The 144,179-nt window shown below is 43.7% G+C and overlaps 1 protein-coding gene across 6 annotated transcripts; it reads right to left on the reverse strand.

Moving 5' to 3' along the window:
* Positions 1 to 20,878: 20,878 nt before the first annotated feature.
* On the reverse strand, positions 20,879 to 121,091 carry ZNF704 (zinc finger protein 704). 6 transcript variants are annotated; one of them, XR_014316887.1, is made up of 10 exons: positions 120,557 to 120,914; positions 104,559 to 104,806; positions 57,607 to 57,710; positions 53,322 to 53,554; positions 50,029 to 50,129; positions 47,638 to 47,899; positions 42,548 to 42,652; positions 37,650 to 37,744; positions 28,143 to 35,930; positions 20,879 to 21,512 (listed from the first exon to the last, which is right to left on the reverse strand). XR_014316887.1 is itself a non-coding variant. In XM_082753126.1 (9 exons), exons 2-9 carry the CDS (start codon positions 104,783 to 104,785, stop codon positions 35,819 to 35,821), a joined length of 1,239 nt encoding a protein of 412 aa, XP_082609252.1. In that variant the 5' UTR covers positions 104,786 to 104,806; positions 121,037 to 121,091; the 3' UTR covers positions 21,685 to 35,818. The 6 variants fall into 6 exon arrangements, 3 of the variants coding, with proteins under 3 accessions (XP_082609252.1, XP_082609250.1, XP_082609251.1); XR_014316888.1 differs by having other exon boundaries at positions 20,944 to 21,512; positions 34,563 to 35,930; XR_014316889.1 differs by lacking the exon at positions 20,879 to 21,512 and having other exon boundaries at positions 21,685 to 33,159; positions 34,563 to 35,930.
* Between the last annotated feature and the right edge of the window lie 23,088 nt (positions 121,092 to 144,179).

Consider the following 144,179-nt stretch of genomic DNA (forward strand, 5'->3'; position numbering starts at 1 on the left):
CACTCCTGAAAATCACGAGACTGACTTACACTGTGAGACTTTTGCACTTAGATCATATATGCCATTTCTTCAGAAGGCAAACACGCAGCTGTCACTCAGAAAATGACAAAAATACAGAAGTGGTTTAAAGGGCAAAATCCAGGAGAAAGCAGAAAATATTGGAAGAGCCAGGGATGAAGAGACATGCCCTCGTGTGAGCGGCAGTCTACTGAAGTATCAGTTAGATCCTGTAAAGCTTCAGAGATCTTGCTGCTATCAATAGGAGGAATCTAGGAAACATGCTTACATCTCAACTACAGAGCCATAATGGCAAAACTGTGCCCCTGGCATGGGTGGGTACAGCCCTACTCTGCCTGGCTGCCAAACTATGGGGTGGGCCCGTAGCAAAGGCTCCAGATAACGTGAGGCTGTAGGTTATTTTTCATGTTTCTCTGCAGCGGCATACAGACACCACTCTTTGGTTTACCTGATCTGATGTGCAAGAGACAAAAGAAGTTGCAATGCTCCATTGGAAAGGAGGCAAGTAAGATTGTCAGTCACCTATAATGAGCATTTTGTGTCCCTCTTCCTCTCAGAGTCCCTGGCTGCTGCATTGCTTCCATCAGGAGTAAAGGAAAAAAAAAAAAAAAAAAAAGTGGCTTCTTTCCTTGAGTTTACTGTCTTCACCTTCATACAGCTCCACTGTAGATGACTGATTTCTCCTTCAGTCCTCATGGGGACTGACAGTAGAGCCTGGCCTCTGACCGATTCAGGAATAGCTTTTTATTTCGTCAGGGGAAATTTGCCCTGATGCAGAATGTGCAGCCTCCATATGGTGTCTTTCTTAGATGCAGCTACTGACCACAGCCAGAATGTGGAAATGAAGCCTATGACTTCCTTTTTTGTGGGTAAAATGGTACCAGAATGGTATGAAGACCTGGAACTTTTCTTCTTCAGTCCCATAAGCACTTTAGATCTGGGAGGGGACTTCCAACCACAATAGCTGTTGAGAAGAGAAATACTGAGCTAGTCCACTATGCACGTCTGCCCTCTGCTCTGGCAATGACAGCATCTGCCCAGTTTCCACCATCTGGCCCTTGGGCAAGTAGATCCCTTCCAAGGAATGCCACAGCCACACAAAGAGAAATTCCGATGCTCAAAACAATAACACACCAATATTCAATGAAATTCGGGCTAAACAACAAATAGTTGTTTCATATTTCTCCCCAGCAACATTTGGTGCTGCAGAAATGAAGAAGACAGAAGCATCTACAAATTAATGGGATCATTAATTTTATCATCAAATTTATCATCAAATTTATTTTTACTCCTTCTGCATGAAATTCTACATCTTTTCTACAACCTTTCTCTGAATTTCTTCTTTTCACAAGGAGCAGATGGGAATATTAGCCCTCCACAAATAAGTTTTGCAAGAAAACCTGATCACATACACAATATTTCAACCCACAGCACATTTTACAGCCCCACTTTGAAAACAAAGCTATGGTGTCATGACGTTATTACTGCTGGTACAATAGGGATTTGGTATCTGACCTGACTCCTGTCTCATCACTCTATTAGACTGTCTGTCTTTTGCAAAGTTTGACTAAACATTAACTCAAGACATAAACCTTAAGGAATCTTCCCAGTATTTTTAACTTTTTCTGGCTTGCTGCCATGCATAAAACCCCTGTTCTACAAACTCCTCTGCTGTCACTTCTGTGAATGAATGCAAAACACTTTGGGAGCCATGGCAAACACAAGCTTTTACATGGAGACTTTTAATTTATTCCAGCTCCATAATTCCTCATCTATTACCATGTCTTATTTTCGTAATCCAACCACCTGTTGTTTCACATGAAAGACTAAAACTATCTGCCTGTTTTTTGGGTAGGATTCCGAAAAGACATCGCCACAAGATGATCATTCAATCTGCACTCTCCAAACAGATAACTAAATTCAATCCCCAAATGAAGGAAAGATGTTCAGTTGCCCAAAGAAGCAGACGAAGCAGCTTGGTAGGCTGCATCTCTAGTGATAAGTCCTCTGCCTTTAAAATCTGGTCTGCTCTCACAGCTCGGAACACACCCTTAGGAAACAGCAAACAGATTTTCCCAAATACGGGGAACCACACACAGCTTCCAAATAAGGAATTCTCCACGGAGCCTTAAACAAAGGAAATCAGCCCCTTTTCCGACACTAAGTCAAATGAATCACTTTTCCCCTAGAAGAGGATTAAGTACACTTTCCTACATGAACACTGTTCTGAAGTTCCTATGCTTTCAGTTTTGATTTTGCAAAGGGATGTAGAGATGATGTCTGAAGTTCCAGCAGGCAGGCTCGTTTCTCTAGCTTCTTCATATACCCTGCTGCAATTGATTTTGGGAGAGCCCGTCTATCAAGACAAAACAGAAAGCATTTTTAAATACAAGCTATCTTTCTGAAGTCTGCAGAAAATATGTTCATATGACAAATATTTGTTACTGCTCCCAGAAAAAAGGGAGCAAACACATATGCGTATAACTCATTAAGGAAAATATATTAGAAAAATAAAAATAAAAAAGTGCATTAACAACTGTCTGGTCTGCTTTTGCCCTCTTGGCGCTCTACTGAGTAACAGGCTTTAGGAACCTGGTACAATCAAGGTCAAAGATTGCTACGCTTGCATGGATTAAAATAAAAGCCTTTGAGCCAGTAGCTGACATGCCCTTGCCTTGCAGTTCCAGCAAAGCCACCTCCACCTCTCTGTTACTCGCAGCACAAGCCTGTTATCTCCTAGACAGAACCGACACTGGCATTTATGTGGAAGCCTTCAGTTCTTGTTGGGAATTCTGATTTTGCTCCTATACTAGTGCTGAGCATCAAGTTCTTACTTGCAATGTGCTAAGAACTGTTTAGCCCACAGGCAGACCTCTCAATTAATGTTGCAAGATCTCCTAATAAAATCAGGACCTAATTATTAGCGTTTTACCCTGTCTACCCCAAGAAGCTGGTAAGCAATCACATTCAATGGGGGATCTCTGACCATCTTACACCCTAGATATCTTCCCTGTACCTTTGTGGACAGCAGAGGCTGCAGCTGGATGGTCTTAGATGATGCCAGCAGGTCCCTTATTGATACTCCCCCAGAGCTGGCCTCAAGATCAAGAAGACCCTATAAAGAGAGCAGCACATCTGGAATTCCCATGTATCTCATCTGATTGCCACTTTTCAGCTCTAATCTGAGGGCTGTGTCTCAGCTCAGAACAAGTTTTCTGTTTTCTGGCTTCCTCAGTCTTCTGCTGGTAAAGGCAGCATAATCAGTGACTGGTGGAAAAGGAAGGCTGGGAGAAGTGAAAAAGTTGTTTTGGTTGTAGAGAAATAATGTCCTCACTATAAAGATTCCTCTTCTTGGAGACGGGGGAAGGTGGGGAGGAGTAAATGAGAAGGTTCACACATCTCCCGCTTCACGTCTCTATGACACAGCGGAGGGAGCTGCATTCCCCCTCCAGCCTTAGCAGGCAGTGCTGGACAAACCCCACTCCAGGCACTACTGCTCGGTTACACTCCACCACTCTCTCTCTCAGCTGTGCTCATCCCCGGGAAGGCTCTCGCCAGGCATATTCTTGCCTCCTCCTTCTCCCACCCACCAGAGTTTCCCTGGCAGACACGTCTTAGCCTTGCTCCAGCCCTTAGGATGTCTCCACCTACCACTTCCTGCCATGAAAACCCTTTAGATTTATACCACATCTGCAAACTTGGATAACATGGCACAGAATGCCGAGCTGAATCACCTCTCTAAGGCACAAATGGGGGAAGGGATGCAGAAGTGACTTAATGCACCTTGGCAGCTCTTTTTCTGCTTGGATTCTACGGGGATCACCACACACCAAGAACTGAATCTGGTTTTAGCAGCCCTTGAGTTCCTTTAATTCATTCCAGCAGACCCTATAGCAAACAACAGTCACCGCAAGGAGCAGCTCCTTTGTGGGATATTTATGGCTGTGCTACGCAGCTCTCAGGATATGACAGTTCTCCTGCCACAATGGTGATCCTTCGGGATTCCTCAGCTGCATTAACCTGGCCCTGAGTGATCCTTCACAATTGTTTGGGCCCTTTATGCCTTTCACTTGAGCACAATGCAAGTACAAATTGGCTGGGTAGGTGTGGAAGGGTGGAAAAGCTTTTAAGACAGACAGAAGTCAAGAGAAGGGGTGGGGAGGTGAGGGCCTTGGTCCTTGGGGAGGATGTGCTCCACAGGAAGCTCAGCAAGAAGGAGCAGTGTGTTTCAGGCTCCCTCTTAACAGCTTCTTTTATTCTAGAAAAAGCAGGGAATTAGTTCAATGCATCATTATTTAGGAGGTGGCTTGTTTTGCTAGCTCCGAGTTATTAAAAATGGAAATACCAAAAATGAAATCAATCTTCCAGAACTTCACTCCATCACCAACTAAAAAGAAATAAACACTTCTACATTTCATTTCAAGCTGGTATTTCATGTACTCTTGCAAAACTGAAATGCTCAGGTTGTAAATGCTTCAGGGAACTTGAAAGAAAATTATTTCTAGTGGATCTTAAATCACAGACATATTTCTACTACTAGGAATTTCTCACTCTGTACAAAAATGAACTTTGGTGCTTTTAAATTTAGCTCTTCTTTACGTATTTTATAACATTATAGCAGGAATGGGTTCATAAATATTGAATATTATAACCTAAATAATGTCAAAGCAATGAACTTCAGGATTCCTAAAGAGCAAAGCTGTAGATTTATGTAGTTTAGGCAGTGGGGACAGAAGAAAGAGACAGAGACAAAGACATAAAAGTCATTTATTAAAAGTTGAACATTCTACAGAAACAAATATATGAACACATTTCTAATAATGTAACACTCAGAAAAAATATGCTGTGAGTACTTTTGAACCTCCTAAGATTCATGTGTGGAATGCAGCATGTGCTGGAGGCCCAAAACAAAAAATGCATGCAAATATGTCAAAGAATTAATATAAAACACTGTGGGATTCCTGCATGTGCTGTAAATTATTCTGACCATAATTTCAAGACTCTTTATGCATGAGATGATATAGAAAAAAGAAATATAGATACCAAATGTAGAAAAATTAAGCAGTGACATGAATGATGTCCATCAAAATAAAAGACATGAGAATTTTGAGATTTTATTCTACTGCATGATAAATTAAGCCTTTCTCTTCTTCCTTTTACTGGTTTTTTTTTTTTTTTTTTTTTTTTTTTTTTTTTTTTTTCAGGAGATCAACAGTTATAATGTCTCCTACCCAAACTACATTCCTGCCCCTTTTTTCCTGGAGGCTATTAGAGTCCACATCACACCAGCCTAATTATCGCGATATAAAATTATGCCCCATTTAGTTTTTGAAAGACAAAACAAGCTCCGAATCCAAGAGAGGATTCATGGCTGTGAATCAGTTAAGGAGACCTCCTCCAGTCTCAAAGATTTAGATGCGTAACTTGTATTTAAAGGTACCTAATTACCTTTAAGAATTTGAGCCTAAGTCCCTTGGGGTTAACTTGTGGCTCTCTCCTTAGCACTTCCTATAGCAATTTCAGAGAGATGTCTGTGTAGTTTGCTGCCTCCAGGCATTGCAGGAGGGAACGAGTCTCTATTTCAAACCTGTGAATGCCATTAGGTCTCAGAGCAGCTAAAAGCTAAACTGCTTCAAACCTACCACTGTCATCTTCCAAAGCTCCATTATGAATTTAGCTTCTCAGTACCACTGACTTGACCTCGCACACATCTGAAACCCACCTATTGTCATTTCTTCTTATGCCTTTCACCTTCCATGTGCTTAAATAAAACCACTTCTGTGAGCCCAATAGAACATGCTGCTGTCCTCTAAGAAGCAGTAGGCTTTTTTCTTTCCTCTGCTGCTTTGCAACATCCTAGCTTTGGAATGCATCCAGTAATCTCCTTAAGCACATGGAGTCACAAGTACTCAGCACAGAAGGGTATTATATAAATAATAATAATAATATAATTAATAGCCCATAAATGGGACCTTAAGGGGCTTCTGATCTTCACGTGTTTGGAAAGCAACTTTGAGAAACTATTTAATTTGGGTGAGAGTTCCTAGCAGCAATATAATAAGCAAAATATCAAACAAGTTTGTACAATTACACAGCCAAGTGGGCTCCCGCACAAGGCATTATGTGTATACAGTTCAGCTGTGGCAGAGCATTGCCCATCCCTGGATTCCTAAAGCTGATTTTTAAACAAAGTTTACAGGGAATGTGTAGGATGTGTTACTCTTCTGCACTACTGACTTGAAGCTAGGTGCCAGCTTGGAGGAGTGAATCATTTTGGAAGCGGCGGATTTTCTTTTCCTGAAATAAGAAATGACATAATGTATGCAGTTACACACACACTAGCAATATACTATTGATGCCTATATTTGATGGTCTTGATTTTTTTTAAGTTAAATGATGTCATATATAATTTCAGCACCCCTGGTGTTTCAGTGTAAGTACATTTTGTTCTCTGTTTACATGGAGGGTTTCAGTGCTACAACTGCAAACAAAATGAGCAGAGTTTTGTTAACTGCTGTTGCAGTCTATGGTCTTGTGGCTTTGAAATGCTGCTCATGCCTAAAAATATATAGACACAGCTGAATAATGATTTTTGCTTCAGAACTGTTTGACTACGTCATCCCCTGTTTTACAGATGCTCAGCAGCAGTACCTTCTAAGAGGTATTAATCACCAAGTTTTCTATGAAAAACACACATTTTAGTGAACAGTTTAGAATGGAGTATCAAAACAATGGGCTGTCCTGAAAACCAAAATTTTGAAACATGGAGTAAGACACTTCTGTCCGCAGCATCACGACACAGAGAGTATGGAAGTCTGGGCAGAGATGAAACCCTCACCCTGACACAGCATGCGTCTCCTTCGTGCCCTGCTGCCGTTAGAGACCTGCCCTGAGCACAAACCATCCCCTTGGTCTGACAGTGGAGCTTTTGGGTTGAAAAACACAGAATTGTCCATAGCAGCCCTCATTTTCCCTCACATTTCCCCTCAGGGCTCCTCACGGAGGCCTCCACGGGGTGACAGGACAGAGCCACCGTTCCCGCCCTCCCCGCCGCCGCCATTCCGGCCCCGCAGCGGGAAGGGGGGAGCTGCGCCAACATAAGGGCAGCAGCCGCCATGGGAATGGGATTCCCCTCAGCAAGATGGGTGGCAGGGGGGCGGAGGGGGTCTGGGGGAGCCGAGGGCGGCGATCCCGCCGCCCTCGGCTCCCCCAGACCCCCTTCGCCCCCCTGCCACCCAGTGCGACCCGCTGAAGGGCTGAGAGAAACCCAGGAGAAGTCATCCAGAGCGCTGCGTCACAATGTTTCTTGCAAGCCACTCAGTGTTGTTTTGGGGGAAAAATAAAAAATCATAAACAATTAAAAAAAAAAAAATCATCCGAATTTAGCACCGACTGCATGTGTGTATTTATTTTTAATAACATAGGAGAGCTTTCCTATGTTATGAGCAGTTTTCCTGGCTGAAAGGGGGGGGGGGGGAATTGGATGTGGAAGGGGGGGAGATGAGGCACTGAGGAGAGCAGAGGCTGGAAGGGGCAGGAGAGAAATAGTATGGGATCTGAGGTGGGCAGCTGGTGCTGCAAGTCTTCCCCTTCAGCAGCAGGAATGAACGGAGTATAGGGTATGTGGTCTGCGAGGAGGGAGGTAGGGAGGCAGGTGGTGAAGCAAGAGCATAAAATTGGGGTTGTGAGCAAGGCAAAGAGAAACAAACACAACAGGTCAGAAGGGAGGAATTTCAGAGGAATGTCAGAGCCGGCACAAGGACAAGGGGAGAAACACACAGCTATCAAGAGGGGAGAAAGGAATGTCCCCTACTGACAGATCAGCTGGGCTGAAAACCATGAGGTACACCCATAGCTTGCTATTCCTCTGCCGTCAGCAAATAATAGTGAGACACCATCAAGTGCCTGCACTGCTCATCTCTGTAAAAAATGACAATTTTCCACTGATAGAGGTTAATCCCGCAGCACAAATGGCAGAAGGGCATGCTGTGTAGTCAAAGTGCTCAGCAACCCTGCTAACGATCCTGAGGTAACATACACAGAATTTCAGATGGCGGAATGCATGACCTCTCTCTGCTTTCAGTACGACCTGCACAATTATGCTGCAGGACACGGCCTTAATTTATTTTCCCTCTGTATGTTCATCACGTTGCAGGTTTCAATGGCGTGATCGCAGTTGTTTTCCACAGGACACCTCTCTTCCTCAGTGCAGGAGGTGGATGGTGCTCGGGGGAGGAATGGCAGCTGGGCAAGGATGGGGGGTGTTTCGCTGCTTCACTTTTGTAGAAACTGGAACACAAATGGTGAATGACATGGGGGAGGTCTCAGGAGCAAGGAAGCCTTAATATTTAGTTAGATGAACATTTCCTGTGATATCAAAGGTAGATTTGGTTTCCCCGTGTCACATCTGCCCATACACTGTTCTTCGCCTCATCGTGGCAGTTACCAGCTCCCTAAGTGTGGTAATGCAACTGCATGTGGTACTGCAGAGCAGATGATTTACAGGCCAATCTCATAAATAATTACATCAGTGCTATTACAGAAGCAGTGAACTGTGCTGTGAGAGTGGGACCGGGCAGCTGGAGGTGTGGGCTGAGAGGGGGGGAACTTCTTTTACTGCTTTTGCCGTGGGAGGAAGATTTCTGTTAGCTATACCCTGAGTCCCTCTTTGCTGGAGCAGTAATGATGGTATAAGAACTGGCCCCTTGCCTCTGAAAGGCATGCAACAACCTCTTCATTAATGCTGGTGAGTTACTCCACTGTCTGAGCCCCCAAGCAACACTGGTGAATAATTTTTCAGTGTGGAGCAGGGTAAGGGCAACGTTCAGCATATAAGGACACAGGAGCACAGGCAGAAGGCTGGAGAAATCAGGTTGTTGACCAGGAGTTACACAAGTGGTTGCTGGCTCTTCTGCTCACCAAATGATGCAAGAATCCCACAGGAAAAAGAAAAACAACAACAAAAACAAAACAAACAAACAAAAATCTAGAACATCACATGTAATTAAAGACTGAATCCTTGCACAGTTGTGCACAGAGCTAAGTGAAGGACGTGGTTCTGAACCCAGCGTTTGACTAAAATACTAATTTCCTTTTAGATATTCTGTTCATCCCAAAATACCTCTCTTCCAGCCTCACCGTGTTTGGATCTGGTTAGGAAGGCTGCTCCTCCATTTCTCCCTGCCTGTAGCACCCAGGAGGGTGCTGCTGCCTGCATGCCCATGCCCACAGAGCCGGGGTGAAGTGGCAGGGGCCTCTCTCATCCTGCCTGCTGCCAGGACAGCCCAGCCCAGTGTAGACCTTCTCCTTCCTCAGCTGGACAGAAGCTGCTGCATTCATTTCCCCTCCCCGAAAGCAGCGTGTGAGCTGAGAGCTGTGCAGCCTCAGCCGGCTGCGTGGGTGGGGAGAGGCAGCCGGCGTTCCCCAGGGAACCCAAGGCAGGCTTGGGTGTACACTATTGATTTGCCGGGGGGCAAAGAAAGAACAGAGCATCTGGGTCCTGCGAGAGGGTGGCTTGCCCCACCAGAGATCAATCTGCCAGGAATTAGAAGGGCAGAAGTTTCCTTTGTTCCTTTTGTCTTACGGAAAAAAAAGGGAGATGAGGAAATAGGTTTAAGGATTCTGGCCCTGGGTATAGGGAAGGGAATAACCTCTTTGTTTGGTGAGTAGCACAGCCCAATCCAGCAGTGCCAGGTTTTTTAAAGGATTTTAGTGGTGTCTATAGCTGAGGAAATGGTGACTGCTGAGGGTGGGGGATCTAGAGAGCTTAGTGCATGTTAGTTGGGCTACTTTTGGTTTGAAATAAGGGCAGCTTCAGGGATGAGTGGCCAAGTTCCCAAGCCAGTATTTTGTGGTTTTACAATCACACTTTCAAAAATGTTTTCTCCTTCCTGTTGCTGTGTGGAAGATCCACCAAAATAGGCATGAAGATTGCCAGTACGCCAGGCAAAAGAAAAAAATATACATTGCTAATAGCATCTGTTTTGCAGTCTGTGTGACATATAACACCAGGAGGCAACTAGGTTTGAAATGCACGTGTGTTTTCGATTGGTTTTAATTTGACAGTGACTCTTTAAAAACATAACATTGCCTCCAGAGTTTATTTTACATTTCCCAGTAAATAAGAGTTAGGCTGCCAGGCGTGGTTACTTCAGGGTTTTTTTAGTTGTTCCTAAAATCATGGTCTAAAAACTCCTAAAATGCAGATTGCAGTGTTCCATATTTTTGGAAGGACTTGTTCACTGTGTCCCCACAGCGCTCCAGGCTCTGCTTTACCGTTGCACCTTTGCCTGTTAAGTCTGTACTCGAAGAAATCGTGTTTCACAATGCGGTTTTTGTTTAATAAGAAAACATGAAAAGCACGTCCCTTTTTGGGGGGAATAACTATGATAAAATAATGAGCTAAACAGGGCACAAGTGGTCATGGGTATGTTCGTGCTGTTAGCATGCTTTCTGGGATGGCTTTGGTCCATGCAGGCAGTACTCCCTGGGCCATGCCCAGAGACCATTCCCAGGAGGCAGTGTGGGGACTTGTTTTAGGAAAGGAGGAGAGTGCTGCCACAGGGACACATGCTGGCAGCAGGGTCAGAAGGCAGGCACTGGACCTTTTCATGTTATTAGTATGAATGTTGTGGAAATGAGCTACAAAGGAGGCAATTCCTCACTTTCAAGTGGAAGGCAGAGGAGCAAGCAATGAGGTGAAGCAGCCAGGACCAGCAACAGTCTTGGGATACAACACAGTCTCGGGATACAACACAGTCTCGGGATACAACACAGACCTTCTGTTCATTAAGTTTCAGGGCCAAAAGTTCACAATGTTGATGTTTCAGGGAGACCTATTTGGACAATCGGATAATTACTGTGCACTAAGCACTACCACAACACTCCACTTCATGAAGGACATAGCTCTCCTGCACCTTTCCTGTGCAATGGCCTTGGCCCTACGCAAAACCCACCAGGAGGATCTCCAGCCAGTGGAATAACTAGAATGAATAGTAATTTAAGTAACACAGTGCAGACTTGAATCATATTTCAACTGCACCAGATATGTCTGAGCAGTCTTTTGGTCCGAAAAAATGTGCGTTTCCTCTGGGATATGAAATATGAACTACGAGGTAAAGGGAGAAAGGGAGAAAGAAGGGAGATTCAATTTGTATTTCCTTCTCTTGCCAGAAGTCTGTAACCTCTGGGAGTGAGCATCCTGTCAACTGTGTGTGTTAACACCTCGGATGTTACTGTTAACCCTGCCAGAATTTGTCTGTGAGAGACCAAAATTAATTCGAAGGAACAGGGAGATGCTGGGAACCTGTCTTCTTCAGCACGCAGCTTCAGCTATACAACCACTAAATTTGGGATTACAGCAGCTATAAAATAAAATAAAATGCATTCCAGCTTCACTCTCCTTCTGTCCCCAAACCCCAGACACCCTGGTTTCTTCCTAAATAATGTCTGTGGTCACCTATTTAGGTTATTTGCAAAGTTTCCACTTACCACAGTCATTTTGTAGGAACGAGTGTGTTCCTTCAGTGCCAGAGCCTATGGCGTTGTGATAACAGGAGCAGAAATAGGGATGGGAAAAAGACCAGAAGCAAACAGAGGCCTCACCTAGTGCTGCCCTTTTATTAAGCAGGCTGAGAAGAGAGTCAGGGAAAAGCCAGGCAGTGCTTCATCCCGAGCTATCGCATCAGTTAAGACTGAAAGCAATTACTGACAGATTCACGGGGTTAAGGTTGTGGTTGGGGCTGGATGATGTTTGTTCAGGCAGGAAAGCTGCCTATGCAGTTAATTCCAAGCACTTTTAATTTGTCTGATTCACGGGTTGCCACACCTGAAAACAGCGAGGTCCAATTGAGCTTGGAAACAGAACAAGGGGACCCACGCGCGCCTTAAAACTTCCTTCCTTAAAAACAAGACGGTGAATGCAAGTCCTCACTTCTAAAGCAGCTCTGCTTTAAATTCCTTCAGGTTTCCTCCTCTCCACTCCTGTTAAGCTGTGTGAATACCAGGGAAGTGTTAAGTCACAAAGACTTTCGGAGCTATGTGACTTTGGGAAGACGTATTTTCACCCAAAGCTCTCCCAGTGTGCTCCCAGCACCACGTCCTTCGCCGAGCACTGTGAACAGCTCCGGCCTTCATGCTTTGTAAATCGGCCTTCAAATGCTCTAGGTTTTCCTTATCAGCATGGTGGAGGACAAGCTGCTTTTGAAATGTTTGTTGATCCTACCCTTTATCTTATAGGAAGTGCATCCTGGCTTGACCCACAGAAATCCACAGTGCTTCTGAAACGAGCCGTCACTGCTTTTGCGTATCTCTTAAGCGCAAGGTTTGTTGCTTAGTACTGGAAATGTCAAAACCCTTTGACCCTCACAAGTCTGTGGCCACAAAAATGCATATTCCCTTTCTGTTTCAGTCTTTCCTCAGAATACGGAAAAATGGTAAAATTTCCCCAAACGGTTCCAGTTATCAAACGAGAAAATTGCAGCAAATCTGAAGGTGAACTTCAATGAAATCTTACAGAAAATTCTAGTGGATTTTTACATAGCATATGAAAAAAAACAAGTAAGTAGCCAAAAATTTACTTCGTCTTTGGAATTTCACATGAAAACCACTTCTAAAAAAACATCATTGTTTCTCCTTTTTCTCAGTTCCTGGAGCACTTGCCACAGCTTGTATTTTATGTGGTGAATTTGGTGCATTAGTCACTGAACTGAGAGAAACAGAGGGATAGAACTTGTCCTTCATTTATCTTTTCTTATTTGCTGTCTCCTTGCCCTTCAAGCCTGGTTTGATATCTTCTGCCCTAGCCAAAGCACTCCTTTATTTTCCATCTTCAAGCCGCCAGCCCCTTGGAGCAGCGCACATTTTAGAGACTTGTAACCTGCAGTTACTTCAGCAAGCACGATGGGTGCCTTGGATGTATAGTCCAAGCCCTGCTAATTCTGGATGATCACTCGTCCCCTTGCTTTCCGTGTAGATTTAGTTCATCACATTGATTTGTGTTTTAACAGGGGCAGATCAAAGAAGTTGCCACCAGATGTCTTTGTCAGATGCCAGTCTTCAAATCAGAAGCAAGTTGGCACAAAATGTCTGGTCGTCTGCACCCATAAACAGGTGAAAGCCATTTGCTCAGCTCACAAGGAGAGATTTTTTTTATATGTATAATCTGATAGGGAAATATTATCATGTTTTCAGATGTGGTTTACGTGCATCCTGACGCTGACCGTGCTCAACCAAGCTGGTTTAAGAAGGCCACGTTTCCCACCTGGTGCAGGATGAGGCCTCTCCACCTGGTGGTGTCTCACAGCAGAGGAGTTCCCCGCCAGCGGGGAGGATTTAATCTGCACTTGTCGCAGCCTGCGCTGTGCCAGTTTGTCGTGGCCCTGTGGTGACAACTCCAACCTGCCAGCCCTTTGGGCTGGCTGCAGCACCCCCTTCTGACATTAAGGAAACAAACAAACAACGACAACAACAACAAAATCTTGACAAAAAGCACCATCCCAGGGAAAAGAAGAACCAAGTAGCTGAGATGACATCTCCCAGAGAGGTATTGCAGGGCTTAGGCACACACGGGTTCCTACCAGGCTGATCCCAGTTGTTCCCAATGTGCTCCAGCAAACCGTGTTTGAACTGAGATGCATGATTCACTAATTAAACACTTCATCTTTGTCTTTGTTTCCCTAGAAAAAATGAATCATAGAATCATAGAATATCCTGAGTTGGAAGAGACCCTTAAGGATCATCAAGTCCAACTCTTGACACCGCACAGGTCTACCCAAAAGTTCAGACCATGTGACTAAGTGCACAGTCCAATCTCTTCTTAAATTCAGACAGGCTCGGTGCAGTGACCACTTCCCTGGGGAGCCTGTTCCAGTGTGCAACCACCCTCTCTGTGAAGAACCCCCCCCTGACGTCCAGCCTAAATTTCCCCTGCCTCAGCTTAACCCCGTTCCCGCGGGTCCTGTCACTGGTGTTAATGGAGAAAAGGTCTCCTGCCTCTCGACACCCCCTTACGAGGAAGTTGTAGACTGTGATGAGGTCCCCCCTCAGCCTCCTCTTCTCCAGGCTGAACAGGCCAAGTGACCTCAGCCGTTCCTCGTACGTCTTCCCCTCCAGGCCTTTCACCATCTTCGTAGCCCTCCTCTGGACACTCTCCAACAGTTTCATGTCCTTTTTATACTGTGGTGCCCAGAACTGCACACAGTACTCGAGGTGAGGCTGCACCAGCGCAGAGTAGAGCGGGACAATCACCTCCCTTGACCTACTAGCGATGCCGTGCTTGATGCACCCCAGGATACGATTGGCCCTCCTGGCTGCCAGGGCACACTGCTGGCTCATATTCAACTTGCTGTCTACCACGACCCCCAGATCCCTCTCTTCTAGGCTGCTCTCCAGCGTCTCGTTGCCCAGTCTGTACATGCAGCCAGGGTTTCCCTGTCCCAGGTGCAGGACCCGGCACTTGCTCTTATTGAACTTCATGCGGTTGGTGATCGCCCAGCTCTCCAACCTATCCAGATCCCTCTGCAAGGCCTTTACGCCCTCATTCGAGTCCACAACTCCTCCAAGTTTGGTGTCATCAGCAAACTTGCTCAAAATACCTTCTAATACCTTCTAATGAACTTCTATAAAAAGTGTTTTGGTGTAGGTTTTAAAGCAGCTGTAGAGCTTAATATACTTGACAATCAAGCTATTATTTGAGGATCTTAATATAGATTAAGGATACTCTTCAAAACCAACTCTTCAAAGATTTGGTCAGAGAAGAAAGTGTTTGAATGTTCACTGGAGAGGACTACAATAAACTGGATCAATCTCTACTGTATTTTTCCTAGACAGAAACGTCACTTCACACATGATTCCCCTCAGGCGGTGGCCTTCCCCTGCAGTGACCGAGTTCCTGGTATCTGCAGCAGGAGCAGAGCAGTTCTGTTGTGAAAGGAGGAAATCGGCAGGGCCGCAAGTTCTGCACTGACTCAGAATAAAACCGAGGTCTCAGAAGAGGAGCTGAGGTTGAAGGATGCCCCTCAAGAAGTTCCAAGAAGGCAATCTGCTTGGAAATAGCCCCACTGGCAGGGAAGTGCCACTGTGAAATTGAAGCAGAAGTCCTCGGCGCTGCAGCTTTCGCAATGTTGAAGCTCTGTGTCTTCACCTTCTGCCACAAATCGTGAGGAGCACCAGCTCCTGCTCGGGCAGCCCAGCTGCTGGCCCTACCTTGGTACCTCTTTTCTCATTTCGCTGGCTTTGCTGTGCCTTCAGACAGCTGCACTGAATTTCCCAGCGATGGATCCAGGAATTCTCCAGCTTGCACTTGGGGTAACAACACCCTGCTTGCTTATATCCCCTCTGCAGGTTTAACTAGACACAGCGTGCGATTTACCTCCCACTGGAGCTTGCCACGTGGAAAAACAATACCTTTGTGTTCCTGAAACGTTCTCTAATCCTTCTAGATTAAATATAGGTGGTGAGCACCTGAAAGGAAACAGAGAAAGCGTCTGAACAGACTGAGCACAGCCTTGAGTCTCCAGGCGATGAAAAGGGAGAAGCCCTCGCATATGTTACTGAAACTTGACTCCTGATGAAACACGCAGCGCACCGGCTCGAGATCACACCTTGAGATCAGAAGAGAAGACATCAAAAGGCGAGGCAGACCTCAGCCCGTCTATCTCATTCCCTCCCTTTATGGCCGAGTACGCCACAGCTGGGGGATTGGAGCCCGGTGTACCCTAAGAGATTGGGCCCCTGAGGGATCTCTGGGCTCCTGGCAGCAGGAGGCTGCCTGCGGGGTTGTGACAGCCCAGGGAGGCTGAGCTGCTGCAGGAGCCCCTCTGCTTTGTGCCACTCACACGGGGAGGAGCAGCATCAAAATTTACTCCTTGCATATTTCCCCTCGGTGTCGGACAAAATCTGACTAACCTGAAAATGAAAAAAAGAGCACTGCTGCCCAGCAAAAATCAGCCCACAGAGCTTTCACCACTTTCTTTCTTCCCTCAAGTAGGTCACAGCAGCCTCGAATCACCTTGTCCCCTCCCTCCCTTTGACATCCGTGTGCCAGGCATCCAGCCCCATGGGTCAGCTCCCAGGGGAGCAGGCTGCCCTTTGGAGCTCCTGGAGGGCCTCCACGGTCTGTGTGATGCCTTCAGGTAATGTTCCCCAGCACCTGCAGCCATTCATTGGCTTGCTGATGCTAATGCTGCGAGAACCCTTATCAGATGTATTTATTACCGGGGTTGTTAATGTTTTGGGAGGGCACGGGCTGGCTTGGGTTCAAAGGAGGACCACGAGAATGGAAAAGAAGCCCTGAAGGAGCTTATTCCAGGAGCTCCTCACTAACGCACCTCGCTAAGGAGGAGGTTGGTATGGGGTGTGGGTACTGACAGCTGCAAAGGGGGTTTTAGCACAGGGCTCCTCGGGTCTGCACAGCAAGCTCCAGTTTCTTGCTGCTGATGTGAGGACCTCCTACAGCACAGCAAGTGAAGCGCATTGCTGATCTCTGGGCAGAGCCTGGGGGCACTGATAAACTCGCCAGGAGTTCAGCTTATGTTAAAAAGGTTAAAGAAGAAAATTTCCATCTTTATTTTATTTATTTATTTATTTATTTTCAGTTCAAAAGGCTTAATTAACAGTATTCCTGCTACAGACTGCTTAAACATGAGGTGGGCTTTGACATTTGTTGGGACTCCTTACAGCGTTCAGGACTATGGCTGACCTCTTGGGGCCATCTCTGTGCTGTTCACAGAATCGTCTAGGTTGGAAGAGACCTCCAAGATCACCAAGTCCAACCTCTGACCTAACACTAACAGTCCCCACTAAACCATATCCTTAAGCTCTACATCTAAACGTCTTTTAAAGACTTCCAGGGATGGTGAGTCCACCACTTCCCTGGGCAGCCTGTTCTAATGCCTAACAACCCTTTCAGTAAAGAAGTTCTTCCTAACATCCAACCTAAAACTCCCCTGGCACAACTTTAGTCTATTATTCCTCATTCTGTCACCAGGCACGAGGGAGAACAGACCAACCCCCATCTCGCTACAATCTCCTTTAAGGTACCTATCCCTCCTGTTCCTCCAGTGTTTGCTTTGAAGAATGAAGATGAGATTCCTTGGGTCAGCATTTTTCATACACTTACAGCACAGGAACACACCTCAGAAAAACCCCGTGGCCTAAAACCAGGGGCATAATTAGGTCTTCCTCTCTGTAGTTCGTGTTCTTGACTTGTGTGAAATTCCAACTATAACTTCTGAGTAAAAGCAAGACGTCGGAGGGAGATTTCCTTTTACAACACTTTTACTGGGAGCCGAGCCCACCTGCCCTGTGGTAGGCAGGAAGGATTTGGTGAAGGACGCGCGACTTTGCCTAGGCTTCAGGGACTTACACTGGAGGCGTGAGGTGGAAAACTGGAAAATGAGGTGGCAAAAAGTGCATGTTTTTACCTATATAGGCAGCAGTCGGACAGTCAGTCACACAGCAAGGAGGTGTGTGCTGCACCGGATCAAAGGGGAAGAGCCCAGTGGGGGATTACAGGGGGATAACTGCAGGCAAGCAGCACAAGTTTTATAAGGGAGCTGCTGGCAATATGCAGCAGAGGTAGGAAACTACAAGGAACAGAAATGAGGATAAAATGCAAATAGAAGAGATCCTTCGATGCGTCTGGCTTTCTCCCAGTATAACAGGATTATTTTGTCACCCCCGTACTTCGTTTCCCTTCCGCTTTCATCTCGCTTTCCTCTGGTAACTTCCCAGTTCCTCTGCCCCGACACCACACCAGGGGCTGGCTCGAAATGTGAAACACCTCCCGTGAGGGACTGCACTTCTCATTTTACCGCTGATTTTGGGAAGCAACAGAAGAGGTGGTGGAGGGAGGAGCTCTGAAAGTCCCCCCGCGTAGCGAGCCACATGGCTTGGTCAACCCCAAACGCCCAAACTCCTGGCCACCATTCTGGGTGAAATCATAAACATTTAGAGAAAAGAAAACCCAAGGAAGGAGTAGCCTGGGAACCGAGCCTGGGAGCGGGGTTTTCAGAATGTTTTTTTTGGGAAATTTCTGATTTTTACCAAAGCCAAGGAAGTAAGAACCATTTCCCTTTCTCCCTCCATCCCTTACTCCGTATCCTCTTTGCTTTCGCGGGTCAAGAGGTCCGTGACCAGAAGGAAGGAACCCGGCCCTTGCTAAACAGGACATCAGCCGAGTCCCCTCACAGAGACCTCGGCTCTTCAGCACTTCAAAAAGCCCGGTCGGTCCCAGCTCAAAGCGCGGGCTAAATGTGGCGACGTGAGTCACCGCTTTGCTGATTTCGTACCTCAAGCATGAGGGGAAAAAAAAAACAGCAGTGCTCTTCCTGGCGACACCGAAACGAATTTGGCACCGCCTCTGGGGGAGAGGCAGAGCACCCTTTTTACTGAGTGCTTGCAGTGCTTGCATGGCCAGCTCACCCCAATTTCCCCATCCTCGCCGTGCTGTTGACTCTCCCCAGGTCTTTTTGGCGGCTGCAGCTTCGCGGCGGGCCACGCGAGGTCAGCACTCGATCAGTTTGCAGCTCTGGAGAGCGGTCCCCAGCTCCTCCCGGCCGTCCCTGCACGGCTTTAACCTCTTCTCTGCTAAAAACCGGCTGCCCTCCAGTTATTTTTCCCCCTTTTTTCTCCCTGCTGGTTCTCATTTTCAAAATGAGTTTGGGGAAATCGGTCTCTAAACCAATTTTATGCATAAAATATAAATATACATTATTATATATTAACATGCTGCTCATGGCATTATGACAGCAAGCTAAGCAGTCTGCAAAGCTCCCAGCTCAGAAGTCTGGGAGGGAAAGGTCAGTCTGCTTTAGCCAAAAACGGACTAATCACACACGGCTCAAAAATACTGAAGGTGGAGTTTGGTGGATCACTGATCTGCAGTCGGATTTAGGCACCTGGAGCTACGCCATAAGGCTGGTTAAAAACAAGCCTGATAGTTTAAGCCAGACCTTGGTAGTGTTTCCTGCGTTTCTCCCTGTCCATAAGGGGTTTGTTTTGTTTTGTTTTGTTTTGTTTTGTTTTGTTCTACAGCTTGGCAAAAAGAACCAAAGGTTTGCTTCAGAGTAGGACACGATACTACAGAGGCAAAGCTAAACCAAAGGGTGATGAGAAATTTGCTCATCATTTGTCTTGCCTCAAAACAAACGTGTTTGAAAGTTCTTCTTCTCCTTCCTCAACAATTATAAGTGAAAAAAAATAAATTAAAAAAAAAAATGATTTGTTCATGTTGGTATCATCTGGGGATAAAGCAGGAAAGTGTAACTGAGGAAGGGGCAAGTTCCCTCTCTCTCCGTCTCCCCCTCTGTTCCAAAGCTAAATTTAGAACATAAATCTTAGCATAATGTTTACTTTTTATTTTGCTAGCCAAAAGGAAAAATGTAGCTTGGTCTTCAAACCAATCAGGCTGTTTTTATAACCTAAATATTTGTCTTGGCACCGTAAAAAAGAGTGGGTGGGAGGGGGAGAAAAAAGTTGGCAGCTTGAGCAAGTGAAATAGAAAATAATGCGTCCAATTAAGGGGCACCACAAAAATATTGCCATTCCTTAGGTAGCACTTTCGATGCTAAAAGGTTGTTTCCAGTGTTACAGGTTCCCAGCAGGAACAAAGAAGTGAGGTTATAACGCAATGATTCTCTAACACCACATTTGGAGAGCAGGTCTCAAAGGTGTTGGTATTAAAAAAAAAAAAAAAAAAAAAAAAAAAAAAAAAAAAAAAGATGATGGCAACATTGTAAGTATAAAATGCATGGGATATTTCAAGAAAAAAATGTTTTCTTGTAGTGAAGAGTATTTGAAACCCAAATTTGAACTTAATGAACTATTTTATCTAAAGAAATGATGTTAGAGGAAGTTACTGCTGCCTGCAGAGAAGGTTTCATTCTGGCTCAGAGTTTCTAAAGGAAGGACACGAGGGCACGAACTATTTTCTAACCCAAATGCACATAAGGCAGTCACTTCTGAAAGCTGTTTGGAATTAATTCAAAACGGGACAGAGCCTGTGCAAAGGGGAGAGGAGGGAGTGTAGGTATTCAGCTCTGCATTAAACTGAAACCCCTTTCCTTTAATGCTTCTGCTTTGTACAGTCCTTAAACCACGCTCTTTGCACAAAGCTAACTGCAGTGGTCGGCAACACCACTCACAGCAGAGATTGTTGCCTTTTAGAGTGGCATTTAATTAGTGGGATTTAGTCTGAAATACCACTGAAACACTTCCTTGCTGATTATGGCTTCAAAATCTCTTCTTTTTGCTATCTAGATGAGTCAGCTGTAGGATCACCTGGTCGCAGGTCCCTAATGACAGAGCTTTGGGTACCGCCCGGCAGGAGGGGGGTCTCTGAAGGCGAGACTCCTCCAACAGCAGCACCAAGGAGCTCCTCTCACTGCAGCAGTGCCTGCTACCTCTGCCGGGCTTGGAGATCTTCCTGAGGAGAGATGGACGGCTGTTGGTGCATGTGTGTGGTGAGGAGGTGTTGCTGGAAGGGAGAAAAATAAGAACAGAAGAGTGATTAAACCGCTCATTAAATTTAATAGCCCTGCTATTTATATTGGAGTTGGCTTTGCGGCAGAGGGTAGGAATGCATTAGCCAAAGGAAAATCTAAATATGACCTAACAAAGTGAAGGGAGTTGAGAATTTGGACAGAAACAGTATTAATTTTTACTTCCCCCCCCCCCCCCCCCAAACTACTCCCTGTTTCGGGAATTTCTCTCCAACTTGTGAGTTCAAAGCAGTAGCTTCATTAGCTCTCCCATGAGGAAGGTTTGTTCTGTTCAGACTAATCCCTGTCTATCGGGAGCGCTCCTTCACGTGCACAGGGAAGGAAGTCGGTCCCGTTTGTAATGAAGTCTGTGCAAAGGCTGCCGTGGACTTGAGCAGGTTCTTGGTTATGTGCTGGCACTCGTGGCTGTAAAAGAACTGAGCGTCACACAAACAAGTTGCAAAGTAGTACATACGGGTTTTATTACATGAATAATTGGACATACTCCTTGGTAATTGGTTACAAGTGCATTTCATTAATGTTCTGTGGACATCATAACAGTCGGAATATCTCAGCTGAACAGTCAGTATTTGGCTGAATTCAAGCCAGTGCAATTCATGACATAACCATAAACAGGAAATTACAGGTCTACGATGAGGTTAGACTAGATAGAGAGCAACAGCATATTTATTGTCACATCAAAGCATTACAAAGTATGAAAGCCCAATATCTCAACTATCTCTAAAATGGTATTTGTACAAACCTGTTGTATTTACCTAAATGTAAGGATTCGTCACATGGGCAATGCATCATGTCTTTCTCTATTCTGGGGAGTCGTTTCAATATTGAAAACCATTTGGGGCCACGAGAAGAAATGTAAACATCTGATGGTCCTTTGAAAGTCCATTCTGAGAAAATACATCGTGTGCCACAGGAAAAGTGCATCCTAACTGGGGTGTCTGCTATGGCCAGTTCGACTCTCAGATTCACATAGCACCAGGTATTTATCCATTTCTGCAGTAAAAAGTTAGAAAATCTTTGTATTAACTCAGAAAAAAACAAAGTCAAAAGGTTTTTTTCTTCTTCTTCTTTCTTTAGAGGAACAGCAATTAAATAAAAAACCCCACCCAACATTTAAACAGTTGCCTCTTATGTACAAAGGAACGAAAAGCTAGCAAAGCGCATAGCCAGAGAACAGTCTTTATTTATTTATTTACTCTCCTCAGGTTCACGCACCTGAATATCTGAGTTTATGTACAGGTGGACAGCTGTCCACACGAGTAATAATCACAATACTTCTATTTGGCTAAAAGTCGTATAAAAAAAGACAAAACACTTTTTTTTTTTTCTTTCTTCAAATACTTTCCAAATATATATATATATATATACTAAAAGTATTCAGTATTTATTTCCATTAGTGCCAGAGTTGGAAGCTCGTTCTCGTTTTAAAAAGTTATCTTGGTGACGGTCAGCGCCGGCGAGGGCCTGGCTGCCGCGCTCAGAGCTTGGCTTCGAGGGACGGCCGCGGGAGCTGCGCCAGACCCAGGGGGTTGCAGGTTGCAGAGAAATGCAGTCATGTCTTTCTGTTGCTCCTCCAGGCCACATCCTGGACACGGCGTCTCCCAGCTCTGAGGAGCCCCCCGTACCGCACCGAGCACCCCCACAGCATGACCCCCCAGGGCAGCCGCTCTGCTGATGGCCATGGGCACACCTACCGCAGGTATTTCGGCAGATAGCCCATGAAGACCTGGCCTCAAGCATTTATTTTCCACATCACTGTGTTCTGTGGATCCCGTTGTAGGGGCCCTGGTAAGGAACATGCTTTTCTGTTAGGCAACATACAAAGAGCACTGCATTTTTTTAAGGATGGCGTTTGAACAACAGAACAAAATGAAAACCCAAATCCTCCAAAGTACTGCAAGTATGCTTTATGCAAACAGCACGGTCAGGTAGCTCGATAAATGGGGAAACATAATTTCCACTCTAATTCTTGTAAAGAATATAAAATTACGGGCCGTAGCCCACCAAATACAAACACATACTGTAAAAATATTTTTCAGCTAAGCATAACGTAGATGAGTGCACATATCTGGGTAGGAAGAAATACCACTGCCTTCACACCAGCAGCAAATATTTGAATAGGTTGCATATAAACAAAACCTTTCTTTGTTGATCAGTCCAGGCTTGCTTTACTCTAAAGCAAGGGTGTTCCTTGTGTATCTTTAATTGTTTTTGGGTCTTTCTTCCTTGAAGATAAACCCTAAGAACACACTTCATTCATTGATCCTATTGGGCTGATGCCCATCACAGCAACAACCCCAAATACAAGTATTAATGCACGCGGTACCTTTCCCTTCATTTAATTACCTCAGCTACAAGAACAAGACAACCCTGTTCATCTGCCCACGGCCTTCCAACAGCAGGTACATTCAGACCGAGCCCTGATCCTTCTCTCTTGCACACCCCAAGCCCTGAGGCCCCGGCGGTGCTCAGGGTGAAGGCCCGAGTGCTGCTCCCACCTCTCGCCTTGCCAAAGCTCGGAAGCACATCAGGCAGGACCAAGTGCTAGTGGAGTTGGGGGCGCTGCCAGCTCCTGCAGCTTGGGAGCCGCTCGCCTAGAGGAAAAGGTTGGAAAGGAGCCAACGCAAGATAGGGGATGCAGCCCAATGAGGTGCATAGATGGTGTGTAGACATTCATTCGCACAGGTCAAAGGGAGCGTCCTCGCTAGGTGGGTCCATCACCGTCTGCTCTCAGCAGAAATGTGACCTGACAAAGCTACAGGAGAGCAATGAAGCACACGTCTTGTGATTAATGGCAATGCCATGGCATTTCCCACAGAAAGAAGCAGCTCCTTCTTGCTTTTCTGAGATAACTTGAAGTACGTTTCCCTTCAAAGCCTCCCGTTTCTTCAAAATATGTGTAACGTTACCACGGATTTTGAGAGATTCCAGCTCAGTGGTGGCCATCTGAGCACCAGTGTTGATAAACCTGCCCTGAGGCTTATCAGCAATTACAAGCCCTAACAGACAAGCGAGCAGGCCAACAGAAACCTGGATTTAAAGACGGCAATGAGCTAGATTAAAAAGTGATTCTTTTAAAATGCTGACATTCTCGTTCAGTAACTAGTAGTGCTTTTATGCTTTTTTTTTTTTTTTTTTTTTTTTTTTTTTTTTTTTTTTTTGGCTATAGCTGAGCTAATATTTTGAAAACTCTACAAGTTTGCTCGCGGCTTTTCTTTCAGTCACCACTTTGGAACCTGGCTGCTTCCCGGGAGGAGCATCTGTTGTCCTGAGCGTCCCTGAACACAACAGTCATGTACCAGGCAGGATGGGCTTCAAAACAAGCAGAAAACCTGGGTTTAAACGATCGCTTTTAATCTTGTTTTCCATTTGTGCTTTTTTTTTTTTTTTTTTTTCCCTGAAGAAAATTTGCTTTCTCATTTACTAAAGCACAGTGATGTGCAACAGAATATAACTCCAACATAGATTAGTGATATTTACTCATCAGGATTTCTGAATTAAAATTATTAATTCAGAAATGCAGTGACTTTGTTCGTGATTCTTCATGCTCTTGTTTTCTCACATTCTTAATTTTTACTTTAGGAAAAACTGGTCCGTGCACTTATGAGATGGCTTAGATTCTTCTCTGAAATTTTTAGTCAACCATACCTAAGCAAATTGCACAGAAAGCTTCTTTAAAACTAGAAAAAATGTAGCTATCAGGATTTTCAAGGAGAAGAGTAAAATTATTAAAAACACGTTTGGCAATCAAAGTGAAGAAACGCTGCCTGTAGCTAGTGGACTGATAATTCACAGAGAAATGAAAAACCAAAAAAAAAAAAAAAAAAAGATTTTTTTCCATACAAATAATGAATATTAAAAGCACAAGAGGATGAGGGCTCTTTCTGGCCTCCTTCTAAAACCCAGTGACTAGAAACAAAGAATTCACTTCCTGAATTACTCCAATGATCTGAGAAGAAACTATTCCTTCTCTGTATTTCAAAACAGTGACTCTGTCAAAAAGCTGGTTTAGTGCATTAACAAACTCAGGAGCTGGTGCTTAGCAAATTAAATAGTTCAGTAGTCTTGCTTTACAGTTTCAAGTACAAAGCACGTGGTTTTTAGTATTTAAACTCAATTTTCATAGGCTTTTTAGACATTAATACACACACTGCTAATTTCACAAATGTTCTTAAGAAAAATATCTGAAATGTTTGGGGTGTCACCGCTTGCACTAATGAATCCCTGCGTAGCTCAAGTTGATTTGAAGTGCTCTGATTCAGCATGCAGGAGCAACTCAGATGCAGACACAAAGATTTTAAACACTTTTTTTTTTCATAGAAAGTTACAGCAAAATTCCTAGGGGAATTTTGGAAAGCCTGAGTCTATACATTCGGATCAAACACTAGGACATTTCCAGTGGCAATGGACTGCAGAGGCTTTTTGACGAGCTGTGGCTGTGGTCCTGTGCCCTCCACCACTCCGCCCAGCTGCTGGGGCTACAGGCAGACACTGAGGGAGTCAGCATAAGTCTGCACGGTGGCATTTATTTTTATTTTTATTTTTATTTTCTGTCTTTTTCTTTTTCTAAGAAGCAGTTGTTAGCCATGTCCAAGTGGCTGGCAGTGGATTTACCTCACCTAAATCTGCAGCGCTGCTCACAGGCTGCCCCCAGAGGGCAATAAGATATCAGACTGCCAGTAAGCATCAGCTACATGCAAAAGTCTCTCTCTTTTAAGCCTTCCTTCAAACACACATAAAAGCACAGAAAGCAGTCAGGCAGCAGAGCCGCTGCTGTGCTGCTGAAGGCCAGCTACCCACCAGCATCCCCTGCTCCTGATTGTCTTCTGTGGGGGAAGCTTGATGGAAAAAGGGCAAGGCGATGTTATATTTGCAACTCAAATGGGGACTGCACCCACGCTGCTGGGCTCAGCAGTCAGCCTCTGCTTGCACCTGGGGATGCAGACATGGGACACTGGGGTGCCTGAGGTCACACACTCGCTGATCAGCCAGGGAGTGGAGAGCCCAGAAGGATTTACCCAAGGAAGGAGGGAGCCTCACAGCCCCTCATCCCTTTTACTGCTCTGTGCTCCACTCACTTCTGCGCTGGGGCAGAGGAATTGTTCATTTAAAGCGCTGAAACTGGCAGCTAAAAATCCTGAAGCTAACCTACATGCAATGGTATTAGGGCCCTGCGTGTGCCACCAAGATCAGAAGGAAGACGATTTCTTCATTAGCACATCTAGGAACAAGAAGATTGTTTATAGGACATTGGTTCCCCAAACTGGGAGGAATAAAGCCAGAAAAAAAAACCAACAACAAATGGGAATAACGTTATCAGGCTGGAAGCAGGTCTGTTAGTGTAAGAGCTTGGTGAGCTCCAGCTGAAAGCAGGAAAACGCGTGCTCACGTATGGCTTCTGGTGCTCACACACAGCTTCTGGGGAGGTGTCCCTGCCCATGGCAGGGAGTGGAAGTAGATGACCTCTTGGAGCCCTTCCAACCCAAACCATGGCTGTGATGCTGTGATCCAGTGATCCTCTAACTCTGTGGTATATCCTCCTTCTGTGAGTTCAGAGACTGCCCAGCACCCAGGGTTGTGTTAGACTAGGGAAAACCTCTCTTTGGTAATTAAGTGAAGCTGATTTAAGCTTTTCTGGGAACTCTTCCCATTTCAACTTGGCTTATTAAATGACTTTACACTTCTTTACACTATTTCTTAAGGCCCATATCAATAAAACTAATGCAGGTTTTGTATCCAACCAAATCCAATGGCTAGCGCGTTGTCTCCTGCTTATCCATATTCCATTTTAAATCATGCAACCCGCTAATATATTGAATTTATTACATAATAAACCAGTTCACACCTACAACATTCCTCAGCATTATCATTAAAAGATTTCCGATCTAAATAGTTCATTTGCTACATTTTATGGAACTTGTATTTTCATCAACACATCTGAGTGTCACGGTTAATTTCTGGGTAAAACTAGAGTAACAAGGAGTTTCTTGTCTTGGACATCAAACAGACGTGGCCCAACAGGTGAAAAAGTTCATAAAGTGCAGTGCAGAGCACATTAAAGCTCCGTGAAATAGATTTACACCAAGGGAAGGACGAAATGCGCTGGTTCTAAAAATATTAATGCAGAAAAATATTTTTAAGAAGGAACTTAAATTTACTCTATATTCTCCAAGCTTGGGCCAACCCAAGCTGCTGTGAAGCCGGGTGTTAGGTGAGGTGTAGAGCTCTAAATCTAAAAGAATATTCCCCAAAACCCGTGACTGACAAAGACAACAACACTTGGTTGTTGTTCCTTGTACCTTGCAAACACGCTGGCGGCTGGTGCTGTGTTCGAAATCCCACTGGATCCCCTCCCTTAACCTGAGGCTCAAACCCAACACGGGCCTGGTTTTAGGGCTTCTTGCTGGATTCCACAAACGTGCCTGGCATTGGTGGGAGGGCTTACACACCGAACAGCACATGCTTAAAACAACCTGCCCCTAAGGCACACCCAGCGGTACCACTGGAAACCCACCCAAGACCTTCCAGCAGCAGTGCAAACATCCCGGTAAGTGTCCACCCTCTCGCAAAGCCTACAGCACGCTTCTCTCTGCAAGCACTCAGACAGGGAGAGTCACAATCCCGCAGGCAGTGACACTGGGAATAGTCACAGAGAGGAAAATCCCAAACCTTCTCCCCGCAGCTGCCGCCCACGGGAGCCATCCCAGCCGATGAAGCTACTGGCAGGGATGAGGGCAGCTCTCCGGAGGAAAAACACGATGCTTTGAGGGCTCAGCTCGTTACAGCACATTTTACTCTTAATTGTGTAACAAGACTTTTTATCAAGCTTGTAATTTAAATAAAACGAGCTCCTTTTCCTCTCCTCCTCAGATTAATCAGACGGAATTCCTGCTGTCTGCATGGCTTGGGAGGGGAAAATGCTTTTTTGACCTTCAACCTGTGTGAAAGACGATCAGCGCAAAAGGTTGCATCGATGCTGTTTGATTCATCGAATTTGGTGTTTTCTGGTCAATTCATTACGCAATCTAGTTTTTAGTAACATTAGCATCTGAACATATTTGGCTTAGGATGCTTCTGAGAAAAGATGATTCATTTGGGCTTTCTTGCCTTGCTCTGTCAGCAGGTCAGGTACGCTGTTACAGAAAATAAACAAAGCCAGGGCTGGCTACTGATGGGTGGCAGAATCCTTCCCTTCTGCATGGAAAATAGTGCGGTGCTTTGGCAGGTGGAATGAATTCGTACCAAAACCAACAGGGATGAGGCCACAGAAGTGGCAGCACACTGCAAGGTAGCATCTGAATGACGATGGTACCGTGAGGTTTGCTGTGTGTAATGCCTTATTCTCAAGCCTCTGGCCTCATCACAAGCGAAAATGTGCCAAGAGAGAAGTTTCATTCGACTTACTTTGCTTTCCTGAGCTATTTTGTTCCAGTCTGTGCCTCATGGCTCGAGCCTGTTTCAGTAACGTCTCTGAATTTCACTTTGTCCTTTGGCCCTTTACTAGAAGAGTCAGAGGGAAACAACCAAACACCCTCCTCCTGCTCAACAGCCCAGATCATTTCAGCCTGACATTTAAATAAAGATACAGATTGTATTTAAATACAGCAATCTTTTTGTACATACCCACTTCCTTGACGAGCTCTCTGCTTAAGAAGGAGCAGATCGTTCAGACCATGCAGTGCAACAAAGGAAGAAATCTCTTTCTTTAAAAATTATTTCCGAAAGAATCTGATTTCAGGCCATCTATTGCTGATTTAGGAAATGTCTTCACAACAAGAATACAAACAGGTAAAGCCCAATAATAAAATGCAAGAGACAGAGCAGAATTTACTCAGAAGTAGGCATTTTTCTGACATCACTGGTGGTTCCAGACTAAACAATTTCTGTAACCAAAGGCAATATTTTTTTTGTCACTAATCTAACATGTGTATAGCTTTGTAAAGGTGCTTTGGGTTACTTCTGCCCTGTAAGGCAACACACCACTACTCTATGCAATTTACAGGTTTCCCTCTCTTCCTTTTGGTTCTTATGAAATCCCAAATTCTGTTTCGTAGCTTACAATGAATAGATATAAAATCATACCAACATTATCACTTCAGAGAGGTAATAAGATCCCAGTGCTATAAAAGCTCATTAAAAAAAAGAGAGTGCACATTTTGCAGTGCTGTACAAACACACACCGCTTTTTTCCGAAATTTAGCCCTTTGAAAGTATTGCACCTTGCTAATAAGACTACCTTCTATTGTCACTAACAGCACTGATGCTCTTTTAACACTAAAAAAATCACACAAAGACAGCATCATCTGTGGCCTAACAGCACAATACCCTCAAGTTTTTAGGTAAGGTTACTTATTTCCTTGCATACTCAGAACTCTGTGCCTCCAGCTCCCCGGAGGAGCACGGAGCACACAAGGGATACAGGCGAGACGACACACATTTATGCTTCTCATGCCTTTTTTTCTGATGTGCTCAAGTAAGTCCCGTTGAGCTCGCTGGCAAATAGACACCTCTACGTATCTAAGAAATGCTTTCACGTGTTAAAATGCACAATTAAATGTTTCTTCTTTCTCGCATTCCCTTTACAACACAAAAAAAATAAAATCCAAGAGTCCTCTAAATTCGTCTCATCTCCAACATACACAACGCGAATCACGTTAAATCAGAAAAAGATAGATTGTCTTACAAAGTGCATATTTTGCTCAAAGCTGTACGAACATCAGCTCCTTCCACAGCCCGATTTCAGAAAAGCACAAGGCGTGTGCCTGGCTTTAGGAAGGCTAAAGGCTTCCTCGAGCACCTCGGTGGTGCTGAGCCTGTGTTTGGGACCAAGCTGCCCCCGTCATGCGCAGCCATTCCCTCCCTGTCCTGGGGATCACAGGCAGCCCTGCCACAAGACATTGCTCGGTGTCAGTGCCACAGCTCCTACAGGTAAGTAGCGACACCCAAAGTCCTGACACCGCGTGCGATTCACACGTCTAGGTCCCAATACTGAAGATGTTGGTGTGCATTTTTATTCACTTCAGTGTACGTGTTTAAGAATCTGCAGAAAGAAGGTCCTGGACAACAGCAAAAGATCGGAAAAATTATTATGGGCAAAAAAAATAATTCCGTATAAATAAGGAAAAAGTTGAGAACTTGCATATGTATTCTTTCAAAATACTGGTTAATATGGATCGGTAGGACCTTGGGGTGACTGAAGCCTTTGCAGATATGGAAGGAGTTTGGTGGTGGCATGGTCTCTTTTAATTTCATGTAGAAATCAGCACCATGAAGAGTGGAGTACTCAGTACCCCTGGGTTATCATCCTAGTCTCTGATTTTTTGCTTGCTGAAGTCATTTGGTAATTCCAATATAGACAAAGTATGCTTTGACCAAGCAGCTATATGAACAAGAACCCTTTACATTTACAGCAGATTTGGAAAGACTTACACAAATGTATAGGTTTATACTACATTTAGGTTATGGTTCAAGCTCACTTTCTGTATTTTGTATCAGCTAAAATGTCTGGCTTGTGTTTGGACCTTCATAAGCTTTAGTGCCGAGTGAGCTCACATTCCCCAATTAATGCTTCCTTCCAAGCATTAATAATACATTAATAATTCAACTAGTGACATATTGCTCTTCAGATTTTGCCTAGAATAGAAAAAAAAAAAAACAAAATTCTTACCCATCTTCCATTCAAATAAAACTACACCTTGCCTTTACAACCCTCCTGTGCTCCCTGAGGAAATCTGCATTACCCTAATCTTTTTTGTTGTTATTGTTGTTGTTGTTGTTAGTTTTCCCAAGGCATTTTGTATAAACATTTTAGTGATGTCTGTTTATCTGAACATTACACATTACACGCTAATGGCTGGAGGGCGAAACACGGTAAGATGAAGACCGGGGGGGGTCAATCATATATTTTTGAAGATGGTTGGTTTCTAATGTCGAGGCAGAAAACCTGGCCTTCCCGTTTGGCAAAGGTGGCAAACACATCCAAATGTGTCAGCATCCCTCCTTGGCAAGGAGCTACAGCCAGAATTTTGATTTAATGTGGACACCCTGCCCCATTAATGTAATATTTTGTGTAGTCCAAAGTAACAGAAAAGCTAAAATAGTGTCTGCCTTGCTAAATTAATTTCTACCAAGGGTAATTTGGATATCTCACGTTTACATTCAAACACTGAAGGAAAAAAAAAATCTTGGCATTAAGACGTGTTAAAAAAGCAAGACCCTAGCTTGCTATTGAATTTACCCATTCCCTTACATTTTGAATGGATTCTTGCTGTTAGCATAAGCAAGAACAGGAGCAACAAGTAGTTTATTTCGCGTGGTGCCATCAGCAGCAGACCCTGCTTTCAGGGCCTTTTGGGATTGTTAGGCAAAATGGCCTGTGTGAAGCCAAAAGCAGACAGGCAGTGCTCTCCACATCGAGCTACAAACTCAGGAATTGAAGATGCAAGGCCTTTGTACCTTGTGTTTGGGCAGCAGTGAGGTGGCTGTCCACGCGGAAGCGCTGTAGTCCAAGATGGAGAAAGGCCTCCAAGTGGGCGTTATCAGTTCCAGCTGTGCGCTGGCTTTTTTGCAGCCCTGAGGAAGCTTTTCAAGGTCAAGCAGATGCAGCCAAGGGCTGCTTCCACCTAGCAGATACTGAATGCATTCAAACCATCAGCTTGATTAGTGTCTGCTAATGACTGACTCTCTAATTACGTTGCTAAAGGTGTCATAAAAGCCTCCTGCTCACGCTGGAGCAACACCTCCACCACGCTGCTTTGTAACAGCCCCGCTTCCCACCAGCAAAACCCCGACAGCTGCAGGACAGACCCAGCACCCTGCCAGGTCCCAGTTCCAGTGCTACCACTTACAGGAAGGTTGGTAACATGTCAGCAGAAGACAAAACAAGACTTTACAAACACTTCCCGATCAAAGTAGTTTAAGAAAAGGAGCAGCACAACGTCTCCCTACAGATGACTGGAGTTTATACCGACAGAAACAAGCCTCTCTGGCAACCTGCTCTACGCATGGCCAGCAAGCTTTGCGTGTCTTGCCTTCCTCCTGAGATGGTTTCTCGACATATGACACAGAGAGAGGATAAAAGAAATGACTTTGTGTGCCACACTTTTGGCTGGGCCTGCCTGTCCTGTGATCTGGGACCACTTCAGCTGGTCACAGCCTGTATCAGACTGTCTTACTGGGTCAGGATGAATGAAAAAAAACAAATGCAGCAACAAGGAATACGTTTGGGCTATGCCGTGGAGCCAGAACCCATTGTGAAGCACAGGTTCCGCAAGAACTTGTTGCTGAAGCTTTGCCTTCCGTTGTGTTCCTACCTCTGTTACCTCACACAAGGAAGGAGAGAAGGTGTGAGGAAAGCAGGTGATGGAGAAGGGCTGCGAGGGATCCAAGCATTGTCAGAGAGCCGGTGTTCATGCCAGGCCAAAGATGTGCGTAAGGAAACCCAGCAGGAAGGTTTTCTGCTCAGTATGGTGACACAAGCAGGCCCTGCAGCTCTGGCTCACATGACGACGGGTACCTGCACGTCTCTTCATGGAAGAGCTTCTGCTCACTTTGCATCCTGTGTGTCCTTTCACACTTGTGCAAGGCACTGGAGAATCAGGCACATTGGGGTGGAAACAAATTTTTAGGAGCAAGATGATCGGAGCTAGCGCTGTCCAACAGGTGCTGTTTCCTATAGGATGGGGACATGGGAAACAGCTTTGTTCTAGGAAGAAAACTCCTGAAGAAAAGTATTTGGGAGCTGCTCTGTTGACAGCCACTCTGCTACTGATGCCGACAGTCTCTGTACCCAGCATCACTGGCTGCAAGCAGCTAAAGCTAGCAGAATAAATCCTCCCACTTGTGTGTCTTACGGGGAGGTTCGGGCTCTTGCCATCAACGCGCACGTGTCCAGCCACCTGCAGCACACAGACACGGCGTAACGAGCTCTGGCTGCTCCCCCCATCTTTGGGAGGTCAGAGAGAATGACCTACGAACTGCAAAGAAATAGGAAATTGGGGGAATGGTGTGTCCTGACGGCTCTAAACAAGCAAAGCATTCAAGCTAGCCCCTTCCTGGGAAGCAAAGAGATCTAAACTCTTTCTGGAAGGACTGTGCAGAACTCTGACACGAGCCAGGCATTTGCAGGCCAACAATACTGCGTGGAACAACACCAAAGCGATACGCTAAAAAATGGAAGAAGTTATTTCAGATGCGCTCTGTGATGCCAAGACAGAGAGAGAAAGGCTTTGCTGACATTTCTGGTCTTGCTGGGTGTGTTAAGAAGGCAAAAGGGATCTTTGCAGATGACAAAGGGCAGTCAGCTGGGTGCCTGGGTGCCCTGCGGCAGCTCAAGAGGGCTGTGCCATCTCCCTGGCTCAGGCCGGGAGCGAGACACGTTAATCACAATGCCACAGCCAAAAGGTGCAGAACTGATTTAATATAAACTCTGCTGATTAAAGTTTGTGTAAAAATACTGATAGTTTAATTTTGTCCCGGCAGGATTTATGCTGGGTTAAGTGTTTTCCATCCTCTGCTTGTTAACACAAACCTTCTACCACTTTTGATGATTTGCAGCTCTTGTGCCTCTACGTAATCCATAGCAAATCCATACCAGAGGGCGCCCTGGTCTGGCACGAAAACCAATCTTCTGAGCGGAAATCTATAACAAATAAACTTATTACAATAATTTTAAAGTGCCCTCAGGAAAGGTGCTCGTAATGGCTTGACATTATGGAGCCTACATACAATCTAACACATTATTTTTACAAAATCCTCCGAAGCAACAAGGCAAAATACAAAAGGAGGGGAACAACAAACATATAAGCAAATACTGTTAAATCTTACAATGGTCTCATTCACTATGAAACATTTTATAATTAGTCTTGCAGTGCTGTAAGAATAGGGGGCAAATTGGCAGGAGTATCTTTGAAAAGGCCCAGATTTTGTCAGTACGACCACAGTAAATACCGAAACAGCAAGCTCAGTGTTTGAAGACAAAATTTGAGACTATGAATTACTATGAGGCATTTTACTACAGGCATTGAAAAAATACAATATCCAAAGAAAACCCATGAGCCACATTTTGCTGAGGAAAAAAAAAAAAAGATGATAGAACAGTGGCTACGTATATCCAGTGACATTAACCACCTGGTTTTAGATTTATAAAGAAAACAATCCTTCTCATCTCTCTTGATCCCAGATATGTGTATATGTATGTGCCTACATATACACACACATATATGCACATAGATACACACACATAAATAATATATTTCAGGGTCTAACTAGGTTTCTATTTCCTTTTCTTTTTTTTTGGAATAACTTAAGAGAACACAACTGGGCTCAAAAAAATCAAGAAATTGTGTGCATGCAAGCACATCCTGCTGCTTGTGCATGTAAATTACACAATTTGTAAACAACTGCAGAAATAGCACGTTCAAATTAGGCAGCTGATTGCCCAATTAACTTGCTTAAAAAAAAATCAGATGATAACCATCAGTAGCTCCTATTATATATTTACTTCTCAGCATCACTTTGCTGAATTCATAGCACATATCCTCAACAGCTGCATCGTTATTTTGTGCTTTAACACAGGCAAAAGCAGCAATGCATGCTCAATAAAGTACCAAATGAACTTTGGACCAGATTTTAGAAAGCTGTTTAGATACCCAGAGTCCTTATCCCAGGGAGGACAAGGCAGATTAGACAATTTAAAGAAATTAAAAAAAAATCTGGTCTCAATTCAAATGGTATGAAAAGAAATCCAGAAATTTTCAGCCTCTATACCTCTATTAAGAGGCAAAGTTTTGCTTTTTTTTTTTAAGGTGTCTTGTTTTGTTTAACAGGCAAGCATTACTTAACAGTATACGTTCGTATCCTAGTAAATCCTTACTTTATTTTTGTATTAAAATAATTGTCAATCAATTCCATCAAGTTGAGACAACACAGCTTTCCACATTCAGGTGCATACTTCCTAATGGACAGAGAATCTCTATCCAAGTACTGTGAGTACAGAAACTTGTTAATGTGTATATTGAAATGAGTTAAGAAATGGACTTTTACCATAAATATGTTGCTCCTTTGCTGTTGTACGTCTTTTTCGGAGATGACGTTGTGGATAGGGGTAAATTCTTTCCTTTGCCATTTTTTTTTTTTTGCGCAAAATAAATTTTAGCAACTTTAATAGGTAAAAAAAATTACGTTGAGCAAACTGTTATCTTAACAACAATCTCTCAAATACGAGAAAAGGAAGCAAGAGCAGAACTGCTGGGCTGGATCATGTCCCTGAATAGGTATTTGATATAATCCTAGTGGCTGCATTTACCAGTTCGCTACAGGCCTTGTGCAGCAGCAGACGTGCTGGTCCAACTGTCAGTCCTCCCCAGGAAGAGGGAGAGTGGTAAGAAAAGCTACTGGACCCCATTATTCTCATGAGTTTCCATCGAGCATCGCTGAATTTCTTCCCTCCACTTGTGTGGTGACGGTATCTGCTGGTGACTTTCCATTGCTGCTTTTCTTCCTCCAGAGATCAAAAATCCAATTTGGTACTTGAATTACTTTGTTCCACTCTGCTGGTCTGTGCCTGGTTTAAAAATCTTCCAGGAGCACTGCTTGCCCTTCTTGAAAATTCAGGCTTTTGTTTTTCTCCTATAAACAAACAAACAAAAATCCCAACTCCTCCCCATAGCCCCTTTCAAAAATATAATATCATCATGATTATTCGTATCAGGAGAATTATTTAGCAGTCTCCAGTCTTAGTACAGCTTTTGCTGAGTAAATGGTAGCTTATAGGACTCTGAAGTGTTTATTAGAAAGCTTTCAAAAAGAGATCTTCATTTCAGGAACAGAAAAATTGTTCAGTTTAGCAAATACAGATGTTCACAGCAACGAGACTGAAATGGTTAAAAATGATCGGAAGGAGCAAGTAGCTCAAAGAGTTAGCAAAAAATTAACTTTTCCTTTTCTTTTTTTTTTTTAAACAGAAAAACACTAATAGCTGCTCTGGTTTCAATACTTAGTAAGACAGATTTTTGTTATATGTTCTTGTTTTTGCTTTTTATTTATTTTTTGCTCTATTGCTCCACACAGGTTTTGATTAGTGCTTCTCCTTGGCTACAAGTGCTTCACTTTGAAATACAAAGCTCTCTTTTTTTAAAAAAAAAAAAAATCAAAATCAAAACAAAACAAAACAAAACCCCCCCAAAAAACAAACAACCACATCACTGGAGGGAAACCGGGAAGTGATACAGTGCAGCTGTAGCGATCTGGTCCTGCTGTTGTCCTCCCCCATCCCCAAATCCGCCGCATGATTTCACTCGTTAGTCGATGAACCTTTGGCAGGCCTTCTTCCACCGGCAGGCAGTACACCACATATCTCTGTTCTCCATCCCATAGACCTTCCGACACTTTTTCCCCTCCCCTCTAGGCTTCCTGTTGGAGAGAAAGGGAAGCTTGTTAACATGATGTTTTTTTAGCTTTAGCACCCCCAGATCAGGACAAATGACCTAAACGGAGCACAAAAGGGCGAGAAACCCCAGTGTTTCAAAAAGATTTCGGGGTATTTGCGAGGTGACCAGGAACTGGTGAAGCTGGCAGATCCACGGCTGCAGTCTGCAGCAGCTGCTGAGCCTGCTCCTCTATGCCAAGGCTGGTCCCAGTCATCAGGCTAAGCCTGATCTAGAAAACGTGTTACTTCAGCCACACGAAGTGCCGAGGTGTAAGGGATAACCACAGCTATTCTGCAGCACAGCCCAGGTCACATCAGACACGGGCGCTCTTTGGTACAAATACTTTGCATAGCTTCGAGCAGCAGACCTTGACTACGAGCACGCAGCAGCTCTGCAAAGGAGAGGAAAAGCCATCTCTGAAGTTTCTAAGTCCTTGCTGCATGGTTTGCTGAGGCTGATAGATCAAAGAACACCACGGTGATTAAAACCAAGTGTCAACCCTTGCCCTCAGCAGCAAGGCGTTCACGTGTGCTCCTGCTCCTTCCTCCCCAAAGCCAGGCAGGCAGGTGGTACCTGCCTCTAAAGCTCTAATGACTGTCAGGTCTTCCATCCTACAACGTACTTAGAGTTCACACGAGAAGTTCAGAAAATGATCAAAGTAATTGTTAAAATGGAACTTTTCTGTTCAACTTGTAGCAAACCTGAGGAGTGATGCTACAAGGAGAGACCCAGTGCTCATTATGGCAGTGCCATCTGCCCTGGCATCCTTAAATCAAGTCAGTTTATAGATTAAAATTGTTTAATACCTGTATTAAATACTGCATAGCTTACATGGGAATTGCCTGGTGATTACTCTCTTGCATACATATGCATTTTTTGATTACTGAACATTTACTATTGGTCACAATCCATGAACTGGGAAGATCCCAAGTTTGGTTCAAAGCACATGCAATGATCTGAGAATCATAAGAAAATGAAAAGCTTAAAATCTTCCTTTTGGTCTTTGGTTTCTTTTTAGGGTAGTCACCTTCTAGGACTGAGAGATTAAGCATTTCTTTACTGTAAGAAATATAGCATCACAGTTGAAGTTTTTAACATAACTTTCTGAATGCCTTTAAAAAAAAAAAAAAAAAGGCAGACTCCAGTCAAACATCATCTTTAATGGAAGTGAATGTAGCTCACATCTAGGAAGGCAAGGCATAAAGCTTTGCTTTATCTAATTTATTGTAAGATATATTTTTATATCAGTTTTTAACTGGAGTCAAATACCGCAATGAATGAATGGTGATGAGCACACAATAGAGCCCAGCCTTTCAGGAAAAAAAGCAAAGCCACATAATGAAGTTCAGGATGCTTCAGCTGGAACAGTGGGCCTGCATAACACTGATTTACAGGAGAATTTAGATCTGCATCTGAACTCCAGATTCATCTGGCACAAGGCCTGCAGTTGTGCTTTGCAGTCTGCACTTCTCATTTCTCATCAACTCATTTTTTCCCCAGAACTTTACTTTTGATGCTAATGAAAAGCATAATAGGTCTGGAAGGGTTATCCTGAAGTATTTTAGTGAGAAGCTGCCTGACAACTGCAATCACAGTCGGTGCTGTAGTTTTTCTGTTGCTTTGGCCCCTGACATCTTATTTACTAAATAACCTGCAAGTTGTGAAGCTGCTGGTCTGTCAGCAGGAGCTAACGGTCCCGTACCTCAAGCCAAATGCTACTCTAGGCGGTGATGAAAGAACTGTGTGGGCCTGTTTCTGCTCTCCACTCCCTGCAGGACGATTATGAGTTGGTGAGACCTGTCAATACAGACAAAAAAGGCTGCTTATGAACCGCATACAGGCACGAATGCAATACAAACACACCTTTAAGTCTTTGGTAATCAAACCGCTGCTGTTTGTCACAGGTAAACAGAACTGTTCCCAGAAAACGTAATTAATGATAGGTGGTGGCAAAGATACCCGGGAAAGGTTAGTGTGTAACACACAAACACAAATAAACTGGAGGTCTCTGTATAAATACGTCCATTTTTGTATCAGGTACATATTAGCTGCATTTCATTCTTCTGTACTTCTAGCCCTGCAAGCAGAGTAAACTGGAATACAGATCGGCATCACTTCAGGTTTTGGGAGACACAGAAAATGCATGCATTCAATTTTTTTTTTTAAGAACTCTGAACGGCTCCTACTAAAACTTTCTCCAATGTAAGCAAAGAAAATACCTGGAAAAACAAACTCCAGGCTGCGCTAAGATGAATACCAGCAACCTCGTATGAAACGAAGGGATTTTGCATGCTGCTCCAGTCTGTGACCTTGCACTGTTTGTGGATTCAGCCTCGGCGAAGGGGGTTTGCTGCAGGGCAGTTACAATGCAGCCCCCCAAGTCAGCCCTTCTGATCCAGGCTGCTAGCAAGCCGTACCAAATTATTTCCTTTGTTCTGCACTGTAAACCTTCCCAGCAGGTTTCCTCTTCTCTGAATGCTCCTGAGTGCATGGCATAGTTTGGTCTCCTGAGACTTGACGAATAAACGTGCTGCAGGAGCCTGGGAGCTGGGGCCATAATTCAAGTAGCCACGTGCCATAAAGCTTGGCCTTACATAATTCCTTGATTATTTACAGCTAAGGGCTTATTTAGCTCCTGGGTGAATGCCCCAACCACTTACTTCTAAAACACAAGAAAAAAATGATACTTTTGAGCAATTCCATTTTGATATGTACAGAATGCAGCAAGCTTCATCAGTCGCTGGCTACTGCATGCAGTAATAGCAGATATCATCACAGCTCCTTGTGCAACCATGGCTGGCTTTTCACTCCTGCCCTTCTCAAGTCTCGTAATATCTGTCTGGAAGAAGTGACCTAATTTGAGGGTAGTTATTGAATGTGCTTTGAGCATTACTCTATTTTACAGCTATTGCACAGCAGCAAAAAGCTATTAGAGCAGCCACTCTTTCAAATTTCACTTTTGGCTGGCACCTACAGAAATTTCCCATTTAAGTGCATGTGCAGCTCACGTACATGCCCTGCACAGGTTTAGGCCATTACCAATACAGTATTTCATATCTCAAAAAAATGAGAATTTCCTCTCTCCACCTGCTTACCATAACTCAAGTTTTATACAACCAGAGACCACCCACTTCTGTCCTGTCAGTCCTCGCTCCTGAGTGCAGCCTGTTGGCTATGACATGTTGCCTCCCCTGATGCTAGGGGTTATCCAAATTCCTCTTTTCATAAATACAAACTTATATTTTGCACAACTTGAACACACCTGGTCTTAAGGGTCCCACTTCACAAATGGAGCATACATGATTACATATGGAGTATTCATGATTATTTTGGCTTTTTGTCAGTCTTTCTCCATCAGCAGTAACTTTATATTTTCACTTCCAGAAATGCCCCAAAGCACCAGCCCCAGCGTGGAGGTGATGCTGGCTCAGTGGATTCCCAGTGGACTACGGCTGCTTGACATCTGACAGCCAGATCTTAATTCACCTAGCATGTGCTGTGTTGGCACTAAATATTTTCGGTTGAGATACCTGCTGCCTTTCAATATCTACACGTTAGACTTCTGCAGTTGCCTTTAACCAGAAAATTGTCATCTCCGTCAAGACCGGTGTGAGGTTTCTTTGGCAAACCATGCTTTTATGTAAAATCATGCAGATTGTCATTAACTTTCTTTCCATTATTAATCACTTCTCTTGTTTAATCAAGGAGTGATTGGAACATTGAAAATATTTCCTTGTTTTCATATTGGCAAAGCAGTAACTCTGTTCTCGGGCGCTGGTGTTTAAGCATCACTGCTAGCTGGTACTCAGCGTATTTCTTGGTTATCATCAAAGAGAGGAGCATTCTGAAGGTCTCCTGTGATATAAGCACACTGCACAATTGCTTCCAAACACAGAACAGATTCGAGTAGCAATTACAATGTGCAGACAGTGCCTCCCCCAGCTCTCCAAGGAGGGTCTCAACACTGTGGTTACCATGGATGAGTACAGCAAGGAGGCTAAACTGCACCAAAGTTGGGCTTCAGTGTATTTCGACATGCTTTGCAGCAGGCACAAACAATACCTGTTAGCTGTACTCGCTTGTACACTGCACTGAGTGCCAGCTAAGAGCAGGGCCTGAGACCTCAATCCCTGGAGGCTTTTCACATCTGAAGTGCTGTCTGCACAGAGCATTAATGGGAAATGCTATTTGTTAGGAGGGAAGAGTTGGAGCTTCCAGTTACAGCTCCTAGGGGAAGCTGTAGTTACAGAGAATAGCTGTAAACACCAGATTACCAACATCTTCTAGATTAATGTCTAAGGTTAGATGCTGTGAATACCCCCAAGCCAAAAGCAGCTGCATAATGAATCCCAACTGGTCCAGTTGTATGTACAGGTTGTTTGGAGGTGCTTAGGAAATTGCTGATAAGCACACTCACATTCCCAAAGCTTTTTGGTGCTCCTGCTGAAGACCACCCAAAAGCCAGGGCTTAAAGCAGTTTATACTGCACCCATGTTCCTGGGAGAGCACACAGGGAGCGTTCAGTGTCATGTGAACTCGGTGTCCACAGAAATGAATGAGAAGACACCAAAGGTAGGTTTCAAAAAACACCTCCCAAAAAAATATTATGAAATTTCACCTCTCTCTGGGACTGAACTGCTGACATAAGGCCTACGAAGGAGCCTGTGCCAACTGAGGGCTCAACAATGCTCTCAGGGGCCCAGGACGGAATTGCCCCATCCCAATCTCCCTGATAAGGTGAGGACATTTTTAGACCTGTGTGCTTTTGTAAATCTGTATCTATTTTGTTACTACTCAGTAGTTTGTCATAGGCCAAAAGGCATCCCTGAGCCATTTTAGAAAAAGGCTTAAATAACTACTAGGGGTCAGAGAGAAAGCAGTGGCTTGGACTTACTCTCTGAAGTTCCCCTCCTTGCTGCAGACATGCACCTAACCTCAGGGACCAGGTACATACAGAACTGCATGCTTGGTGCTCAGAGCATGAGTTTATGTTATGCTGCCTCTGTCACATAGGCTGATCTCAAATAAGCCTCATGTAAGGCAGAGAAAGTCCACTAAACCCTTATAGCTTTCCTAAAGGGGTTATACTCATTGCAAGGGTGGGATCAGATAGGCCCCTGCTTTTATAAGGCAATATCTAATTTACTTTGAAACAAAAGAAATGCAGTTTTCATTTAATATTCAGCTTTTTAGTATCACTTTGCATTTACACCCTCACTCACCACACGATTTCCCACTGCAGGCAAGCCTTTAATTCTTCAATGACCTCACTGCTGACAGAATATTCAGATGTGTGAACTTCAGTTCTCCCCCCCTCCCTTTTTTTTTTTTTTTTTTTTTTTTTTTTTTGCTAAACAGCCTTATAAATATTATTAGATACAGATATAAAAACAGTTCGTGTGCTTCCCTGAGTGGTTTCTAATACTGCTACCATCACTGCTTCCCCAGGTTTCTGTATTGGGATTGTTCTTGAATTGTACTTAAATCAATGGCATCTTCACACAATTCCCAGAAAGTGATTTGGCATTTCTTGAATTCTTTTGAGCCCTCTCAACTCTCCAGCCACAGATCGACGTCGTTGCTTGAGCCGGTAAACTCGACACATACAAGTCTAATCCTGTCCTCTTCAGTGTCTGATTTACAATGTGGCTAATTGCACTTTTAGATTCCCAACACTACTGGCACCAATTTCTGCTACTCCACAGAAGGAGCCAGATTTGTAATTGCTCTGTATCAACCCCATTGTTGGGAAATCAAATACTTGAGGAACTTTATGGATAGCACGCTCTGTCAAGGCGCTCGTGTTCAAATTGCTGCCAGCATGATGTCTTTCACTGTTAGTTGTTCCTTGATGGAATTTAATAAATATTCATTGGCAGAGTGCAATGTAATTGATTCAGCCACTTTCATTTTTTATCGGCCCTGCAGGATACCACAGCCTCTGCAGAAAATCTCCAAGATTTGCCAAAGGTTGACAGTAAGAAGCTTTGGAGATGCGCTTGGTGAAAAAGAGGGAGGGAAATAGTATCTGTTATCACCATGCCTAATATTCGCTGTCAGGAAGAAAAAAAAACTATATGGCTCTTAAATGAGCAATGTGCCTTATGCAATACAATGTAAAAAATCATAAAGTACAGTATTAAATGAAATGCTGTGGTATGAAGCGGGTTTATGATTAGAGAGTAATAATTTACACTGAAAAATGCTTTCCGATAAAAATTAGAATATGTTATATGCATATTTATTTCTATTTGTACTACAGAAGAATTTCCATTACTTAAAGGTAGTGATTTACATCTGTTGTTGTTATTCACCATGCAAGGCCCCAGAAACCTAATCCTGTTGAAGCTTTCATACAGGTTTTTAACTCCCCCTACAGTATTCACACCTATATTGCTTTGTGTTTAGGACTACGGGAAGTTTATGTTTAAGCAAGAACATTTCCATAGTACTGTTCAGAAATTAGGCCTTGCACACTAGTTTTTTTTGAAGAAAGGGTCAGAGACCCTTATGAGGCCAGAGACCCTTATGTTATGAGACGCTGTGAAACACTAAAAAGTTCTAAAAACTTTTTTATTATTATTATTATTATTCACTTACTGGAATGCCGGTGAAGGTAACTGGAGGCGACTGCCAAGAGATGCTAAAGCTACTGCCGTTAGGAGTGAATTTTGTTGACCCTGGAATGTTCACCGGAGGAGTGGCCTGTTTGAAAAGAAAATATTATTCCAGTAAAAGAACCATTCCTCTTCCAAAGCATTTCAAGGGATCTTTCACTCCTCAAAACTGTAAATCTGCAAGTGGGGAAGAAAATTTCATCGTGCTGACAGTGACAAGCATTTTACTCTGTTACTGAGAGGGATAATCACAGATAAGCCAGGAGGGAAAGAACATGTTTATATACCACTGTTCTTAAAACCTTACTTAGAGAGAGATGATAGCTCTTGCAAGAATCCACATAAAACCTTTAAAAGCTAGATCTGATAAAAAAAAAAAATGAAATCAAGCACCATATTAAAAAAAACTTACCTAATAATGCCAGCCAGCAGAAAAAAAAAAAAAAAAAAAAAAGTATTAGAAAAGATTAACCTTCCCACAGTGATAAACAAGGTAGTATTTAAACTGGTAGCAGCTGGTTTAAACAACTGAAGATTGCCTGGAGAATGTTTTTGGACAACAGGGTTAATGGTAAGGGTTGGCCATTTTCCGTTCATCAGATGAATGTTCCTAAGAATCAACATAATTAAAACAGCCTTTCTTATTAAAAACGAGGAGCTGAACATCATCCTTGGGATTCAGTAACAGCTAAAGCGAATATCTGAAGGACTCTTACAGCCCTGGGAACTCTTTCTTTCTTTCTATCCGGGTTGAAACACCCAGTAATACCCTGGGTTGCAGTCCCCAGTAATTACAGCTTAGACTGTTCAGTATCTTTCATCTTATGCCCTCCCCCAGCTTTTCTCACTGGGCTCTGTGTCCTCTGCAACTCCTTTCCCCCCCTCCTTTTGAATCCCTGTTTGTTTGACAGAGTCAGGAAATTTGTAACTTTGCACTTACCCTGCTTAGCAGGAGTGTGAGCAGCCCCCACCAACATAGACTTCCTTTGACTCTTGAGATTCAAGCTTTCATCACAAAAAAAAAGCCCTTTGGTTTAAATTTATGAAGAACCTGCTCTTAAAAATGAGCTTTCTTTCTGTCTTTCAGTTGCTTGTGCCTTGCAAGAGCACAAAGCATTTATGTAAGCAGTGTTTATGTTTGAGGCTGCTGGAGTTGCCTCACTGCTTCCCTGAGCCACAACGCTGAGGAGGAGCGATGACAAACTACAATCTGATTGTCCCCATTAAAGATAATCTTCAGAGCAAACAAGTGCTGAAGCAATCCCCTGGAGCCTCTCCAAGCAAAAGAAACCAAGACAACTGAATGACTCCATCTACTGCAGCTATGCTCTGCATGCTGCTGAGGCTGCAGACAGCTCCAAGGGAATCAATACAGACACACCACTTTCTCGAGGAAGTACATGTCTGCTGAGCTCAGTAACATAAAAGCCTCACTGAAAGGCATTGGGAAAAACGTGGTGACTCAGGTGGTACCTGCAGTGCTTTATCACAGCCCTATTTAAACAGGAGTGGGTGAAAATAGAATCATAGCATGTCCTGAGTTGGAGGGAACCCACAAGGGTCAGAGCCCAACTCCTGGCTCCACAAAGAACCACTCAAAAACCAAACCACATGTCTGAGAGCATTGTCAAAGCACTTCTTGAACTCCAGCAGGCTTGGTGCTGTGACCACTTCCCTGAGGAGCCTGTCCCAGTGCCCGACCACCCTCTGGGTGCAGAACCTTTCCCTAACCCCCAGCCTGACCCTCCCCTGTCCCAGCTCCATGCAGTCTCCTCGGGTCCTGTCGCTGTCCCCAGAGAGCAGAGCTCAGCGCCTGCCCCTCCGCTCCCCTTGTGAGGGAGCTGCAGGCCGCCATGAGGCCTCCCCTCAGCCTGCTCTGCTCGGGGCTGAGCAAACCAAGGGACCACAGCCACTCCTCATGTGTCTTCTCCTGTAGGCCCCCCACCATCTTTGTAGGCCTCCTTTGGACACCCTGTAATAGTTTTACGTCCTTCTCATACTGTGGCACCCAAAATTGCACACAGTGCTCGAGGGGAGGCTGCACCAGTGCAGAGAAGTGCAGGACAATCCCTTCCCTCGACCTGCTGGCAGTGCTGGGCCTGAGGCACCCTAGGGTACAGTTGGCCCTTTCGGCTACAAGGGCACACTGTGGACTCATACTAGGCTTATCACCAACCAAAACCCTCTGCAGGGTTGGACTCTAGCCACTTGTCCCCCAAACTATATGTACATCCAGGATTACTCCATCCGAAGTGCAGAATCTGACACTTGCTCTTGTTAAATTTCATGCAACTGGTGACTGCATAGCACTTTAAGTTATCAAAATCTCTCTGCAAGGCCTCTCTACCCTGAAGGGAATCAATGGCTCCTCCTAATTTAGCACCATCCACACACTCACTTAGTGTGCACTCAACTCCTGTATACAGGTTACTGTAACTGATGTAACCCCAGTTACCACAACTCTTTGAACCCGACCCTTCAGCCAATTGTTCACCCACAATACTGTGTATACATCCAGCTATACACTGGATATTTTATCCAGAAGGACACTGTAAGAGACAATATCAAAATTTTGTTAGAATCAGAAAACAAAACAAACAGAACAACAACAAAAACAGATCCACACTCTTCCCTTTGTCCACTATCGGGTAATCTTGCCACAAACGCATATTAAGTTAGCAAGGCATGACTTTGCCTTCATGAACCCACACTGGCTTTGAATCATGGCAGCACTCTTGCCAGAAGGAGCTGAAGGCAATGGGTTGGAAAGTGAGGCAGTGCCTGTGCTCAGCATCTCCTGGGATGTCAGTGCCAGCATGGTTGCTCCCCGAGGGATTCCAGTAAAACCTGCAAGTGGAATCCTAAATGCTGAAAGAACCCACCTGTAGCTACTCTGTAGCTAAATTTAACAGGTACAGGCAGTTGTTTCATAATGAAACGTGAGGTATGAAAAGTTTCAAATTGCTTTAATTTGCAGTTTCCTAAAATACTATGATGCTCAATTCTTTTTTCACAGTGCCTAAATATTTACCTCAGACATGATGAGATTTAGACAATCAATCACCATGTTCTTTGGTTCCTACAAATGCATCTTTGCACTTCAAGCACAGTCCCTATTTTCAGGCTAACATTTTAGACAATCTTTTCCATCAGGTAAGCAACCATAATATTAAAATGGGTTGAAGAGTTTCTATACCCATGATTTCACTTTGCTTGGAAATTTCCACCTGATTTCCAATCAAAGTATATTTATGGCCAATTTATAATAAGCTACTCTTGTGCTAATGCTCTTCACGGCAGCAATCCCATCCCCTACCAGATCTTGTTTTGTCAAAGTTCTCAGTCCCTGTGCTGGATGGTATCTCTTCATTCTGATCACCTATTTCTACCTGTTCCAGTTGAGATCACCATCCTTGAATGTGGGTGACCAGAACCATACTCAGGTTCTCAGCTAAGTTATATAACGGTCTCGTACAATGGCATAAAAATATCCGTAAGAAATTTATATTTCTCACCTGAGACAACTTATAACTGTTGTGTTTTGTTTTTTTTTTTTCCCTTCACATCTCCACTGTTGTTGACTCACAGTCATTCTGTGCTTGATAAACAGAGAGTTCCTCCTTTTGTGATTTTCTAGCTACCTCAGCTTAGAGCAGAAACATCTAATTAGTTCCTAAGGTGCAGAACTTTGCATACTCTGCCACTATATTGCATCCAAAAGCGTATCATTTTTAAGATCATCCAGTCATGTAAGCATGATACACAAATCTCAGTACTGCTGACATCTCCTGAGTTTGTTATTATAGTACTTACCTAGTATCAAAATGATTTAATGAAAATGAGATCAAGTCCAAATACTGCCTTTTCATACAGCTCCACTAATAACATCCTACAGTCCCCTCAAAATAACTCATTGTTGTTCTCCCTTACTTCCCAGCTTCACTCCTACACTAAAATTTATCTCTAGCCAAACAAATACTGCCTATATGATTTAAGATCAATCTCTCCTCAAATCCAGAGGGATTTGTTTTACTGTACTGCTGCTGCTTCTTTCTTGAAAAAAGCTACTTTTTTTTTTTTCTTGTATCTTAGCTGCACTACCTGATGCAACTACCCCCCTGAGATGCCAAACTTCCACCCAAGTTTTCCACAGCGCTTGGGAGTCCAAAACAAGCCTGTGGTCTCTGGGTGGTTCCCTCTGCCCCTTTAATGGGTCTGTTCCAGACAAACAACAAAAGGGCTTCATCTGCACCGTGCTGCATACAAAAGTTATTTCATCTGATAAATTTAACAGAGTTCAGTTCTCCAGTGCATATGCAGGTCACGGACCACACCACTTCAAAGCATTAATTCTTCTTTTCCCATATGGTATCCAGACAAAAAGAAAAATGCCAAATTTTAGCGCACTTTTACAATTAATGCTTTCTGTCTAAACTTAATTGGAAGTTTTTGGAACAGCACTTTGGATCTCATTGGATTTTTGCCATTTGCAAAGAATTACCTTTAAGAGTAGGAGGATCCCATATATGTCTTTCCATATTTGCTGCTCTACTTCCCATATGCAAACTGACATCTCGCATGGTACAAATACAGGAAACGAACTGTTCCTGGCATCTGCTGGGTACTTGCCTCCAGACACAGTTTCAGCTCTGTTTGTATGGGTAACACTTTGGGAGGGATTCAGCTGACTGAATGAGATCATTTACAACACAGGAGGCCACGTTAGAACATGTCACCTTGGCCTTTCCTTACAGTCAGTGAAGAAAGTGAGTACAGTCCGTGGGTAGTCACTGGAACACACCGAGCAGCTCTCCTCTACCTGAAGGATGCACCTACGCGTGGCTGGATAGATAATAACCCAAAGTCCACTGCCTGTGGTGGGAGCATAAACAAACAACTAGCTCAGATGAAGACATTAGATTTAAATGAGACAAATCTTGCTGGCTGCCCCATCAAACTTGAACCCTCTGAAACTAGGCTTGGCTTTTCAGAAGCCAAACATAGTGATCAGGCATTTGTTTCTACATTAATGGAATCAGTATAAGCAGTGGAACTCCCTCTCACTCGCATTACCTGGTAAGCATGGTCCGTGTGTACGAGGTAGAGGTTGGTAGGAGCTGAGCGGCTCAGAGGTGTCATCAATTTAGTCTCAGTTTTGGCACAGGAAGTTTCAGGACGGATTGCATCTTGGGTGGGAAACGAAGGAGGAGATGCTAAGGATGGAGAGACTGGGGAAAGGCTGCTTAAGCCATCAGCTACTGAGTCCGTGTTGAGCCTGATTTCTGTATAGTAAAAATCCTCCTCTCCATCACTGTAGTCAGACTCTCCTACACGTCTGTATCGAGACAAAGAATAATTGATTAAATGAAAGCAAGAATACTAAGGTGAGTTTTAAGTCCTACACGCATGAGCACATATATTCGTACTGTTGACAAATTAATATTCCCAGTTTCACCTCTGCCTACTTGATCAGTATTCTGACCGCAGGGAAGGGGAGAGGAAAAGAAAATCATCTAGTCTGAAGGGAAAAGAAGCAGGAATTAAAACTTGTTTTCCCTCTATGTTATTCTGAACTAATTCTTTGACCTTGGACTTGATGTTTAACTTCTACGCTTCCACTTAAATATCAGTATTTGCTTCCCACTGCTAACCACTGAAGTTAACAAGAATTGCAAAGCCCTTTAACTTCATAAATGGCAGAGAAACCACAGAAGGACACGTCGAGATAACAGGCACGGGCAAGATATATTTTACTAACATAACAGCAAATAATTTGTTATCTTATCATGCATTATTTAAATCAAATACAGTTATGGCCATGGTTCACTGTAACTTTCCTTGGCGTAACAGAAAAAGCTGCTAGGTAACAGTGCCTCAGACACAGGCAGAGGAAGGACATGTAAGGGCTGGCTTGCCAGTGCTGGACCTTCTGGTCCTACCCTCCAGATGAAGACTTACTGATGGGGGAGATACAAGGAACTTAAATGCCCTTGCATTCCCTAGCACCCTCTGTTGTGTGTTAGAGCACAAGTGCTGGCAGTGAAGCAGCCCAGTCAAAAGCAGCAGTTTCCAACAGGCTACACATTATCTGGAAATCCCAAACCACTATTTTAGCACATTCCCACGTCAAATGCTATACAAATGTAACTCAGAGCTCATACATGTGTATTTTTGCCCCATCTTCCTCATGGGAAGCCTGGGAGCCCTATAGGTCCTCCTGTGCATGACCTATCAGGGCTGAATGCTGGACTTCTCTTTTTCCAGGCATGCACCCCAAGAGCAGCCCCTAGCTTATTTCTCAGCCTCCTTGCCCAACTTCATGGTCCTTTACTATCTTAGTGAACAGAACACACTGAGAGGGCAGGGATTCAACACAGTTGAAAGGGTCCATCAAAAGTACTATCTGCTGGACCACATTAAGTTAACCACCAAAAGCCTCTCTCCCCCAGAAAGCTGCAACCTCCAAATTCTAGGGAAGTTCTGCTGTTTACTTTTGCCTGCCCCAGGCCATGAAAAGCACGTCCCAGCAATATACAGGACAAAGAGAAAAATGTATAACGGCATTTATAAGGAGATTTTTTCTGCTAACCTCACTCTTCAGAACCTCAGCCCAACAGCAATGGCTGCCACTTTTGCAAGCCTGCCAGTCTCTCCAGAGCTCCATACCAGACTACACCCTCATGGTCACTTTAATTTTTAAGCACTGTTTAACAGACTTACACACCAGATATATTTCCATGTATCTCACAGGTGAAGACCATAAGAAGGGGAATGAGAAAAAAGATTCAAAGAACATAGACATGTAAGCCAACACCTGGAGCCCTTTTCCCTTTTTCATTGCCCTGGTTGCTTTCTCAATGACACCACGAGGCAGCATGAGGACCCCCTGTAATTATGTATTCAACAGCTAGGTCACTCAGAGAATTGCACAGGAGGTTTTACTTGAAAACTAAAGTTCTGAAAAAACTTTGTGTCATACAAGAGCTTTTGCTTCTAGTCCACATAAACACGAATTAAGTTTTCAGCTTGGTTTAGTTTTCTTTTTTTGAGTTGGTTTGAATCTGCATCAGTGCAGGCACCCAATGTGATATGAAACAAAACTGGGAAGTATTCATGCCAGACCTTGAAACTTGTCATCTTTCACGTGGCTTCAGTCTGGGTGTGATGTGCAGAGCACAGGTATGGAGTAAAAACAGTTCTCTATCAAATATTGCCGAGTTGCATGGACATTAGTGATCTACAGCTGCACCTGACCTTCTAGTGAAGTTCACAAAAGTTCAGAAAAGAAAGTGCCTTACTGTTGGAAAAAGTTCCTGCTCACCTTAACACACTGCTCCACAATTTCATCAGAAAGCTGGGAATCTTAGAAAAGACAAGGATAATCTGGCTCATCTGCCTGGCAAAGGGTGACTGCTTGCCTCCTATACCAAATCCTTTTGTCTTCTGAAGACACCGGTCTCTTACCCAAGGTGAACGGTCCGTATGTGTTTCTGGATCCCTGCAGCTGTGCTCAGTACCTTTCCGCAGTTTTTCCACAGGCATTTGAACATCACCTTCATCGAGTTCTGAAATTTATGAGTAAAGCAACATATTCTTAGTTGCATGGAAGATAGATGGAAAAAAAAGCAACCCAAAACAAACACAGTTACAAAACACTGTTTTATCTGTATGCTACATCACTGAAGGTCTAGAGTGTCTAACTCTGAATTTGTAATACTGCAATTTGCTCTGTTGACAGTGCAATCCCACTGGACCCAACAAATTCTGGTGGAAAGCCACTGGAATAGCTTGTGCCAAAAGTTTACCTCTCTGCTCTTTGGCATGACATGACGCTCCTACAACCCTTGCCTGGCCAAGTGAATGAGAATTCCAACTAACTCCATTTAATGTTTTTAATGACTACGTGTATAATCTCATTTTAATGAGATTCTTGTGCATATATAATTTCATTAGCCTGAGTTGTCATTGATTTAAAGCACGGCAGACCTGACTGTAACCCACCCCCATCTTCACTATTTTGAAGACTGGAGAATACAAATCATCAGTTTAAAGCACAGTACGTGGTAACAAACTGCACAGAAGTTACAGAATTTTACAGATATTTTAAAAGCCAACTTAACCCCCAGATGACACCAACTTTATACCTTTCATATAAAGATTGTTAATACCTAAATAATTTGTGCTTCCTCAAAATCACATCCTCTCTTATAACAGAATGTATTATTAAAGAAAACATGAGGAAGAGCTTCTAAATATTGTATTATTAACCTATAATTTTAACTACATGCAAGATTAAATGAATATGCTCATGTAAAGTTCAATTAAAAAAACACAACAGACCAAGCATATCTTTAGAGTTAATAACATGCTTCCTCTGTATCTTGAAGAGAAAGAGTTTGGAGCCTTTGGAATGGCATGTGAGTACATGTAAGTTTCAGCATTTGCTATAAAGATAACAACTATTATATAATTTTTTAAAAAATCTGAGCTGATGGGCTTTTTGAAACCTGAGCTGATTGTAGTAGCGTGTTCTCACAGCTATCTGGCAGTCTAACAGCTCCTGTTTTAAAGTACGGATGCTAGGTGCTTCAAGACCTGAGGTACTGATTATAGCTTGTACAAAAATCTTCTACATTGGAATAAATTGCACATAAATTCCCTGCATTTTTTTTTTTTTTAATCTGACAGTACAACTACCATTCTGTTTCTTCCTAAAATTAAACAATCTAGCAATTCTAACAGATAAATTTCTTACTTTTACAATAAAAAAAAAAAGACTGAATACTGTCATCAGCTTAAAAAACAACAAAACACCACCAGCCACAGTGACAAGATGAAGATCACATTTTTCATTTACATCTTAGGAATTCTGATGTGGTGTCATGAACACTGTAGGTACCTTTATTAACACAGAGTGATTTAACATCAATTTCTGGTTACATGGCAAAAACAATCTCTCTCTAGGGTCTTTTTAGGTTTTTTTTTTGGTCAATGCTAGGAATTTGAAAAAAAAAAAAAAAAAAAAAAAAAGAAGTAATTTTAACATTAACCAAATGAAATCTCACACAATAGAAATATGGAAAGTAAACCACACTTCCATTTCTGACCAAATTGCCTAGTAGGCTTTAAAGTTTTACTCTAGAAAATGACCGAACATTAAATGATTTGGTGGGGAACGACTACCTTAATGGAAACTTTTACACAACTTTCTTAGTGGAAGTGGTTGCTAACATGCAATGAAGAAATTTCAGTGAGTCAAAGTCAGGTTACCAATCACTATTTCCATGTCTATTCCTTCTGATTTTGAAGCTCTAAAGAAGAATTAACCTGAACATTTTTATTTCAGCTTCTACATGCGTGAAGATGTGCTCAGGCAGAGTGCCATGCTGGGGCCAGAATCAAAGAACCACAGGAAACTCCGTTCATCCATAACATAGTATAGCAGGTATTGTTGTTATTTACCTAAACTAAACATTGCCCATACAGAGCAAAATTCATGAGAATGGGAACAGATAGTGCAATGTATCTGTGGTGTGTACATAAATAGAAATATTCAAAGACAACTTACATAACAATAACGATGGCAGCTGTAAAGCCATCTGTCTAATCACAGCTGAACAATAGGAGTGATGATAATAAGCGTAACTTTAACTGAAAAGTAAAAGGCCAAGCAGCACACTTCTGCATTCCTGCTGCCACACAGCCCAAAATCATCTCTGCCTTTAGTTTAACAACCAGGTCTAACTTATAATAAATTAGAAGAAATGTGTCCTCCAAAATACATATATTTTCCTTTTAAGAAAACAAAACAAAACAAAACACATTTTACACCCTTCTCCCACAAACACGAGCAGAACAGTGTGGGTCAGCAAATAAGCAACTTCTGGAGCAAGAAGATAAATCTGAATATGTTTATACAATCATTAAAACTTCTTCCTGCTGGTGGTGAAGCAATTAACTGCCTCAGACTAAGCCAGAAACAAAGTCACTAAGGGAGAATAAATTGTTTTTCTCTTTCTTACAAAAAGCTCTTTTTCATCTTGCTATGTAAAACCTGTCCTGTTGTGTTGGGAAGGAAGAGGACTTGGACTAGTGCCATCTCTTTGTTTTCTTTTTCTTCGAGAGGAGCCTGCTTGATGGCATAGTGGTGCTTTTTTGCTTTTATTTATGGACTTTTTTTTTCTTTTTTACGCTGTGCTTTATTTAGTTTGCTTTTGCACTCCTACCATGGATAAATTCGGCCACTGCTAATACTGGATCAAAAGCCACGGGGTTTCATCTCCCTCTCCTGTTTTCACCCCATATGTTTGTGCAGAGAAAGCTTCGCAGCATTAAGGCAACTGACACGCTGTCAGACAAACAGCACTTCCAGGGTGCATGAAACATCAAGTCCATATCCAGTCTTCGTGATGACACGTAAAGGCTGCCTGTTGCCTCCTGCATGCAAAGAATTTGCCACAGTGGGACAGAAATCCCTTGAATGGCCAGAGGCGACACCTTCTGGAAAGCACGCTGCTGTTTTCCGAGCAGGAGGCTCTGCAGAACCTCACCATCTGCCAGCAAATGTGCGGTGCTGATGGCAGCGTGGGCAGTAAGTGAGGAGACCACTAACATATGGACCAGGCTCAGCACCTATGTTCACTAGATGCCAAGGAGGGATATGCACACAGAATGGGGGTGACCCATTCCTTCCTCATGGAAGTAAGTTTACCAACGCCCAACGTGCCTATGGGTATGGAACTGAAGAGAAAGCTAACCTTTCTTTTCCTAGGAATGGGTTCATCAAAGAGAAGGTTGCTCGTTTCAGCTTCATCAATACCATCATCTGGCTGCGAAGGCGTTCGGAAAGCTTTGAAGCTGTCAGCTGACAGAGGTGGAGATGGGGTGGATGGGTTGGACTGGTCACTGGGAGCATTCCAGCTCCAGTATCCACTGCTGCTGGTACTAGAAGGCACAAATCCTCCTTCTTTCCAAGATCCATTTAGGGACTCTGTCAAGAACAACAGCCATCATCAATATCACATGTTAAGGGCAAAGGAGCAATTTTGTCTAAGGCTTAGGTACCACATTGGTAATTAACTGGGTGTTCAGCACAGGAAAGTTAAAGGCCTGGACACAGGGAGGACAACCACATCTATCCCAGAGCACGCACGCTTGTTAATAGCCATGTTCCACACTTGATTTTGTAGTTAAGGAAAAAAAAAAAAAGAGTTTTCTAAAAAGAAATTCTGGGTCTAGAAAAATAAACTGTTCTGGAATATAAACAGTGAGAAGGACTCAGATACTGCATGAAAAGTTAAAGAAAAGCATTCAAATACTTTCTGATCTTTAAACACCAACACACGACCGCAGCGGGGCATAAGAGCAAGCCTCGAGCCACTGCACCACCAAGAGGAGTCCCCTGGGCAGAGGACACAGGTTCTGCACCCCAGGACACGAGCTGTGTCTGCAAAACATCATCATCATCCAAGCACTAAAACACCAAAGAAAACCCTAATTATGCTCTAACTGCCTTCTTTATGAGAAAGGCTTCTGCCAGCACACACACCTCTGGCTAATTGACATCCTGGTGTAACTGGATGCATCCTTAGAAGGATATCCCGTTTTCTTCATAAAGGTGTGTTGCTGGGCGGCTGGTTTCAGATGTGGCATCCCTGGACCCCGTCCAACGTGCTTGCTGGAGGAGCCCCTTCCTCACTGCAGCAGCTACCCCGGCGTTAGGTGGCAAGCAGGCACCCAAACCCGTAGATTTGGCCATGCTGTTGTGGGTGGGAGATGTCTGGGGGATGATTTGAGCCCTATTTCATGTACTGAGGTCCTCTTCTCTGCCCCAAAAGGGCTTCTGGCAGGAGGGGAAGGTTCAGGTCCCCAGCCCATAGGTATGGGCCAAGCACACCAGCAGCGCAACACCAAATAAATACCATGGGGGGCTCTGCCCAAAGCTGTAGCTTTGAACCAGGCAGGGACTGTTTGTGAGGTCTCACCAGAAGTCAGGCATCAGAAGTTTTTCTCAATGGCACTGTAGGTGTCTGAGCATTGTGCAAGACCTGACTTTGGAGTTGGCAAGGAAATAAAATAAGTAACGTTTCTTTAACAGATAAGATCTTAAGTGCGAGGCAGGAGCCTTTTCAAGTCAGTGCCTGCATTTAAGAGTTCTGCAGAAGTCACTCCTTCATTCCTTCCCAATTTCTTACAGACAAATTTAACTAATGATGTCAGCAAGAACATAATGTCTGCAACCAGAAGCTTAACCCCGAAATCAATTAAATGAATCATTTATTTTTATTATTTATTTATTTTACCCCTAGTTCAGTTGGTTTTGGACAAAGCCCTTAATTATTAACATCAGCTGCTCACAAAACCAAATTCAGTGCTTCATCATGTAAGCACACGTATAAAAATACCTGCCTGCATGGGCAGTAGCCAAGTCCCTGCACTTACAGATCAGGGCCACTGGCTGTAAACCCCATTTCCCTCTGCAAAACAAAATAATCCTGCTTGGAAAAGGACACATATTTCCTGTAGCTACTAAGTTAATGTATGAAAATGTAGTGTTTTGGTTCATGGTTACAGCCTTCTGAATTTTTATGCCACTGTAATTGAGGTGGTTTTTGTTTCTTTTAAGTATTTGCACTTGAGTTTCCTGCCAAAGCCAAGGAGTACATCTGGTATCAACTTGTGAACTTTGCATAGTTTAAAAATTGCATTTGTTCAAATAAACAGAGGAAACAGCACTCTTTCAACTACTGTTTTCTGACACATTACAGTGGTACTTTGTATTCTCCGGTTTTACAGCTCCTCCTCACCTTACTGAGAAAGAGATTTAGATCAAGAACATTTTTAAAGTAATATATGAAAGAAAAGACTGAATGAGGTTGACAACAGGAAGAAAAACAAACACTGGTTCTTGTTAATACTAACAAATCTGTCACTGTAAAGGAGTTTAAACTAAGAATAAATGCAACTTACTCTTACTTTGGGGCTTGTTTCATGTTGCTGGAGTTGCGTGAAAGAGAACCAGACCAAATATTACTCAGCTGCAGGGAAATAGGGGCCAAACTCTGATCCAATTTACATGGGTGATCACCCCCAGGAATTCCAGCAAAGATCAGACTTTCATATCAATGATAATATGATTTTCTACTTCTAGGCTGAATTCCATTTTTTAAAAGAAATGTTCTTTTCTACTATTTACTGCCCCCCCCCGCCCTTTTTTTTTTGGGGGGGGGGGGGGGAGGAGTCATCAGTACTAAATTTGTGTTGCTAAGATCAGAGCCTAGCCTTGCAATACTAATTGAGTTTTAAATTATCAAATCTTTGCACTCTTCTTGAAGTCTTTAATAAGCCTCCACTCAGGCAAAACTAAGATATTCAGGGAGAACGTGCCCAGCAACAGCTTCAAAATCTCATCTGTGACTACCGAAAACATGTGAACTGCTTTTTCAAGCTTGTCTTCCCAGATTTAGCAATTCAAAGAGGCTTGTTTGGGAGATCTTCCCAGCCAGCAGATGCTGGCTAAGGAGCACTGCGGGTCCTGACTGTCATCTGCTGAAGCTGGTAGGGGTGACTGAACTGCCTTGCCCTACAAGCAAGCACTCTGCAGTGACAGGGGATGCTAAGAGGGACATGTACATGTCTCAGCCGCTCCGAATTCCTGCCTGGGACATTGGCACACATCTGCCTTCACCTGTGGTCTCACTGAGCTGGAGTGGCTGCAGACCCCACTGGGCCTTCCCTCCTGAGAGTGGGCAGCCTCCAGCCCTGCAGCAGGACAGTCATGGGGACACCAGCACCAGAAACTTCTCAGGGCTTGTCAGAGCTGTGCTAATCTACAGGCATTGCTGGCTTTAAAATATCTGGAAGGTGTGTGCAAAGCACACAGGCAGCAGCCATGGATGTTCATGGCTCGACTTCCAGCTACTCAGCCAAAGGGACAACACTTATATTTTCTGGAAATGAAAAAAAACACAATGCTACTCATATAAAAATCTTTAAAGCCACAACATTCCTCATAGGATAGATTTGTTTTAGGTATGACATAATTCAGGGTGTCATCCCTGATAGCGGTAAGACTTGTAGAGACTACTTCCCTGTTAATTTGCAACCTGCAAGTATTCCTCTCAGCACTCTGCTTATTTACAGCAGGAGGGCATTTAGTGTCTATTTAACAGCTACAAGTGAGCAAGAAAAGCAAGTGTCACCCAAACAATGGTGGCACATCCTAACAAGTGTCCTACTTTGAGATTATTCCTTAACACGTAACAGTTTAAAAACCTCTTGTAACTCCAGTCAAGCTTGCACACATCAATTATGATTCATTAGTGACTTCGTTATTATCGCTTACATTTATTTTTATCCCTGTGCCTTCTGCTAGACCATGTATAATTTGTAGTTAAGTAGCCTTGTAAGGGGTTGTGGGCTTGATGGCAGACCCCCAGAGCTGTACAGGGCGCAGAGGAGCAGGGCAGGAGCCGAGGGCCTACTCCTGCACCAGCAGCAGACCCGTGTCACCGCAGGCCACCAGCACACGGCCTCTCAGCCGAGGACCAGGATCCACAAATGCTTTGCCTCATCGCAGAGTTGGGTAAAATCTGGTCTGATTTCAGTGGCGTGTAGGCAAGAAGAGCTGCCAGATTATTTACGGTGTGTGTGTGTAAACACAGACAGGCTGTTTGGAAAGCCAGCGCATCAGCGAGAGCAGAAGGTGGACTGCGGTGCTAATTCCCCCTCTTCTTCCTGCTCAAGGGGCGGCTGCAGGGGAAGGGAATCGTTTTTTTCCTCATTTCTGACAGGACTGCACCCCGGACCTGTGCTCAGTGCTGTCCCAGCACACAAGGGCCACAGCCAGATGATAACATCTCACACCTTCTCCTCCACGACTTCAGAAAAGAAGCTCCCAGCGCCGCTGCTGGCAAACAGGACACGTTCTTCTCTCTTCCTCCGACACACATAACCACACTGCATCCCTCCCCTACAGCCCGTGTACTCAATTCCCAGGTTTGGGGCTTTTCAGCCCCTGCCGGGCATTTCTCTGCAGCTTACCGTTGGGTCGGACAGGAGGGCTGCGAACCAAAGGGCTGGTGGATAAACTGGTTAGTACCATGGCTGCTGTTACTTTATCCATGTCCAGTTCTTCTGAAGATTTTCTGAAAAATAGTGAATAGAAGGCAGGAAACATGTCAGCAAGTATATATAGATATGGTTTTTAGTATAACAGACCAAACCCTAAGAAGGCAAAGCCCAGTGACCACAGCAAACAAAGTTCTCCAGGTTTCTGTCTTCTATCAACCTGAGCACACCAAGCAGCTACTTCAAGCACAACAGTGGGATGTGAACACGAAAAGGAGTGGAAAAAGAGAACACATCTTGACAGAAAGTTGCCAGGAGTACCGTGACACTCCATTAGTTCGACTCCATTCCCTTTTCTCACAACTCCAGCTAGTCATATGCTAAAACCAAAGCGGGTGATTAAAGCGTTTTCTTGGATGAGGACCGAGATGCAAAAGCAGGTAATAGGACCAGTAACATTAACAAAGTAGGGTGAGGAAGAACTGGGAACTAGAACAAAGGGATGGCATTATTGCTTTGTTGCTTCACCGTAATGCCCTTAACCCTCCTTTACTCTAATCCACAAGTTTTCCTGATGAGATTATTTACCAATTATTTAAAATCCACATACGTACAAGTCATGTTCCCTTCATCCTTTAGTTCCAAGCATCTATTCAGTCATGAGGTAAGGGTGAGGCTGCAGAAGAGGTGATGCTGAGAAGGGTGCTCTCCCACCCAACCCACAGCCACCGGCAGCAGCTGAATTCATTCAACTTAGTAAATGGGCAGAAAACTGGTACAGGAGGAAAAATAAAAAAAAAAAATGAGTTTTCTGCTGGTGAAATGGGCTGAGTCAGCCTGCTGAAGGCTCAGCACCAAGCACCCAAGCCAGTGGGACAGCACAGAGCGGCTGGGAAGCAGCCATACGCCGCCGCTTTGATTCATACAGATAAGATCAACGTGTTCTGTGGGAAAAATATACATAAATAAATAAATAAACAAACAAATAACTCAGGCAAGAGAAAGGCAGAAGAGAGGGATCATGTTCGTGCACTGCCTCGAAGGAAAGGCAGAGAAAGCTCCATACACGCTGGCAGCACCCATCCAGCCACAGCATCCACAGCCCTAGGGCACGCAGGTGTTTCCCCAGGGGATGGGGAAGGGGCAATAAGGGAGAGGGCAGGGAGAAGACAACCTGAAGACAAGGGGTGCCTCGGGACACCAGGCTTCAGTAATCCATCACTCAAGGAGTAATTTTTTTTTTTTAAACAAACTCCAAAAAAAAAATGCAGAATTTATTTTGGCTGTAAGAACATATATACTATAATTCTTTTTTTCCCCAAAATACCACTCTTCCAGAGGAGTTCAGCAGTACAATGAACAATTTCTGAAGAGTCAACATATCAGAACAAAACCACGAAACCCACCAGGTTTAGCAGACTTTTGCTTTCCATCCTTTTGGGCCCGCGGGACACACAGACGAGTCACCAAGAGCCCTGGAATGCCACGCATCGCTCCCAACACATCCAACTCACAAGCTGACACATTTCAGGTGCCGAATTTATCCACTGACCTGCGTGCAGCTCTCCCAAACCAGGTGAAAGACTCAGTTACTGGAAACTATGCTACAGTCAAAGCCTCTCGATATTTCAGTGAGCCTCAAACTGCTCCAAGGAGCAGAGCATAGCTGCCTTCTGGCTGATTGATGCAAGGACCCACGTGGATGTCTATGAACACTTTCCCATGCTAACAGCTTAGCTCTCCTAAGTGTCTTTTGCAAGACATCAGCACCTGGAACTGGGACACTGATGATCCGTTCTGGTTATAGCCATAGAAATCCTCCTTTCATCCAGCCAAGGCTTTTGCAACAAGCACAGCAGCCATAGGGTCACCATCAAATACTGGAAAAGGTCCTGGATACCCGCTATGATCCGCTAGTACCTGCATCCATCACCCATCAGTTCTTCTCATCTGCAGAGGAGCGTGCCACCTGGGACGGCAAATCCCTCTGGACACAGAAGCCTTCTCCGCAGGGACGACAGGGAGCAACTACATTTCCTGGAGACCAGTCCTGCCAGTTGGTTTTCCAATTCCCTAACGCCCCAGTATGGAAATCCTCTCCCTGAGAAGCGTTTTGCTGCTCCGCAGTCCACCCACGCAGCGCTCCACCGACTGCCCCATCTCACTCATCCTGCTGCGGACGAACCAGTAATGTTTGCACTTTGGCACTTTACGGGGAAGGAACAATAACAGGTTCCTGATATGCTGGGAAAGCCAAACCCTGGAGTCTGCCATCAGCTTTCCACCAAGGCTGCTCTGCGTGTGTGGCAACAGGATTAACATGATCCTGCCCAGGCCTCTGCAGAGTTACCAAATCCCACAGCTGCAGTAGTTGCAAGTGTTTGCCAAGTTGGTGTCAAGATCTCAGGGCCTAAAGACCCAGAGCTAATCCCGGACACAAAGTTCCTCCAAGTGCTCTATAAATTTAACTTATTCAGGCTCTTCTCTGTTGATGCCTTTTTCTCCTCTGCAAGGACTCAGACTGTTGTGCTGAAAATCCACCCTTTGCTCTGGCCTTGGGTCAGTAATACCCCAAATTGTCAGCACGGGCACCTGTGTCCATGGTTTTTTCCTCACCTGATCAACTTAACAGTTTTTCAGCATGGAAAGCCCAAGGAGATAAAACTTCATTTTCTTTTTCTCTGCCCATTTCAAATCCTTGCTGCTCCTCGGGTGCCCCCTGGGACTCTGTACTCGTACTTCCCAGCCGCAGGAATTTCAGCAGCTCCAAGCGCTGCCCAATGTGAATCTGCTCCCAACACATCTCTGCAGTTCGGCTCCTGAACATAAACACATGTATTTCATGCATCATTCAGCCAGCACCACTGCAGGAACAGCAGCCTTCGAGAGAGAGGCAAAGCATAACACCGAAGACAGGAACCGCTTCAGCCATCTGCATTCAGTCACAAACACACGCGGGTCAAAGCCTTCAGACTGCCCCTGTCTCTTCCAGCTTTTTGTGCTGGGAAGCTGAACATGCACGCAGCTGTCCGACGGTGCTTGTACTCAGAGGGGGGAGGATAACTTGTCCATTACCAACCGATTGTTCACAAGCCATTTATTCCACTATCGCTCATGCCAATTTCTGCAGACCGAAGTCATAAACCCTGGCGCTGCTCACACAGTTATTAGGTGCAATGAAATCTTAATCAGCTGTAAAATCGTCTACTGCACCAGCTACAAATATTTCTTCTGTCCCAGTTCTCAGACACACTCTCCCAGCTTCTGGATGGGGAAGCTCATGTCAGCCCAGCCTGCACTCGAGACCAAACAGTTTGGGATCCTTTATTTCCAAGTCTTCATATTTGTAGCAATGCCCAGAATCCCCAGAGTGTTTTGTAAGTCCAAATACAAGCCAACAGCTGAATTTTAATAAACTGGCTTAGATATAACTCATGGATGTTAGATGACCTTGGTGACAGACCTCTTACCACTGCCCTGTCTCTTGGCTTGAGGGTTTCCCAATTCCACAGCAGTTTCAGTTGATCCCTGTAATACTCCATACCTGGCCAGCCTGGTATTTAAATTAGCCATTTTCTTTAATAGCCAAGCTCAAATTAAAAGTAAATATTACCCTCACTCATCCACCCCTTTCATTTCTTTTGTTGTTGAATGTACCACTTTTTTTTTTTTTTTAAGCCATACGATAATGTTAAGGAACTATTACATCTTTCTCAGAGCTCTCTGAAGTTAAGACCCAAAGGATGAGCACAAGAGGGCAGAAGGCTAGCTCAAGGCTAGGCAAGTGTCCCAAACCACTCACTTATGCAGAAAGTCCTCCTTCAAGTCTCTGCAGATTGCCTCTGACTGCTGGCCTTGACCAGCCCCAAATGGGACTTTTCCTCTGGCACTACCTCCTGCAGCATCACCCCGACCACACACACCATCTGCAGTCCCTTGCAAGCCTTCATTTGGGTTTTAACATTGAGCTGACCCACCCGAACCCCCGAGGGAGGCATGCCCCTTTGCTTTTACATGTTGTGATCCGGGATGCTCTGACTTGTCCTCTCAAAAAGCCCACGATGGCTGCTATCAGCCAGGTAGAAAGCAGATACAACCCCTGAGCCCTTGCTGCCTCACTCCCACAGCCCATGGTTTCTCGTGGGGCTGAATTCCCAGGCTGAGCTCTTGGTGCAGCTCCTCACAACTTGCTGCCCCCTCGAAGGCCTCCTGATCTCCTCAGCCCACCTTCACCTTCACAGGTGTCTGCTCTGCTCCGGCCACACCTGTACCCCTCGGTTCTGCCCTCAATTCACCATGATATCATCTGCAGCTGGAGCTCCCCCTCCTTATTATCTCTTAATCCTCTCTCAAAAACAAACAAACAAACAAAAACATTAAAAATATGTAGTGAATTTTAGTGTTAAAGCCTCTCCGATCTACCTTTGATTTTCTTCAAGCAACCTTTACTATTTGTCTGGCTTAGATCAAAACCCCGCAACTCTTCCTCTTGGACAGACTGCATGGTAGGCCCGGTACTTTACCCAACCAGATTTTCCCTGCATAGCAGAAAAATTGGTAACGTTAGCAGGTGTTTTTGATAAAACTGACCTTACTTAAAAGGGAAAAAAAAAAAAAAAAGCTCTCCTATTTCACCACGGAGAAAAGAAAAAATAAAATCAAAACAGACAGAGATTTACTTTCCCTGCCCACAACTCCAAACCCTTGGCTAACTCCCAGACCCGCTACCTCCACCTCATGTGCAGCAATGCTCAAATCAAGATACGGGCTCGCTGTTTGGGCAGGGGAAGAGCAGTTACAGGCAGGAGCAGAGCCCAGCGAGCAGAAACTCCAGCACAGGGACACCAGCCCCTGCAGAAGGGAAGGGAATTTCCAGCTGCTTTAGGTGAAAGCTGGCTGCAGAAGCTGGTGGTCATCCAGCTCTGCTGAACTTGTCTTTCTTTATTCTACTTTCTAAGCATCACCCATATGGCCAAAACATTCAGATTTACCAAAAGGCTCACTATTTGCTTTGTTTTGGCAGAGACTTGCACTTACCTGTTTCTTACCGCTATCCTCACTAGCAGGACACAGTAAAAAAAACACAGAAAAGTCTCACTGTCACCACCTGATTATAAGCACATCACATCAAGGTGAGCACTGCAGCAATACTGATTGATAAACATGTTGTTGCTGGCTTTTTTTTGTACAGCAAAAATGTGATTAATCGCATAATGGAAGCTGTAATCAGTACTAGTCATAGCAAAAGCTCTTCTGAAAGGAGAGAAAATCCTCCATTATGTTCTACAGGTGAAATAAAAGATTTTGGGTTTCTTCAATTCATCACTAATGGCAAAGACAATCCGTTAACGAGGAACCAGCAAGAAAAGCCGTGCATGTGGCTGTGACTCAGATACCTCAATAACCACAGCCACTCTTCTATATCGAGCAAAGACCTGCAATGATGTGCTACAAAACATTATGAGTCCATACAACAGCTTATGTTTACAATGCTATTCAGTTACTACTGAACAACTCAAAATGCTGACAGTACAGACAAATAAGTGAACTGATCTTGCTCGTTGCTGTTGTGGTTGGCTGTTGATTACGAAGATTGAAAATTAACCTGCTTTGCAAACAAAGAGAAAAGCAAAACTTGAATAAAAAGATGATGCACGGGAACAGTCAGAGGTCCTGAGCACTCTTTGGGAAAAGCTGTACCTTCTCACAACCAAGCCAAACTCAAAGGGAAATATTTTCAAAGACTATATTAATTCAGTACGGCACTATAATGACAGAGCTGGAAACATAAGGGATCATTACCATTTATACATCTAAAAAGAGAACCAGTGTTTGATATCTGAAGCACAAACACAACAATATAATGCAGTAATTAGAAGCTCAGGATTTCTGCCTTTGCTCATATTGGCCAAACATGCAATTAACCTTTTCCACACTGTCCTTGTGATATTTGCGGACTGTATTCATGCACAGAATAATTGACCTTTCTGTGTCTCTGCTGTTCTGGTTACGTACAAGCAATTTTTTAGGCTACTGACAGCTACTAGAAATTAATTATGATCAAAGTCTTTATTATACAAATACAGGAACTTTTCTTCTGAAAAATATATACTTGAACTTCTTAAGGAAAAAAGAAAAAGGCATCAAAGGCCACCTCTAAGCTCTCCAGCTCCCTCAGGCCAAGCTGACAGACTTGGAGATTCAATTATTCAAAGCATCTCGGGAAGCCTGGCTGGTCTGCTCGGGGCTGCGGAGTCTTTATAGAGCCATCAGGAGTGCAGATACTGACTTTTTATCTGGACTGTAATGGTTTAAAAACAACGGAGTGCCTCTGCAGATCAGTCGTACCAAACGGGAGGCTCACAGAGCGGTTCTCAGCGTCCTGGAGGAGAAAATCTGTTTAACAGAAGAACCAAAGGGAAAGGGATTGGTAATGACGGAGCGTTTCGCCAGTCTTTCATACCTCCTCAGGTCAGATAATGCAAATACCTTCCCCTGACTCCTCGAAAACAGGACTCTAAAGCCAGATATTTTGCTGGTTACCATTAAAAGCGTAAGGACTTAACAGAAAATAACCTATATGTTTTATCGACCATGTTGCAGGTTCAGACCAGGTAAACACGAGTGTTTGGTTCGAAGGGTGGCTGATGTAGGTGCAGCACATACTCTAGACTTGCTCTTTCGACTGTCACTACCCCAGATGTCTTCAGGGAGCACCAGCATCGCCTGACCAGACCCACGAAGGCTGCTTTACAGCCAAGTGGTCACCAGAAAGGTCTGCTTAAGCCAAAGTCTGCCAAACACATGGAAAACTCCTTTTTAATACAAGTCCTTCTTATCACCGCCTCCTCTGACTTCTCCTTAACGTCAGATTAAGTTTGAAATGTGTTCGTATGGGAGCAGGACTGAACTCTAGGTTTTTTTCTCTGATTTACACCACACAGGCATCAGTGCGCTGGGGTTCAAGGTAAGACACTGCTGTCATTACTGGCCCGTGAGATTGGGAATAGTTAAGAAAGACAAATTCAACACTGGGAGAGAAACTGTAGTTGACACGAGCAATTTATTTTATATATTGAAAAAAATTTGATCAAATGAGTAATTTCCACTTTGCAAACAGCTCTGATTTATCAGGGAAGCTCATCTTGGCAAAGAGCCCCAAGGGCAGCAACAGAAGTCGATGTAGGAATATGACAAAGAATAGGAATAGTCCACTTCAACCCAGCAATCAAACGAATGGTAATCACTTGATACACGATGAGTGGTAAGCAAAAATTAAATTCAGAAAGGAATAATAGCATCCTGCAGAGAACTGTTATCCCTTACAGTCACCCACAATCCTTGAAGATTGCCCGGGAAGATTTTCTGTTCCATCTCCTCTACTTTAAAAGGCCGCTTGCTGATGCAATAAATAAATCAGCCTCTACAAACCGAGTCTCAACAGTGCCCTGAAGCAACAGAGCAATTATTCCAAATATTATCCATTCTATTCATGTCCATCCCTTTTCTGCCTCTGCTTAATGTTGCTGTTCTGGCTTGTTCATAGGCACAGCCACTTTCATCAGTGGGGTTGCCTCTATGGGGTACTGCTTACAGGACAGGAAATTTTGCACTTTTGAGCAGCGATGTGCTGAACGGGCAGAGTGGCTGGACTGCTAGAAAACAACAAAACAAAACAAAAGTGCCAGGTCAGTGTGACGTGCTAAGGAAACCGCTGATGCCAGCCGATAGCCCAGGGAGGGGACAGGACGCCCTGTGTCTGCAGGCAGCCTGAAGTACACTGCAGCCAACAAACACAACTGACACTTATCTTTACATCCAGCCTGATTACTGCTCAGACTTACAGCATTTTCCTTTCTCTGTTTTCTCTTTTTTTTTTTTTTTTTCCCCAGGACAGATCATTACTGAGACAGCAGCACTTCTGGACACTTCTCAGGTAGGCCAGCAGGGTATATGCTGTATATGTTGCAAATATCAGGCACGCATCCATCCACTCTCACATTTCCACGTGGGACCACTTGGTCCAGTACTATGTGGCCAGCACTGCCTGTTTTGAAGGAAGATGCAAGAGCTGCATGATAAACACACCAACCCAGGAATTAGGGATTTCCTTATGCTCTGTGACCAGACTCCAATACATTTTCTGTCAGCTATGGCTCTACTCTTCTTTTCCATGGTATCTTCTCCTCTGTAAGATGCCCTCCTGCCTGCGTTTCATTCATGTTCCAGGAGCGCTGCAATCTAGTTACATTATTCAGGAGTCAAATATTCCCCTTTATCACGTTTGCTTTGGTTGCTTTTCTGATCGTTATATTGTTTTCACACCACCAGAGAGGGAGAACAGAAGCTCCAAGCACAACTTTTGCCTAGGACTGTTTTATTTGCTACGACGTCCTTGCCTGTAAATCTCCTTTTTGAGGCGAACACACACAGTATGTGTACATACTGTTTTGATGTGAACATACACAGCAGCTTCGGTTTTCCCTCACACCAAGCTCTTTCTGTGTTTATCAAGCTAGAGATCAGGACACATTTCAACTGACTTCACTGATTCTGTGCCACAATGATTCAGGAGAGAGAGAGAAACTGATTTTCTCTCTGATTAGTGATGTGTGCAAGAGCTAAAGAAGAACTGGGTCCTTCTGTTTTAGGAAAGTGTGCTAGAAATAGATATAAAAAAAAAAACACCCTGAATTTAAAATACATTCTGCACTAAGTTAAATCATATTGCCATGTACTCTACACTGCATAATCCCTCCCCACCACACAATCTCATTTCGGGTCACATGTAGTTCACCATTAAGTCTTGGGGATTTTTCAGGCTTTTTTTTTTTTAATCTCACAATTACAGATAAGAGGTTTCTGTTGTCTGGTTAAAATTGCAATTCAAACATGACATCATGAACTTATAAAGCATTAACACCAGAAGATCTCCAGACCTAGCCAATACAAAGTGTCTCAACAAGGGCAGCTGGTCTTTGGTCTCTCAAGAAACAAACAGAGCACAAAGATATCTCTCTTCTGAACCCTCTCTTACAAAGACAACATATTTAACCTTGACACCAATCTTTCCTCTTGCCTTTGGAACAACTGTTGGACCCTTTCAAAGCCCTCCCTAACAACTTACTTTCTTCCACAGGAACCGAGAGCAAACTCGCAGATGGCCACCTTCTCACTACAGCTGAGAGATCGGTCTTCTCGTCCCACAGCTTGAACACTCCTCCTTTGCTGCACTGATACTGACTGAAGATATTTTAGAAAATGTGTATACGAAAGCAGACAGTACAGAAGTACAATCTGACAGACATTCAAGGAGATGGGGGACACCCTCCTGAATTCTTGCTCTTCTTGGTTTACAACAGTCTTTCCAACTCTGTTGGAGCTGGCTGGCTTTTGACTCACTAAAACTTGGCTGTGACCCAGGACTGTTCAGCCTGGAGGAGGCTTGGGGGGGATCTCCCCAATGTGTATCAATACCTGAAGGCAGGGTGCGAAGAGGACACAGCCAGGTTCTTTTCCATGGTACCCAGCACCAGGACACGAGGCAATGGGCGCAAGCTGGAACACAGGAGGTTCCTCCTGAACACCAGGAGGCACTTCTGTGCTGTGTGGGTGACAGCACTGGCACAGGTGGACCTGTGGAGTCTCCCTCCTCGGAGATCTTCAAAAGCTGTCTGGACATGGCCCTTGGCAAGTGGCTGGAGGTGTCTCTATGTGAGCAGGAGGGTTGGACCAGGTGACCTCCAGAGGTCCCTCCCAACCTCAACCATTCTGTGATTCTGTGTGATTCTGCTTCTGTTACCCACACTCTGATTACATGGCTAAAAAACTTGTCTTCTTTCATCTGTGTTTCCCCAGATCTGTCCTCCCCCATACCTCTCCCCTCCTCTAGAAATGATATCCTTGTTAGATTGTTTATTAAATGTCCTGCATCCCAAGTAACAGAAGTCAAAAACCACAGAACTAGACCTAGGGTTGTACTTTCAAAACATACCATGGACATGTGTCAAAGTGAACATGATGTTTCACACAAACCTGGCAATGCTGCAGTTGGGAACGATCATGCTTGCTAGAATGGTATAAAATTAAAGCAGCAGCCGCAGTAGAGAGAAGTGTTATGCTGCTGCTGGTAAAATAAAGAACACACACACTCAAACACAGATCCACAGTGGTTTAGGAGGACTGCATTCAGTCTTGTTTCTGCTTATAGTTAAGTTGTTGTTTTGCTAATGGCACCACTACTTTACATTGCATTACATTAAAGATTGCCAAGCAAGTTGCCATGGATCACTTATTCTATGCAACATTATTGTATCTACAACAGATCTTCAGATCTACAATAAACTAAATAAATCCCTTACTGTAGACATCTCTACCACCACTGAATGTAGATTTATTCATTTTAAAACAATCGTAGCATTTAAACAATAGCAGCACCCTACTGGTGCTTCACGACAACTATACATGTACATATGAATATACAGCCCTGTTTTAACCCACTGGGAATTCATTCAAGTCCTCATGAAATTTCTGAGCTCTGTTTTTTCACCCTTGAACTCTTCTTCAAGCAAATGGAAAGCAACCCCCTTTATGGAGATGTAACCATGAAAAACAATCATAATCTTCACATCATAGAAACTTCTAACTTGGAAAAGACCTTCAAGCTCAAGTCTAACCATCAACCTGACCTACTGAGTCTCATCACTAACCGTGTGTTGATTATGTTTTTAAAATACACACAACAGTCTTGGTAGAACAAATTGGACCTGAAGTCAGAATCTAACCCTGTAATTAAGACTGCTGCAACACAGTTATATCAAATTATCAGAAAACACAGGTTGCACAGTGAAGTGAGTGGGTAGAAAACACAGTCTGAGAGCAGGGCAAGATTTTATCTTTAATAATCTGCAACTAGCAATATACAAAACACCTACCAACCAGCAGAAGACCCAGAAAAAGCTGCCAGTAGCAATCACCATCCACAGTCTTACTGGGATAGTAGAAGGTTTGGGCAAACCCAATCTGCAAATTATTGCTTAGACTGCTGTTTGCAAGTAGTTTACCTATGATCCATAAAATCATTATAAAAAGATTATCACCATCAATATTTGTACTTTGAATTAAGAGAAAAAGTAATGCGTAGAGATATTACGAAAACAAAAATGGATTAGAAAGTACAATTATTTTTTTCCTAAACCAGTGTGAAAACACAAAATAGTTCATTTAGATGGATTAAAACTGAAGAGAGGTATTAGCAATACTTATAAGCACTCTTGATAAAAATGATTTTCCAAGGTGCTTTTCACATTAAACACTGATTGTGCTATATTGTGTTTGCTTTATGAGTCTGTGGGTGTTTGTTGTTTTTTGTTTTTTTTTTTTTCTTGTTTTGCAAGTTACTTGAATGCTTTGCATTTAAAACAATGAAATGACTGATATAATATGCAGTACCAGAAGAACACATCTGGTTTAACCCTACTTTCATCTTTAGCATTCTTGTCCTAAATTCATCCCTCTTTTTCATTATGAGAAACTGAGTTATGGCCTGCAGGTGTCAAAAGGAAATTGAGAATACAATATCCAGCCCCGGTCTAGTACTAGGTCCATCTTGTTCTCCGTTTTTTTCTGTTACTAGGAAACATTTTCCTTGTTAATATATATGTTTTCAACTATATACGAAATCATAACGCTGTTCTACAAAGTCAGCAAAGTGAAATTTGCTCTTGTCGTTCTTTAAATTACAAAGTAGAGCATGCTTATCTTTTTTTTTTTTTTTTTTGTGTCTAGGAAAATGTTGCTGTAACAAATACCAAAGGTAATAATAACCATGCCATAAAATTGCCAGTCATTTACCGTGGGTATGGTGTTATGCTTACATTACCCATCCTCACACTCCCATTAAGGTTCTGCTGACACTGAGAGGCACGTGAACAGCAGTAACAGTCACCTAAAGAAACCACAACAAAATGTAACTGTACTGAAGATGCCATCTTCATCTGTCCCTCTGCACTGTTCCTACAGTAGCTGGATTCTACAGAAAACTACAGATGCACACTGTCAACATTTACCAAGGCCATGCTTAAGATGGAGTTACGAAATGCCCCAGTTATGGTTCATACTGTTAATCCGTATTTCTACTTCCAAAAAATGACAGACTTTGATGACAAATGGCATCTTTTTCCATTACACAATTATTTTGTCTTCCTACTTCCAGAGATGTGCATTCTTTGTCACTGTTAAACAAGTATATTTTTCATCTTTTTTTCTACTTTCATACTATGAGCATGAGCCTAATAGTCTAGTTTCTTCATCTTCACATAACAAACCTACTGATCATGCAGTGCCCCCATGATAAAGGATGGGAGTATTTAGAGCCACCCAGGCACTGACATACAAACTTTTCAGTTTATATGATGGCAGGTTTCGGTAAGACACAGACTAGAGGCAGATTATGTTACCGTCTCTGGATCCGCTATCTGCATCGTGTGCCACCTGGAACACTGCATTATCTCTGCAGAGCACTAGTGTGTTTCGACAGTTTTTATTTAAGGAATAAACTGTCTTTAGAATTTACACAACGTCTGATTATTTTTGCAGAAAAGTTACAGCAGCTGGACTTATTCTTTCTCCTCTGCATGTCTTAATACAGACTTAAAACTCTGACAAAGCTACAAGTGCCCAGCACAGCCTGACTCAACAGCCTGCTCTCAACCCTCAGCTTTTGGCTCTTCAAAACCAGCAAGCCCCAGTTTCCTCTCTTATCTCCCTCCTGCAGTCTCTCCTTACACACACATTGTACAGCTGTGCTTCTCTTCCCCTCCTAAGCACACAGCTCAGCAGATCACCAATTCCCCAGCCTCAGCCTCGGCCTACCTCCCCTCCGGCGCAGAGTCCTGTTGTAACTTTACATTAAGTTTACATTAAGAATTACATGCCCCAAATGTGTGTCCCACCCCAGCTCCTCTGACCTCCAGAGCCCCCTTCTCACCCCCGCTGCCCAACCCAGCAGCATGGGACAGAGGCACGGGGCTCGCTCCCCATCCTGCCCCTGACAGGATTTTGCTGCCTGCGCAGCAGCGCCTGGCAGATGAGCAAATCTGGGACAGCATCTTTCTTTACAGCATGCTGCGAGTAAGGAGGCGCGGGTTGATCTCAACAGGCTGTGGCATCCTCAGCCTGTGAAATTAATTCCTCCAGCTCGTGCCAAGGCGGCTGGCTCAGAAACTCCAGAGTCGAGTTCTCGTCCTGAGGGGAACAAGCTCTGGGAGTTACCCACGGGAGCTGAGGCTGAAGCAGCAGCGTTGTAATGACGGCCTGCAGATGAAAAGCACGACCCCACAACACAGTACTCCACCGTCCGACTGCTCGATCACAGAGAAACCAAACTGAAAAGAAAAATCAGGGTGCTTCAGGCACTGCTCAGTAGGGAAGAATGGAAAGGAGGGCCTCAAACAGCCTGACTTCAAGAACTTCAGGACTCATTGTAGCCAACTGGAAGAGATTAAAACAACATTTATGGCAAACAGTTTGGAAAGTGGCCCTCTTGTGCCTCAGGGAAAGCTGCTAGTGGCTGGGAAATACACAGCAGAGCCTGGTGCAGTACCTGCAATGGGTGGAGGTCTTACCAACGCTTCAACAATGCACAGAGCTACATTTTGGTAAACTAAGGGGGTGGGAGGAGAAAGAATGTGTGCATAGGAATTAGAAAAGTATTATTCTACCATTCCCAATTCTTTCTGTTTGTTATACATCCCATCTGCCAGCCTCCTGTGTAGAACCTTACAGGTGAATTTTTGATTCATTAATTTCATCTGAAATGAGACAAATAGCCATGCATAAGATGTGTATTTGTCCTCCTTTTAAAGGAATATCTAAAAAAGAGAATCATCAATCTACAATGTCAAAAGAATTCAGTCACACACATGATCCACAAATGGGATTTGCTAACAAAAGTTATTCAGTTACAGCTATAAACAGCAGCATGCAGAGCACGATAAATCACATTGAAGCAAACATATATGTCACAACCTCCAAAAAACATTTCACAAGCAAGAAGATTAAAACAATAACACAAGCTTTAGGACTGATTTTTTTTTTCTTGCTCCGTAACAAGGGTCGCGTTTTGAAGAACTGAAAATAAACTCAAGGGCAGATTCAAATAGTGATTATTTTCGTATGTCTGCTCTCCCCACCACATGCTACACTGAAGGGATACCCTGTCACAAGCAATACATCAGCGCGGGGATCAGCACGGCTGTTATGCAATGGGACCCATCTGTGGTTCGTCTGCTGGCTCTGACTGCTTGCCTTGGGAAAGTGAAGCATCTCCACTGCAAACACTGATCTCAGCCTATGGCCCAGCTTTGCATCTGAAGGGCATTCCTTGCTCTTTAAATAACTCTACGTATCCCGTCTGTGTGACGCTTACCTACCTGTCTGATGAGAAGCACGTGGAGCCCTTGTGCTGCAACACCAATTGCTCCACCTCTGCAACTGCCATGCTGGGAACCAGCATAATTCCTACCTTTCCAAAGCAAAACCTAACAAAAATCCTGAATGGGAGGGGGAAAAAACAAAAGTTTCACCCTCAACAATATCTCCTCATCCATGCTGAACGTCTGATGACCAAGTGTTTTTATAGTTCAGCCACACAACAGAGATCCCAGCTAAGAAGGAGAAGGAGAAAGCTTCTCCATCCTGCTCCTGCAGGTCCTGCAGGTCCCAACCACCCCATCACTGGGATGCACAAGGCTCTGCTGGTTTCAAGTGGAGTGGCTGCTGCGCTTCTGCCTCAGTAAGGGCACTGTTGGAATCTGAAACAGACTTGTCAAAGCCATCACCTCTACAAACTATTTCATGCAAATCTAAAGCAAAATAAAACTATGCTGTTGCACATGTGCTCAGAGTCATGTTCTTCAGAAACAACCAGTAACTTGGGGCATACAACCTAGCAACTCGGAAGGACTTTTTTTTTTTTTTTTTTTTTTTTTTAGAAAACGCAGCAACTATCAAAACCAAACTAAACGAACCAAACAAAAAAAGCAGTTGTTGCAATCACACAGTATGATCTGCAGTCTCACACATCACTCTTGGATCAGAGATGTACAGAAGTAAAACTGATTTCACATTATAGCCTCAAGGGCATATGAGTTGCACAAGGAAGCCAAGATGTCTACACAACCTTCCTGAAGTATTATTGCCATGATGAACAGTCAAGATATTATATAGAGCAAACGCAGTAACCAAAAAAGTAAGCAAAAAAACATTTTTGATTCATTGTCTCATTTTTATTCCTCAAGAATAAGCAGCTGCTTTCTCTGTATCTTTTTTTTTTTTAAAAAAAAAAAAAACTACCATTGTTAAAAAAAAACACAGAAGATTGATTAGAGTTAGGGAAGCATGTAATGTTTTAAAAGCCCACTTCACAACAATTTTGACAAGTAGCTTAAGCTGAGAGTATCACCCAGCATGTGAGGGCTGTGCTTGTTATTGGGACGCTACCAAAGACAGTACAGTATTTCTACAGTATATGTAATATGTTCTCTAACACTGCAAAGAAGTCTGCAAAAAGTAATAGCCAATATTCCTCTGCAAGCATGGGTTGGTTTGGGGGTTATTAAAATGCAAATTTTTAAAAGGAGCATTTGCTTCAAAAACCACAGGAAGAGAGACAAGAGAGACAAAACCTCTAAGTATTTATCTTTGAATCAAAGGACTCACGCTTATCTTGAGCTTCAATTTCAGCATCAACTTCTACGGAGAGAGTTAGTACAAAATGAACTTTCCGAGCGTTTTTACACCACAAACTTTACTTGTCCTCTTAAATAAGGCCTTAAAGTGAAGTTTATCGTCCACTTCATTTGTGAAGTTGCATAAATTAATCAAAGGACATACAATATTCTTATTACGCTTAAGTAACTGGCAAGGCCAGCCCTATGAAGGTTGTTATTTATATTGCTTCTTTATCAGCTTGTTATTTTTATTGCTTCCTTATCTTTACTGCATCTTCAAGCTGCATCTTACTACAAAGCAAAGTGGTACGTACAGACTGGAGGATTTCATCACATTACACATTGCATTTTCCCATGTTATATTGTTGGGAGAATTCATGAGCTGAAATTTTATTTCAGTAGCCCATAATCCTTTGTGTTACTAAATAAAAAGTAGACATGACAAAAGGGGAACTATTTTTTCCCCTTTATTGAAACTTCAGAAATATTTCACCAAGTTGCAGTATGTCTTCTCTGTTTGTTAAGAGGTAATTTGACGAGATAACTTTAAGAAGTTGAACTACAGCTTGTTAATGTGCCATAGCAATCGATTATGTAACACCTTTTAAAATTCACTTATAGCAGTGACAAGAATATAGCTATTGGTGGAAAGAAAAAATAAATAACTGCTATACTCAGAAATCAGCTGACAGCCTTGGTGAGTTGCTACTTGATTTAATTTCCATGCCTTTTCTGCTGGAGAAATTCCCAGCAGAGAACACAAAGGATGCTACAAGAAATTTCTGCAAATACTTTGCTCCTTTTAAGCCAAAAGTGCAAAAATCCATAGTTTGGTGCATGACTGGCTAAGCCCAGCCCTTGCGGAAACAACCAATAGCAGAGGAACCATCATTACACTATGTGAAATGCTTTGAGGAGCACTCAGATTGGAAAAATCACATCATAGACTAATGAAAACTATGTATTCCTTTTTCAGATATTTTACTTTTTATTATACTTGCCACAAATATTAACAGTTTAATCCTGTAAAATTCAATTCCTGCCAACAATCTTAACCAAAATTCTTTATTTTTTCTCTGGAACAGAACCTCAAGCCACACAGAAAAAGCCTGTTTGGCATTTATTAGAGGATTAAAATGCATGTGTATTGTAGCTTCGACCCTACAAAAGGGAGTGTGATGATTTGCTTTATTTATTTTTTTACAGAAAATGGAGCATAGGATTAAGCAATAGCTAAATGGACAAATTGCCCTACATTTCCAAACCAGGAAAAATGTTCCCATTTATTTAAAACTAAATAAAACTGGAAAGTGTGTACTGGAAATGGCCCTATAAAAATGTACGTGAGGGGTCACTTCTAAACAATAGGTTTCAAAATAAAAGCTGGTGAAATACTCAGCAACTAACAGGAGCACAAGTGAAAATGTGTCCGTCCAGCACGACACAATAGAGGTACACAGCGTTAACCAAGCCAGCCCCAAAACAACCAGCATGGATCCCAAGAGGCAGGATATTCATGCAGAGTATTAAAAACCAAAGCAAGCAATAGAAAACAACGATATTCAGAAGGCTTTGGTAACAAATCTAGGACACCCATGCCTGTATTTCTTACGTTTTAAATGTAATAACACTTTGCCTCCAGCTAGATGAATTCAGTTTCCCAGGAACAAAGAGGATGCAGCTGAGAGCACTGAACATCCTCACTTTCCCGCAAGCTGCTTGCGATCACAGTTGATTTGCAGTTTCCATATGCTTCCTTAACCACCTTAATTGAGGGCTGCTTTTCAGTTGCAGCTCTGATTTTGTATCCTTATCAGAACTAGACTGAAAGCAGCACTAAATCTCCGAGTCTCCATGCTCAAAAACTCTAACTTCATTGTCCAGATGCGTGTGCTTGGTGCTACAGAAGTGCAGGCAAAGAAGGGATTCGGGTCCAGTTTAGGACACGTGCATTACGTGTATGTGTGGGCTGTGTCTGTGCTCCCACCACTGCCAGCAGAAACCTGGTCACATCACCAGCAGAGCACTGGGAGCCACTGACCAGCCTTTACGGGCAGGATCAAGCCTGGTCTTGTGTAAATTCAGGTGTGCAGCATCTCTGAGATGCCCCAGGACATCCCAGCTGGCTCTGAGCTGCTGCTCAAGACCTTGGTGTCCTCCTGCTTGGTGCTCCCTTTGGGGTAAGATGAGCTGGCCTCCGACCGAGGAAGCCTCCTGACCACAAAACTGGCTACTGGCACTCCAGCGCCTGAAATGAAGACCCCGTTCCTGGCGGGTTTTTCAGAATAAGAGATCTCCTGCACTTCACCAACAACTTTTACAAAGGTACTTGCTGTTGACTGACACACTTAGTCATAACTGCGTTCCTAAAAAGAGCTTAATCATAACCACATTCCTGAAATTTACATATAACCTACTGTGCTGTAGTATGCTGCTCCTTCCAGCAGACCCCTCAAAGTGCAGTAAAAGTACAGCAGTCCTGGTTTCACATAGGGAAAGACAGCAGAAAAAGAGCAAAAAGCATTTTCAAGGCAACTTTTCCAGAACAATTCATTTTTACCTTGCCAAAATCAAGGAATGGGTTCAACCCAACGTTTCTAAGTTTGGGGAGCAGGCTTTTATGTGTGGTTGAGTTTTTGTCTGAATAAAAACAGGCTGAAAGCTGTTTGCTGTCTGGAAGCTTAAGTTCATCCTTAAGCACAGCTGTACATAAAGTGCTGTGAAATACTGGAAATGAGGCGGTGTTGATGCAGCATTACAGGTTTTGTTCAAAGGGGCACGCTGGGCTGGTAGTGCTGAAGGTATTTTGAGTTCACCTCTGAATGAGCACATTTTGGCACTGCTCCCACTTGCAGCACATTCAGCCAGGCTCTGCTCACAACCAAAATTTGAAGGGGGCAGTGTTATCAGAGTAACCAGGCATTGCAACTCAAACTCTACCTCTATTTATTTTTGCATTTCCCTTTGTTTGTGTAGCTTGCTGGTACACCCATCGAAAGGAAGCAGCCGAAGTACCTCACATCAGGAACAAGCAAAGCTATAAAGCTGCTGCAGACAACAGCAATAACTCGTGAGTGTTGCCCTGAAGAAGAACACAAGAGCTATCTATGAGAAACCAGAGTAATGTCTAACACTTACACTGCATTCTGCTTCGTAGCAAGGTCCCAGAGCATTACATGTGGCCAGGCACAGTTTTGTCTTGCTGTCTGCATGGCAGATCTCACCCTAGTATTTTAACCTTTGGGAAGAGTCAGCCAAGTGTTTCTGAGGATAATTTCACTGACGGTGAACGTACAGCCATGCCCACACCTCTGTACTCTGCAGCTAAGCAGGAGGCAGCACCAGCTCTCTGTCACTTACCTGACTGTCAAGTGGCCGCTCTGACCCATCTGCAGAACAGCGTACTACAAGGAAGACTACTCTGGATCTTCCTTCACAACGGAGGCAGCATTTTTCAATCCCTTTTAAAATCTGTATATGGAAAATCCTAACTACCTCAGATTTAACACAGTTAAATTCCGAAAACAATGAAGGCCCAAAGCTAATCAGTTCTCACACCTTTTCTCATGGATTATTAAAAAAAACAAACAACAGTAGTCTAAACACGGCTTCTAGAAATAGAAGAACATGCTTGCTCTTCCTAGCAGTCCATGTTTTATATTTCAATTCCTGTTACAAATGAAAGCCCAGTTACAGAGTGCAATAATGCAGCCTTACCCATGTCACGCTGCACCTAAACAAGAATTATCTGTCTCTATATAAAGTTACATCACCCACCGTCCACAAAAACACACCTCAGATTGTTGTTGAAAACGAGTAGCTCAAAAATGTTAAGGGACAGGTTTGGAGGAATTAAAAAAAAGATGGAATGGGGATGCTACGACCTGCTTATCCTCTTGGGAATGGCAGTCGTGCCGTTTTCTAACATAGTGAAAGCAAAATACAGAGTTGACTCTTTTGTTTTTCACTGACGCTCAATTTTATTTGGTAGAAGCTCTCACAGGCCTTTAAATAATTCATAACGCAGCGCCTGTTGTTCAGTTTGAGGAGGGAGCTCGGAGAACGTTAATCCAAACAGAGATGAATTGGCACAGCTGTAAATCTGCAGGACGCCTCCCCGATGAGCTCATCCCCTAGCAGTGCAAATGAGTGACATCATGCTTGCCAAGCCCCGCACACGCGCTCACACTCGCTCACTCCCCTTTCTCCTCCCCATGCAGGGTTTCTGCTGCTTTTTCCACAGGTGATCAACATACACAGCTCATCCTAGGCAGAGGAAGGAAGCGGGAGGACCTGCCACCGAATCCAGGGTTTGTCCCACTAGGTTGTCACGGCTCCGGCACAGACACAACAGAACACATCTTTCTGTCTGGAACAGAATGAAGCTGCACCTTGGTCGGTCTAGCTCAAAAAATCCTGAAAGAAAATTATAAAGAGACATGCCTTTGAATAAAATTCACAAACACTTCTCAAAGGACTGCTCAGCGCTTCTACTCGATACTCATCCAGCGTGTCTCCGTGACGTTTTGCTCAGAGGAACACTCTCCAAGCCAGGTCTCACAAATATTTAGCACAGACAAGTTTGGAAATGTTCATACAGCCACACTGTTGAAATGTCTCATTTCCCTGAGTTTCAGTTTGCCATCACACACTTAAGGTGTGGACATGAAAATATGTGACATTGGGAAACTGTCCGAAGGTATTAATACGGGATAACGTACCAGAGTAACTAAACAGCTAACAAAAAGCCCATAGACAGAATTAATATATGTGAATGAAATGCCCAGTTAACAGCTTTGATACAAAATCTGCAGGAATTCGAGGTGCTTTGCTATTCATCCATGAGCAGGAAGGGCAGCTGCACTTGTTTGTGCTCATGAATACGCCAGGCAAGGTCTGCAACAAGCTTTGCAGCTTCAGCTACATAGCAAGCATCAATATTAACAAACTCATTTAGGTCTATTTCATGCTCCTCAATGACTTACAGTTGTTATTTTGCTGCAGACATTTATACCATTTCTCGTGGCAGCAGGAAGCACAGCGCGGTGTCAGCAACACCCCACAGAACTGGAGCCAGCCCTCCGGCTCCTGACCCTTACTGGTCCTGGAAACAGTTCCCACTGAGTAAGGACCACTTCATATCCACCTATATGCACTATATATTTATATATAGTTAACTATATATATATATATATAGTTAAATATATAGTTATATATTTATATATACACTTATTCTGCCCTTTCCAAGTTTGAGACACTCTTTTTCTTCTGTCCCCTCATCAAGGCTACATGCTGCTATTATGAAGCCAACTGTACATGACACGGAGGCTCTTTGTAAAAGCTTTTACCAAAACAACCTGCCACAGCACACCCCAACCTACGTAACAGAGCTTGAATGTGCAGCATCACCTCCTGCCTGGTGGTCGGGCCAAAATCAAGGGACCTGGGTTGTGTCCAGCGTGAGAGTGACAGCACGCGGCCCCAGGAGGTTTGTGGGTTTGCCATGGCTCAGAATTGTTGGGTTTTCCAGGATTCATGCTGCTTGTTGAGTCGTGCTATCTAAAACCCACAGCTCGGAAGAAAAAGGCATGCGGTCGGTTCTTGCTAACACAGGAGAAGCCCTGCAGACTGGAGAATTACAACAGGATGCTGAAACGGGGATTATACAGCTCTTGAGACGAACAGGAAAAATGCAAAACAAGGAAGCAAACAACACACAGAAGTAGTAAACTTGGCAGACAGCACAAAGAGGTGGCAGGAGCTCCGGCCTCTAGAAAAAGCTCGAGGAAAAAGGCAGATTCTGGGCTTTTGGATGCTACCCAGCATTTTTACAGAGCCTAGTGCAGCGGTGCCATTCCTGGGCTAGGATGTCTTTCAGATACTGAAATAAAACAGCAGAGATTCATTGCTCACTGAACTGCTGGGCAATTTTTCTACGAAGGACCATCCTTCTCCTCCTCCTTATTTAACGCTGATACAAGTACACAAGTTCCAAACACAATTTAAGACTGAGAAACCCAGGATACAGCTGCCCAGAGAAGACGAAGCACCCAAGACCAGCACGCTTTGGCAGCAGCCCTGCACGGGACAAGGCAAAGCAGAGCCTGGCTCTCCTCAGCCCCCAGAGAGAGGGAATCCCAGGCAAACAGCAGGTAGGAGGTGAGGAAACATTCATTTTGTCTGGAGCGCAGTAGACTCAACAGGCTCGTAATTCAAAGCAAGTGCATCATCCTTCCCTTCTTTCCTCTCTGCCCATTGAAAAAAGGCCTCTGGAAGTAACAAGCTCTGCAGTGACAGGCACACAGCTCCTTTTGCTCAGCCCTTGCACTACCTGAATGCCTTGAAAACCGGCTGAGAGCTCAGGGCAGAAGCAATGGTATCAGAGAATATGAAAAGCAGTGAAGCAATGGGTGCACAGGCGCATCAGCTCCCCCCAAAATCTCCTTTTCCCTCGAGGAATCCTGCTGGCGACTACGCAAACCTTTGCACGGTGGTGTGCTCGAGATTTCAGAAAACAAGCAGCAGAGGAAAACAAACCAGAGCACCTCCTCTGATCCCAGTGCACATTCTGGGTCTTGTAAATAGACTTTGTTTTGTAAGGAACTGATTTGAAATCTCCATTTTAACATCAAACTCTGTGGCAATCAGCCCCCCGGATCCCAGCTCTGTGGCTTCAGTAGGGCACAGCTGGAGGGCACGTACTTACCTGTCACTGCTAACTCTGCTCGTAACGTCAGCGAGCCAGAACCTCTACCCCTCCCCCCCAGAACAGGAGGCTTTAAATTAATCTGGAAAGGGGCTACATGGAAAGAAAAACTTTAGAGAAACTTCATTTCATTGCTTTGCTCTTACTTTGCATTTGCGTTTCATCTCCCACACCGTTACCTTGGCCCAGAAGAGGCGAACAAAACGCATCGGTAAAGCTTCCGCTTCAAGAAGTCATTTTAGATTTGCAACTTAGAAAAACAACTTTTTAGCTAAGCTTTATCCCGTCCTTCTTTCCATCTACATACAGCCCCAGCAAAAGATTTAATGCAGTTTAGTGGCTAATAGCATACAATTGCAGCCTTCAGTGCTCGATCGGAAGCACTGATCTCTGAGCAGACAATATGTAAATGAAGAGCTACAACATGAAAAAACTCCGCTGATGTAGAGGATTTGTATTTCTGCTTCTTTAAGGGATGCACAAACTGAATCCCACATGGATAGGCAAAGGGATAGGCTCACTTTGATTATTTATTATTCACAATGTTCTTTTTTAAATAGTTAATTCTGCACAGAACATAAGGAAGATGCTTTTTGTAAATCATTTTAATTATATTACTGCAATATATTTAAATAGCAAGCTTAAAGTCTTTACAACTTTTTAAAGGATGGTTGAAAAAATACTCCTGGAAACACCGTAATTGCGTTTTCATAATGGTATGTATTAATTTATATTTCTTTGATCTGCACAACACAAGATCAGAGCCAAGGAGCTCTCAGGCAGGGACCTAAACCGTACAATGGGTGGGTGCCCCATTTCTGCACCAGCTGCAGAAGAAGGTACACATCCAAAAAGCAGACAGAGAAAGCCAACCTATGGTGTAACACCAGGCAGAAGTGGCACTTCAAGAAAGATCTGAAGACCTGCTGAAGAAACCAGGCTGTGCCAGACATGCAAGAGCTTGGCACAAGGGAAACATCTGGAGAATGCATGATAAATTGACTTTTGGATGAGATAATGAGAAAGACTTTGAGACCTAAAGTGGTCAGAAGTTACCAAAGACCTGCTAAAACACTTTAGACAGAGATAAAAATTGGAAAATGAGAGGTGCTGCTCTAAAGCAGGAGTACAGGGTTTCAAGGAGGAGCAAGGCTACCCCATGGAAAGGAAAACCCAGAGGTGAGAAGGGAAGAGAACAGACTCCCAGGGAGCAAAACTGGCAATCAGCAGGGCAGGGAGAGGACAGACATGGGAACACCAGCAGGGCTCCTGAAGTTCTGGTGGGTGGAAAAGAAGGGCTGTCAGGCTAGCACAGGATTTCAGAAGCCATCAAAGAACACAAAAAAATGCTTCCTCACCATTTAGTAGTTTTCAAAGAAACTATTTAGTTTCTTTGCTCGTACAATTTGTCTTCTATTTGCCAGTAGAGCATTATAACACATTGCTAATAGAAAAGGCAAAAGAAAATCAGTACAGGTCTTATACTAGGAAAATTACCAATTCACCAAAGCATAGCTCTTGAGATTATTTTTTTTAAAAAAACAGGTTTTAATGTAGAGCCAAGTTACTCTCTGCTCTAAAAATGCTCATTCTACAATTATCAATAGCACCAGCATAAAGAAAAGAACACTACCTCTGCTCTTCTACTCTCCTCCTGTCCCTCACACCTGCTGTAAAAAGAGGGTTTGACTTCAGTTAAAAACAGCTTTCCCTGCTTCAATAAAATAAGGCACTCCTGTATTTTGAGGAGCTCCCTTAGTCAGCACTTCATTTAATTCCAGCTGTTAGATAAACAATAATGAAGAACTGCAGGTCACAAATGTGGTGTTTCAGATCACTGCCTCGGTTATTAAATACAAGATCTCCCTTTGCTGAAGCATGCAGGTGCATAATCTGTTATTTAACGGGGACACAGCAGTTCCACTTCCTTCTATTAACAGGACTTTCACATTTCCAATACGGTTTTGTTTTTCTTAGGATGCAAAGGATTCCCCTGCCTGGAACACGAAATAAGAGTTTATCAGACTGCGATCAGAGTCCTTCAAACATTTTCACACAAACTGATCCTTGTGATAGGATGCTTACATTGCAGAGCCATGCCAAAAGATGAAGCACTGCTTGTGACTGGCAGCAACGTGCAAGAACCAGGGACACTCTATGGGACCACTCTGATAGTGGCTGTATGCATTTTCTGTAGTATTGCTTCATTAATACTGTGTGTTTTTTTTTTTTTTTTAAATGTAAAATACAAACATTTCAAGTTTTTCAAGAAGCTGTTTTTAAGCAAATCAACCTAAAAACCACTCTCTCCAAACCACTCTCTTAGATGCTTCTTTGGCAGACACTTCAGGCATGACCACTTGGAGATGTCTCACAGGTGGAGATGCAGCAAGCAGTGGAAGGTCTGAATAAGCTGGAAGTAACACGGGAAAATTAGAACAAGAGTTTTGAAATTATTATACAGCTGAGAAGCAGCTAATGCACAAATCCTTATATTGCCTGTAGCACTTTGAGAAGAAATTTCCCTTTGTGGTCTCTCTGAGACCTCCAGCCCTGGGGCACAGGGTTACAGACAGCCTGCTGCAGGCACCGCTTCTTCCACCCCAGGGATTCCACCACCACCACCCCTCAGTGACCACAGACCTAGAACCACAATTTACTTAACAGGTCATTAATAGAGACTATTTTTGAATTTCAAAATGAATCTACAATTTCAAAAGGTACACCAGCTTTCTAAGCTACTCTAGAAATCCCCTCAAGCAAATTCACTTTGGCCCAAACATTCACAAATTTGAGCTCAGCCTCGAGGGCGGGCAGGGTGTCTACAGGGAGCATTCTAGCTAGAGCTGTTCAGCCATCTGAGTTCAGTGTTCTTAAAAACAAACCATCCTTGGCTGTATCTTACACTCAAAAAAATTATGTACCTATAAAATCCACAATGATTAAATGCAACTTGATTACTTACTCTTGTCTCAAAACCTCTCTAAGCTCCCACCTGCTTACAAAGAGCAGGATATCCCTATGGCTGCAGGGAGCATCACAGTCAGGAGCATGTCTTTGCTTACCTGAAATTCTTAACCTCTTCCTTCTGATCACTTCTATACAGTGGGAAGGTGAGGTTAGATTTGGGTAAGTGAAGGGGTTGGTATCACAGACACTAAGCTCTTCACTGGTAAGCTACAAAGAAGAAAGACTTTTTTTTTTTTTTTTTTTTTCATCTTTACTGCTGTTTTGTTTGAATACCAGCCTGGCTAAGGAATCTCTTCTAAACAGGATGGAAAAATATATAAATATATGGAAAAAATATAAATATGAATCTCAGTTCTTTATCCACAGACAACTAAAATTGGATGTTTTCAACACCTCATCATTTTTTGCAGAAGGACTGATCAGAAAACATCAATAACCTAAAAATGCTATTTGTACCAAGACTAGCAGTTGCAATCCCCTTCCAATGCTGATAACTCAGTTGTGTCCATCTAGACAACCACTTAGCTCAGCATTTCCAGAAAGTGGGCAATTCCCAGTTAGGCAGGCTCATCCATCCCAGAGAGTCACCGTCCCTGGGGGTGCTCAAGGAAAGGTTGGACGTGGTGCTTGGGGACATGGTTTAGTGGTGACATTGGTGGTAGGGGGATGGTTGGACCAGATGATTTTGGAGGCCTTTTCCAACCTTAATGATTCCATGGAACAGACTTCTGATAAGAGAGGTATACTCTGATATGAAGTAGATGTTATTTTGCTTTGGTTTTGGATTGGAGGTTTCTCCCTATTTTTCACATCAACTTTGAAGTGGGATTTCAAGTGACAAGAAGTATAAATGAGGCGTAACATTTAGCAACAGAGAGTGGTTGTTGAAAAGCAGAAGTTGGAGAGCCAGGGCTGGAAATTTTCTACTCCTAATCCTGACAGGGCCCCTACCACACTCAGCATCCACTGCCTCCTGTTGTTTCACTTCCCGAACATCTTTAAAGTGGTTTTGCTTAATCTTCTCTCTTATTTTAAAACGTGTCGGTATCTATACAGCACCGAATCACAAAATACTGTACTAAGCTTTATTATTATTTTCATTAAAAGCAGAGCTGCTGTCCTGGACATGTTGAAGTGGACGTGATAAATTTGGAAGGTATCAACATCTGTGTAGTTTTTTTCCCCCCAAATATAAGTTGGCCTTTCTCTGTGCATGCATGAAGTTCACTAATAAAACAAAAAGTGTATTCTATTTTAAATTATACAGGGCACTAATCAGAAGCAGTGAGGTACATAAGTATATAGCAGAACACGCATACAGGTGAGGGAAAGCACTCAGGAAATGATTCTTATCATAGATAGTGAAATGGCCATTCTTTAAGCGTGTAGTTTTAGGATGCCAGAAGTTTCAACTGGACAACACACATGGAGGAGGAGATGGTGTTTCTCTGTCACAGATTCAACAGGGTGATCTGTTTAACCATTCCCAGCTGTAACCTGAACATAATTCCCAAAGAAAACAGTTAAAGCATCTCTGGGAGAAAGGAGGGCAGAAACGACCTCTGAGGTTTGTCTAAACCACAGTCATTTCTCTGCAGACATACATACATATAGATATTGTACACTTATAAACAATTTGTGCTTCATCGCCACTACTTTGCTACCTGGAGTCTGTCAAAATCTAACCAGTGCATTGAGCGTTGCAGCGAACAGCCATCAGGTGTCAAAGCCCCACATTTGGAGGGCTGCCAACACCCCCACGCTTCCTTTCGAGCACAAAACTGTGCATCTACTTTATACCTTCTGCTATCAGTGTTCAAAGCACTGAGCACTCAGAGTGTGCCTGCCTGCTGGGTGTTTTTTGGGGAGGAAGCAGGGAAGGAGGCCTTTACAAGTGAACAAGGGGTATGCCTTCTCTATCCAAGCTAGCTTTGGGGCCATCCTTCACGAGCAGGACTGGCATTTCTGGGCTCCCAGCCACACATGAACTACAACAGATTGGGCTAGGTCCAACCCTGAGCCCATACAATGCGCTAATGTGGAAAATATTACGCTCCCTTTCCCAGAAAACAAATGCTGGATTCAGTTTCCAGAACCTGTTACTTCTGTTCCCACTTGACGGTGCCAGCAGGCTCACCTAGTTATCCCGCTCACCCATCTCACGGAGCTACTCAACGTGACCGGCCATGGAGCTCGTGCACCCTTCTTCACTGGAAGGAGGACAGATTTACCTTCTACGTTGAAACCGGAAGAACTGAGGCCAGGAAAATAAATAAATAAGTAAATAAAGCCACCAAAAAATGTTGATGCTTAAAGGGCACGGTCCTCAGATTCCTCTCACGCAGTATCAAAGCCACAGGCATCCTGACTCTCCGCCTGCACTGTTCCCACGGGTTGTGCCACCGCTATCTGGGGCTTGCCCCTTCCCAGCCCCAACCCCACCACTCAGCTCCTGGGGGAACATCAGGCCCTTGCCCCAGCCTAAAAGTCTGGAGGTGCATCGCTGAGAAATGAGAGGTTCATCTGAGAAGGAGGAATCCTGTGTCTGGCATTTGTTTTCACACCTTTGTTCACACAATTTGTATTAAACTGTTGGATAAAGGGTGTCCCTTCCAGTCACCACGAGACTGTTCTTCACCATGGAAAAGGATGGAGAGCAAAAGAAAGCAAACTGGGGAGGGAAGTCTGAATTATTCTCCATGCCTGCAGGAGTACAGGTAGGGAGCAATGGATGTAAAAAGCAATGAGGGAGGTTTCAGCTCGAATTGGAAAATATTCTGGCATGAAAACATTTAAACCCTGGAACTGACTGCCCTTCATAATTATGACCTGTCAATAATTAACAACTTTTAAGAACAGATTAGACAAGCAGTTATCAAAAGGGATACATAGAGTTGATCTCAATAGGGGGCCAGATTAGACCTACATGACCTGCAGAGGGCCTTCTAGCCCTGATCTTGTTGTTCCAACGCTATAAACCAGAATATGCCAATATCCATCATATTAGCATCTTCTAAACATATCTCTGAGTCAAAAATATTTAAGCTTCTACTGTAATAAGTGAGCAATTATTTGGCATAGATGAAGAGACAGGAAATCTGGCAACGCACCAGAAGCGAAACACGCAGCCATGCATCTCCTGAAAGCCAGAGTTTGGAAAAGTACTCAACATATTTTTTAAACAGAACGTGGTACTTGTTTAAGGTTGTTAAAATCTGTTCAAATATTTTTCATTAAAGCTGCAGCAGTTCCGTCAATAAGAAAAGGCTCTAAGATAAAGGCAGTTTTCCCATCAAGACAAACTCCTCAGCTTCTGCAGGCACTCTCCCACCGATTCTTCTATCTCCCCACTAAAATATAATTTCTGTATCAGCTATGCACTTACATTTGTGCAGAACCAGCATAATGAGGTCCCTGTACTCCAGCGCATGGGCTCCTATGAAGGTCTGGAGATAACAGTACACATTTGAGGCTCAAGTATAGTGAAAACAGAAAACAAAGTCATTAAACCTTGCAATACGTATTGACAAAAGCAGTTTAAGACCAGAGGCAATTTGCCATCTATTCGTAATGATTGCTGCTCTCCATGCTTTGTGTTGTCTTGTGGTTGGCTCATTTCCCCATCCATGCTTACAAAGGGCATGCTGTTCATGGCCCCGCCACTGACATTACCAAGTTTTAACTACCCTGGTGGCGAGTTAGCACTTTACAGAAATATATCCTAGTGTGTACATAAACCTTCACTTACTTAGGAAATGCTGTTACCTTCAGCTAGATCACCACCAGACAAAGCAGACTTGAAGTTTGGTCTGTTGCTCACTGCTTAGAATATATTTTTTTCACCTCATGAACAAAAAATAGATATAATCAGCTTATGTAACAGATGTTGATAATTTTACAAAAATAGTAGCGAAAAATGATGATTGGGCTCAGGTATCCAGTTGGCTTGCTTTTTCTCCCCCAGCTACTTCCTTCCCTCCACGAGCTCACACTGCTATTTGCAGCCTTCCTTTCCACTGCGTTAGCGTTAGGGCAGGCAAAGGTTAGCTGGACATTGTCCATGCACACAAATATACTCAGCATATAATATGGGAAGAGGAGCTTTTAACAATGCAATTCCTTAGTTCAGCTCAATATAATTTATCCCAAGCATTGCTTATATAACAGATCATAAAAGCACGGGGAAAGACTAATTTTAGAGTATTTGGAACCGCATCTTTTGAACAAAGCTAATGGTGAAGAGGAAGAAAAATGTATTCCTCACCGGAACTGAGGAGAAGGTTTTAGAAGTGCAACTGGGAAAAATGTAAAGTATTTGAAAGAGGGTGAGGTCTGGAGCTTCACTTGTTTTTTAAGGGATGGTTGGAGCAGAGGCATACCCACAACAGGAGCAGGAAGGGGAGAACAAGTGGGAGGAACAGAGCATGCAGCGATGGATGGGTACGTGGGAAGCTGTACAGTGCAGTGAGTCAACAGCAGGCTTTGCAAAGTAGGAGGGCAGTTCTAGGCCAAATGCTTAGTAAGTTAGCATGATATCAAGGGATACATTTAGCTTGGACAGGCTTTAATTTAAGAAGCTCGTAAGAAGCAGAAACATATAACGGCTTGATATTTGCCGCTGGGTGTAGGGATGGGAAGAAAGGCAGCTTGGTTTAAGTCTGACTAAAGATTTTTTTTTCTGTATTTCCTATTTTTATTTATTTGATATCAGGTAAACAAAGCATACTCCTAGGAGCACTAGAGCCAACAGCAGTTTAAAATGAGGCACCAAAGGATGCTGATGAATCACAGCATCAGTGCCAATGCATTCAGTGCCTCCCCAGCCGTACCTGAGCAGTCCCTTCTACCCCAGGGAAAGGTCTCAGACAAAATGAGAGCAGAAATGACCACCGTGGAGGCTCAGCTGCAACCACAAATCCCTGTCCTGAAGGAGGAAACCCCAGTGTTGTGGGGCAGTGCCAGCAGGCAGGACCACTGCTGCCTCCTCAGAGATGTCTCGCAGCAGCTACGTCCTTCCCTGGCTTGTCATTCCAGCTCCACGCTGTATACAAACTGCCTCGCCAATCCCTCTGCCACAGTAACGACAGGCAAACTTAATTAGTACTGCGAACAGTTTGGATGTCTGCACAACAGGTTGCCAAAAAAAAAAAAAAAAAAAGGAGAAAAGAAAAAAAGATAATTAAGAACATTTGTTGCATAATGTAATTCAAAGCTTCTATCTGTAGGACCAGTACAAGCCATGTTTATTAATGTCACACATTATGTCTTAATTTGAAACATAAGTGAGAGCTTGTTTTTGTACTGCTTTAATTTCAATGATCTATTATAAAAGTATAGCACATAAGCAGTTTATTTTTGTAAGACCAGTTTTATACATCCAACGCAGATTTTCTCTCCAAGCTTCTTACTCAGACCAAAACATAACAAAATGACAAAATCGCTGCATTTCTCTGCATTTATTTGCTTTAGGGACTGGCAAGAGAAAGCAATGTATCTTCATCATACTTAGAATTTCTGTAAACATCACGAGGAAATACATACCACAAACCACAAATAAGTGTAACCTCAAGCCTTTTTACGTGACCTGTTTTAAAGGGTTAGATCGATTAGATTTTTACTATTGCTGTTATTATTAGAAGTATTCTTGTGATCTAGAAGCAGAAAGGTTAAGTATCAGCAAGATGTGTCTGAGGAGAACCAGGGATGAGTGCATGTCACACAGACACAAGCTCACCCACTGGTATTATATAAATATACTCACAGATCATGTGGATACACACACACACACTCACCCAGAAAAACATTAAATGGCTACTCTGCACTTACTATCGGAGTAACACATCCGTAATCACAGAATCATTAAGGCTGGAAAAGACCTCCAGGATCATCTGGTCCAACCATCCCCCTACCACCAATGTCACCCACTAAACCATGTCCCCAAGCACCACGTCCAACCTCTCCTTGAACACCCCCAGGGACGGTGACTCCACCGCCTCCCTGGGCAACCCCAGTGCCTGACTGCTCTTTCGGAGAAGAAATGTCTCCTCATTTCCAACCTGAACCTCCCCTGGCACAACTTGAGGCCATTCCCTCTGCTCCTATCACTAGTTACCTGTGAGAAGAGGCTGACCCCTGGCTCCCCACACCTTGCTCTCAGGTAGCTGTAGATAAGCTATAGCAATACGCAGTAAGGTCTAATCCTGGAGTTAAGAGCCCAGTGACAACGAGCAACCCCCGTAACTCCGCCAAGTAAACTAAAGGACATTGAGAAGTAAGAGACCACATGGGCACGGCTATGGCCCCCTCCAGCTGAGGTGCTCCAGCAAGCCCCCAGGCCCATTAACAACACTAGAGGTGATTTCAGGCCAGTGACTCTCAGGAGTTCAGAAGGAAAATCAGTCAAAATGTTCTTTTTTAAATCACCAGTGCTTGAGCTAGGCCCTGGAGCACACGACCTCCACAGGTCTCTTTTGGCCTCAGCCATCCTGTCAGGAAGTGGCATCAAACTGTTTTTAATGGGCACCTTTCAGCAGAAGGGAACACAAGAAGGCCACGCACGCCCTCCTCTCGGCCTCTTCCTTCCCCCCCCAGGCAGCCGCCATGTTCACAGAGCTCTGTAAGCAGCTTTGCAGGGAGCAGTAACCAACTTTTCTTGTTATTTTGTTGAAACGTTCACTTAGTTCTTCACTGCCTCCCTCAGCTTCACGAAAGGAATCGGATATTCAGGGGGAAAGCAAGAGAAACAATCCAAATCAAGATAAAGGGGAAAAAGGCACAAGCAGTGAACTTACGTCTGGAAGCGTACTATGGGATAAAGAATGGCTTTAGTATACCAACTTAAGTAAAAGGCTACAAAGTATTTAAACTTTTGTGGTTTTGTTTGTTTTGTTTTTCAATAGGAAAGCATTACCTAAACATAGGCTTTATTTCATTACAAACAGTAAGTGAAAGCAGCTTAGGCCCACAAAACAAGGGTAAGTTCAGTGACTGACACCCCTGAAGATAAGATGTGTGGGATCCTGCAGGTGAAAGAGGTCTGAATCGCGAGCATGGCCACCAGCAGCAGCTGGATGTTTTAGCATCTTCAAGGCAACAGCTCTTTCTAAATGTCCCATATAAAATGGCATTGGAAATAGCTCAGCTGACCATAATGCGGGACATCTGCTGATGGTGGAAATAGCACCCTCTGCGCTTCCTCGAGCAGCCAAGATATTAAACTGTGTATAGCAAAACAAATCAAATAAGCAGCAATGGCATTATAATACAGCCTATTAAAAGCATCAGTTGGCTAGTTACTCCTTTTACCATCTTGAATACTGCTGTTACCCCAAACATCCATTTTCTCTTCCTGTGTCAACATGGTAGCAGCTTCCATGCGATGTGCCAGTGTTAATGCTGCCAAGAGCAATCGTGCCCCTAGGACAAGACAGTTTGGGAGCCCAGCTGCATCTGGGCTTCTGGTATGCTCCTTGAGAGAAGCAAGGGCAACCGTCAGACACCCGGAGTTTATGATGATGTATAAATAATAAAAAAGAAACACTCTGCCATTGTGTTCTGGCAATGTTATTCCATATATTTTACTCCGGCTTCCTAAGGAGGCTGTTTTGAAAATGTGGTTGTTGAACAATTTCATAGACACAGCTACTAACAGCGAATGTTTTAACTCAAAATAACTTATCTTTCTAAACACCAGTTCTACGGAAAGTGTAAACATACATTTGCTGGGGAATGTTAAATCTTTTTAGCAAGATATGTCATTTCACCTATTTTCACTGTACGGATGAAGCAGCAAGGTGCTACAGGATATGATCTTCTCTGGGACCAGTCAAAACACAAGTTCACGTTTCACCCATAGCTTCCTCCTTGTTTGCCACAGATGCTCAGTTCACTGAAGGCCCAAAGTTACTTGGTAGACTTGGCATTGCATTAACAGCAGGATTTCCTACGACAGCACTTAAAATAAAGGGATACACAAAATCACAAGACCTCCTATCTAATGAGCTCGACTGGTGTACTTGAGGAACAGCAACTAACATTTACTGCCATTGTCTCAAAACTGAGGACTAGTCATTTAGCATGTATTAAAAATACACCAGACAGCAACGTTAACTCTTGTAAGCTTACAAGGAGCATCCCCTCAGCTCTGCAGAGTAACTCAGCATTGCTTACAGAATAAAAACCACCTGCAAGAGCACCCACAATGCATCTTCTGTGCAATGCATTGCCATCAAGTGCTGCTGTTACAACCAGGCCAAAGGACATGCTTCTTGGAAGAACTAAACTTACTGAAAATTATAGCTGATTCATGCAGATCTTGTGTATTTAACACTTCTGTTCCAACACTTTTAATCCCTTGAAGTCTTCTAAAACCACAGAAAGATGCAGTTCTGCCTCAAAAGTAACACGTTAGAAAAATCTATTGTTAATTTATATATATATCCTAATCATGTTGAAACACCAATATCTAGATTAAGGGCTGCATCCTTTCACATTCCTCTAGCCACAAAAACTCTAGTAGTAATAGGCAAAACAAGTACCTGATGTATAAAAAAAATCTCATAGTAGACATTAGGAAATCTTTGTTACAGAAATTAATAAACGACACCTTAAAAATAGCCTTTCACCTATGCAAACCAATAGTAAGCAGAGAATGAAACCAACAGAGTTAAACAAGCTTTACCACAGAACAGTCATCTTAGGAACACGAACAAAATATTGAAAAACTCTTGTTACACACAATGCAAGCGTACTACTTTAAATATTGAAAAGTCAAACTTTCTACCTTTTTTTTTTTTTTTTTTTATCTGTAAAATGAATGTTTGCATGGAGATGATGCCAGAGGAGTTAAAGGAGTTAAACAGAAATTTCAAAAAATATTTTAAAAATAACAATTAGTGATAGAACTAGTCTCAGAGAGGCAGGCTTCATGTCTTTCCTGGCCTGAACAATACAATGTCAAAGATCACTGCATAAACCAGAATATTTTAACTTTATAGCATTTAAAGAAAATTATGGCTATGAACATGCCTCTGTGTAACCATACACTTGGTATCCCATTCTTGCACGTTTCACAGATAGACAAGTTTAAAACCATGTACCCATTGACTTTTTTCTTTTTTCTCAGCACAGATGGCATTTCAAGAGGGATTTTTGTGTGCCACAGCTAACACAAACCACAAAGAAATTACTCTTATTGAATATTGCCTGCTGTTTAAAGTGTTTTGAAATTACACTCCATTTTTTAAGGGAACTGAAGAGCTGAGAACAAGACATGCATTCACAGTGATAGCTAGCAGATAGAGCAGCAATGACTGCTGAATACAGCTCCTCAAGAACCAGCACCCAGTGCTTGTTGCAGATTAAGGACACATTTTTCCTCTGTGACACATTAGAAGAATTCATTGAAATTTGCTTGGTAATGAGATCATTGTCCATTGGCAACTTTGGTCACACAGTTGAAATAATTCAGCCCTTAGTCTAGGCTACCATCAAAATAAGATCTTAAAGAAAAGAGGTTACATTTCTACAGATGGAGACAAATCTTTGGTGTTTTGAAAATACAATTTTCTAGAGAAATGGGAAATTTATTTCTATGTGTACATATACACATGTGTTTATGTATACATACATCTATACAGATGCATTCAAAATCTTCTTCTAGGCTTCCTTTTGAAACAATGACTACCTAAAATAATACAGACTCCAACATCAGGCACTGGGAAAACTTAACATTACCACAAATTAATTGCACAACCAAATCATCATGTGTTTATTTTTCAATGGAATTTCATTCCTTGGGAATTCTATCACAAGTCTGCAGTTTAAAAAAAAAAAAAAAAGACAAGTAACATTGGCCAAAAATCCAGATGGCTAAAATCATATTAATGGCGTGTGAAGTTCCTCTCCTAATAAAAATTAGGAAGGAAAAAAAATGTAGAAGAAAGGGTGCAATTTAACAATTATGGAAACCAAGGAACAACTAAGAAGTCTGTGCGATGGATGACCTATTGCTACAAAGAGCCCCACCAAGCAGAAAGCACCTTATTCACGAGAAGCAGCCTTCACTTATATTCTTGATGGTTCAATCACTCGTAAATCTCATCCTGCTCTCACAGAATCGAGTAAAGCAAAACAGGCTGAAAGACCACAAACACAAATAGCTGGCATTATACCAAGTTGCGTGAAAATCACTAGCAAATGCAGGCAACTATTAGTGAAGAAAATAAAAAGCACCCTGCTTTATTCATGACATTAGTATTCCCTCTACTCTAGGCATTACTGAAAAAAATAATAACTTTATCTCATCCAAACCTCATGCTTTTGCAAGAATACTAAGCTGACAAAATCCTTCTGGATAGGCTAGCCCACAAATCTAAGAGTGGTGATGAGAAGACAAATTGCTTTAGTCACACAAGTGGAGCACATGCAGCTACGAAACCCCAGCCTGTCTGCGTTACTTGTAGCTGGCTCGACCATCCCACGTTCAGCCTCCCTTTGCAAGGGACTGTCCTGATCGTGTCCTCTGCTCCCCAGCACTGCTGAGGCTTGATCCACCATTTGAAAGGTGAGTTTCCAGCAGCTCAAAGTACTCACAACGCATCTACAGATATGTTCCCCTTCTCCATCTCAGCACCATAAGAAGCTGGTGCAGCTACCACGGCAGCAAGCATTAGGCAAATGATCTGGGAGGCCCCAGCTAAACAAGCAAGGTGACTTTTGGAGTTCTGGTTTCGCTCTGTGGTGACTGTGGTAAGCATCGGCAGAGTTTTTATATGCAACTTCATCTATGTTTTTTTTAAACCTGATTCTGCTACACCACTTTTGTGTACTTTTTCAAAGGCTTTAGGGTTTAATATACATATATAGTCCTTCTAAAAGGCAAAGAAAATTCAGTATTAGAAAGCAGCATCAATAAATGCATCAAGAACAACACACTGACTGATTCTCTGACTGCTTTGTGGATAAACTTCTGTTTTCTGTTAACAGTCAGATCCTGGAAGGCATGCCTATTTTTCTTGCAGCAGACCATGACAAGCAGTTCACCATCAATATTAAACATAATCAAGCTCTAATGACTTTTTGGGTGAAATCCAATCAAGCTGCACACAAATTTAACTAAAGAAGTCTAGCAAAACAAAGCAACAATACAATACTTCAATAATTAGCTGGTGCAGTTATTTGGAGAAGCTGATTTTAAACACATGGTGTTGCCAACTACCAGCATTTTTACAGAAGCCCTGAAATACGGGAATTACTCTGGGAGTAATTCTCATTACATGAAAAAAACACAATGGTTTTCAAAGTTTCCAACTATCATGGATGAATAGAAAACAAAAAAAATAGTACATTCAATCTATAGGATGGTTAAAAAAACAGAACACTTGTGATACATCTCAATGGTATTTCGGTATTTGACTGAAAAGCATCAGCACCCTGGGGGTGTTTAAGGAAAGGCTGGATGTGGTGCTTAGAGACATGGTTTAGTGGGGAATGTTGGTGGGAGGGGGACAGCTGGATCAGATGATCCTGGAGGTTTTTTCCAACCTTAATGATTCTCTGACTCCCTCTGAAGTTGCCTGATAATCCATTCTGCCAAAATTATGTGGCATATAAAAACGCTGCTCTCCCACAGCGAAGCTGAAGGTTTTCTTCAGCAGAGTGCGAAGAACCACAGAAGACTGCATCTGAATAAACACCTCTGGGTAAGCAGAACAGCGCAGTGTGATCATTGGGTTCTTCCTTCCTGCTGCAAGCACACCGTGAAGTCCTCCCCGTGAGGGTATCACAGCTAAGCAGATACTGCTGTTGATGTCAGATTCAGGCTCCTGGAGAGTTTTGGCTAGGAAACCATGCAAATGTTCCCACTGAAATGTGTGGTGCATAATCAGGCATAGCCGGCAGGCCTCACAGACCATCAACAAACTCCCTAACCAGGAGACTGCCCAGAGCTGCATTTCTGGAGACACCAGGCAAGAAAATCATTCAGGGATGAAAACACAGCACTGCCTACGCTGTTTCCTTGTAGTGATGGTTAGAAAACATGGCTACAATTTATGTTGCCACAGTTTCCTGTGGCTATTATAGAAATGCATAAAGAGGCAACAGGTGGAAATTCCTAGAGACACTTCATTTACATTATTTCAAGTACACCACACATTTTTTCCATTAAATTATGAACTAATTAGCACATGAATAAAAATTAATTTTGTAGTAAGAGCAACTGTTTAAAAAAAAAAAAAAGAAAGGGATAGGAAAATCCTATATATTATTGTCATCCTAAATGACACCGCTCAGTAACAGTGAACCAGAAGGCACAGGAACTCGAGGCTTTTATTGCTCAATACCTATTTCCTCACTGTAGGAAGTACTTGAGCAGATGAGGTTTAGCTTTGGCTTTTCCTTTAAGTGCACAAACGACATAGTAAAGTTCAACCATTTGGAAAGTTTGGGTTTCTTTCATTTTTTTGTTGGACATATGGTACAGGAGGACTGGGGAGAGGGTAAACAACATGGCAAGGAGGTAATACAAACTTCACAGTATTTTCAGATTTTCTAGCAGAAGGTTAGCAAAAATGGAATTACTAAAATACTCCCACCCAGCAGGGGGACAGGAGAGATGCCTGCCCACTTTGATTCCTTAATCCTTCTGGATGTTTCAAGTTACTCCCTTCTGCGACACCAGAGGACAGCCCTTCTAAGTAATACATAAAAGTTATGAAGAGTTTCCAGATACAGCTGGTCAAAACACAGCTGTCTAAAAAGGAGTTTTAACCCCATCGCCATTTCCAGACATTTAGAATCATAGAATCATAGAATATCCTGAGTTGGAAGGGACCCTTAAGGATCATCAAGTCCAACTCTCGACACCGCACGGGTCTACCCAAAAGTTCAGACCATGTGCCTAAGTTCACAGTCCAATCTCTTCTTAAATTCAGACAGGCTCGGTGCAGTGACCACTTCCCTGGGGAGCCTGTTCCAGTGTGCAACCACCCTCTCTGTGAAGAACCCCCTCCTGACGTCCAGCCTAAATTTCCCCTGCCTCAGCTTAACCCCGTTCCCGCGGGTCCTGTCACTAGTGTTAATGGAGAAAAGGTCTCCTGCCTCTTGACAACCCCTTACGAGGAAGTTGTAGACTGCGATGAGGTCTCCCCTCAGCCTCCTCTTCTCCAGGCTGAACAGGCCCAGTGACCTCAGCCGTTCCTCGTACGTCTTCCCCTCAAGGCCTTTCACCATCTTCGTAGCCCTCCTCTGGACACTTTCCAACAGTTTCATGTCCTTTTTATACTGTGGTGCCCAGAACTGCACACAGTACTCGAGGTGAGGCCGCACCAGCGCAGAGTAGAGCGGGACAATCACCTCCCTTGACCTACTAGCGATGCCGTTCTTGATGCACCCCAGGATACGATTGGCCCTCCTGGCTGCCAGGGCACACTGCTGGCTCATATTCAACTTGCTGTCTACCACGACCCCCAGATCCCTCTCTTCTAGGCTGCTCTCCAGCGTCTCATCGCCCAGTCTGTACGTGCAGCCAGGGTTTCCCCGTCCCAGGTGCAGGACCCGGCACTTGCTCTTATTGAACTTCATGCGGTTGGTGATCGCCCAGCTCTCCAACCTGTCCAGATCCCTCTGCAAGGCCTTTACGCCCTCATTTGAGTCCACAACTCCTCCAAGTTTGGTGTCATCAGCAAACTTGCTCAAAATACCCTCTATTCCTACATCCAGATCATTTATAAAAATATTGAAAAGTACCGGTCCTAAAATGGAGCCTTGAGGGACCCCACTGGTGACCGCCCGCCAGCCTGACGCAGCTCCATTTACCATTACCCTTTGGGCCCTGCCCGTTAGCCAATTGCTCACCCATCGTATGATGTTTTTATTTAGCTGTATGGTAGACATTTTGTCCAGTAGGATCCTATGGGAAACCGTGTCAAAAGCCTTGCTGAAGTCCAAAAAAATCACATCAGCTGGTTTCCCTTGGTCCACCATACGGGTGATCTTATCATAAAAGGAAATCAGGTTAGTTAGGCAGGACCTACCCTTCACAAACCCATGCTGGCTGGGACCAATGACTGCTTTGTCCCCCAGGTGCGCCTCAATGAGTCCGAGAACCAACTTCTCCATGATTTTACCAGGCACTGACGTGAGACTGACAGGCCTGTAATTGCTAGGGTCTTCTTTCTGACCCTTCTTGAAAATTGGCACAACATTTGCCAGCTTCCAGTCTACAGGGACCTCTCCAAATTCCCAGGATCGTTGAAAAATAATTGATAGAGGTTCCGCGATGACATCCGCCAGCTCTTTCAGCACCCGGGGATGAATCCCATCCGGACCCATGGACTTGTAGGGATCCAGGTGGAGTAGCAAATCCCGCACACGTTCAGGGTCAGTTGGGAGTTTGTCATCCCCACCGTCCCGGTCCTCCAGCTCAGGGCACCCTGGGTCCCGAAGCCCATCATCGGCATTGAAGACAGAGGCAAAGAAGGCGTTAAGCGTCTCTGCTTTGCCTACGTCATCGTCTGTGAGGAGACCTTCCCTATCAAGGAGCGGCCCTATGTTTTCTTTAGTTCTCCTTTTTCCATTTACATATCTAAAAAAACCCTTTTTATTTTCTCTCACAGACACAGCCAGCTTCAACTCTAGCTGTGCTTTGGCCACTCGAACTTTCTCCCTACAAACACGAACAGCATCCCTGTATTCTTTCCATGACGCCTGGCCCTCCTTCCAGTAGCGAAACACTCTCTGTTTCCGCCTAATCTCCATTAGAACGTTCCTGGTCAGCCACGTCGGCCTCCTGCCCCGCCTGCCTGACTTGCGATGTTTTGGAATTGCCTGATCTTGTGCTTCTAGGAGGCATCGCTTAAAGAGTGACCAGCACTGGTGGACATCGAGGCCTTCAAGAGCAGTTTCCCAGGGGACCTTACTGACTAGTTCCCTGAGCAGCCTGAAGTCCGCTTTCCCCATATCTAGGGATGAGGTTTTGGTGGCACTTTTCCTTCTGTCACCATAAATTTTGAACTCAACCACTTCATGGTCGCTATGACCGAGGCGGCCACCAATCACCACATCTCCCACCAGACCCTCTCTGTTTTCTAGCAACAGGTCTAGGAGGGCACCTTTCCTAGTTGGCTCCGTTAGCACCTGTACCAAGAAGTTATCATCTAGGTGCTTCATGAACCTCCTGGACTTGCTCGTGTCAGCCGTGTGGCACTCCCAGTTAACGTCCGGCAAGTTGAAGTCCCCCATAAGGACAAGGGGAGTTAATCTCGAGGCCTCTCTTAGTTCTGTAAAGAATAATTTATCGGTGCTATCATCCTGGCCAGGCGGTCTGTAATAGACTCCCACAACTACATCCCCTTTATTCGTTCGTCCCTTGATCCTTACCCAGAGGCTCTCAACTTTGCCATCGCCGACCTGAAGTTCCACACAGTCCAGCCCCTGCTTCACATACATCGCCACCCCACCACCTCGCCTACCCTGCCTGTCCCTCCTGAAGAGCCTGTAACCATCTATCGCAACACCCCAGTCACAGGACTCATCCCACCAGGTTTCGCTTATGCCGATGATGTCGTAGTTGCGGGACTGGGCCAGGACTTCTAGCTCATCTATTTTATTCCTCATACTGCGTGCGTTTGTGTAAAAGCACTTCAGGTGCGTCTCCTTACACTCAGCACCTTGTGGATCTGACCAAAGGACCCCACTGGCACACAGCCCCTCTGATTCTAGCGTACCATCCCTTAGGTCTTCACCGGCTCGCCTGGTTTTAGCCCCTTCCCCCTTCGACTCTAGTTTAAAGCCCTATCTATCAGCCCTGCCAACTCCTGACCTAAGATCCTTACCCCTCTCCGAGAGAGGCGCATCCCATCCGGTGCCATCAGGCCCGGTGTAGCATAGACCTTCCCATGATCAAAGAAACCGAAATTCTGCCGGTCACACCAGTCTCGAAGCCACGAGTTTATGCGAACAGTACGTCTTTCAGCTTCGATCCCCCCTATCGGAAGGACAGAGGCAAACACCACCTGCGCCCCTGATCCTCTAAGTAGTCGCCCCAAATCCCTAAAGTCTCTTTTGATCGCCTTTGGACTTCTCGTTGCTACTTCATCGCTACCAGCCTGAAAGACCAGTAGCGGGTAGTAGTCAGTGGGCCGTACCAGGCGCTTGACTTTCTTGGCAAAGTCTCTCACCCGAGCCCCAGGGAGGCAACAGACTTCTCTGCGGGTTGGGTCCGGTCGGCATATCGGTCCCTCTGTCCCTTTCAGGAGGGAGCCCCCCATAACAATAGCCCTTCTTTCTTTTTTGAAGGATGATGTGGCAATGCGACGTGTAGGTCGCATTGTCTTAGGCGCCCCCTCCAACTGGGACGGGTGTTTGTCTACTTTGTCATTTAGATTGTCTTGCTCTAGTCCTTCATATCGATTATTTAAGGGTAGATGAGAAGGTGAGGTGGGCAGAGAGAGGGCTCGCCTACCACCCCGAATAGGCACCTGCCTCCATTCCCCCCCTTGATCTAGGTCTCCTCCCGCTGCCTGGCCGGAGGAGGGAACCTCCGTCTTCTGCATAACAGGAGACGCCTGTGCTGTGGCAGGCTCGTGAGCCTGCCTCAGAGAGGGTAGAGTGCACCTCCACCAGTCAATTTCCCTCTCTGATTCCCTGATGCTCCTGAGCCTGTTCACTTCCTCCCGGAGCTCCGCTACCTGGCTGAGCAGTTCTTCAACCTGGGCACACCTCCCACAGGCATACCCACCACTGCTGTCGGAGACCGACAGAAGGCTGGGGCACACTCTGCAGCCCAGGACCTGGACGGCTGCGTGTTTCCCCGAGCCCTCCGTCTGAGTAGCCACACTGGCGACCGTGGCTGGAGATGCCTCACGAGATGCGGAGGCCACGGTTTTCTGCCTGGTCGATACCATGGTCAGGTTCTACGCAAGCAGGTTAGCCTCATATTTTACTCAAAAAAAGGAAACTTCATCCCTTGCTGTCCATCTCTGCGAGGCACAAGCTTGCTCCCCATGCCCTGACTCCCTTGCTCACAGCTGCGCTAGCAGCAGCCCAGGCTCTCTCTCATCTTCCTTGCCAACGTGCTTTGGGAGTAAGTGTGGATTGTGGTAAGTAACTGATGAAAATACAAATGAGTGAAAAGGCTCTGTTAACTTGTACACCGCAGCCTACTGGGGACATCGCCTTTGATTGCGTCTGACCTCTGCAGATGGAGCTGCCCCAAACACCAGCAGACCCGTGCTTGCTTCTGCCTGCAATGCAACGCTATTATTCCCTCCGTGACACCGCTCTCTTTTTAGTAAATGACCTTTCACTACTCAGATCCTAGGGATCTGTTCTGTGTTTGATCACTTACGTTTGAACAGTAAGCCAATCTAAAGCATATTTTCCTCTACTGTGTAGATAAAACATCAATTCTCAGAGATAATTGCAGTTTATAGTTGAGTTTTCAGACTGCTTTCTCCAAGACTCCAGTCCTGCAGACACTAAAACTACTGATTAAATTTAAACTTGGAAAGGAAAAGCAAGGAATTCAAATTTCCTTATATTAAACAAATCATTTACTCAAGCTGAACGGTTTCCACTTGCACTCATCTGAGTTTCAAAAGTAGGAAAGCTATATAACTTGGTTTTTATTCAAAATGAGCAAATGATGATGAAGAGATCTGAAAAGGGAAAGACTTAATGCTGTTTATCTCATATTTCATTTTTGCATTACCAAACATAAAAAATCTTTATTAAAAAAAAAAAAAAACAACAACAACCTCCTAATCTCCTATTTTAGTTCAGCAGACACTTCCAATATAGCACATACTATAGAGAGGGACTGCAAGTTCTACAGTTACAATGCAAGATGAAATAAAATCTGTAAACGCTGAACTTAAAAAAAAAAAATAAAAATGTTTGCATTTCAGTATTGAAATTCTCTGGATTGTAACAAAATACCAAAGCCAGATCTGCTGCATTCATCCCAATGCTAGGCCTTTGAAGACCTGCCTTTGAAGCACCCCAACCATGCCAGGAACACGATGGTTATGACACCCCCCTCCCCGACACATCCATGGCGTCCTTCCAAATGCAATAGAAAAACCTAAACCCACACCTTCCACCCTTCAGGAAAGTCCGTAACTGCTAGGCTTTTAATTGCTACAGATCTATCCCTTCGCTGCAGATTTCACTGAAAAACAAAATTTTAGTGTCCACGTTTTCCATTGGATTCCTGTTTTTCCCACACATGCAGATGACACGGCCACCAGAGCGTCCCCTCTCTACACTTCCATCTACACTAATTTCAGCACACCTTAGTGTGAAGCACCTGAGATGCCAGGGAGAGTGATGAAATATTTTCACATCCTTAAAACGTTGGAGTCTCTAAGCAATAATTAAAGCACTGCAGCACCACTGCAGCTGAATGTCTGAGAAGCAGTATTTATTATGCCAATATTTTCTGAGCTGTTGGTTATTTTGGATACAGTGCTTCACAAAGATTTTCATTCATATTCATTGGTATCCTTAAGAACAGATGAGATGGGATGGACTTTGTTTCATTTAGTGGTCAAAGTGAAGGATATTTATTCATGTTACTAGCTCTTCTGCAGACCCTGTTCCAGAACATTCATATGCTCCTGTTAATGAGGATTCTGCAGTATGACAACCTTCTGTCTCCAAATCACTTCATTAAAACTTAACTTTACCCTTTACTTTGGCATCTGAAGTAAAGTAGATAACCTCCTCAGCTCCATCAAGGTTTTAAAACAAACATCAAACTTCATTTCCATGGCATTTTTCTACTTCAAAACATCAGCTGAGTTTGTTCCAAAGAGCAAACGCAACGGAAGATCACATGGGGTTGGACTAGATGATCTTCAGAGGACCTTTCCAACCACATCCATTCCGTGATTGATCTCTAACTCTCCCAAATGTTCATAAACATCACCTGATTATCACAAGATGGTCTTCCACAATTGGACAGGACAAGTCATCTGTTAAGGTCATCAGCAAGCTGCAGAGGGAGGTGGGCGCTCTGCTCAGTGGGGAAAAGCTGCCCAGCCAACCCTGCCAGGGGGCGAACGGAGGAGGAATTCACCTGGGGGAATCATAGAATCATAAAATATCTCGAGTTGGAAGGGACCTATAAGGATCATTGAGTTCAACTCCTGGCACCACACGAATGTGCAGCTGCATCAGCACACTCCTAGAGAGAAGAATGGAAGGGGTTTAGAAAGAGGCAGGAGAACTTCAAATGCCTGCCCTTACATACCTCTATATTCCAGAGAATATGGTTTTCAAAGATCGAACTGTTTGAAGAGGAAGAGACTGTGTATTCCCTTTATTATATCAACAAATATTTAACATGTTCCCGAAGCAAAGGTTTTTAGAGCTCTTCCTGTCGATTTTAGACAAACAGGTCAACAAATCACCTCCAATTCTAAGAGAGCATTAAATTTGTCTTCCAAACAGTAGCACAATGACCAAGATGCTTATCATACTCTTGAATTTAGACTTTAGGTTTGTCTTCTACCTCCTTTTCTAAATCTGCTAATAACGGCACCTGACCTGCGTGCCTGAAAACATGCAAAAAATTTCTCATAGGTACGTAAGACCATTTATCTGTTCACAATTAACTATTTCATAAGAAACCTTTGCAAACAAACACATTTGCTATCATCTTATAACCCCATGCTCAAAATTAGTGTCATAATTAGCTCTAATGACGTATTAAAGACATTTATTCATTCTCTTTTCCACCCTGTCAGGGAAGAAATGTCCATCCCTCAGAGGAAGGATGATCTTGCTTGCAGTTACAGAAAAGAGGAACTTGACTGCTCTGGATTATCTGCATGAAGTTAAACAAAAAGGCTCTTAAAAGCCTGTACCTTCGTTTCTTGAATTGTAAAATGGGAATGCTAACATAAATTTGAGAAGGAAGTTGAACCAGGTGACTTCCTGCAGCCCCCTTCCAACCTGAATTTTCTGATGATCCGATTTACTTTGAGACATGCAGGCATGAATGAAAAGGGCAGTCGGTCATTACAAGGTTGATTATGGGTGAAAATATTAAGTACCCTAAAATTTTTGACTTTTTAAATGAATAGCTTTTTACTAGGTAGGTGTCTGGAGAAAAAAAAAAAAAAAAAGAAACAAAAACTAACAAGATGCTTGTGAACTTTGTGGTTTTCACAACTGTCATCTATGAGAGCCAGAGGAAAATGATGATCCTGTTCTGGGTGACATGGCAAAACCAGATGCTCTATGTTGGCTTTTAGAAAGCAAACAAACCAAAAAAAAAAAAAACCAACAAAACATACAGTTTGACTACTAAATTTTTAAGTGACATCATAGACAATAAACACGGAAAAAATTTCACTGAACATTTTGTGCAAGTGAATTTTCCAGGCAGGTTAAAAAAAAAAAACAAAAAAAGTATCTTTGCAGATAAGACTGATGCCAACATGTAATCACAAACAACAAAAAAGTCTCCCATGCATTTGTCATCTTGCAAGACAGAACACCCAATTTGTTGTCAGTTTTTCACCACTGTTACATGAGAATCTGCAGCTTTACTGGGTGTTTCCTTTACACTCATTTTCAGCACTTGTCTAGAGGAATCATTCCCCTTCCCTCTGAAAACAGAGAAACCTTCCCCCAAAGTTCAAGGTTCTAGGCTATTTTCTAGCCCCTTCTCTTTAAATCATTACCTAGGATGCAATTCTCAATTTCCCCTTCTCTTACTATCATTCTACTTAAATGTCAGAAAGAAATAAAAATACATAAATAAATCTTGAATTTCTTGCTGCGATATACATCATGCCTTAAAGAACAAATATTTTTTTCTCAAAATATTTCCCTATAAATAGTTTATAATTAAAAGTGTAACTGCCCGGACGGTAGTGCTGAAGTCAAAAAAATACATGCATTTACAATAGTTCCTCAAGGAATAAAAAATTAAAAAGCAATACCAAAATCCCCCAATCCCTATTTTGTAGGAATTCAATTTCTCTATGCCACTTTATTCTATTAATTCATTTCATAGACCATGTCATGACCCAGCTCTACCCCTACAGAAGGATGTAAAAGAAAATAACATACTACAACCTCACTATCCCAAATAAGGCATTGCACATTCCCATGGGTATAAGCTGGCTGTAGGTATCAAAAAATAACACTGCCAGAAGCTGATTCTAAGTCTCATTTAGAAGATTACTTATCAGGCAATGCTGAAGCTGGGTCAACAATCTCCTCCTGTTAAGGCACGTCCCCTTCTGGGGGTACTTCAGTTGCAGCACATGATAAAAGCAAAACCATTGCAAAAGCAATACAAAGTCCTACATTGCAGAAAGTCTCAGCTCCCACTACTATTGTAAAACTTGCAGCACATCTTTCAAGGAGAGGAGTTGCTATCAACCTTGGACTGCTTGTAAATGAGTACTAGTAGTCTTAATAGTTCATAGTACCACTTGTCAAACTTGCCTTCAATATCCCAGTAGGAAAAAAAATTAGAAACAAAAAACAACTTTCCCTACCTTGCTGGAGGCACATCAATATTTGAAGAAACAACCTTGCGCTTCTGTTCAAGAAGACAAACAGAACGAGTGTTTTCCTTTTCATACTCATGAACTCTGCTCAGTTTTTTGGTCTCTGCTGTTTTTAAATCTTCCTCCTTTGTGGTGAACAGGAGAAACTGTTGGTCTGGCAGTTTTTGACTGATGTCACTTTTTACATCCTCCTGTTGAAATGCAGGGAAGGTCATTTCACGCTTGATGCTGGCTGCCTGCAAAATTAAAAGCAATTATTAAATTTTCCTCTAATTCTCCTAAAAAGTGGGGGGCAAAAAGCCCAATACCCACAGGCATTTACTTCTAATTAGCTCTCTGAATCATAGAACACCACTTCTTTGTCCTTCATAAATTCTGAAATTGCTTTAATTTCTGAGCAGTGTTGAAGACAGCCCAAGAAAACAAGCAGTTCTTGGCCGCTTTGTAAAGCAATCAGTTACCTCTGATTGCTAAATAGAAACAGGTATTTAAATTTAAATACTGTAAACCACAGTATGTACAACTTATATTTACATGTACAGTTTGTGTTGTGTAACTATCCAAAAGAAGTCCTAGCCACCCTCCCCTTAAAATCCTAGTAAAGACGTCAGGGTTTATACAGATGGCTTTCTAAAAGGCAACCAAGCAATGAAGAAGCTTCCGACAGTCACATACAGGATACTGTTAGCAGCTATTTTTGTAAATGAGGATTTCTCCGTGAGCAGAGAGTTAAGTTGCCACAACACAAGTCATCTGCTGGGCATCACAGAGCAGCAGGAGACGCCCGCAGAACCTCCATGAGGAGCCGGCCAACTCCACCACCATGGAGACGCACAGGAGTGGCCTCAGCTCCTGCAGCTGCTTCACATACACAAAATCAGTGCCTTAACCAAGCCACTCTTTCTTGCCAGCGAGTAAACTGAAGTCTGGGATGTACACTTTCCTCTGAAACACTGCTCCCTGGCCAGCCACTCTTCCTCAGCTCCACAGGGGCAGGCCATCTCGCGGGCCCTTACAGCCCACTGCGCCATGTTGGGTGAGCCCCTCAGCCTGCTAACATCCTCGTGCCTGTATGACCACATGAGGACATGACAGGGCTAACCAGAAGCTCATGTATTATTTCTAGGTGCCTGTGCTTTTAATATCAGGAGCCTCAACCACCTACTTGCTGAAAGCCCCAGAGAAGGCCCCGAAGGCCGACGGCCCCCAGCAGAAGACAGCCAGCAGAAATGCCTGGCTTGAACAGATGCGCTTCCAGAGCACATGAACTGCCCCAGAGAAACCCAGACACCTCCTGAGACCCACAACCTGGATTTTTAGACTCCTGTAAACTACTGCTGAGCTTTACAGTGGAGAAATCCAGAATGTGCTACCCTCAGGTACCAACAGCATGAATAAGCTGTGTAAATTCTCCCACCTTACTCCTTCTTCTTTTCATTGTGTTCAAAAAAAATACTGCAGATGTAATGAATACTGACATCTATACATAAGCAAGAATATATTCTCCCCACAAATCTATTTATAACTTTCAGACCTTAGCAGGTATAACAATGGTGCAAGCTATCCTAAATTCATAGGAAAGACAATCTTGTCAAGGTAATTTTGTTGTGTTATACAAAGCGTATGTCACCACTAACACACAAATACTTAGGACCGATGATTTAATGTCTCTCATTCTCATGTTTCCATGGAAGGGCTTTTGGCAGTTGCTTCAAGAACAAAGCTGGAATTGTAGCTTTATGAATGTAAATAGTAGAAAGAATTAGTCATTTTACACTTCTTCGCACACAAACAGATGACACATTACCAAGAAAATTTGCCTGGAAGACAAAACAGTCAGCATGTGATCACACAAAATTAAGCGAAGACATAAACAATATAAATTTAATTATGATTTAATGATTATTTTCAGAAGACTTAGACTTACACTAAGTCCTGTTCTGAGGATTTTAACGGATGCTGAGGTGCCTTCCATTTGCATCAAAGTTAACTTAGAAGTGAGGCACTAAAGAAAAAAAATGCCTGAGAACACCCAGGTTCCACTATCGGGCCCCAAGACATCAGACAAAGCCAAATGAAGGTATGTATAAAAACGTGAATCCCACTGTCTTCCTTCTCACAGGCAGATTCCCCTCTTACCTACCCTCCAATTCCAGACTGAACACACCATTCATCAGGATTATTTTTTTACCCAATAAATTCATGATTTCATCAAAGGATTTTTTTTTTCAACATATGGAACTATTACATTTTATTCGTTGTCAGCAAATATACTGTCACACATTTGTAAGTTTACTTTACAGACCTAGTGAGCACAAAAGGTTGCAGGCTTGCAGACTCAGACTAATTTAGCGGTTGGACAAATAAAGTCCAAAGCAAAAAGCAGAATACTTGTACTGTGATACCAGATTGTCTATTCATATATATATATATATATATATATATATGAAAATTATTCATATGCAGTTCAAACATATTCAAATAATGGTTTGTTTTTCATATGTCAATATGCTGTAATAAATACCCAGACCTATCCAAGCATATGAAAGTGAAAAAATGACAAAAACCACAGAGGCAAATATTCCGAAGGTTGCAGAGCTGCTGCCAAACAGTTCAGGTCCACTGGTTAAATGGCCAGAAATGGCAGAAGACCAAAACTAATGCTTATTCTGTTTTCAACAGATACTTGAAAAAAATGATTAACATCTTTTTAAACATCCCCTTGACGGTGATTTCAGATAAAGAATCTTTTCTGCTTTAAAAATAGGTGGTGATAACAGAAAGACTTTAACTCGGTAGCCACTGTCTGATAACTCTCTCCTGCCCTGCAGACAGGTTTTTGTCTTTAACTCATCCGTGTCTATAAGAATCACTTCCACTTGAGACACCTGCCTACGTGGTACCTGAGCTTTTTACAGAAATCCAACCACTACATGAGCAGATGTGGATGTGGGAACACCAAGTGCCACTAGCAATTTGACTGATCAAGTTCCTCACTTTTCGGTAAATCCATTGATTAACCATTGGGACTACTCTGCCCTCAAGTTCTGCTTCACAATTATTCACAGTTCTGAGATACCACTGCCAATTGCTAACGTATCTTTCCAGGTAAGTTAACTATTCTGCTATATCTTACCAGAAACATTTTTTTCCATGGATCCCTCATAGCCTTTTAACCATTTCAAGGCTTTTGGTGGTTCTGTAAAGCCACAACACGTTTCAGCAAAAACTTACTGGAAAGTCTGGCGTAAGCAGATAGAGCCTCACTGACAGCTGTACACTAACACGGTTCCATCAACTTATTCCAGCTTACTTCTGACACTTTGCACTTCTCTCTCTAGCTGCAAAGCAGTTGTTAAACCACCTGATTACCTTGTTTGCTAATGGTTTGGCTTTTCTTGTCATCATACCTTAGTACTTGCCACCTTATTGCCTCCGGTATCAATGGCTGATAAGAACTTGCAGAGTTTTTCCATACACACAACTAATTATCACTCATACAAGCCATTTTATGCTCGGGTAACTGCTTTTCTATGTAATTCATTGCATATTTTTGCCCTCAAGACATCAGTAACCTTCAGCTTGCTTTCAGCTAAGAGCTTTGCAACCTGCCCTCGGGCAACTGACATTGCTTGGAAGCTCGGGTACAAAACTACGAGTTAGAAGCAATCTGCAAATTTTAATCTAACCTTGTCTCTATCTGCAGTTATCATCACCTCCTTCTGACAACTTCCCTCCTGCGGTGGCTGGGCATGTGAAACTGTTGATATGCATGGAAATGACAGCTCAATGTTACCTGTAGCCTCCTCCCTGCAGCTCCGCTCTGGCACTTGCACAAGCGTGGGTCCTGCTCTTTTATTCTTGTTGCTGCTTTGTAACAAGTGCTGGCCCTCCCACTCCTTCTCCCTTGAAGTTTTCAACATCAAATAGCAAGAACATTTCCACAAACTTCTTCTGAGACATGAAGCAGGCCACAGAGCCTCCTCCCCTCATTCGGTCCGCAATTCTCCCCCTCTCCGAGGTCAGCAAGCCAGAGGCAGGTGCTGCTGCAGCTGGACAGCTTGGTAATCTTCCCATGAAAACTGAAAGAAGCTTTTTATGCGTTGGTTTTTGAGCAGAAACTTTGCTAAACGCAAAGTGGAAAGAGTTTTAGTTTCTGTTATGAAGTTGCCAAGATGGTACTTTGGTTGAGGTTTTTAAGTTCTTTCTTGATTCATTATTTTTAACTAAAGTAGTATAATACTCCATATTACAGCTAAAAGATTACGAGGACTAGCACTAGAAAAAGGGGACCCATCTTTTATTTACAACCAAACTGAGTGACTTCAGTTTGGCAGAGTATACACGTCACCTCAAGTACAACCCCATGGGGCTTTTAGCATCTTCCCTCGCTTTTCGTGTATTGCTGCTTAAAAACTGAAGTTAGTTAATTTCAGGTAGGAGCTCATTCACCAACAAGGGGCCAGACGGCACTCAGTGCAATGGGATGCAGTGAGAAGAACGTGGCCAGCCAGCACTGAGCACTGCTCATCCAAGTTGGAAATTAAGAGAAATTTCTTTTCAGAAAGAGCAGTCAGGCATTGGTTTGGGTTGCAGGTTGCCCAGGGAGGTGGTGGAGTCACCATCCCTGGAGGTGATCAAGGAGAGGTTGGACGTGGTGCTTAGGGACATGGTTTAGTGGGTGACAGTGGTGGTAGGGTGATGGTTGGACCAGATGATCCTGGAGGTCTTTTCCAACCCTAATTATTCTATGATCCAACCTCTGTGAAGCAGTGCTGATTTATGCCAGCTGAAGATGTGGCCACACACGTGGGCTGCCGAGCAGGCACCCAGCAATCAGAAGCTAACTCCCATTTGTTCTCACGTGTCTGCTGGGACTCTGGAAGGACTAAGATGTCCAAGCAAGTCCCCCCTCTGCACAGCTCAAATCCCAGAGGCCTGGGTAAATTAAATAATCTTGCTACTATGGCCTATTTATGCCATTATGTTTTTTTTTTTGTTGCCAAACAGATAAAAGAGCTCATTTTACTACAAAAGTAGCTCTAAAAAAAACATTAAAAATATATTTTATGAGGGTGGAGAGTAAATAAAAGTTGACTGCATCCAAAACTCTTTATAAAAAAAATGCCAATAGGAATATGCTTTGGGAAACTAGTGCTTAAAAAAAAAAAAATCTTATCTTAATATTCCTGGGAGTCCATTGCCACGCTTCCATTTTCATACAAACTTCCTTTTCTCCTTCAACCCATAAAGTCAGACTTCCAGTATTTCAACTCCAGGTCACCGTGATTGGATTCCCCCCCAGTGTCACCTCAAAACAAGATCCCCAATAAAACACCCTGGCTGCTTTCCAAATTAGGAAGGATTTCATTAAAAAACAAAACAAAACACACACCAACAGTCACTCTGCTCCCATTCTGGATAAATTTCCATTGTTGACAGATAAATATTTTAACTTAATTGTGAGCACTTGGCTTACGTACAGTATCAACACTATATAGCTGTTAAAGAAGGCACAGTTCAAGATGAGGATTTTGGATTTCTGCCTGATTTATTATGCAATTAGTTGGCCTAATTTCATCAACCCTCCCCCTCAGCTTACTAGTAAACACACCAATAGCCACTGGATGGCTTAGTACCATCCCACCTGCCACACGACTCTGTTGTATTTCACAGGTAATTTTTCCATTCTGACTTTTGTCTCTTCTACTTCCTGAAATAAATGCAAAGATGATATGTGTTAGGGACTGCCAACTTCCATCTGGTAAGAAACCACAAGTCACTGTTTTTTTTAAAAACATGGCTTTACCATTTTTGATCTACCACTGAACAAATATGCAGTTCAAGGGCAGAGAGGAAGGAGGAATCAATGTATTTCAGCCTAGCAATACTAATAGAAAGTGCAAATGCACATGTAATAATAATAATGAAATTAATATATTTAACATGATATACTTTCAGCCAAAGGAAGAGATTATTTCCTGTGGTTTTTTTTTTTTGTTTGTTTGTTTTGTTTTTTTCAAGCCTAGTTTCAGGCACAGCCTGAACAGCCGGCTATGTTCTAGGGACAGCGATAAGCCTATTCATTTTTCTGTACAAGAAAGAAATCAGAAGTAGAGTTCACAGCAAAACAGAATAAGCAGCAATGAGAAACACTGAACTTATTACCAAGATAACATCATACAAGTAAAAAATATTTAAATTAAATCCCCAAAAGGACAAAGACTTTGGTTTATTCTTACTATTTCATACACTATTTGCAGTTGGAGTTCCTTTGGCAGTGTGCTTTATGTAAGCAGGATCTCATTTCTGTCATCCCCAAACTGCCTTCTCACCGGAAGGAAAGAACACATTGTACAAACTGAACTCCTATTTCACCAGAAATCTCTATTCATACAGGAATACAAAGAGATAAGACAGTTTCTTGTAATGATGCTTGGAAATAATCTGCCTTGAATTTCAATGTATTATTACATTTTGGAGTATACTTTGCATTTAATTACTTGCTTCACCAGCTATTGCTCATTACACATAAACCTTGTCAATCTAATCACTGCAAGCATTTGTAAACTGTTTCTCTCTAACTATACCTAAGATAATGCATTTTAAGGTCACTGTATGTATTTTTTTCCAATACATCAGTGTGACCGTAGTATTCAGTTTCAACCTGGGTAGGATGAAGTCTGTATCTTCACCATTTGCCTGAATATACAAAAGTGTTATGAGAATGTATTTTCTAAACATTAAAATGTGAATCTAAAGATTTACGTTGTGTGGATACACAATATGGCACTGGCAGCAAGTACTGGAGTCAGCAAGAAGTTTCTATACCTTCACCCTGAGGGAACAACCATCAGTTTGCAACGTCTGAAATTCAGCAATAACTGACACAGGAAGCACAAGCAGTATTAAAACTGGATAGAGATGTGTTAATAAGATAGAGTCACAGAATGGTTGGGGTTGGAAGGGAACTCGAAGACCATCTAGTTCTAACCGCCTGCCATAGTCAGGGACGCCACCCACTAGATCAGGTTGCTCAGGGCCTCATCCAACCTGGTCTTGAACAACCAGCAATCAATGGCCCTTCCCATACACCATTTTCAGTTCTAAAAACAAATAATTCAGAGACATTACAGCCTTTTGTCCCTCTGTCACAGAAACAAAGGGACAAAGTCATGAAAGAAGATTTGGCAGCTTCCTCTCCCATTCTAAATGGGGCCATAAATTTCTTACAGAAAAGTACACACGACATCACTTCTAAGATAGTCACACACCAATTAATAACAACCACCAAGTATTAATACCAACTATCGAGTGCGTGTCTCTTCACAATTTGTTTGCAATGTTTAAATCTGGAACAAACAAGCACAAACCCTCAGTGCTCAGTATTTTGGATACTCTGTGAACACAAGTGGATTACTAGGGTCAAATGGATTGAGGCTCTTTCCAGCCTGGACCTCTCTGGAAAACAGCCACCGCACACAGAAGTCCTTGGAAGGATCTCAGCAGAGGCCCTTGAGTCCCATCTTTGTTTTCTTAAACAAAACAAGGAGAAGCAATTTGCCTCTAGACACCTAAAAATTAAGAAGCTGGTTTGGAAAGCCTTGCGCAGAAGGAAAGGAGAGGACTGTATTTGCAGGACAGGTTCATTTTTCACTCAGCAATCCTGTTACTGCACATTAAGCTCTGCTAAGCCCGCTCACCGTCAAACACTTGGCTTTCCACCGGACGCAAATTAAAAAGGGCTTGGTTGGCCCAGAATGGGAAGCCATAATTGCTTTCCCAATTATTGGTTTCCCAAATGGCGAGTTTAAAATTAACTAAGCCAATTATCACGTTTCCCCGAGGTGGCATACGTGCCTGGCTCTGCGAGTCGGAGGTCCCTGCGAGACATTACGTGCTTTCTGCCCCCGGACACCAGACGGGAGAGGGACTGACAACGTGCCACTGGGCTGGTCATGGAGCAGGAGAGGAGAGAAGAATAGGGTGCACCTGGGTCTGTCCGTCCATCCCTGGGAAAGCTTGAAAAAACGGGAGCTAAAAATGAGCGTGTTAACACGGTAGAGAACAAATTCATTAAGCTACAAGCTTTTTCTCTCTCCTTTCTATTACGGGGCTAGCTGTAATCGCAAGCTGTAATTACTGAGTGCCATCAAATCAGGCGTTCCTATCGCAGTGGCTGAAGGTTTGAAACCTCACACCAAGGTAGTTTCTGTGAACATTTGTGAGCATTCTGTGAAAGCCACATGTATTTTTCCTGTGGACATCAATTTCTCCTGAAACAATGAATTTTTTCTACCGTAGCAGATGTAAAGAGGGTCTTAGAAGCTAACAGACAAGTATCCGGTGTCTCTGCTGACCCTGAGTTTGGTTCTGTCTACATTAAGTTGTACACCACAGCTTTAGCTCCAAGTAGTTTAATAGAGCCTTGGGTACGGACTCTGTAAGGAGTATTTGCCAAATTTCATGTGTAAATAAAACATTTCAATTAAGGAATCTACATTAATCCTTGATTTCAAGTATTTCAAGGCCACTGCTGAAGGTGTATGAGAAGCTCTGCTTCTCTTTCCATTTTCCAGCGGTTTGGGACAAGTAAGAAAGTGATTCAAAGCAGGAAGGAGAAATACCACCGCTTCTTTGATACCCTCATTCAGGATTAAGCAAGCAGAGCTCCCAAAATCAAAGCATCTGAGAGGCAGGGAGGAACTTTCCACACTTAGCAGAAAGATTTTGGGAAGGCTGCCTCACTGGCTTCTCAGGCCAGCCTGGTTCATCTGCATCTGAAAGCTCTTCTCTGCCTGGACTGAGACGGAGAGTGAGTGTGAGTGAGAGGACAGATTAGCCTCCTTTGCAAAATCTCTTGCAAATAAGGTACAGAGAGGTGTAAATCTTCTAAGGTCAGAAGCTATTGCCTGAGTTTGGAAGCAGCCAGCCAAGACGAGAGACTGGAGATCACAGATCCCTTAAAAGGGTGTGAATGTTTAATCCATTTGCCTAAGCATCTTTGGGGAAAAAAGGGGCTTTTTTCCTAATTATTATGATTATTTACGATGGGATTTCAGATGTATCCAATTTCTGAATGAAACAGATACTGTGGACAAAAGCTTCAAGGGTTGGTGCTTATCTGTGGAGGAGATACTACCTCAGTGCTATGGACACGTCCTTGTCTCCTCTAGCTCAGCTCCAGCCGGGAAGCAGAAAGCCTGCTCCTCCAGAGGAGATCAACACGTAAGGAGCACTGCCACCAGTTTACAGGTTCTCCCAAAGCTATGTTTGGCTCCAGACAAAAACATTGCCAGTTTTCCCACTGAGTGGGAGAGGCGCCAACAGCGGAGTTTATTTTGGGGCCTGACTACGCAGAGAAGCGGTATCACAGAGTTCCATCGCATTATCCCTGGAGGCAAGGGAACAGCACTAGCAGAACACACAGAGGCAAAAAGTGACCCTTACTTCCTCAGCCACTCCAGAAACCAGCCCCTGGCAAACCAGATGGACACAACATGTCTGACAGGAGAAGAGCCTTCACCAAGAGCCCGAAGAACAACCAAGCCCCAAATCCTACACACAGCCCACCCAGTCAAGCAGATGCTGTCCTCAAAGAGAGAAGACCTGCTCCCTTCTCTTGCTTTCCTTTTCCTCATAAAGGAACATAAAGATATTTGGCAAGCCCTTGCCTGAGCCACTGTCCCCACCAGAAGCCTACAGGCTCTTCACTGCACTCGTTTCCCTCTGTTTGGGTGAGTTATGGCAGCCCACCAAAGCCTGCCCCAAGGCCACCAGTGCACTGCTGGGAGGGAAGAAACAAAGGAAAGATGGGAAGGGGATGCTTTACCCCTTGTTGTGCTAATGAAACCAATCAGCTCACCACAGCTCCTCAAGCAGCACCCAGTTTTACCTGGCTTTCTGGGCAGCAGGGCCCAAGAGCTGCTGCTCCCACTGAGGGAGCAGGGGGAAGAAGAAGGCCGGCAGAACAAGCTGCTCTCCTCCCGCCCTGCCAAAGGAAGGACACCTGCCTACAACACCACTGGCCATGAATTTTGAAGAAAAAGATCGCTCTAAACCCTTGGCAACTACAATTTTACCCTTAATAACTTTCCTTTTTCCATACAGCGCTGCGCCACCTCCTGCAGCCCTGTGAACCACGAGGCGCTGAGGAGCCACCACTCACCCAGGCAGTACGAGCAGCAAGATCTGCACCACGGCGCTCTTTTTAGAAGTGTTTTACAGTAGTAAAAAAAGTTGTTTCAGATTTTTGCCTCATACAGTAACTTACATTACTCATAATTACATAAAAAAGAGACTTGTTAAGAAATATGGGATCCAAAATGTTCAATTTAAACACAGTTCTTCTGGCCATTTCAAAGGCATAGGCATGGATGTACAAAAGATCATGTTGGCCCAAATGTTTATCTCACCAAATTTACAAAGTCTAACCTATATAAAGTTATCACACAAATTGTTCTCTATGTCAGAACGATGGACGCATTAGCCACTTCTGCTGAAGCAGAAAATTTTCTAAGTAATCATCCAATCTTGAAACCGCTCATCATAATTGCAATGTCTACCTAAAGTCCAAGTAACCTTTTATCCACTGCATTAAAAAACACGTTCAAGATGGTAAAATGATGAGCTATGTTATTTCTCACTTCGGTATCTAATCACTGAGGTGTTTTACCTTCTCTGGTTCTGTGCCCAGTGATGGCAGCTGCCTCCTGTAGTCTGAAGCAGTACTTAAAGATGAATGGACTGCTGCAGAAAGGTTTTTAGGAGGCCAGTGGATGCACACCTGTGGTTAGGTAATTGGGCTGAAATGCCAAATCTGCTTAAACTAAAGGCACTTTTCCATCAACTTCAGCTGGGTCAGGATTTTACGGAAGTTCGACTCTTTATCTTTTGTGAAATCCATAATAAAAAGATCTGTATTTTTATCCAAAGTTCAGGCAACAGGAGCTGTTCAGTTTCCTGTCTTCGTTAGTTTTGTTGTCAGACAACAAATACCACCCACACACGTACTTCTTAACACAATGAGGCGAACGTCACCGCGGCTCTCATTTCAGATAGGGGAGCCTGGCCAGTCTCCAGAGCAGTGAAAGTGAGAGGGCTGCTGGTCGGGGCAGGTGGCACTGGGCTCCCACATCACCAACACTGCTCCACGACGTCTGAGCTGAACACCACACAAGTTAGTGCCCACTTTTCGTTCGCTCTGTACTTCCTGTTCAATCTTGACAAATAAACAAAAACTCTAATTACAGTCTCTCTCTTTGCCTACCATCCTTCTGTACTCTTTTGGCTGACCTCGAGCAATAGGAATGGCCAAGCTGCTGGCTATTTTTAGGAATAAATTCTTCAATAAATCACTTGAAAGCATTACAAATACTCAAGGGTAATGATGGGAAAGCCAACGGGCACTCTTACTCTGAGAAAAAATAAATAAACCCATCATTGCTCAATCCGCAGCAGGATTTGCAGAGTGGACACCAGCCAGGACCAGCATGCTCCTGACTGCCCGAGCAGCAAAACCCCGCTTTGGTACGGCCAGGCTGCATGGTTTATTGTCCCAGTCCCTTCAGATCTCTACAATGCTCTCAGAGGGATAGAGATCCTGCTCGAACAGTGGGGAGCCTTCGATCACACGGATCGATGGCCAGACCATGAAAAGCACTTTTCCAGTGTGGAGTTTTCAGAGGGAAAACACACCTGCCCTCTGGTACAGACCACGTATGAAGGGCAGCTACAGGATCGCTCTGAGCTGAGCTCAGCCGGCGTGAAACCAATCCAGCAAGCAGGGATCCAACCTGCTAGCAGCTCCGCTACACCTCCTTAGTCTCCCGTAATTACAGTTTCCTAATACAGCTCCTTGTAAGGCCAGAGTAGTTACCCTTGGTCCGTGTCCAACCAACAACAAAAAAAAATAAGCCACATCAAAACCCCCCAGCAAATTACTCTCATTCATTCTTTATTATGGGAGATTCAGGAAAAAAAAATAATCTTACAATCTCACCACCCCCACCTCCGCCTCCACTAAGCCATACTATGTACAAACTTTTTTTATTATTATTATTATTTTTAATTTTTAATAAGGAATAAAAAAATCCCAAGTTTACTTGGGCAGTTTCCAGACCAACTTCACTCTCCAGGTTTCCACTTGAGGTCGATAACTGGATGCAGTTGGAAAGATAAAAATGATGTTTACTTTCTTGCAAAACCACGGCTAAGCTGCTGATGTGAATAGCTGTACATTGTCTTAACTTCCTGGGCTGCCACAGTCCATCAGCATCCATTTGTTCTCCCTCGTGTCACACTTCAGCTTCACAGGAGCAGGTAGAGCAGCACTATGCTTGCTCTGGGTCCCCACACAGCCCAGTGTAACAGGGTCCTGCTCCCAGACCACAACACCAGGTCTGTGTTATAGGCACACTTCTAAAAATACTCATAGTTACTATCATTACTAGTCTGAGAGAGCACTTTTCAGTTTACCCTTAGTAGGCAAGTTCCTAAAGTGTTCTTGATATCTCCCCACCACGAAGCGGATCTGGTATTTGCTGAATTCTGCACTTTGCAAATTGCCAGTTAAAATATAGTTGTAAGGATATACAAAAGCTAAATTCAACAGCACTTTACTAATCAAGCAAAAATTAAGTTTGTTTTGCCTGAGGCGTGACTATAATCCATTCCAACAGTAAATCTGAAATTTGGTTTAAAGGATGACAACAAATTAATACCTGGCTTTAGAAAGAACGCAGAGAAAAGGAGCTAAGAGCTCAACCAAGCGAAACAAAGCAACAAATTAGAGGCAACTAATTGCTTCCAGACACCATCTGAAGATTCTTCTACATTGCACATATTGGATGTACGTCTCCATCAAAAAAAAAAAAAAAGTATGACCAAAAGTGTACTTTTTACTGGATTAATCTAGTTTGCTACCAACAGCTGCCATCCGCACTTAGACCCTTTATCAGCGCCTTGTCCGTGCTCTGCACTTTGCACTTGCTGCAATTTCCACATCGCAAGGTGGGACAAACTGAGGGCACCTCAGTGTGCAAGAAGTGAAATCTCGGTTATCCAGCCTGCAGCGTCACATTCTGGGAGCTGCGTATTTGGGCAACAACTCCAATTCATCCTTCTGAAGTACTAAAGTACTCGCACACAAGCCCAACGCCTAGAATGAATGATTTTACAGGTGCTTATGGCAAGGCAAAGGGCACAGCCCATGGAAACATAATGCTGGAGGAGCAGGAGCAGCCCCGCAGCAGGACGCGTTCAAAATGCCCCGTTTCCATAGTTTGAGCCTGGACACAGAACTGGAGGTGATGGAGGTGGGCTGAGCAGAAGCCACTAAGCCTTTACCATTTTAACAGCAGAGAAAATAGGGTGACGCTTTGGCAAGTTAACAAACACAGACTTGTGATACCAGCCCAAATCCTCAATCCCAGCGCTCCGGTGGTTGCAGCGGGGCTGGCTGGGGGCTGACAGAGCCCGTCCACCACTTCCTCTCGTATCACTACAAAGAGCAGTGCCCACAGCATGAAGCAGGCCCAGCAGAGCACAGATTCGGCTGTTCATGGTGTCCGAACCAACCCAGGCACACTGCTTCGGGGTCTCTACACAGCACGTAGCATCCAAGAAGCATGCGGGGCACAGTGGAGGGGGGCTGCTCACTGAAGGATTTCTCATCAGACCACCACTTTTCCAACTCAAGCTTGGAAAAACAAGAACTTGTGAAACTGCCATGAGCATACAAAATAAAGCATCGTCTTACTAATTACGCAGGTTGTGATGCAGCGGGAGTATCAGCAGGAAGCATTCCGCTGGGATTCACCGAAACTCCATATAAAAGATGAAATGAACAGGACTGCAAATTAATCCATGCTACGAGACAAAGCATTGGTAATTATGCTATTTTTCTTTCTCGTCTGATTTCAAATGGCTGTAAATCTAGATGCAGCCAAAGCAGAAACTGTGGGTTAGACCAGAAGAGTTTCACACGTGAAATGAGTTGGTACAACCAGCACCTCAGCACTACTTGTTTTTCCAATACATACAAATGGGCACATCTGACAATATCAGAGATCCCAGGAGCTCTGAGCAAGGCTTTACAGGCACCAAAGGTTTCCCTAGCTATGTGCAGCATCAGGTTGGAACAGCAGGGGAAAAGGAGAGGGGAAAAAACGTGTGCTCTTCAGTGTCCAGCCTCCACCTCTCGCGTAACGGTGTGGCCACAGTGACAAACTGAAGCACTCCCTCGCTCCCTCCCTATTTATTCTCTCTTTCCAAGACTTCTGAAATTGGAGATGTGAGATTTGTCCCTGGAAAGTACTTCTTCCTATCTCTCCCCACGCTTTAAAGTGGTGGTCAGGAACTGACCGCCATGGTGCAACCACACAGGGGACTTCTTCCCACTGGAGAAAACACAACTGGTGGCGTGGGTGCTGTTTGTTTTGACTACTGGACCAAATTCTCAGGCTTTGAGAAGAACATACTGCAAGAACAGGGCCCAAACGACCTCACTTTCGACTCTGATTGAGTTCCAAAGTTCTTTGGGACATCTCCTGTTCCGGAGATGCCATCACAATCCATGTCCCACCTCCACAGCAAATCCCTGTCCAGCTCACTTAGCTCCTGGGGTGGAAATGCTCCCGACCACACACCAGCTCTCTGTCTGTCTGGGATCCAGTTTGACTCACCATGGGCACAGGCCTATTATCCTCTCGCAGTTCTGCGGTCAGTGTCCTGCACGCCTGCTTTTCCCACTTAATCTCTTCCTTTAAACCTGCCTGAAAGAACCCCTAGATTGAGCTTTATGCACTCCCACACCATCAGTCCCTAAAGAGATGTACCAAAATCAAACAGTTTAATTTCTTTAAATTATTAAATTGCAGTATTTTTCCAAGTTTATAGTACTTAAAAGTGTAAACACAGAAAGCAAAAACAGAGTGGGTCACAAGATACAGAAACAGATAAAGATACAGTTATTAGAAATATCATTGCAGACACAGTAAATACCTGCACCTACTTGCTGAACCACAGTGCTGCGGAGGGCTTGAGGGTTTATTACACATAACACACGCTGCTCCTGTGACCTCATCTACGAGGCAGATTTACTTTCCAGGGGTGAAACCACCTGCAGGGGTGATGTTCTCATATGCACACACAGACTTTAGTAAAAAAAAAAAAAAAAAAAAAAAGTAACAGCCACCTCAACTTGTACGCTGTACCTGACCTACGCTGACAGCGTGCTGAGGGTTGATGAAGAGAAGGGCACCCTCTGGGAGCCCTCGTGCAGGCTGTCACCATGCTGAGCGCTGTTTCGGCCTGCCAGGCTGACCGGAGGCCCTTTGCCCTCGCTGCTGGGGCTGCCTCCATCCAAACCTCTGCTGATGCCCGGTGCCCAAGCACCAGCACCACGGGGAGCTGCGGCAGCACGGCTCGGACACCTGGGCCACGACCACGCGTCAGACAGCGTGTCTGGCAGCCCAGCACGCCGGGCAGCGGCACCGAGAGCCCGGTGGCCAAGCTGGGCTGGGCTCGCCTTGGCACTGCCGCCTCAAACTTGCTGAAGCCAAGCTGTCCGGGGCCAGCCGGTGCTGCCGCCGCTTCCCCTCTCCGCTTTGCTTTCTCCCTGCGGACGCGGGGCGCGATCCAAAGGTCCCGTGGCTCCGCTGCACGGCTCCGCTGCACGGCCTCTCCTCGCCTCCTGTTCAGCAAGAGTCACCACACGGCTTGCACACCCAAACAAACACCACAACCAGCAGAGCCCGAGGGGCACCGCTACAACTCCGGGGCGTGCTTATTCTCCACGCTCACCCCTTGCCCACCACGGCCGTGCCCGCGGGACCCCGGCACCCGCTGCGGGACCCCCCGGGTGGGGCTCCCGGGGCCCCGGCCGCTTTGTCCGGGACTTGTTGAGCAGGGGCCGGGCGGTGCCGAGCCGCCCCCGGAGCCCCAAACCCGGCCCCAGGGCCCCGCCGCCGCCGCCCGGGACGCACCTTGGGGCCCTTGCCGCGGAGGGGGGGGCTGCCCGAGGCGGCGCCGCCACCGCCGCCTTCCTCGTCCTCCTCTTCCTCGTCCACCTCCACCACCGCCGCCGCGTCCTCGTCCTCGTCCTCCTCCTCCACCGCCGCGGCCGAGCCCTCCCTGCGGGCCGGCCTCCAGCCGCTCTCGGCCTTGGGGGGCCCGCAGGAGCCCAGCCGCCGGCTGCCCACGCTGGGGCGCTTGGCCAGGCGCCGCGCCTGCATCCCGCCTCCGCCCGGCAACACCGAGCCCCAGCCCCAGCCCCAGCCCCAGCCCCAGGGGCGGCGGCGCTCACCGGGGGGCGGCGGCGGCGGCGGCCATGGAGGGGCGGGGGGGGGGGGCCCGGTGTCCGCCCCGCCGCTCGCCCACCTGCTCGCTCCCTCCCTCCTTGCTCCCCTCCCTCCTCCTCCTCCTCCTCCTCCTCCTCCTCCTCCGGCCTCCCCGCCGCCGCCCACCTGCTCCGCTCCGCGCCGGGCCCGGCCGCGGCGAGGGCGAGGCGGAGGCCGAGGGGTGCGGCACCGGCACCGCCGCCCCCCCCCTCCCCTCCTCCTCCTCCTCCTCCTCCTCCTCCTCCTCCTCTCCGCAGCCGCCGGGCCCGGGCCCGCCGGAGGAGGCCTCCCGGCCGGGGGGGGTCGGGCTGCTGCAAAAATACAACTTTTGGAGGAAAAGGAAAAAAAAAGCAGCAGCAGCATTTTCTTCTATTTTTTTATTTTTTTCCTTCTGCAAGATGAGAAGCTTGCTTCTGAAGCGGGCCGGCCAGCGATATCACCCCTGAGGATTTTAGTCACCCTTAGGCTTGTTACATGTTTTTTTTTTAACATTTCCTCTCAAAGTAAGTTTCGAGCCTTCATTTACACGTCATTTCTGAGCCATACATACGTGATTTTCCATCTGCAAGCAAACCTCGCTAACTCCATATCCAGAGGTCAGTACCTGTCCCCCCCGCCACGTTCAGTTTCCGAGAAATGCCCATGTGCCAAATGTGCCCATCACGTGTAATGATTTTTATTCACCGTGGGATACAACACGCGGTGCTTGCCATGCGGGAAATTATAGCTACTAGGGTAACCATTCCTAAAGAAACAATGAAGTTACTTTTCAGGTCTAACTACGGAAGGTGTTTTTTTCTCCACCCAGCCGCACAGATCAGCTGCTTTCATTCATTCTTTCCAGGTTTCCAGGGACAGCTTGTTTCTGGACACGATCCGTAACACAATCACTGGCAAATTGTAGGGTATCTGGTTCTTCAGCAGTATTTCTTCACATGTCATGAGGTGGCACTTCCAGACGTCTCACCACGGCTTCTATCAGCTATGCCACACCAGCCCCGACCACCTCACAACGCCTCTGCTGCCAGCACTGGTGAGGATCCCTTGGTGGAGCAGACGTGGTTTTGTGACGGTGATGTCACATAAAGGTTAGATTTGTGGGGAAAAAAGGGGGTGAACTCTGTAGTTTTAGCTCTATGTTGACTGTGTGACAAACTTTATGCTTCAGGTTTGTCTTAAACATGAATTCCACCCTGAATTTAAATGGCATTCCCAGTTCCGTCATACTCATACCTCAAAGGCACAGATACCTAGAAACAGAACCATTGAAATACCTTGTAGGTTTCAAATTATTTCAAATATCCTCAAATCACGTGAATACCACCTCAATTTAATTGTGATCTCCTGTAGTGGCCTGCACTCACAGGTATCTAAATTAAAACCCTGCTACTGAATGTTACATTCCTACCTGTCACATACCAGGGTGAATCCTGAGAGACTTCACTGAGGTTTTCAGAAGTCTGTGTCTTAAATGTAGCAAAAGCAGAATAAAATTTAGCAATGATAAATCCAATTTCACAGAATTGGATTATATATGCTAGCATGAACACCCCAAAATAATAGCATGGAGATCACAGGATCTTGTGTAGAAAGTAGTGCTGATAAAGTGCAGCTGGGCTGGCACAAGCACGCCCCTCACTTCAGGGCAGCCCCGCAGCTCAGCCTTCAGCTGAACCTTGCCCTCAGACCTTTGGTCGGGTTCGCTCCGGACCCGCCTGGCCGCCCCTCGCTCCGTTTGGGTGGATGAGCACAGGAGCAGGGGTCGTTAACCAACAACCAGGCTTTCAGCCAGCAGTTCAGTGACAACTGTTCTTAAAAGTTTTGGGAACGTGGTGGTAGGAGGGGGAAAAGAGGCTCGGAAGGGTCTTAGGGACACGTGAGACCCCCCAGGCCTGCCCGCTCGCCTGCCGGAGGGGCGTTTCTCCCTCTGCAGAGCTGCTCCATCCTCCAGCACACCACCTCTTCTCCCCAGGACTCCCGCAGGTCAGGTCACGGCCCCTCAGCTCGGCAGGCAGAGCAGGACCGCAGGTGAGCCCCGGAAAAGTCAGGCAGGGTGAGGGAGAAAGAGCGTAACCCAATCCCGCTGAAGGGAGAGGGGGCGAAACACCTTTGGGGTGAGGAGGGAGACGGAAGGGCAGCCCGGAGTCCAGCGGGCAGATGGGCAGGGCAGTCCCAAAAAGGGGCTCGAAGAACAATTTTGATTAGTAATCTGAGCTGCTTTTTACTCCTGCTGGGTTATCAAATGCAACGAGAAGCCAGTGTTGACAACTCCGCAACAGATTGGTTCAAGATTTCTAGCACTTCCCAGGCGAAGCCAGATTGGAGCTGTAGTAAGAATAACTTCTCTCACAATATTTGATACAAACAAAGGGTAGAAATGACTGCTTGCTCGGTTTCATCCAGCCTGTCTGACGTGCAGTATGAATGGGACCGAAGCCGAACCTGTACTGCCCTTTCAGAGGTTCCCATGGGAGCTAAATGATGGTGAGAGTTCTCTAAGGACAGCCAGGGAGTGCTAGCTATAGGGCGCTTCAGTGCCTCTAATCCGCTACATTCACAAATAGTTAGGAGTCAAACATTGTCCCCAAATGCCAGCTTTTTATCACGAGAGGCAACATCCCCTCTGCTCCTACCTCTTCCCAGACCGACGCTATGTTTCCATTCCGTGCCTTTAAAAAAGCCTAGCACCAGTAGGAAGGAAAGAAACCCCCAATTTTCCACGCAGTTAAGCACAACATTTTTCAAACTACGACCTGCTGAAGCAGTCAGTCATTTTTCATTTTTTTTAGTGCGCAACAGATCTGTTTGTTTGAGCCTTAGTATTCAGACCAGCACATGCACTAATCACGCGTGTCCCACTTCTCCCGTAACGCCTGGCATTTGAGCCCCTGCCAACTTCTTTATTCGGGGACCTGCCTTCTCCACACCCCCTTTGTAAACTTTGCATTTGTTTTGCTTTGTAGTGAGCATTGAAGTTCTCACTCCAGCTGGGAGGACAGTCAGGCACCTTCGGGAACAAGGCAATGATTGACAATATTAGTGTGGTGTAAATGCCTGAAGTAACTAGGAAAATAAAACTAACATTCACATTTTTAAGGAAAAGGTACAGCATTGAAGAGGCTTTCAGGGTAGGGCATAACTGCTTTATCTGAGCGTTCCCTAGGCTCCCAGCCTTAGATGCTATCGCGCTGGGGAAACTTGGTGTGCTAGCTCTAAGGAACAGCACGGAGCGTAGAGTGGAGTGGAGACACCACGGCTAGGCTCTGTAATCAGATGGGGCCTCGATTGTTCTTGTGCACACAGCTGCACTTTTTGCCACCCTAAGCCAAAGACCTGTCATGTTTTGACAAATGCTGTACCCTAGTGTACTTTTTGCTCATTATAATATCATTATAATACCAAAACACACCTCCATCCCAAAAGCTACCCGCCTCCAAGGTGCGACCACCCCTCACTGAGCATGCGCTCTGAATTCCTCGGAGCCTATTACTTTAAACGGAGACGGGAAAACTTTACACCAATCATAACTAAGATATGCTTGACTAGAGCCACTCAAGCTCCACCTAAAAGATAGAAAATAATATAAATTGGCCCAAGAGAAAGGGGATGTTGGGGAAGATACCACCGTCAGGGGAGATACCATCCCGAGGACAACATCCTTAGGACCTCCTGACTCTTGGGATCAGTCGACGGGCTGAGCCTCTCTTCCCCCCCCATTGGGACGCCTTTGGGTGAGATCTAAATACTTGCTTATAAATCTCTATAGAGTCTTTGATCCTTTTAACGCGTTTATTTCTAGGCTGCGCACCTGTAACATCTATAACACCTGTAACACCTGTAACACCTGTAACATCTATAACATCTATAACATCTGTAACACCTGTAACATCTATAACACCTATAACACCTATAACACCTGTGTATTTTATGCATACTAACTTGCTTTTGCAGACAGTCACTATCGCCGGCAATCCAAAAGAACCTGATTATCTGTTGCTGTAATAAACCATACTTGATTGCATTGTGATAACTCTCATTGAGTGCAACGAGGGTGAGGGTGGTTATCCGTGATAGTTCAGTGTTCTGAATCTAACCAGACCCCCAGGCGGTTAATGCATTTTTGGTGAATGTCCGAGCGGACCCCCAGATGGTTAATGCGTTTTTGGTGAATGTCTGAACGGACCCCCAGGCCGTTAATGCGTTTTTGGTGAATGTCTGACTGGACCCCCAGGCGGTTAATGTGTTTTTGGTGAATGTCCGACTGGTTCAGTAACCTGAATCTGACCGGGCCCGTAACGGTTAATCAGCTACACCCCTTAACGCGACAGTAAAATTGGCGTAGTCGGCAGGATTGCTATGGATAAACGTCTGCAAAAATACAAATGTGCCCCTTCCCAGGCAGGGAAGGAGTTTTCCCAAAAGTTTTGGAAAGATGAGGAGAAAGTGGTAGAGTGCATTGAGCATTGTCAGGCTCCACGAAAGATTGGTCAAAGAAAGGGTAAAGGTGCAATTTGTGCTGTGTTAGGAGCCTGTTTGTCTTGTGCTCGGCAAAAAGCTAAGGAAACTCCTGCTCCCAAACTGATCTCTGATGCGGAACATACAGCTTTGAAATCAGGGAATGAGGTGTTGAAGTCATCATTGGCCTTTGAAAGGGAGACGGGAAAAACATTAGGAATCAGAGTGGATAAACTTTTGGATGAAAATAATAAACTTTCCATTGAGAATGACAAACTTGTGACTGAAAATGATAAACTTGTGAGTGAAAATAATCATCTTAAACAATTGCTGGAGAGGGTTAGTCATCTGTTAAATAAAGTACAGCCTTGCGCTCCGGTCAAGCAGATTCGTGGAGTGCTGCATAGTGCAGAACCTGAAAGCTGGGACAGTGATTTCTGGTCTGACAGTGATGATGGTGTTGAAGAGATTTCTGATTCTGAACCTCAATCGATTTCCTTGAGACCTTTGGTTAAGACTGAGACTACTGTTGATGATAATGATGAAATCCGTACTACTGTGCAAACGATTCCGTTGTCACCAGCAGAGTTGGTTAAAATACAGGAGAAGTTCTCAAGGCGGTCAGGGGAATCAGAAGTTGAGTATGTGTGTCAAGTTTCTCTTAAAGGAGGAGATCGAATGATGTTGTGTAAGGAAGAAGTAGGAGGCTTTTGGAGACCTGGAGTATTTTTAACCACCACACCAGGAGCTGACTTGGCTGTAGCAGTACAGAAAGCAGCCTGCATTCAGGCAATATATGAAAGAGATAAATTAAGGAATTCCCCAATGTTAGCTCCTATTGACCCGGTTCAATTAACCCCTCTCATCCATGGACTCCCTGATTGTCTTAAGATGTTTGTAGAAAACACCCAAGATCACATACTAGCTGCTTGTAGGGATGATGATAGTGGTTGTAGGCGAAATCCTAACTCCCCTATTCCCACCTGGAGTGAATTGGTACAAGACATAGATAAATACGGATGCCAAATAGGCTGGATTAATTCATCCAGCATTAAATCCCAATACCACTCTCGGCGAGTCTGCCAAATCCACACTAAAAATCCCAGATACCCCAAATTCAAAGAGAGGTTCAAACCTAATAGGGAACAGAGTGAGTTGTGGTGTCGGCAAAAAAAAAACTCTTGTCCCCGGGGAGGGCAGTGAGCCACCCTGCTCAGCGGGTATTAGCAATTCAATGGCTCTCTAATGAACACTCTGACCCTATAATTGCCATTCCTGTTGAACCCCCAAAAATATTGGTAAATTTTCTTATTGATACCAGGACCCAAATGTCAGTAATTACACATGAGACAGCACAAACCCTGAGCATAACACCTGGTCAACGCAGGGTTAAATTCACGGGAATCAATGGTGTGGAAAAACAATGCCCCACTGCAAAAATTTCACTCTGGTTGCCAGAGGAACAAAAATTAACCAGAATAGAAGTATTAGTTGGTGCTGCATATACTAATATTTTAGGATTTGACATACTGCATGGTCGTATGTGGAAACTCCCTGATGGAACTGTGTGGAGTTTCGCGACACATCAAAGGGATTCAGGCACCATGAGACTGAGCCTGTTACAAACATCCATACCCTTATCCCCTGCTAAAATCATTAATGATCGGCAATATCTGTTGTCAGCAGCAGTATTTACGGGGATTGACGGGGTGGTAACAGAATTGGAAAAAAGAGGCATTATTAAAAGGACCCATTCACCTTATAATTCACCAGTGTGGCCAGTAAAGGAACCAACCAGGCAATGGCATTTTACAATGGATTACAGACAGTTGAATGCTAACACTATACCTTTGACTGCCGCAGTTCCAAACATGGCAGAGATAGTGAAAGCCCTCTGTGTATCTAACAGTAGTAATAGTGCTAACTACTCCCAAATATTTCTATGCATGGGAAATCAAAGATTGCTATTTCACCCTCTTTCTAACCCTGCCGGTTGAATACAACCGAGCATATTTTATTTTCTTTTGTGTTCACAGGAACCCTGAGCAAACTGTATATGGACAGCTGGAAGATGACGAATGAACAGTTTGGATTAATAATGCCATGCTTTACCCTGACCTTGATGCAATTACAGACCTTAAAGGAAACTTAGCTACTGTGGCTGTGCATGGAGCTGAGGTGTTTCACCATGGCATCTAACCATGTATTCTCACAGTATAGCACAGTCACTGGAACATCTCAAAACAGAAAGGACCTAAATCTCTCTACTTTAGTTCTACATGGAAACAAAATATTTTCAAAAGATGAATGGAGTTGGAATGATTCTCTAAGAATGGCTGAACTTCAAGCCATGTCTGGACAGACAATACAAATTGGTTGCCGAATAACTAACCGATCCACTTATAATCGGCTGACTGAAATTAAGACAGTATACATTGATTCACCAAACCTATAATTGTGTACTGTCTTTGGGGTTACAGAGGCACAGAAATATTATTTGAATTCATGGTTAATACAGAAACATCATCGACTACAAAGGATAAGAAGCCTCTGCCTCCGCAGATATTTGAAAACGAACCGACTCAGCCTCCCATTGGTCTAACTCCTTCCATCTTCAATACAGGCCCTTACATAATTCAACAACAAATTCTCTTTGACCCTAGTTGGTCCCTAAAAGAGGGCCACGGGATGCAACTGGGTTATTAGGGACAGGATTAGGTATATTAAATAGCATTGATGCTGAGGTTTTAATAAGTAGAATAACTGCTACTACAGATGACCTAAGGAAACTGGAACAACCAATAAAATCAACTTTATTGGCTTTAGGAGCAAATCAATGGCTTCTATCAGATATTTTACCCCATTGGGAACAAATTGAGGAAAATGATCATCAATTAATTGTAAATGCCCTTGGAAAAGCCCAAGGCAATACCTCCCTTGCCTTGAGCTGTATCCAAGAACAGTTATGGATACAATCTGTAGCAGCAGCTATTATTGGAGAGGGAGAAGGAGTAACTTTGCCCACTGAAATTCGAAAATTGATTTGGGATAATGCTTCAGAATTTGAAAAAGAATTTCAAGCATGATGGCAATTAGTCAACTTTACCCATTATGCAGAAAATGATAAAATTGTTGCCTTTATACTTACTATAAGTAATGCCACTGTATACAATGTATAGCCAATCATTGCATTAGGACTCAATCATAATGGAACTATACTTTATCCTAAAGAGCATAAAGTATGGGCCCATCAAAAGGGAGGAAAGTGGCAAACAATTGATGTAAATGCATGCATTGTGCATGAACAAAAAGGTTTCATCTGTGAAAGTAACATGCTGGAATCTCAAGACATTTGTCTTGACACTGAGCAAAATATTTGCCACTTTGAGATACATCCTAATGAAACCCTTGAAACTGTACTTGTATATATTGGGAAAGGTTGTGTTTGCATGAGAACTCATTGTGATTCTATAGTCGTAGATAATGCAGTGGTAGATATCAATAATCACTCTAATGTTTGTGTTTGCAATTTTACCAAAATTCTAGGATGTGATTTTAAATACTCAGTTCCTGTCACTTCTTATCAACTTATTGCATCTAATTATATTCTGCTTCATGAACTGCTGCCTACTCCTATTGGAATGAACCTTACCTTGGTGAAGAAATTGCTGGTACATGAGGACCTGAAGCAGCTGATGACACAGGTCCGAGAAAATGGACAAAAGACTCTGATTACTGTCAGAGAGATGAGAGACACCGTTGGTGGGACACTTTGTTTGGATGGTCGCCAGCTGCCAAGGGAATCTTCAACAAGATGCTTCACCCTGTTATTGTTCTGCTAATACTCACTGTATTATGTTTTATACTGACAATTAGTTTGTATGTTAAACTCTGGTTTATGATGAAACACTTAGCATCTCTACACAATGTACATACACTCGATAAACCTCAATCCGAGAATGTATGTGATATCCCCGACATATTCCAACTGTTGTGAAGCTTGAGTGACTATAGTCACGGGGTGGATTATGTGGTGTAAATGCCTGAAGTAACTAGGAAAATAAAACTAACATTCACATTTTTAAGGAAAAGGTACAGCATTGAAGAGGCTTTCAGGGTAGGGCATAACTGCTTTATCTGAGCGTTCCCTAGGCTCCCAGCCTTAGATGCTATCGCGCTGGGGAAACTTGGTGTGCTAGCTCTAAGGAACAGCACGGAGCGTAGAGTGGAGTGGAGACACCACGGCTAGGCTCTGTAATCAGATGGGGCCTCGATTGTTCTTGTGCACACAGCTGCACTTTTTGCCACCCTAAGCCAAAGACCTGTCATGTTTTGACAAATGCTGTACCCTAGTGTACTTTTTGCTCATTATAATATCATTATAATACCAAAACACACCTCCATCCCAAAAGCTACCCGCCTCCAAGGTGCGACCACCCCTCACTGAGCATGCGCTCTGAATTCCTCGGAGCCTATTACTTTAAACGGAGACGGGAAAACTTTACACCAATCATAACTAAGATATGCTTGACTAGAGCCACTCAAGCTCCACCTAAAAGATAGAAAATAATATAAATTGGCCCAAGAGAAAGGGGATGTTGGGGAAGATACCACCGTCAGGGGAGATACCATCCCGAGGACAACATCCTTAGGACCTCCTGACTCTTGGGATCAGTCGACGGGCTGAGCCTCTCTTCCCCCCCCATTGGGACGCCTTTGGGTGAGATCTAAATACTTGCTTATAAATCTCTATAGAGTCTTTGATCCTTTTAACGCGTTTATTTCTAGGCTGCGCACCTGTAACATCTATAACACCTGTAACACCTGTAACACCTGTAACATCTATAACATCTATAACATCTGTAACACCTGTAACATCTATAACACCTATAACACCTATAACACCTGTGTATTTTATGCATACTAACTTGCTTTTGCAGACAGTCACTATCGCCGGCAATCCAAAAGAACCTGATTATCTGTTGCTGTAATAAACCATACTTGATTGCATTGTGATAACTCTCATTGAGTGCAACGAGGGTGAGGGTGGTTATCCGTGATAGTTCAGTGTTCTGAATCTAACCAGACCCCCAGGCGGTTAATGCATTTTTGGTGAATGTCCGAGCGGACCCCCAGATGGTTAATGCGTTTTTGGTGAATGTCTGAACGGACCCCCAGGCCGTTAATGCGTTTTTGGTGAATGTCTGACTGGACCCCCAGGCGGTTAATGTGTTTTTGGTGAATGTCCGACTGGTTCAGTAACCTGAATCTGACCGGGCCCGTAACGGTTAATCAGCTACACCCCTTAACGCGACAATTAGGCAGAAAATTATCTACCAGATGCTGCTCAAAAAGGAGAGGTGGCAACCTCCCGACCCCCTTCTCAATAAGCGAAATCATCGCTTCTGTGCCTTGCTTCTGCCCCAATCATCAATTGAGCGGGGAGCACGAGGTCACCGCTGCGTCTGGCTGGTGTGCAGCGAAATCCCACCCTGCAGACAGGGCTATGCTTTTTGCTGGAAGGAGGCTCCAGCGCCAGCCATGCATTGGAATGAAGCAGCCAAATCCATCAGCAATTAAGCGTTTCTCTCCCCAGTCCCTGCTCTGAAACATTTACTAGCTCTGAATAATCTTACGGGCACGGAAAGGAATTCTGGATATGACATCCTCAGACTGGGAGAGAATGAACATCACCTAGAATGGCACGTCCTTTTAAAACCCTCTCACCAATATTTTTGTTACTATTATATTTTTTATATATACACAATATTTTGTTACTATTTTTGTTTCGATCAGTAATTTCACAAAGCTGACACGACTAAGTCTCTTAAAAGGCCCTTGTTACCCAGAAAAACAGGTCAGCTCATCTGTTTCATGCTAGTACGAATATGATGGCTACAGATCCCCCTTTTTCAAATCAAGTAGTCTGAGCAGCAAAGCCATGAATTTGCTAAACAAACAAATAAGACTAACATTTTCCTACTTAATTATTCCAGAGGGACTGAGGAAGAAAATAATAAAATAAAAAATGACAAGAGGAAGAAAGAGAACAAACACAGCACAGGACAACAACAGCAAAAAATTCAGTCTACAATGAGAGCAGAAACACAGAAAACACAGGCCTCTGGCACGCAAATGTATGAGCACATACTGGAAAGAAATGTACATATATTTTACACAAAAACCTGTTGGGGGTGGGGGGGTTAAAGTGGTTTGTGCATAATAGTAATGAGTGTGAATAATAATCCCTAAAATGATACCAGGATAAAAGGAAGCGCATAGAAAAGGAAAGACAGTAAATGAAATATTATTTTAAATATGTGTATTTATTGCCTTAATCTAGGTGGAACTTCCCATGCAAGTTAAATTAAACATATGTTAAAAAATTGCAAGATTGGCATGCCAACTTCCCCTTTCTCAGTGAAGTGTCAAGGAACTCAGCTTGACTCTTAACAAGACTGAATTTGCGGAGGTAGCAATTACAAAGAAAATAACTAGCTGTTCCTTTCAGAATGAACAAATTAGATCAAGCACTCGGGAAAACATAAATATTACAGGACCCCATAAAACAGTACTTACAGACTCACTTTTTACGTGGGAACTCCACCGTAAATGTTGTGGAATCACGGAAAAGACATATCTGTCAGTCAACGTCAGCAATAAAAAACATTTCATCCAATAAATTAAGCAACGGATACAATTTTAGTTTGATCATACTGCTACCTATCTTACAATAGCATAGTTTTTATTTGCATGAATTCTTAATCTTGGAGATGAATGCTCTCTGCTTGGGAAATAGCAATCTAGATTTCTGGCTTGCATACTGCACTGACATTAACCCCAAAGGCTCTTTAGGTAAGTTCTATAGTAATTAGAAGTTAAGGGAAACACCAGCTGGACAGATAACTTGGGCATCACCCAAACCACACAGATTTTGTAAGTTTATTAACTGAAAGCCAGGACACCAGTTTGAGGGTTGGAGCCATTCTCCATGGTGTTCTCAATTCCCAGCGGGTACACGGGGCTCGTTAAAGCCCCTGTTTGCTGTGTTTTTCAGGAAAGTTCCCTCATGGAAGTTTCCCCGGAGGTGCTCCCTCCAGTCAGCTCCTGGGCCAGCTCGCACGGCCCGCTTTTCCCTGACTAAAACCAAACCGAAACTAACCCTGGAAAAAAAGCCACCTCTGGGTCGTTTCTTTCCTTCTCCTCCGCCCCCTTTTTTGGGAACAAGCCGCCCCACTTCCCTGGGGAAATCCGCCTGACCTCTTCCTGCCTCTCCCTCCCCGCTCTCCTCCAGGAAAATAATAAATAAATAAATAAATAAATAAAAACATAAATAAAGCCACGAAACACCCCGGAGCTGGCCAGGCACAGCGCCGCCCCGCTCGGCAGCAGACTTCTCCCCGCCTTTCTCCGTCACGCAGCCGGGGACGAGCTGAGGCGGGCAGCGGCGCCCCCGGTCTCCACAGCCTCCCCGCGGCCACCGGCCGCTGTCCCCGGCTGCGTGAGGGCCCGGCGGGCTCCCTCGGGCCCGTGGCCGTGCTCCCGGCCGCCATCCCGCTCGGCTTTCCCCTCGGCTGCCTCCTCCCGCCCTGCCGCCGCCATGCGCGGCCCCCTCAGGCAGCTCCGCCATTCCCGCCCGCCGCGCGCGCGGGCCGTTGGCGGCCGTTGCGCGGCAACGCGGAGGGGGGGAAAATGGCGGCCGGCCGGCCCGCTGAGGGGAGCACCCCCCCATGAGTCCCCCATTGCAATAAGCGGTTTTTATAACTCGTAAATAAACATCTCAAAGCCCACGGTAGCGAAATTAGGATTGCATAAGACTTTCAGCTCCCTTAAAAAAATAATAATAAAGATACATATATCCAAGTAGAGCGTTTGTAACCTTTGTCTGTGGTGAAAATACTTAAAATTTGGAAACTGGAAATAAGTAAACAGTCAGCTATCAGCAAATACATACAAAGGCCAAAACTTTGCTCTGTTGCATCTCATAGTTTTCAAGCTAAAATTTGGCCGACTGGAAACCGCAGTTTTTGAGCTGAATTAGATCGGGACAGTCTGTACTCCCGCGGTTACATATTTTACAGCAGTAATACCAATGTAAGCATGTAACATTAAACAGGCTGTGGGTTTGGGGCAGAAAGCGCTTCCTGAGCTCGCGGTGCAGTCACGGCTGCGACTCGCAGCTGTGACGAGCTCAGCTCCTACACTGCAGCAGCCCTCCCCAGGAAACTGCAAACATTTTTACATTTCACGTCCTAAATCTCATTTATTGCTCTGCCTGGTGGCTGGGGCTTTGGTTTCGTTTTGAGAGGGAAGATGAAAAAAAAATAATAAATAAAATAAAATTGAAGTACTTTAAGTGTTTTCTTGCAATTGCTTTTTCAATAATAATGTTCTGGCTGGGATTATTATCTTTTAATTATTTTTGTTGTTGTTTATAAATGGCTGAATTTTGTTTGGAGCCACCACAGTGACTTTGTTTTGCTGGCTCCCTTTGGTAGAGGTGTGTTATATCTTAATCAGCGATTTGTGTGAGCAAGAAGGAAACCTTGCGGGTACAGAAAGTGTTATTCGATACCATGGGTTCTTTTTTTCAGTTGTGTACAGACCAAACTTATTTGTGTATAAACATTTTTAAATATATATATTTTTTAGAAGATGAATGAGCTGCTACTGCAAGCTTTGTTGTGGGAGGAACAGAGCAGTGGGGTGGGAGGTCGGGGCGGAAGGAAGAGGAGAGCCCAGGGAGAAGCCACCCGAGTAACCCTGGAGGCTTCCCTCCTCTTGGTGTTAAAGCTGCTTGGTCAGAACGTGCTAACACAATGCAAGGCTGGTGTAGATGGCAAGATAATGAGTTTTACTTGAGCTACAATTTAATGAAGCATCTACCGCCTTGGCTGAGTTAGTCATTTGGAACGTGTTACTTAGATAAACAATCTCAAGGCAGAAAACAAAGGCAGAGTGAGGCGGCTCAATAAAACACAACATAGAGAAGGAGCAACACAGAACAGCAGAGGACAGCTGTAGGCACAGAGGAAGGACAGCAAAAGAGGAGCAAAAGGGGGGCTGGCGGCATCAAGTAGTAGCCCCAGGGCATGGAATGAGAGCAGAGATGATGAAACCAAGATTTTTGTTTCTGATATTTATTTCCTCATATAATTTTCCTTTGAACACAGCTCTTTTTCACAGGGAGTTTACAGGGAAAAAGGAGTAGTAGGTAATCAAATGGACATTACAGGCCTGTAAAAGAGGCTTGTGATAATTACCCGTGACACCTGTACGTGTCCTGAAGATGTCTGGTGCAGCTTCTGATAACGACTTGGATCACTTTCATTTTGTGTCTCTATTTCTGTGGTCACATTGCCCCTTCTGCCTGCAGAAGTTCAGCTGGCTGCAAACCCAGATTTAAAAGACGTGGGACCTAGATTACCACTTTCCTACAGGAGCAGGAAGTTCATCTTGCTGAATAACTGACTCTGTTTTTAAAGAACTACCACAAAGCATTAGGTGAGCAGCCTGTCACACGAACCATTATTTGAGTATTTTAAGTTTAATAACTAAAGTGTAGCACAGTTATTTCTAAAAGATGAGTTAACCAACACCATCTATCCCTACTAGTTATCTGCAACTAGATTACAGAGAATGATACTCCGTTTGCACATGCATTTTGCAAACTTACTCCTCTGTTGTATTCTTTATTTTGCAAATTGCAGACATTGAGATGAAGGGTCTATAATTTCCTAGCTTGCCTTTCTCTTGGAACACTGGTGCTGCACTGGCACGCATCCACTTTGCTGTAACTTCATTTGAATACAGCAAATTCTTTATTATGATTAACAAAGGGTTGCTCTCTGGTCTGCTTTGAATCTCAGTCTGCTCATGGAGATTAGTAGGTTTTGAGCAATGCCAACTCACTAAATATCTCCGCTTCACTGATCTCGAAGACATTTGTGACAATGGATTTAGTAGTCGTTTTCATGCATGTTCTTGCCTTTGAATGGATAATACCTTGGTTGTTCTGATTTCCATTGCTGTTTGATTCTCTGTCCCATTCAAAAGGGTTTTAACTCAAAACTCTTTCTTCGTATGTTGCTTCTTTGAGATACATAAACACATTTGTTCCTGTTTTTAATCCTTGAATGCAGCCTTCTTTCACCTCTTTGATTTTCTTTTAGGTGAATACATTGCAAATGTCTGTGTATTACCTCCCTCTTCAGGGTAGAAACAAATAAAACTTTCTCTCCCAAGGAAAGACTTACAGAGATTGTTCTTTGAACAGGAAGAGGCAAGTGGTTTTAAAGGAGGGAGATCTCAGTTACATGTCCTGCAGAAGCTCTGTCTCCCATTTCACCACAAGAATTAGAGAATGGGTTACAGTAAAACCTTAGGAGATATTGGATCAGCTACCCCCTTAATTTTTTTATACCAATTTCTCCATTAACCTCTTCAGCTTTTGATAGGTCACATACAGACTTCATTGAGCTCTTCAGTCATAAGTATTTGTGACAAGTATGCTCTCTCAACTTGGATCATTTCACTTCAAATCATATTTTCAGTATTGTTATTTGTAAAGGTTTCTCTGAGTTCCACTGCAACATAAAATAATCTTCCTGTCCCTGATATGTGGAAGAACATTTTCCGAGTTACTCAGTTAATGGAAGTAGATGGGAATTTATTTATGATGATCACAAGTACATGCAGTGTACTTTAGAGTACATCCACCGTCTTAATTTCTAACTTTTCAATTAAGGTCATGGGCATGAGCCACAGTGCATGTTGCCACTTACAGAGGTTTTCTTTTATACATTTAGTTCCTAGTCTTCTCTAGGGGCTCTGACCACCGAAACATTTGGGTGTTGAAGCCCTTGTATTTCTTTTCTGAAATGAAGATACTTAATAGGTAAAGTGCTCTTGTGTAGTAAGAACTCAATGGTTCTGGATAGCTTACATATAAATAAAACAATGACCAGCAAATTCATCCCTGTCTTAAAATACTCATTGGAAAGCAGTTATGCATGTAAGGTTTTCTAATGGCTAATGATGGTATGGTATGGTGGTCTAGTTAGGAAAATGTCTTACATTTATGTGTTTCTCTTCTTCCAGCTGGCACAGGGCATCACCGTTATTATCCTCTCCTACATCATGAGGATGTGTTCATTTAGAGGATTCCCTCATGGAAAGAGGACCTTATGTCGCTCATTTATTTCAGAACTAGGCAGGTAATAGACAAGTAGAACCAGGAGTTAAGCTTTTTTGAAGAGGAAATATTTACAATTTGAGGTTTCTTTTCATTAATGTTAATAAGAAATAGCATGTGATATTTTAAACAATATCGTATATTGAGGTTTATGACATTAATTCTGTCAACTCATTGAACACAACCCTGTGTAATAAAACAGGATCCTGGAAAGAAAATCTTTAAATTTTCCCTAGAGAAAGGTCATTAGCCCCCTCCTCCTTCACAAAAAATCATAAGACAAGGTGCATTATTTTATCTCAAAGTATTAGAGAAATTTTTAAACCCTTCAAAAATACTAAGTTAGGTCCCTGGAAACAAACAGACCTGTGAAGCCTTGGGTTGCTGCCAGGTTGAACTGTTGACTTCTCTTTTAAATGCTGCAGGAGAACAGCAATTAATCTCCAAAGCCTGGCTTGGTTTCCGAAAATGGATGAGCACAGTGAATTCGGTATTAAACTAAAGAAATTTACTAGACTAACTTTCTCAGAAAAATAAAAGCAAAAGCGTTCAGAGCTCTCAGTTCAGAGAAAATGGAAAAATAATTAAAATAATAATAATAATAATAATAAAAACACCTCTGTGGTGGTTTTCTCTGCAGGGAAGTTGCTCCTAGTTCAAGATCTGGCTGGTTTACTCCCAATTCATTCAGAGAAAAGGATATCGTTTATTCAGAGTATTTCAGAGATTTTATTTTTCGAGGCAAATCTTTGCTGATCTGTCTTACTCAATATCTTTACCCGCATTCCAAAGGCCAATGCTGTCTCTGAGGTACAATTTCCCACTGCTTAACCCAGCGGGTCAGTAGGGATACCTGGCCCTGTACATAACACCCACACTGACATCATCAGCACAAAACCAAAGGAGGTGGTCTAAAAACTCTGCAAGAAAGCTATGCCAGTGCCGTGCTGCTCTCACAGCAATAAGGCAGGAAAAATGTGTTCACTGGCTGCAGCCTGCCTGGGAGAATTGCTGTCACTTCTTTCCACTCTGAGAGCCAGATCAGCCCAAGCTGTGAGCCACTGATCACTTCCACCTGGTGCTCATGATTTTGGGCAGGAAAAATATCATAGCCTAGGGCTGTGAAATCTAGGGCCAGGTTTCATTAAAGACTGTGTCTGAATTGCTACCCAGCGATGTGAGGTCTGCCTGGCATCAGTACTTGCCCAGGGATGTACTCAGCCCTGCTCAGTCAGGGATTTATAAACATTTCATTATAAAGTGTTGGAAAACTGGCCTTTGTTTCTGGATTTAAATTCACATGTGCTTTGCTCCCCAGTTTCCCTGCAGCATAACCCTGGGCTTTGGTACTCAGGTAGCCACCTCCAGCCCTTCCTACCAGACCCAGTGTTTCCACATATTTGTTCTGGGCTGTGCTGCACTGGGATCACATCACCTTACAGATTTATATAGCTTCCAGCATGAGTCACATTGCACCTAAAACATCTCTGCTTCGTCAGCATTTCCAGCTGAGGTAAAAAAATAAATAAATACACACCTATAATCCTTGAGTTTTGACTTTGTTCCAGCTACCTTGATTCTGCTGCACTGACCTGGCCTGAAAATAGCAGCAATGGCAGGAGATATTATTATTTTGGTGCATTTGTTCCCTCCAAAGATAATTAAACTATAAATTATACGTGTAGATGTGCACCAAAAGACGCTGTGACCATTGCAATATTTCCATTGATCAAACTTGAATTCTGTACAGAGTTACAATCCGGCAAGAGGTTTCCAGAGCATGCACAGAACATTTTCCTAACACTGAACTTTAAAACCAGCCCATGAAACTTGGTAGCATTAGATGAAGGTAGAAGGATTATCACTGAATCTGCCCAAAATTCTCAGTGTTGAGACGAGCAAGAAGATCGAATAAAAGATTTTCCAGTTTGCCTGTCAGCAGTTAGGAGGAACAGGAGATAATGAGGAAGAAATGAATGGCATTATTTTGGAGCAGACCTAAAAAAAATAGTGCATGGTTCATCACGGGACTAATATTGTATAGTGATTGATGATTCTGTAATCAGAGCCTACATGGAGAGAAACAGGCTGTAAATTAAATGATGGAGTATTTCATAAATGGCTTGGAATTGTAATGCAATGATCAAGAATTTACGGAGAAAGGCTTTTATGCCCCTTTCTTAGCAAGCTGCAGCCTTTCTAACAGAAATAATTAGTGTTCTGACAATGTATTCATTTGAATTAAGGATTGAGTTTGACAATAAAAAATAGCCTATAATCTGCGTGTCACGTGCAGCTTTCTAGTGACACGCAACCTCATGGTCTAGTGCACCAGCATTCATTGCAAATTAGTCTCAGTTTTACTGCATTCTTCAACCACACCAAGTGTAAGTACCTGAGGAATAAAATTCTTTTACTATATCACGGCTAGTTAGGTAGCTCTTAGTACTAAAAAACTGGAAAGTGATTCAGTGACAGACTTTTAGAATCAGTGTCTCTCCGTGGTTAGAAATTTCCTTTTTTTTTTCTTTAGACTTAGTAGTAAAGAAGGAGGAGAAGGACGAGGAATCTGTTCTGTTTCCCCTTTGAAATCCTCAGGTTGGCAAGCCAACTGGCAAGCCAATGGCTTCCTCGAGCAATTCACTGCAGTTCCTTTCTGGAAAGCTTCCTCCTCTCTAGAAGCAAAGCATTCCCTTTAGCTCTGCACAGAGGTGGAAAAGTGAAGATGGAAAGTAAATTACAGCACATATTTGAGGAGACAGGTAGGATCCTGGTTAGGAAACTGGACTAATATGAGCAAACATTCATCAAAGAGTCTGTGACGATTTCAACACAACAAAACATCTTTTGATCAAAGCCAGGTACGTCTAGCACATGGGCAGATCAGCAATACGGTACATATAATATCCCTGACACCACCAGGAAACCATGACGTTCTGGATATATCTTGCCTGTGCTCCACATAACATATGTGCACACTCTATTTGGGAAACCTCAATGGCAGCGGCCCTAATTCTTTCTAATGTTGGGTGTCAAAGGGCAGCTGACCTTTTTATTGACGTCAATATCTAAGATACACGACAACTGCTAATTCTCAAGAGAGGTTCTGGGCACAGTCTTCCACCAACTCATCAGAATGATGATGGTCTTCTTAATGATGGTATAATTATTCAGCTCTTAAACAAACGGTAAATAGGAAGGGATCTTCCTTTCTGTGATCAGTCTACCAAAACAGCATTTTTGAGTTACTTCACCATTTTCAGGGGCAGCCTGAACGTTTCAGAGTCATGGGGAAGGTCATTGCAGCAGCTACTGCTTCTGTGCATTCAGCAACTGCTCTTGAAGAAGCCTGTGTGTGGGTCTGAGCTGGGGCAGCTCTTACCTTAGTGACAAAGGCATCCATCCTAGCGAGAAGCTTACAAGCCTCATTAAAATATTCCTTTGTCATTCTGTTTTAATAATGTCTGGTAAAAGGTTTTCTAACTTAAATACATGACAATGTTCTTGTCTGTTTTGTAGTGCCTGAGTCTTTTTTTTTTTTTTTTTTTTTTTTTTTTTTTTTTTTTTCTCTTGGTCTGAGAAGATGGAGCACATGTTAGCACGTGGAGGGGATGAGACACCTATTTCCAAGACCTGTGATTCATGGTTTACTTTTACCCCAGTGTGGTCATGGCAATAAATGTGTCTGTGCAGTAGCCATCAGCGAGGATTTCAGTGGCTGTACCCAAGCTCTCAGAGATGAACATGTGAAAACTCAGACTGGCTGTGAAAAGGGGCACACAGAGGAGAGAGTCACGAGCTCCTGACTGCCCTGTGGTTTTGGTCATGAGGTGAATGACAATTTACGTTATAACTGTGTGCTTCAGTGCTCCAAGCTCTAGGGACTTTTTAAAAAAATCTTGTATTCATGCAATATTTTTATCTTAAAGCTCCATTATGTAATCTGTATACACACAGGCCCAATACAAAATGTTCTGTTGAGATACACACTAAATAAAAAATAGTCGTCATTGGTCAGGATAACACATCCAGCCCTTTTCATGGAGACTGGTTGAAGGATGACTGCATTACCACATTCATGTAACCTAAAGATAGTCAGCCTCTCACATGCAGCCCTCTTATGGACAATTTTGCCTTACAAGCTTGTTTTTACTTTTTTAACCTAAAAATATTATTACTGAATTCAGCTTTGTTGTACCATACACACACTTACCAAGTAATACATATGCCATAGAGTTAGGGAAATAAATGTCATTAACTTTCACGAAACAATCAAATGCTCTAATGACGGGTAGGACAGAAGCACCCAACAAGAGACTTAATCACTGTTTTTTTTTTTTTTTTCGTAGCAGGATTTGGGAAGCATGTTGTAAACAAAGGATGAGGCCACATGCTAAGCAGCAAGGAAAAAAATAAAATTGTGACTACCTGCTCATTAAGTGAGTATTGTCCATTCTGTGCACTGGGTGAAACAAAGGGCTGGTGGAAAAAGACAGCACCTTCCATGAGCTATTTGATGTAGAGAAAAATGGCTATCAAGAGATGGTCCTAGTCAAGGGATGCTGGCATGCTGGCAAGTACTACAGCAGTGGTGATGGGCAGAGAGCAAAATCATCCAGCAAGTTGTGTATCCACTTCAAAAACTCTGCTTGGTCTCATACTACTCTTTTGAAGCAAGGAGACTTCTTCAGTACAGCTCACTGAATTACTGAGCTCAGAAATCAGAAATCAGAAAAGTCTCTTCCAGCCATTAAATCAGCAGTGGCAAAGCAGCTGTGACCACAGTGAGCTGGAGTGAAATCAGGGTAACAACCAGAGCCCACCCAACAACCAGAGAAATCTTTTCAATTTCAGATTTACATAACAAGGCAATCCTTTAACATTGAATATAAGCAGGTACTGAAGCCTTTGAATCCAACCTGGAACTTGTCGTCTTGTGTTTCATGCTCTCATGATGGTGTTAGAGCCAGAGACAACTTCTGAGGGATGTTGAGCCAACACTTTTCACACACGTTCAGTTTGTTTATGCTGCAGCTTGCTTCTCTTTTTTTTTTTTTTTTTTTTTTTTTTTAAACTTTGGCTACAAAATCATGCTTCATAGAAGAAAAGCCTGGCAATGCAAGGAAAATTGTTGTAAACAACTAGAGTGAGCATTCCAGCCTGTGCACAATAGACATGCTAGAACTCAAAATAGCACCACAGAGGACAAAAATAAATAAATAAATGAAGTCTTAACAATAAGAACATTGTTTTCAAGAAACGCTGAGCATTGTTTTCAGTTCCTAGATTAAGACCATCTCCAAAAAAGCCTTTGTTGCTGCCCAAACTAAATTCAAGTTGGGAAGCATTCTTACTTCACTTACGAATATACCTCCAAAAACCCAGTGGTGGGAATGCAAGAGAGCATTTGTTCAAGACCAAGAGCCTCATCCTCTCCCTTTCCTTTGTCTCCCTGTTTTGCCAGGTGTGGGAAGAGCAGCTTTAATGAGCAGCAATAGAAACTAAGTTTCTGAGAGAAACCGAGTTCGAAACTGAGAGCTTTTGGCAGCAGTCCCCTTTCCCCTCTTTTTGAGATCCTTAACGCATGCCAAAGCTTTCCTCTTAACACTTGCCAGAGCTATTGAGTACTGAAGTCTGTGTTCTGAACTTAAAACTCTGAGACGTGTACGGAGGGTGCTCGCTGCCCAGCATATCTGCCAGAACCCAGCAAGACTGAAATTTTAATAATGGATTCAGCTTTGGAATCCTAGAAATGAGAATTAATCCTGACCGTGCTCTGTCTCCCCTCCACTTCCCTCTCCTCCCAGCTCTTTTGTCCCATCAGGCACAAACAAGAGTTTCTTGTATCCTGCGGTCTCTCTGGATGGCTGTGCTGGTGCAAAATTGTCCCTGGGACTCATGCTTTCTTTTATGCTTGTTGAAGTGAGGAGTACATTGCTTGCAGCACAAATATTGCTCACAATAAAACGGACAGCACCAGATGCTGGTTGTTCACTAGCATCTATTACTAAACACAAAGTTGTACAGATGTGTGCAGTATCAACACAAGGTACACTAAAGCAGTCCAAACTGATGGACTCTGGGAATTCCTCTTATTTTATCCTTTTTTTTTTTTTTTTTTTTTTTTTTTACAGAAATTGTTCATCAGGTATAAAAATGATTTTAGGGGGTGTTACTAACAGCTTAACAGCAAGCTTTTTATTTTTGTCTCAACATGGAAAACGATTCATGAGTTAAACATTAAGCTCCCTACCCAGTGCATGAGGAAAGCTACATGAAGACCCCAAACCCTACCTGACAAGGAGAATACCACCTTCAGGGGTGCACTGAGAAAAAGCATCCAGTGTCCTGGACCCTGCAGTGTCCTGGACACTGCAGAGATCAGTGATGGATTCAGAGGTGACCATGCCATGGGCTTTCAGCTGTCTAGGAATTCTGGAACACAAAGAGAGACTTCTTCTGAAGGCAGGCTGGTGGATTTAAGGACTCTTTGACTGAGAACAAAACACATGACCTGTGATTTAACACAGGATTTTACCAGAAAATGTCCCTCCTTCCCTGAACGTGCCCACTGTGGCTGCTTGTTTTGGTGCTGAACTCCCTGACACTGAGTTGCGTTCAGTGAGCTCAGAGCATGCTTACTGGATCAGTGCCCTCAGAACAGGATCTGTCTAGGTCCTGGGTTCCAGTGGCACCTACCTAATTAAATAAGACACCTAATTAGTTGGATTAGATTACAGCTGGGGATGGCCCAGTTGGCATGTAAGCAAGTGCTTTTAGTGGACTTGCAGGCCGTATGGGGGACTATCGAGTGAATTTATGTATTTTTTAGAGCTAACCAAGCAGCTGCTAAACAGCAGTAGGTCTGGAATGCACTTTGAAATTTTGGGTGATTTTTGATACGTGAATCTTTCTCTGGCTGTAGCTCCAAGCCTGACATGTCCCAAATCTACCAAACTGGATCTCTCAAGCCAAGAAGAGGAACTGCCAAGTTAGCAGCCCCACTCAGTGGGCATGCATTAAAATAAATAAATAAATAAATAAAAATCAAGCAGAGGTAGGGAAATTCTAGCTGAAGAAAATTGCACTTGCTCATTCACCTGCCTCAGACTATTCTCTCTGTCTGTACAGTAGTAGCAAGAAGCCCCATGTGGTATGATAGCCTTCTCATTCTTTTTCCCCTGTTGAAAAAGTACTTTACAAAGGAACAGGTGAGTTAACTTCATCGTGAATTAACTGCACTTCAGATGGCATTATTTGACTTGCCTGGCTTTCAGTGCTGCAACTTTCATCTTCCTGCAGTATGAAAATTGCACACACGTTGCTGGAGACCAGTCCCTCAATGTGCAGCTTCTGTTGTTAGTCCTGAAACACTAGAGAGACATCTGGACTGCACTTAAATCAGTGGGGGATGCCCTGGCATCCAGATCTGTCCAATTCTCAAGCCAGATCTTTATCTCAAAGGAGTTGAGGCACACCACTAAGCAGTTTTGACTGCACTGTGATGCGTTACACAGCGCTTTACATTTCTCAGTACCTTACGATGGAGGTGACACATGCTATAAAGCATTAGGTTTGTGTGGATTTGCCAGGAGGGCAAGGGTGCACAGAGACATGAAT

This window comes from Aythya marila (assembly GCF_965140915.1).
Source record: "Aythya marila genome assembly, chromosome: 2".
Lineage (NCBI taxonomy): Eukaryota > Metazoa > Chordata > Aves > Anseriformes > Anatidae > Aythya > Aythya marila.

Coding starts and splice junctions, on each gene's coding strand:
- ZNF704 (XM_082753124.1), bottom strand. CDS start 120,805: ATGCAGGCGCGGCGCCTGGCCAAGCGCCCCAGCGTGGGCAGCCGGCGG. Junction 57,711..104,558: donor ATTGATGTGCCTCCAGCAAG/GTAGGGAAAGTT, acceptor ACTATTTTTCAG/AAAATCTTCAGAAGAACTGG. Junction 35,931..37,649: donor AGAGTAGCATTTGGCTTGAG/GTACGGGACCGT, acceptor TCTCTCCAACAG/GAAGCCTAGAGGGGAGGGGA.